General features: G+C 35.5%; 8 protein-coding genes across 8 annotated transcripts; 4 read left to right on the top strand and 4 right to left on the bottom strand.

The window, feature by feature from the left end:
• Window positions 1-280: 280 nt before the first annotated feature.
• On the bottom strand, window positions 281-5041 carry LOC131612225 (LEAF RUST 10 DISEASE-RESISTANCE LOCUS RECEPTOR-LIKE PROTEIN KINASE-like 2.4). The gene is made up of 2 exons (XM_058884030.1): window positions 4517-5041; window positions 281-1547 (listed from the first exon to the last, which is right to left on the bottom strand). The coding sequence occupies exons 1-2, from the start codon at window positions 5016-5018 to the stop codon at window positions 343-345; spliced, it is 1707 nt and encodes a 568-aa protein (XP_058740013.1). The 5' UTR covers window positions 5019-5041; the 3' UTR covers window positions 281-342.
• Window positions 5042-9266: 4225 nt separating this feature from the next.
• On the bottom strand, window positions 9267-13112 carry LOC131614538 (receptor-like kinase TMK4). Its single transcript, XM_058886111.1, has 3 exons — window positions 12593-13112; window positions 10815-11684; window positions 9267-10465 (listed from the first exon to the last, which is right to left on the bottom strand). The coding sequence occupies exons 1-3, from the start codon at window positions 13110-13112 to the stop codon at window positions 9267-9269; spliced, it is 2589 nt and encodes an 862-aa protein (XP_058742094.1).
• Window positions 13113-62130: 49018 nt separating this feature from the next.
• On the bottom strand, window positions 62131-66169 carry LOC131612224 (receptor-like kinase TMK4). The gene is made up of 2 exons (XM_058884029.1): window positions 64853-66169; window positions 62131-63428 (listed from the first exon to the last, which is right to left on the bottom strand). The coding sequence occupies exons 1-2, from the start codon at window positions 66153-66155 to the stop codon at window positions 62224-62226; spliced, it is 2508 nt and encodes an 835-aa protein (XP_058740012.1). The 5' UTR covers window positions 66156-66169; the 3' UTR covers window positions 62131-62223.
• Window positions 66170-79521: 13352 nt separating this feature from the next.
• LOC131609780 (plastidic glucose transporter 4-like) lies at window positions 79522-83533 on the bottom strand. The gene is made up of 13 exons (XM_058881575.1): window positions 83215-83533; window positions 83009-83123; window positions 82830-82897; window positions 82609-82741; window positions 82423-82522; window positions 82219-82331; window positions 81247-81340; window positions 80709-80862; window positions 80490-80636; window positions 80339-80412; window positions 80140-80228; window positions 79934-80048; window positions 79522-79807 (listed from the first exon to the last, which is right to left on the bottom strand). The coding sequence occupies exons 1-13, from the start codon at window positions 83351-83353 to the stop codon at window positions 79625-79627; spliced, it is 1524 nt and encodes a 507-aa protein (XP_058737558.1). The 5' UTR covers window positions 83354-83533; the 3' UTR covers window positions 79522-79624.
• Window positions 83534-97155: 13622 nt separating this feature from the next.
• LOC131614537 (uncharacterized) lies at window positions 97156-100033 on the top strand. The gene is made up of 12 exons (XM_058886110.1): window positions 97156-97293; window positions 97663-97930; window positions 98020-98110; window positions 98191-98318; window positions 98430-98520; window positions 98608-98770; window positions 98858-99015; window positions 99122-99242; window positions 99329-99499; window positions 99580-99621; window positions 99728-99787; window positions 99878-100033. Exons 1-12 carry the CDS (start codon window positions 97156-97158, stop codon window positions 100031-100033), a joined length of 1587 nt encoding a protein of 528 aa, XP_058742093.1.
• A 1436-nt stretch (window positions 100034-101469) lies between these two features.
• Window positions 101470-103872, top strand: LOC131614536 (uncharacterized). The gene is made up of 4 exons (XM_058886109.1): window positions 101470-102229; window positions 102311-102752; window positions 102834-103750; window positions 103844-103872. The coding sequence occupies exons 1-4, from the start codon at window positions 101470-101472 to the stop codon at window positions 103870-103872; spliced, it is 2148 nt and encodes a 715-aa protein (XP_058742092.1).
• A 381-nt stretch (window positions 103873-104253) lies between these two features.
• Window positions 104254-107160, top strand: LOC131614535 (uncharacterized). The gene is made up of 5 exons (XM_058886108.1): window positions 104254-105064; window positions 105344-105562; window positions 105642-106129; window positions 106218-106433; window positions 106552-107160. The coding sequence occupies exons 1-5, from the start codon at window positions 104254-104256 to the stop codon at window positions 107158-107160; spliced, it is 2343 nt and encodes a 780-aa protein (XP_058742091.1).
• A 14889-nt stretch (window positions 107161-122049) lies between these two features.
• LOC131612223 (zinc finger protein 6-like) lies at window positions 122050-122691 on the top strand. The gene has a single exon (XM_058884027.1). It carries the CDS (start codon window positions 122094-122096, stop codon window positions 122589-122591), a length of 498 nt encoding a protein of 165 aa, XP_058740010.1. The 5' UTR covers window positions 122050-122093; the 3' UTR covers window positions 122592-122691.
• Window positions 122692-144179: the final 21488 nt, after the last annotated feature.

Genomic DNA, 144179 nt, shown 5'->3' with positions numbered 1-144179 from the left:
ATTCTAATTTCTATTAAAATGTTTACTGTTTAACATATATTGTAACTTTTGATAAGCTTATACTACTAGATATGGGTATTGAAAAATTCAAGGTGTATTTCATGTGACTTAAAATAAATTGAAGAGCGTATACTAGATACGGATATTGAAAAATTCAAGGTGTGTTGCATGTCACTTTAAAATAAATTGAAGAAAAATAGATCATATTATATTTTAGATATATAAAAAAGATATTTAATGTCATGGGTAGCTAGAATTTACCAGCTAAAAATATACGACCATGTTTTGAGGTTTAAACAAAGTATATGCAAAGTTGTATTCAAATATCAACAAATTATTTTTTTACACTACAATCACATCTTCATTGTTGTCTTTGCTGAACTTATTTGTTTTTATGGAACCATTCCCCGATAAGGTTGATGACTTTGTCTCTGACAAACTGCTTGAAGGCACGCATGAAGTTTGCAATATTGGAATTTCAGGAGAATATAAAAAAGGTTTGGGAGGATATGGAACCGACTGAAGTGGTGCTTGAAGCATTTCTATTACTTTACTAATTGAAGGTCTATCGGATGGTTTTGTTTGAATGCACCATAGACTTACCATAGTAATTTTTCTCACCATATCATTCTCCTCCTCCGTATTTGCTATACAATTCACAGAGTTATTATCTTGCTCAAGATCTTTATAAATCCAATCCGGAAAATATTCAGAAGTACATGAATCTCTAGCACCTGAATTCTTTCTTCTTCCAATCATATCTAAAATTAACATACCATAACTGTATACATCTGATTTGTGAGAAACTCCGCCATTTGTACGACTAAATACTTCTGGTGCTATATATCCTATAGTTCCTCGTGCACCAAGTATAGACACAACACTATCATCTCTTTGACATATTTTAGCTAGTCCAAAATCAGATATTTTTGGGCAAAAATCTTCATCCAAAAGAATATTTTGAGGTTTGATATCAAGATGTAATATCCTTGAAATACATCCTTGATGCAAATATTCTAATCCACGAGCAATGCCCATTGCAATTTTGGACAATGTGTTCCAATCCAAACTACAAATAGAATCAGAAGACCCACTTTTAAGGATGAAATTATCCAATGACCCTTTGGACATGAATTCATATATCAGCGCTCTTTTGTTTCCATAACAAAAACCCAAAAGCGAGACAATATTGACGTGTGATGTTCTACTAATGCTGACAACTTCATTTATGAATTCTTCTCCATTTCCCTTGGACTCTTTTATTACTTTCACAGCCACTTGACGACCATCAGGTAAGCTTGCTTTGTACACAGTACCATATCCTCCTTGACCTAATTTATCTCGGAATGAGTTTGTCATTCTTTTCACTTCTGCATATTTATATTGTTTTATCGGCACTGACAATTTATAACTTTCCATAAAATTCTCCACAATATGATCACTAGATTTTGTTGTTCCCCTAAATATCCATCTTTGTACTAAAATAAGACACTCCTTACGATAATAAATAATCAATCCAGTAAATATTATAAATCCAACTGATGCTCCTGCATATTTGCAAAATAATTATTTTATTTTATCATTGCAAAAGTTAAATACATAATTAGTGATGATACAAATAAACTATTTAAATAATGGTTTTAAATCAGTTGTGTTAGATGCATGGTGATTAGATATTCATATGGAAGGTTATCTATTTACTTGGTTGAAGAGCTTGGACTTCTGATACTTTATTTCAATTGTTCTCAAAGAAAAAATTATAGAACTTATCAGCTTCTGATCATTATGTCTAATAACCCCGCATCCAACACATCTGATAAAAAAATTTATATAATTTTTTTTTATTTTTTATAATTATTTTATAAAGTAACTCTATATCTTTTTAATTTAAAATTAATTGTATATAAATTTTGTCGAGTTTATTTCTTGTAAATAATTAGAGTTTTTTTAAAGTAGCATTTAGAGAGTATTTTAAGAATTTATATATTTATAATATATTAAAACAAAAGCGCGCATTCTATTCTAAAAGTAACACTTCAAGTTCATTAGGGCCACTGCCACACCATCTCATAATTGTATATGCCACCTCTCAAATTGACTTTCAATATTCAAAAGATCAAATATAATTTTTATTTTCTGTTGGAGATAACAAGTTCAAATCTTAACAAAGTAAAAAAAATAAATTATTTTGAACTAAATGGTGTAGCAAGACAACCATTGCTCAAACTATGTATTTCAAAATTAAAATGGATGTGTGAATCTAAACTCTATAAAACATTTTTTGTTTTCTTGAAAATTACAACAACTAAAATAACACTTTGAAACAAATTTTTTTAATCTCAATGTAGGTCTTGCACAATTTTTTTTTAAAGATAATTCTCTCTCAATTGATCTTAAAATATAATATAATATGCAAACAATCTTTTAATGTTCTATGGAGTACTTCACTAATACATTATTCATATCATATCCAATAAATAAACTAAATCATATCCAATAAATAAACTAAAGACAACAAGAGGATATAAAATTTTCCTAAATTCAATTTAAGGGGCAAAGAGGAGAGACTTCGTCCGTCCCGTTTAAATCCGTCCAAAACTGAGGCAGGATGAGACAGACCAACTTAGACGTCCGAATTCAAAATTTAAGTTCATTCCGTTTACTAACGAGTTGTCGCCAGCACGTCAAATTTTTTACATTTTTAATTTGAATACTATTTTAATTCCATTTTTTAAAATTATTTACTACTTATTTATTATTTGATCGACTACTTTATTAACGAACTTTTTAATTATATGTCATTATCATCCAAACAATAATACACACCTTTAAGAATTACTGAACAATAAAATATATAAAAAAATTGTAGTATTTTACAAAACAATAATAAAAAAGTTAACAATTTCATTACTTTTTAATTTTTTAAATTTATATCTTATAAATTATTGACTTTTATGGTTGCAACTTGCATGCACTATTATTATAAAAAAATAACATGAAAACAAATTTTCCAATTCATACATATTCAAATTTCAAAATTTAAATCAATAAAAAAAATTAATGGATTGGTCTTCTTAATTCACTAAAAAGAAGAACACTCATATTTCAACATCTATCAACAACAAAATTAAATAAATGTTTTACAATTTTAATATTAAGAATTAAAATAATTCATTAAAAACAAATTAAATTAATATAGTAACTAGCATTTCCAACACTATCATCATCAAATAAAAAAGTTTTACAAAATAGACATAAAGTTATAAAGCTATATATTGAAGTTTTTATTTGATAATAGCTGCAAATTAACTTTAAATTTTATTTAAGATTAAAAGTAAAATATATGTTTTTAACAACTTAAAATCAAATATAAAAATTAAAGATACATACCAAAAAGACATGAGAATAGAAACGCAACTCTATAATTATTTAAACTCACAAAACTAAATTTTAAATGTTACTCTATTTTTGTTTTAAATAATATAATTAATTTGTTATGATTGTCTCAATTATAATTCACAATAAATTATTATAATATAAATTTATCAATTATTTTCTGTTAAAGCAAATTCTTAACGTATTTAAAATTCACTGGATCGCACGTGTAGTAATATAATTAAAGAATTAATTAATTTCACTTAACAATATTTAGATACAGTAATGTTATTCATACACCTAATTGTTTCACCAATACTTACATCCAATAATATTTTACAGTAGTCATTAAAATTTGGTTAATGCATTGTAAAAATTTGGTTAATGCAGTTATGAAGTTGGTTAATACAACATCCAAGTATTAAAAATAATTTTTATCAGTCACCAAACTTGGTTAATGCAGTGTAAAAACTTGGTTAATGCAGTAATAAAGTTGGTTAATGCAACATCCAAGTATTAAAAATATTTTTTTAGCAGTCATCAAATTTGGTTAATGCAGTGTAAAAACTTGGTTAATCCAGCAATGAAGTTGGTTAATGTGTCCAGGTATTAAAAATAAACGCCTGTACATGAATAGTATTCGTCCGTATATGAATAGTATTCGCCCGTACATGAACAGTGTGGTCCGTACATACGGTGTAGACAGAGCTGTCAAAATGGGCTAGCCCATATGGGCCGGTCCGTCAGGCCCGAAAAATCATAGGGCTTGGGCCTTAAAATTAGAGCCCATATTTTTCAGGGCCTTTTTAAGTCAGCCCTGAAAAGCCCGCTACCCAAAATGGCAGTGGGTAGTCCATCAGACTCGCATAATTATAAATTTAAAATAAATAAATTATTAGTTATATTATCTTACTCCACAATAACATTTTATCTCTATTTTATTCAATCTTTCTCTTTTAAATATTATACATTAATATAATCAACATTTTTTCATCATATTATATTACTTTTCTCTTATAATAAACATTCAAGTATTATTATATTCAATTTAGAAATATATTATATTTAAAACATATTATAAATAATATAGTACTTAAAAATGTATTACGTTTAAAATAACATAATGGATTTAGAAGCATACCTGCTATCCAAACATATTTAAGCCAATCCTTTTCACCTCCAAAAGTCCATTGTTGTAGATTCAAGTTATTGCTAAGGTTAAGTATTTTAAGAGACGGAATTGCTTGAAAGCAACCGTTTGGGATTGTGTCGAAGTTATTGTGGCCGAGATATATGGCTTCGAGGGCGCCTAGACCAGAAAAGTTAGCCAAAGGACCGGTGAGTGAATTGTTGTGGAGATCGATGTGAGTGAGATTAGTGAGAGCGTAGAGATGGGGAGGGAGCGTTCCGGAGAGTGAGCTTGATGGAAGGTTAATGGACACAACTCGATTGGATTCGCAAAAGATGCCTTTCCATTTGCAGTAGTGAGTCGTATTTGACCAGGTAGAAGGAGTTGGAGCGAGTGATTTTAAAAGATCGGACATGTAATCTGCCTCTTGGTATTCTGCATTAGTAATAGCAATTGAAATAATGAACAGGAGGATGGATAAGAAAACAGTTTGATGGTTTAGTAATATCTTCATGCTTAATTAATGTAAAGAGAATGATACCAAATTTTACAAATAAATACAATGTGTTATTTAGTACAAGACTCTGTCGGTCAATTGCCGTCAAGAAAGGAGTGTTATATTTTATTCATTCATTATAAAAACTGAATCAAATTCATCTGTACCCATATTTTAAGGGAGTATTATATTATGTTAATTTTGAAAATGAGAGGGCAACATCTTTAAATGACGACTTCTAAGAGTGTGGCGTGACTATATCGGTCTCATTGCCGTTAAAGAAGGTGTGGCACTCTAGTTTTTTTATTCATTTATTATTATGAAAACTGGATCAAATTTCAAAAGCGGATGATTGAGAACCCATTTTCAAAAGTAGAGTGGATTGAGAAAGTGCAATGAAACCAAATACGAAATTACCATGAAAGCATAAAATCTTGTTGAGAGTCCGAGCTTATAATCTTTTTCTATTCTGAATAAAAATTAGTGAGGGGCGGGGTGGGCCCTTAAAAATTAGTAAGCTTAAAAATTGCAAAATTCTATGTTAACGCGCGCTTGCAAAACTCTGCTAAAAATAGGACGGACGGGACAGACATATTAACGGGAGTGAGCCAAAAAATTTTGTCCGTCCTGCAAAAGAGTGCGGGTAAAACAGGCATGTCTGACAGGTCGGACCCATTTTGCCACTCCTACTTATAGAAATCTAAAAGTGCTCTCTTAAATTTAGAAATACATTCACTAGTTAGTGATACTCCCAAACGCGTTTTGAGTGCCTATTTTCTCCAAAACTAGTCGGCAAGTGTAATTTTCAAATATACGCCGACAATGATTTTGTTAATTTAACAACTCAATGAGAAATATGGAAATGCATTACCAGATTTGTCATGCGAAATTTGAAAGAAAAAAATCACCTTGCATTTTCAAGTGGGAAATTAAATAAAACACCACCTTGCAGGTTTGCTTCACTCATGATCAAAACACAATTTGTTCTTAAAACTTTACCAAAACATCTTTGCACACTCAATAAACTTTTCTACTTCAAAACAACATTTCTTTCACATCAAAAGAAGTAAAAAAGCTGGAATTTAAAATAATGTACATGTATTTCCTCACTACAACATTTTTACTCTATGACAAAGCCTAATTTTCGGGAGGCAAAATTATTGTTCTCGTTGAGAGTAATAGGCAAAGAATTTTATATTTCGTTGCGGTTGTGTTTACTGGTGTTTTCAGTAAATCAAAGCACAAGTTTTAGTTTACTTAAGGGATTAAATTAAAAAAAAAAAAATCATATGGACAATTTGTGTAGAAAGTTTGAGCAAGTGTGCTTTCGTGCTTGGATGTTTGATGTTTGAATGTGGGAAAATGGGATAGAACTTCCAATAAGAACAATGTGGAAGTGTTTAAAGAAATAAAGTAAACAAATAACACAATACAAGTAATGAAATAAGTGCTTTGATTAAAGAATTAGAAAAGGGACGCAAATTCATACATGTTTTCTCACAAACTATTTTCTCTCTCTGACTTGGATACTCGAGTTCTATGAAGAATACTAATAAAATTTGAGAACCCTTATTACATGAATGAATTCAACTTATATACTAAACTTTAGTAACTGTCGATAACAATAAGAAGGGAAACCTAGAAGCTTAAATCCTAATGTAAGAGTGAATTTTGTTTATTATTTGAGTTTGTATAATGATTAATGCATGTGTAGTAGCATAAAACTAAGTTTGTTCATCTTTTTTATGAATTTTGAATGTTAGGGTTTGAACATGAGGTGATGAAATCAATGTCATGAAATCTTATTTTTATGATGCTAAATGATCTTATATGTTAGAATACCTTGTTTCCATGATTAAATTATTGTTTTGGTTGGATTTTAGTGAAGAGTTCGTGTTGTAAAGAATGTTGTTCCCGTAGATATTTTTCTGCAGAATCGTAATCGCGCTTAGCGCGCCCTGTTCTGCAAAATTTTATATTTTTGGTAATTGAACTAGGTATTTGGGTGCTTAAAATTTATCATGAGTTGTGGTGAATTTTCCATATTTTTCTGGAATCGTTTGGTATGGTTTTGAATCAATTCTTTAAGATAACATGATACTTGAATTTCCATGTATGTATGTTTGAATTATGATTATTTGAGAATAACATTGTTGAGCTTTGTTTTTCTATACTTGTTATTTAGTGATGTGTTGATTTGGTGAGTATTGTGGAGATGTTTTCATGTGTATTTGATAACATGAAATTGTGTATGTTTGTGCAAATGTGTGGTGAATTCATATGTGATGAATTGGTGAGATATATGCTGGTATATTAAGATTGAGAGATGATATTAATTGAATATGGTTGTTTATATTTGCACGTGCATTCATTTATCAGGTGAGAAAGAGACTTTGTTTGGTAGTTCCGTTGGGAGCTATTGACTTGTCCCAAACCGTGGAGATGTGTTTGAAGTCTAGAGGACGGACTTATTTTGGTGGTTATCTGTCTGGAGACGAGAGAAGCGCTAAATCCGTTAAGGATAACACTGGTACCACATGCATTTGCGTTGAGTCGCATTGGAGTCACATGAGTCGATGTGAAGTGTGTTTTGATGTGATTATGTGCAATTTGTGTGATTTGTACGTTGGTGATAATTATGATTGGATTTCTTGTGTATCTTGAATCTTTTGCGCCATGTTGTAAATGCAAAACATGTGATATGTATATAAAATGGTTTAATAAATAGTTTTTTGGAAGTGTGATGAATTTGTTGTTGTATACTATTATAATTTGGTTATTATTATATATTTTCATAATGATATGAATTCTCACCCTTCTGTTAAAATGATGTTTTGTACGAAATTGCTCAGGCGACGAGGAGTAGATGTGCTTGTGTGCTCACGAGGATATAACCGAGGATTTTTTATGTTGTTTTACCGTTTTACTAGGTAGAGATAGTCTCATGCCCTGGTTATGTAATACACTTGGGGTTTCATTTGATTTCATGTTTATTGTTGTTTTGAGAGATATTGTATTACTCTCTTTACATTTTGGATTTATGTTGGATTATATGATGTGGCTGTAGTGCCTAATGTTTTATGCATGATTATATGATATGAGATCTAATAATTGGTATCGCTTTATTATTCCGTTGTGATGTGCATATGAAATATGATATTCAAATGTGTGTTATAGACATGACTAGATGCATTATATCGTTTTGTTTTTTTTGTTCTTTGTATTTCAACAAATGTGACACCCTTGGATTGATATGCATGATATATTACTCTGGTTTATGTTATATTTTATGCGAGGTTAGAGGGGGGTTTGTGTTACATGTTAACCCAATGAAATAAAAGGAAATCATTTCCTCCAAAACCTTACTTATATTCTCCTGAAATGCCATCATTACAACAATCGTATGTGTCCTCCAACGATTTGTTAGAGACAAATTGATCAACCTTACTGAAGAGTGGTTCTACTAATAACTTGGAATATTTTATTTACATTCTACTTATTCAGTAAACCAAAATTTAATGTCATCCATTTTTATTCGATTCTGTTTTAAATGACATTCAAACACCCTGAATATTTCAGTATTCATACCAGTAAGTGCATATCAAATGTTACAATATACTGTGTTGAATTCTCTGATGCGAATCTTGTTTACAAAACTCAAAAATAAAATGATCCCACTTGAACAGATATAGCATTGGGACCATAATATGGAAATCCAATGAATGCAGAACGTCATAATGAAGTATGCTTATGCTCTTTGTATGAACTCAGTTGTGCAGTAAAATGGAAGCTTCTCGTGCATCCCTGTGTTCAGAATATTGTTGGAGAGAAACTAAGAAGTTAATTTAGCAGTCGGTTAGTTAGTTTGTGATATAAGTTACTATATCATACATGTGATAAATCTTATTGTCCAAAAGTGAAGAGAGAAGAATCAAGGATGGGCTTTTGTTTGGATGCAAATAATAGAGATTTGCAGAGTTTGTTGAAAAAACTAAGTAGCTCTGCTGATCCATGAATGATTGAATAGAGAAGGAGATATAAAAACTCGAGAAAGGGAAAGAAAGGGTTCAAGAAATTGAATGGAGAAGTGGTTATGAGTTCTAATACCATGTTAATATCAAGAGGATTACTCAGTTAATTAGAAAAAAAATTTCATTATGAATGAATAATGTTTTGCTGTTACAGAACACAAAGGTGCAAAAGCTATATATAGCTTAGGTACATAGGAGAGAATAATTAAGGTAAATACATTCTTCATTTTTAGGTTCATTCTTCATTTTTTACCTTGCCGGACTTATTTGAATTTACAATCTTCAACAAGGTTGATGAATTTGTCTCTAACAAATAACTCGAAGACACGTAAGACTGTTGTGATGATGGAATTTCAGGAGTATATAAGTAAGGCTTTGGAGGAAATGGCAATGCCTGAAGTGATCCTTGTAACATTTCTATTACTTTATTCATCGATGGTTTATCTAACGGATTTGTTTGAATGCACCATAGACTGACCATGGTAATCATTCTTACCATGCCATTTTCTTCCTCTGAGTTTTCTATGCATTTTACAAAGTTATTACCTTGCTCGAGATCCTTATAAATCCAGTCTGGAAAACACATATCAGAAGTAGATGATCCTCCAGTATCATAATTTTTTCTTCCTCCAATCATTTCAAGAATTAACATATCGTAGCTGTATACATCTGACTTGTGAGAAACTCCACCATATGTTCGACTAAATACTTCTAGTGCTATGTACCCTATAGTACCTCTTTTACCAAGTAAAGACACAATACTATCATTCCTCTGACATATTTTTGCTAGTCCAAAATCAGAGATTTTTGGGCAAAAATTTTCATCCAAAAGAAGGTTTTGAGGTTTGATATCAAGATGGAGAATCCTTGAAGTACATCCTTGATGCAAGTATTCTAGTCCTCGAGCAATGCCAATTGCAATTTGGTACAATGTTTTCCAATAAAAATTACAAATAACATCAGAAAATCCCCTTTTAAAGATGAATGTATCCAATGATCCTCTGGGCATGAATTCATATATTAGTGCTCTTTTGTTCTCATAACAAAAACCCAAAAGTGCGACGATGTTCACATGTGACGTTCTACTAATACTAGCAACTTCATTTATAAATTCTTCTCCATTTCCCTTTGTTTCGTTTATTACTTTCACTTCCACTTGACGACCATTAGGTAAGATTGCTTTGTAAACAATGCCATATCCTCCTTGACCTAACTTATCTCGGAATGAATTTGTCATTCTTTTCACTTCAGCATATCTATATTGCTTAATTGGCACTGACAAATTATAACTCTGTATGAAATCTTCCACATTATGGTCAGTAGATTTTTTAATTTTCTTGAAGATCCACCTCTGTATAAAAGCAGGACACCACTTGCATTTAAAAGAAATCACCACAATAAGTATTACAATGCCAATACTAAACAAAGAGGCCCCTGCATAGAAAAAAAGTGAATGAAAATTATAAACAAGCTTCAATCTAAAACATTTTTTTGTTTTAACTCGAGTAATCTTGAGTTTAGATACAGCCTAGATATCGATTGTTCTAGTTAAAAGTTGAACTCAATCACTACCAATATTTTCAACTTTAGTTGAAGTTATATGCCATTTGAGTATAACCACTTAGCTAAGTAAAGAGCAGAGGCCAGTGCCCAGATTTTCTATAGGATGTATATAGTACTAGAGACTTGTTTAAAACCTTATAACACTTGTAGATGGTCAAATTAATAAGCAATATTATAACAAGACAAAATAAGATTGAAATATATGTTATGACATTCATACCTGCAATCCAACCAGGTCTTGGTGTTGTTTTAGATGAGCCTCCATCAAGCGAAACAGACGTATTTTGCCCAAGCAAAACATTTCCATTTGTAATTAAGTTAATGTTGGATGGAAATTTTGGAATTTGTCCAGACAGATTATTATTGGACACATCAAGAAGCTGAAGATGAGGCAAAGTTGTAAGACTATATGGTATTGGTCCAGTTAAACTATTGCCAGCAAGAGTCAAGATCACTAAATTTGTTAAATTGGAAAATGCTGGAGAAATAGTTCCTACTAATTGTAGATTCCCAAAATTAATACCCACAATCTTTCCTTTTCGACACGTAAACAATTCCTCATCTGAACAAAAATCATTCCCTTTATTTGACGGATAAACAGAATACTCAAGAGCTTTAAAAATTTCAAGCAAAATCGCATCTTGGGGATCACAAGGTCCAACATCACTTCTACAAAAATGATTTCCTTTCCATGTTGCCTTAACACCCTTGTGAAACACAGGTATAGGCCCTTTAAGTAAATTATCATCTAAAGAGATGGTGGTCAAGGAAGAGAGAGCAAGCAACGAAGGTGGAACTAAACCAGCAAAGAGATTCGAATGAAGTTGAAGATCGAACAAATGAGTGCAATTAGATAATTTGGGAATTTCGCCCTTGAAGGCGTTGTTGTGAAGCCATGCTTGAGACAAAAACTTCATAAATGATAACATATCAATTGTATCCTCGAACCTATTCAGCTGATTGTCGAGCTTTAAATACCTTACACCAGATTTCCCATGAGACGCGGGAAGAGATCCTTGAAAGTTGTTATGAGAAAGAACAAGAGAATACAAACTAGGAAACCAATCGAACATTTGAGATGGCAAGGAGCCTAAGATTAGGGGTGTTCGCGGTGCGGTTTGGGCGGTTTTGACGAAAAAAATCATCCGAACCGCAAGAGAAAAAATAGTGCGGTTTGGTTTGGTTCGGTTGGCTTTTAAAAAAAATCCGAACCAAACCAAACCAAACTAATGCGGTTTGGTTCGGTTCGGTTGGTTCGGTTTTTTATAAATATTTTATTGAACCATACATATACATATAGATGACAACATAACTTTATATTTAGACATTCATACACTATCAAATAACAACAAAACTCGTCATATTTTGACAGTAACTTTTTATTTAATTTGTAAAAATTAAATTAGACAAAAGTGGAATAATAAACATAAAATAATAGTATAAAATAATATAAAAATTATTAGAATGAAACAAAAAAATAGAAGAGACGAGAGATTAGTGAAGGTGAAGAAGAAAAAACAATAGAGTGGAATGATTAGAGAAGAAGATGTGCGATAAAAACGAAACTGAAATAGATAACATTTGCATAGAAATGAGAAAATGAAAAAGAAAGAATATAAGAGAGTAGAGATTATAGAAAAAGAGGGAAGATGTATGTGGCAAAGAAGGCGCGATAATGCTATTAGATATTTGAGAAGATCGGGACTAAAATCATGTGTGTAAGGATGAGAAAATTGTTCTTAATCATAAGGTTAAGGTATTATAAATTTAAGTTTGGGTTGGATGTGAGTTAATTAAAAGTTAGGTTTTAACATAATGCGGTTTGATTCGGTTTGGTTCGGTTTACAAAATACAAACCGCAAACCAAACCGAACCGTGCGGTTTTATTAAAAGATGACCCAAACTAATCCGAACCAAATGCAGTTTTTTGCGGTTTCGGTTTGGTTTGATTTGGTTTGCGGTTTTCTATTGGGTTGGTTTGGTTTTGATCACCCCTACCTAAGATATTTGTAGCTTCAAGATCGAGCGTGTGCATCAACGAGCACTCACTTAATTCCTTAGGGAATAACCACGGCAAGAGATTCAAGTTATTGCTAAGGTTTAGTGTTTGTAGAGCTGGCATTCCCATAAAGTAAAATTCTAGGATAGAGGTGAAGTTATTGTAACTAAGGGACACAGTTTGTAGTGCGACGAGACCAGACATAAAAGGCAAAGGACCGGTGAGTGAATTGTTGTGAAGATCAATATGGATGAGATTAGTGAGAGTGTCGAGACTAGAAGGGAGTGTCCCTTGGAGTGAGCTTGATGGGAGTTTAATGGAAACAACTCGATTAGATCGACATACGATGTCGTTCCATTTGCATAAGTGAGTGTTGTTAGACCATCCTATAGGTGTTGGGGTAAGTGCTTTCAAAAGTTTGGACATGTAAATGTAATCATCATCTTTTTCTACAATAATAACTGTAATCCCAATTATGAGAAAGTAGTACAAAACAAATCGTTTGGGATAGGTCTTCATGTTAGAAATCGGGTATGATAATCTTGGATAACTTCGAAGAATCGTGTTCGTACACTTTCCGAACAAAGTATTTCGACCCTATTCTTGCCTGGGTTCACGAAATCTTTGCGGGGATAATTCTCGAAGAACAATCTATTTCTGGCAAAAGAAAATGATTAGGAATGTAAAGAGGAAGTATAATTTTTGTATCCGAAACCGAGGCAAAATGACTCCTTATATAGGAGATCAACAATAGAAACCCAAATGAGACACCTGTTCGGTAAAAACGGTTATGTCGGTTGGGAAATGACACACCTGTTCGGTAAAAACGGTTATGTCGACCCCGACGGGGCGCTGCCCCGCACCCCGCCAGGGACTCCGCCCCTTGGAACCCCGTGTCTATTATTCGTATTCAATTGCACGTTTGGCTCTACGAGCGTGCACTCCGCACTACCCTAACTCGTTTCAAGCTTAACGCATGATTGCATCGGCCTACAGTAAATCACATTACTACCAAAATACATTAATGATACTAAAATCACCAACAAACTCCCCCCATTTTAGTGTAATCCTTGATTTACTCACAGGTATAACGATCAAACAAATGCATAGACGAAAATGTCTTACGATTGAATTTTCATCATAGTACAAATACACATTCCAAATACTCGAAAATCAGGGTGTCACAATGATTGAACCCGTCAATCCATTTGAATATCTGAAGATATAGTACACATATGTTTCTTACAATACTCTACAATTCATACTTGACACTTTGCAAGCCATGTGTCCTTATCCATTAATAAGCATATAGGAAGCCAAGTCCAAGCTTCCTGAAGCGGCAAAACTTCATGCTCACATAGGTGATCCTTTTAATCTTGCACTTGCATTTGCAATTTTTCAAAAGAACCATTAAGAAGATATACTTCAACCTAGCCATCACTTGCAGGTCTGAGCATATACCTTGGAAAGATAAACACAATTGCTCCAATCTTTAATTATGATCTTTCCACATTGAATTATGCTTCTAACGTTTTATTAGAAAGGAATTGGTTATACCATAGCTAATAGATTTAAATGGACTTTAATCCCATCCCAATTACCGACTTCTTCACTAAGTCTCTAGCTAACCCATTCGTCAAGTGGTCAGCTAAGTTTTGTTGCGACCGAACAAACTCAATAGATATCACCCCATTCATGATTAATTCCCTAATCATACTATGTCTAATACCCAAATGTCTAGACTTTCCATTGTATATTTGACTATATGCTTTAGCCAGTGTGGCACTACTATCACAACGGATAGAAATTGGTGATATCGGTTTAGGCCATATCAGAATCTCATATACCAAGTTCCTTAGCCATTATGCTTCTTTACCAGCAGCAGCTAATGCTACAAACTCATATTCCATTGTAGAACTAGTTATACATGTTTGCTTCTTGGAAGCCCATGAGATGGCACCTCCCCCAAGCAAGAACACCCATCCACTTGTAGAGGATGAATCTTCAACATTATTTATCCAACTAGCATCCGAATAACCTTCTAACACCGAAGGAAATCCCATATATGACAATCCATAATGATGTCTACTAGGATTACTAGTAAATCTTCTCAACTTTCCAACCGCATAAGCAATATCCGGTCTAGTGCTAATTGTTGCACCCCAAAATTTGCCCTATATTTTTTTCTATCTGGCTTTTGATTTAAAATACCATTTGCATATCTATTACTCAAACCATCCAGAAAATCATACATTTGCATCATGTGCATTCATAATCAAAGGATCTTGGCAGAGACTTATCTATTATCATATCAAGAATAAAAGGATGTTTGGCATTTGTTCAATTAAAGATCACTTGATCAGATGATTTTCAAACACTCGGGTTTATTTCCCTAGATATTTGGTGATTCTTAGAGATTGAGCTAAAGCCTTTGAAGAATATATAAAGAAGAGGAAAATGCAAAATTCATTTCTTAAAAGTACACGTTACTTTGGAAAAATCAACATAAAAGCCAAGTCAACCGTTTCCATTACAAATATCATCACATTTCCAAGACATATTCATCACAATTCAAAATTCAAATGACATTCACTATTCTACATTCAAGTTCCACCATTCAACATACACTATGATTTAAAACTACAAAGTTCTAGAGCTTGTCTCAAGGTTCCCTCATGTTTGGAAATGGATAGTTGGAAGAAATATTTAAGGATCCAAATTATACAAAGGTGGAAGGAGTGCTTTATTTGAATTCAAAATATCTCAAGACTATACAAGTTCCATACAAAAAGAAGGTCCAGAATATGCGCATTCAGTCGAGTACCATACATCATAAAAAGTGTACAAGGTTTAGATTACAAAGAAATTTTCAAATGAATCTGTTTAAATTAATGCCAAAATCATGCTTCAAATTCTGCCTAGACCATGCTCTTGTCTACTCCAAAGGAACTCATGCCCACGCGCTTTGTCTTAATGGCTGTAGGAACCTTCACACGGCAGGCCCGGTTCTTCACTATATATCTATGCATATACGTCTTTCTGCAGTACAAAGTTAAAAAGAAAAAGATTGTCACATACGAGTATCATTCCATCATTCATAGTAATTTTATACCATTACACATACATACATACACCTCACCAACACATTCAAAACCAGCTGCATTTCTAACAGTTCAGCACCTCTAAAACCATTTGATAACAAAAAACCTCAGTTTTATTTGATTACCAACAACCCATTCATAAACTGACTTTGCTAACCCACTCTTGATCCTCATAACAGTCCCAAACTCACTAGTATTCACTAACAGTTTCACTTTACTTTCTACCAATCCTAACCATAGCATTTTACTAACTGAACTACAGTAAACTAAACTCAACCATTCTAACCTCTAACTAGTTTCCCTTCAACCAACTTACAACCATCATAACAACCCTAACAGAATAACTAACTACCTAAATTCTGTTACAAACTAACCTATCCTAACCACTCCTAACTGTCAAAACCCCTTTACAACTAACTTGTAACAGAAAAACCAATCCCTTAACTACCTCCAACTGATTCTCAACCACCTAACAGCATAACCAACTAACCTCTAATTGAAATACAACAGAAAAATTCAGAGGAGAAACTAACCTGCAAAACTATATATAACAGAGTCTCATCACTAATTCGGCTCCCTCTTGATTCATTCTTCAAATCTTCACTTCACACTCAGAACCTCACTTCTCACTCTTCTTCGATTCATTCATCATCACCATCTTCATTCACCACTTTGCTTCCAGATCCATCTTCACTTTCATTCAAAGCTTCTCTCCACCATTCACTCACTTCACCTTCATCACCATCACCGATCCAGTGTTCTTCACCTTCAGAATTCTTCACCTCTTCATTCAATCATCAACCTTCATCCCCTTTGACGCTATCTTCATCGCACAAAAAACTCAGAACCTGCAATAAAACTTGGAGCTCTGTAATCGCTTTGAACAGGACCTTTATCCTTCTCTCTTCGAACCTTCTGCATCATCTTCACCATCAACACTTCAATCTTCACCGCATCTATCAATCATCATCATCGCAGCATACACACAGAATACAACAATCAAAACAAAAACTCAAGAATCGAAAAGAAGAAGAAGAAGAAGAAGAAGAAGAAGATAGCGCAAGAAGTAGAAAGATAACGGAAGAGTACCCGAAGTGAAGACTTCCTCGCGTTTGTTTCACCAAGGCGACGCCGTCGAAGGAGCGCCGGACTGACTCTGGTAGGTAAACGCGAAATTCCCCAACTTTCTTCATCTCTTTACGCTATTTTTTCACGCCATAGAGTAGATTATCATCCTCTGATTATTTCCCCCATGATCACACTCCATGATTCGCATCCGTTGCCGTTTAATTTCGTTTTGGATAGATCTAGGTTTCTTTTGTTGTTCGGATTAGAGAGGATTAAGAGGGAATATGAGAAAGCTAAGGGAAATTTGGAAGAGAGGGGGTGGAGGTGATTCTTTTGGTACGTTCAATTTTGAGATTAGGGAAGCTCCGCCGCCTCCGGCGCGGCGGAGCGATTTTCGGCGAGAGTGAGATACGATAGTGAGGGAGAGAGTCTGAGTTGAGTTGAAACGTCACTTTCTATCCCCTTTACTTATTTTTTCTTTTTTATTAACTGATTATTTGAATTAATTAGAATTAATCAAGTAAAACCAAATATTAATTATCGTTAGTCTGAATAATTGGTGATTAATTGAATAAAATCTGAATTAATGTGATTAATTAAGTTTGATTAACTTTGATTAGAATCAGAACAAAACTCCTTGGGTCATTCGCTGCATACACCCCATGTGGCCCATACCATATTTTTGGTAATCTGTAACAAAAAACCCTTTGGGCTGGGCCCTGCGCCCATAGCTCTTCACACCACTATCTTCAATTTTCACCCCTGTTTACATTTTAATTTAGATTTTAATTAGTTTTTTGTCATTTCTTTTAGTAATAAAAATGCTGACTTTGCTTATTGTTTTTAGACTTTAAATACAATTTTTGACATAAAAAATAATCACAAAAATATTAGTTTTAGGCTAATTGTTTTAATCTTTTTTGCTTGATTTGTAATTCAATTTCTTCTATAAAAATCATAAAAAATAAATAGTATCTTTTAATTCATTTTCGCACTATATCTTGAATCACTTGTTTTCATGTTTGGTGCTATATTTTCAAGTCACTTCTTTTAGTCAATTTTGTACTAGTTTTGTATCATGCTTACTTGTGATTTTTACTTGTAATTTCACTTGTGTGTTCCTTTAGAATTTTAGGACCCATAATCCATAACTTTTAGGCTAGTTCCCTTAAATCCCATAATTTTAGGTAGAACTTTAACTTGACAATTTTAGGACTTAGAATCATCTTTTAGATTAGGTTCTTTTCCTTTTTCTTTTCAACTTTAAAACATTAATAAAGGACGACGCGAATCATGCTAATGCCTTTTTTAGTGTGAAAGAAATGATTGGAGCGTAGGCCCCGATGTATGTTTTTTCCCACTTAGCGGAAGAGAAATGATTGAGGCGTAGGCCTCGGTGTATTTCTTAACCGTTATTTAGAGAAACGATTGTGGCGTAGGCCTCGATGTGCATTCTCTAATTATTCAAAAATTGTATTTCATTTAGAGAAACGATTGTGGCGTAGGCCTCGATGTGCATTCTCTAATTATTCAAAAATTGTATTTCATTTAGAGAAACGATTGTGGCGTAGGCCTCGATGTGCATTCTCTAAATATACAAAAAAACTCTTTTTTATGGCATGATTCAAGTCACAAATTAATTTCCCTTAAAAAACACCCAACCAAAAACATTTCAAAATATCTAATAAAGGCTCAGACCTAAACAAAGTAAGGAAGTGATGCGAAGCCTTGTAGTGGGTTTTCGTCCATCATGGAATTACACCTAAAAGACACAAACCAATTTTCTCTCTTCTCTCTCTTGCCTCCGAGGCATTCCTTCTCTTGCCTTCAAGGCATTCTTTCTCCTTAAGAGCACGTTACTTCCGCTCCATTCCCAGCTTAAGACTCCAGAGGTCGAGCAGCGGAGTGCGAATGTAACTGTTCCACTAAAAAACACAAAAACAAACTAAAACTAAAAAGCCGAACTACGACGCTCTGACTCCTGAAAAGGATACGTAGGCATTAGGTCGCGGGGCCTAAGCGAGCACAACTATTTATAAACCTTATTTTCCCCGTGTTTCTTTTCTTTCATTTGCATGCATTCCCTTAGTGATTAAGCTTTAGATTTATACACCCTTTAGATAGAAACAAACATAGGTGGATACCATCGAGTACGATGGGCGTGAAGGGTGCTAGTACCTTCCCCTTGCGTAACCGACTCCCGTACCTTGATCTTTGGTCGAAAGACCTTGCTCTTATTCGTTTTAGGTTTGCTGGCGTTCCTTTACTTTTAGGATAAATATATTGGTGGCGACTCTGTTCATTTTCGCGAGCGTGCGACAGCTGGCGACTCTGCTGGGGACGTGATAGACCTGTGCTGGTCCATTCTTAGCGAGTCGATCCTAGCCTTTGTTTGTTTCTTTTCTTTGGGTGTTTTTCTTTATTTGTTTATATGTTTACATCCTGTATATATATGTGTACATATCATGTTTATTTCTATTTGCATATCATATTTACTTTCCGCATGCATCTGGACTATATTATGGGTCCCCGTGGGGACCACATATTTTCTCTGTTTGCAGGTTGGGTGGGATGTTCTATGAGGTAAAAGGCCCAATACCCAGGCTATGAGTGCACTCTAGGTACCCTAGGATAGAGTGGGAGCATAGTTTGTCTCGAGGTGTACGTCTCGGGATGGATTATGTGACTACGAGCAGAGTAGTGGTTTCAAACAGAGGTATTATCGTCACCCGCATCTGCGCTGTGATGGTACTTACCTTCGGGCGGACCGTATACTGCATTTCATGACCTTACCCTGACCTAGACTACACCCGTGAGTGGGGAGGGAATCATATTCTTTACAGGTGCATGTTCTGTTGGTGACTATTGGTTCTCCTGGTACTCAAAAGGACGTCGAACCTTTGATCCTGGAACATTTGACTTATACATAAGCTCTACATCAATTATATATCAGAATCAACGTCGAACCTCTGAATCTGGAGGGTTCGACCATCCTTGACTTATGCACAAGCTATTTATCCAGAAAGCAACGTCGAACCTCTGGATCTGGAGGATTCGACCATATCTTATTGATCATGAGAAGCTGTTATCCAAGAGGCCTTGATCCTTGATCCTGATTCCTGCTACATTTGCATCATCATTAACATTTTTGCATTCATGCATATGCATCCATGGTTACCAAGACTCTTATACTCTTCATCTCCATCAGATCAGTCAAGACGATTCCTCCACACCGATATCTGACAAGAGCTCACAGAAGAAGAATCATGGAGAACTATGAACAAGATCAAGCTGCTATTAGAGAAGAGATGGATCAAATGAAAGGCAAGGTTGATGCTATTTTGGAAGCCCTCTAAGCTTTGAGAAATGAAAGGATTCCTGTTGTACAAGAGATTATTGTTCCTGCTAATCAAACTGCTGCTAGTCAACCTGATGTCATTCCACCTTCTACTAATCCACTTGAGTTCCAACCAAGGACTAATGCTACTCTTGGAATGCCATTTAGCTTCATGACTGTTGATACTCTTGGAGCTTCAAACCAAGGAGGACCTATGCCTGTAACTTCTGGAGTGCCAACTATGACTGGGCCTACTTGCCCATTTCCTACTCCACCTCCTCATACAAAGATTCCTTACCCTGCTTTCTGTGGTCCTCAGTTTGCTAATCCAGAAATGCATCCAATTCCAACCGTTGAAAGAGCTCAACCCGTTGAGAGATCTGCTGAGAAGTACCAAATCCTTGAGGAAAGGATTCGAGCTATTGAAGGTTTTAGTGCCTATGGAATGGACGCCGAAGAGATGTGCCTAGTTCCTAATCTGGTTGTTCCGCCCAAGTTCAAGACTCCCGACTTTCAGAAGTACAAGGGTTTAAGCTGTCCAAAAAGCCATATCATCATGTATTGTCGTAAGATGGCTTCTCACATCCACAATGACTCATTGCTCATCCATTGCTTTCAAGATAGCTTGTCTGGGGCATCTTTGAACTGGTATATGAACCTGGAGCGTAATAGGATCCGATCTTGGAAGGATTTGTCTGATGCCTTTCTCAAGCAATATCAATACAACATTGACATGGCACCGACTAGGTTGCAACTACAGAATCAAGCGCAAAGAACCAATGAGACATTCAAAGAATATGCCCAAAGGTGGAGAGAAATGGCTGCTCAGGTTAATCCACCACTTTCTGAATCCGAACTAGTTGATATGTTCATGAATACTCTTCAGGGGCACTATTATGAAAGGATGGTGGGTAGTGTTTCTTCTGGCTTCTCCGATCTAGTCAGGATTGGTGAAAGAATTGAGAATGGCTTGAAAATTGGTAAGATCCAGAATCCCTCCAATGCTGCTGCTGCTAATCAATATGGGTACAAGAAGCCTCAGGGTAATTTCGTCAAGAAGAAAGAAGGCGAGACTAGTATTGTTTCTGCTCAAGATCAAGCTCCTTGCTATCAAGTGACCGCCACCGCTCCTCAAGCTTATGTGGCACCTGTTGGTCAACAACCTTGGGTCCCTTATCAACAATATGTTCAACAACAACACCAACAAGGTTATCAACAAAGACAAGGTCAACAGAGGCAGAATAGGCCAAAAAGGGTGTATGATCGTGTACCAATGTCTTATAGCCAACTTCTCGCTACCTTGCTCGACCTCAAACTGGTTCAATTAGCGGAAGCTAGGCCTCCTCCTGATCCCCTCCCTCCAAATTACAAGATTAATGCCAAGTGTGAATTCCACTCAGGAGGATCTGGTCACACTACTGAAGAGTGCAGAGTTCTAAAAGACAAAGTTCAGGATCTGCTTGACGCAAAAGAGATTGCGTTTGCACCTGTGGCACCTAATATGATCAACAATCCCATGCCACCTCACAATGGAGCTTCCACCAGTGGACCATTAAGACTTTATGTTTGTCAGAGAACATTTCATTTGCATTAGAATAAGGCCAAGCTTGCCATTGTATAGATTTCTTTAGTATTTTCAATTGTATTACTTTTGTTGTTATCAAGTACTTCTCATTGTAAGAAATTCATTCTGTTTGAATAAATAAAAATAATGTAATATACATGTTTTTCTCAAATCATTTCATCTTGTCATTATGTTCATTGATACTTCACTCATTTGTCTTAAGCAAACAAAAAAGGAGAATGATGAAAAATAAAAAAATACACGAACTACTAACTGTATGCTTTTGGAACAAAGGTCCTGCTGACGATGTACAGGCATTGTTTCAATTCCTAAACACCGGAGTTATAAGGGAGTGAAACCTTCGTCAACCCCTTTGAGCCTAAGGAGTAGTAGTTTATTTTCAAAAAATACAAAACCCTCAATTTTAACCAGGGGCAGGGTAGTCTTCACCTAGTGCGACTGAGCGCTCAACTTGCAGGTATTCCATCCGAGGATCCACCATATTCCATCTCTCACAACAAAAGAAGAAGAGCACTATCCACAATGGATGTCTCTCATTCACTAAGAAGAAGGCAGTCGCAACCTTTTCTTCAAGTCATTCACAAAAGTCATACAACTTGTTCCCGAACGAGACAAAAAGAATGAAAAGAAAGTTATGAACCATGATAAAAAAAAGAAAGAAACAAAAGCCCGCTAAGTCAAAAAAAAAAAGAAGAAAGGAAGAGCTTTGAAGCAAATGACTTAGGCAAAAATTAGGGCATATCCCGCTGGACAACGAAAACCAAATTCAAAAGAAACTTTTTGTCCAGGCAAAAGTTAGGGAAAGTAAAAAACAAAGCAAAAGAAAAATCCTCCAAGGGACAAGTTGTTGTGACCATCAACAAAAGAATCAAAGGGTGGCTGCCACCTCCGCCAAAGCCATAAAGGATCCTCATCCATCACAATCCTTCCTGAAAAGTGAATACTCGTGTCGAACTAGCTGAACGTATGACTGGAGAACATCAGGAAGACGGGGTGGGTTAAGTAGAACTTGAGCCTTTATCCTTTGTTTCTCAAACCGTGAACCCGGCCACGTTACAACCCTCAAAAGTCCTAATTGAAGCAGGGTTCGTTCCGAAAGCATACAAACTGTAAAATCATGTCAAACTGACTCCTAATGTTGCTGTGTCATTTGTGTTCGTATCAGTACAACATTTTGACAAATAAAACTTTTCTTTGAGATTAACATGTGCATTGCATTCTCATTATCCTTTTCAAAACAGAATTGTCTCTAACTTGAAAGTAAGTACTTGATATCAAGGAAAGTTCAACATTGAAATTCCATCGAGTAATCTTACAAAGGCAAAGGTTGGTCATCCACCGAGCAAATATCCCAAACATCCATTTGGTGGAAGAGTTCCTTTCAATATGGGGCATCCATTCCATGATCGACACTGGGGCAGTCCATCGCAAATCTCCATGATTCAAGCATTATCAAAGTTCTATCTCAAGAGATCATACAAGCTGGGGCAAGCTAGTAACAATTCATCTCTTCATCTTCAATCAAGTGTCAGATATCGAGTCAAGTGTCGAGGAGTCAAGCCAAACACCTCACCTTCACAAGGGCTATCCTTCAAGCAACAACCTTCCTGCAAGGATTCCTCCATCCACTCCTTGTATCTTGGAGACAATCATTCCATCCATAGTCATACATGCATCATGCATATCATTGCATTCTCATTATCATTTTTTCCACATGATCCAATCATCAATAAAGCAGGGCCATCCACCTTATCTTGAATCAAGAAGAGTTTTAGAACTCCACCTAATCTATCCCTCACACAAAGCAGAAACCCTGACCATCAGCCAATACACTGCATGTAGAAATCATTACATTGCATCTCCAGAAGTGCATTAAATAAATCAAACATTTGCATGTGAAGCATAAGCCAAGTTACTCATCAGATGAGGTCCCTACAAAGCATTCAATTGATATTCCACTGGATCACTCAGAGTTACCATTGTGATGTCATCTCCCAAAGTCAATCATATTCATCTTCCTTCAACCCAGAGTTGACGGTTATCATTTGTCCTTTCCCACTCAACCCAGAGTTGACGGTTATATTTTCTCCTTCCCACTCAACCCAGAGTTGACGGTTATCTTCTTTCTTTCCCACTCAACCCAGAGTTGACGGTTATCTCTTTGCCTTCCCACTCAACCCAGAGTTGACGGTTATCATTTTCCTTTTCCCACTCAACCCAGAGTTGACGGTCACCTTTTTTCTTCCCACTCAACCCAGAGTTGACGGTTATCTTTTATTCAACCCAGAGTTGATCTCTTTCCCACTCAATCCAGAGTTGACGGTTATCCTTTTTTAATCGAGAGTTGATCTTTTACTTCTCAACCCAGAGTTGACAATCATCTTTCATTCAATCCAGAATTGATTCCTTTTCCCACTCAACCCAGAGTTGACGGTTATCCTTTCTTATTTCCTCTCAACCCAGAGTTGACGGTTTTTCCCTTTCCCACTCAACCCAGAGTTGACGGTTATCATTTGTCTTTCCCACTCAACCTAGAGTTGACGGTCACCTTTTTTCTTCCCACTCAACCCAGAATTGACGGTTATCTTTTGTCATTTCCCACTCAACCCAGAGTTGACGGTCACCTTTTTTCTTCCCACTCAACCCAGAGTTGACGGTTATTTCTAATTGTTCATCTTTCCACCTTCAACCCATAGTCATTATCCAATTACTTTCTCTCAACCCAGAGTTGATCATCTTTCTTTCCTTCTCAACCCAGAGTTGACCCACCTTTCTTTTTCAACCCAGAGTTGACGTTTATTTCATTTCTAACCCAGAGTTAATTTGTTCAACCTAGAGTTGATGCGATTTTCCTCAGTGGATTTGACACCATTCTTCTCCTATCTCATCAGGCAAATTTTCAGGTTCACTTGGTATTTAATCTTCTTCTACCTCGAATGCTCGAAAGGCTAGCACCAATCTCACTTTCAGGTTTAAGATGATTAAATAGGGGCAGCTGTTGCACCCCAAAATTTGCCCTATATTTTTTTCTATCTGGCTTTTGATTTAAAATACCATTTGCATATCTATTACTCAAACCATCCAGAAAATCATACATTTGCATCATGTGCATTCATAATCAAAGGATCTTGGCAGAGACTTATCTATTATCATATCAAGAATAAAAGGATGTTTGGCATTTGTTCAATTAAAGATCACTTGATCAGATGATTTTCAAACACTCGGGTTTATTTCCCTAGATATTTGGTGATTCTTAGAGATTGAGCTAAAGCCTTTGAAGAATATATAAAGAAGAGGAAAATGCAAAATTCATTTCTTAAAAGTACACGTTACTTTGGAAAAATCAACATAAAAGCCAAGTCAACCGTTTCCATTACAAATATCATCACATTTCCAAGACATATTCATCACAATTCAAAATTCAAATGACATTCACTATTCTACATTCAAGTTCCACCATTCAACATACACTATGATTTAAAACTACAAAGTTCTAGAGCTTGTCTCAAGGTTCCCTCATGTTTGGAAATGGATAGTTGGAAGAAATATTTAAGGATCCAAATTATACAAAGGTGGAAGGAGTGCTTTATTTGAATTCAAAATATCTCAAGACTATACAAGTTCCATACAAAAAGAAGGTCCAGAATATGCGCATTCAGTCGAGTACCATACATCATAAAAAGTGTACAAGGTTTAGATTACAAAGAAATTTTCAAATGAATCTGTTTAAATTAATGCCAAAATCATGCTTCAAATTCTGCCTAGACCATGCTCTTGTCTACTCCAAAGGAACTCATGCCCACGCGCTTTGTCTTAATGGCTGTAGGAACCTTCACACGGCAGGCCTGGTTCTTCAATATATATCTATGCATATACGTCCTTCTGCAGTACAAAGTTAAAAAGAAAAAGATTGTCACATACAAGTATCATTCCATCATTCATAGTAATTTTATACCATTACACATACATACATACACCTCACCAACACATTCAAAACCAGCTGCATTTCTAACAGTTCAGCACCTCTAAAACCATTTGATAACAAAAAACCTCAGTTTTATTTGATTACCAACAACCCATTCATAAACTGACTTTGCTAACCCCCTCTTGATCCTCATAACAGTCCCAAACTCACTAGTATTCACTAACAGTTTCACTTTACTTTCTACCAATCCTAACCATAGCATTTTACTAACTGAACTACAGTAAACTAAACTCAACCATTCTAACCTCTAACTAGTTTCCCTTCAACCAACTTACAACCATCATAACAACCCTAACAGAATAACTAACTACCTAAATTCTGTTACAAACTAACCTATCCTAACCACTCCTAACTGTCAAAACCCCTTTACAACTAACTTGTAACAGAAAAACCAATCCCTTAACTACCTCCAACTGATTCTCAACCACCTAACAGCATAACCAACTAACCTCTAATTGAAATACAACAGAAAAATTCAGAGGAGAAACTAACCTGCAAAACTATATATAACAGAGTCTCATCACTAATTCGGCTCCCTCTTGATTCATTCTTCAAATCTTCACTTCACACTCAGAACCTCACTTCTCACTCTCCTTCGATTCATTCATCATCACCATCTTCATTCACCACTTTGCTTCCAGATCCATCTTCACTTTCATTCAAAGCTTCTCTCCACCATTCACTCACTTCACCTTCATCACCATCACCGATCCAGTGTTCTTCACCTTCAGAATCCTTCACCTCTTCATTCAATCATCAACCTTCATCCCCTTTGACGCTATCTTCATCGCACAAAAAACTCAGAACCTGCAATAAAACTTGGAGCTCTGTAATCGCTTTGAACAGGACCTTTATCCTTCTCTCTCCGAACCTTCTGCATCATCTTCACCATCAACACTTCAATCTTCACCGCATCTATCAATCATCATCATCGCAGCAGACACACAGAATACAACAATCAAAACAAAAACTCAAGAATCGAAAAGAAGAAGAAGAAGAAGATAGCGCAAGAAGTAGAAAGATAACGGAAGAGTACCCGAAGTGAAGACTTCCTCGCGTTTGTTTCACCAAGTCGACACCGTCGAAGGAGCGCCGGACTGACTCCGGTAGGTAAACGCGAAATTCCCCAACTTTCTTCATCTCTTTACGCTATTTTTTCACGCCATAGAGTAGATTATCATCCTCTGATTATTTCCCCCATGATCACACTCCATGATTCGCATCTGTTGCCGTTTAATTTCGTTTTGGATAGATCTAGGTTTCTTTTGTTGTTCGGATTAGAGAGGATTAAGAGGGAATATGAGAAAGCTAAGGGAAATTTGGAAGAGAGGGGGTGGAGGTGATTCTTTTGGTACGTTCAATTTTGATATTAGGGAAGCTCCGCCGCCTCCGGCGCGGCGGAGCGATTTCCGGCGAGACTGAGATACGATAGTGAGGGAGAGAGTCTGAGTTGAGTTGAAACGTCACTTTCTATCCCCTTTACTTATTTTTTCTTTTTTATTAACTGATTATTTGAATTAATTAGAATTAATCAAGTAAAACCAAATATTAATTATCGTTAGTCTGAATAATTGGTGATTAATTGAATAAAATCTGAATTAATGTGATTAATTAAGTTTGATTAACTTTGATTAGAATCAGAACAAAACTCCTTGGGTCATTCGCTGCATACACCCCCATGTGGCCCATACCATATTTTTGGTAATCTGTAACAAAAAACCCTTTGGGCTGGGCCCTGCGCTCATAGCTCTTCACACCACTATCTTCAATTTTCACCCCTGTTTACATTTTAATTTAGATTTTAATTAGTTTTTTGTCATTTCTTTTAGTAATAAAAATGCTGACTTTGCTTATTGTTTGTAGACTTTAAATACAATTTTTGACATAAAAAATAATCACAAAAATATTAGTTTTAGGCTAATTGTTTTAATCTTTTTTGCTTGATTTGTAATTCAATTTCTTCTATAAAAATCATAAAAAATATATAGTATCTTTTAATTCATTTTCGCACTATATCTTGAATCACTTGTTTTCATGTTTGGTGCTATATTTTCAAGTCACTTCTTTTAGTCAATTTTGTACTAGTTTTGTATCATGCTTACTTGTGATTTTTACTTGTAATTTCACTTGTGTGTTCCTTTAGAATTTTAGGACCCATAATCCATAACTTTTAGGCTAGTTCCCTTAAATCCCATAATTTTAGGTAGAACTTTAACTTGACAATTTTAGGACTTAGAATCATCTTTTAGATTAGGTTCTTTTCCTTTTTCTTTTCAACTTTAAAACATTAATAAAGGACGACGCGAATCATGCTAATGCCTTTTTTAGTGTGAAAGAAATGATTGGGGCGTAGGCCCCGATGTATGTTTTTTCCCACTTAGCGGAAGAGAAATGATTGAGGCGTAGGCCTCGGTGTATTTCTTAACCGTTATTTAGAGAAATGATTGTGGCGTAGGCCTCGATGTGCATTCTCTAATTATTCAAAAATTGTATTTCATTTAGAGAAACGATTGTGGCGTAGGCCTCGATGTGCATTCTCTAAATATACAAAAAAACTCTTTTTTATGGCATGATTCTAGTCACAAATTAATTTCCCTTAAAAAACACCCAACCAAAAACATTTCAAAATATCTAATAAAGGCTCAGACCTAAACAAAGTAAGGAAGTGATGCGAAGCCTTGTAGTGGGTTTTCGTCCATCATGGAATTACACCTAAAAGACACAAACCAATTTTCTCTCTTCTCTCTCTTGCCTCCGAGGCATTCCTTCTCTTGCCTTCAGGGCATTCTTTCTCCTTAAGAGCTCGTTACTTCCGCTCCATTCCCAGCTTAAGACTCCAGAGGTCGAGCAGCGGAGTGCGAATGTAACTGTTCCACTAAAAAACACAAAAACAAACTAAAACTAAAGAGCCGAACTACCGCGCTCTGACTCCTGAAAAGGATACGTAGGCATTAGGTCGCGGGGCCTAAGCGAGCACAACTATTTATAAACCTTATTTTCCCCGTGTTTCTTTTCTTTCATTTGCATGCATTCCCTTAGTGATTAAGCTTTAGATTTATACACCCTTTAGATAGAAACAAACATAGGTGGATACCATCGAGTACGATGGGCGTGAGGGGTGCTAGTACCTTCCCCTTGCGTAACCGACTCCTTTACCTTGATCTCTGGTCGAAAGACCTTGCTCTTATTCGTTTTAGGTTTGCTGGCGTTCCTTTCCTTTTAGGATAAATATATTGGTGGCGACTCTGTTTATTTTCGCGAGCGTGCGACACTAATCATAGCATACATCAAAGAGCCTATAGCTCTTGAGTATTCGAGTTGATCCACAGGTTTACCTGTATTTGGCATAAGCTTTTCTCCCGGATCCATGGGAGTACTTACTGGAGAACAATTTTCATAATTGAACTTCTTGAGTATTTTCTCAATGTAATGAGATTGCGTTATTACAATCCCCTTATTCTCCCGTTTAATCTTAATACCAAGAATAACGTCCGCTTCTCCCATATCCTTCATGGAGAACTTTGATGAGAAGAAATTCTGGTTTATCAACTTGATTTTGGTCGGTGCCAAAGATCAACATGTCATCAACATATAGACAAATGAAAAATCCTTTACCGGATGTATCAAATTTGCTATATACACATTTGTCAGCTTGGTTTAGGATGAAACCATTAGACAAAACAACCTCATCAAACTTTTGATGCCACTGCTTCGGAGCTTGTTTCAGCCCATACAACGACTTAACTAGCTTACACACTTTGTGCTCATTACCAGGCATTAAAAATCCTTCATGTTGCTTCATATACACTTCTTCTTCCAAATCACCATTCAGAAATGCTGTTTTGACATCCATTTGATGAATCACTAGATTATGAATAGCCGCCAAGGCAATCAGCAATCTAATAGTAGTGATACAGGAAACTGGAGCATAGGTATCGAAATAATCAATCCCTTCTTTTTGTCTGAAGCCTTGGATAACTAATCTAGCTTTAAACTTGTCAATTGTACCATCGACTTTCATCTTCTTTTTGAAGATCCATTTGCAACCCAATGGTTTGCAGCCTGGTGGTAAATCAGATAATACCCAAGTATTTTTTTCCATGATAGAACCAATCTCTTCATCAATTGCTTCTTTCTAAAAAAACAGAATCTCGAGATTTCACAGCTTCATCATACGTTCTTGGATCCTCCTCTATACTATAGCAATAATAGCATTGAGTCTCAATCTGATCCTTTGATCCCTCAACTAAATATAGCTGAAAATTAGATCCATAAGATCTAGATTTTCTAGCTCTTTTGCTCCTACGGGGTTCAAGTGTCTCACTTGGCACATCATTTGAATGATCATCCCTTAGAGATTTATCTGAATTAGGTATAGATATCTTTGGTCTAGGTATAGAAGAGAAACAATTCTCATCAAATATGGCATCTCTTGATTCTATAATCGTGTTAATAGAAATCGAGTCATTAGGTTTTATAACATAAAACCTATAAGCCTTGGAGTGTTCAGCATATCCAACAAAGATGCAACCTACACCCTTTTCGCCCAAAGTTTTCCTTTTTGGGTCTGGGAGTCTAACCACGGCCCTACAACCCCAAACACGTAGAAATGTTAAGTTGGGTCTTTTGTTATACCAAAGTTCATATGGGGTAGTCTTGTTCCTTTTATTAGGAACCCTATTTAATAAATAACAAGCCGTTAACATAGCTTCTCCCCAAAACCCTTTACTCAAACCAGAGTAAGATAACATGGCATTTACCATTTCTTTAAGAACTCTATTTTTCCTTTCAGCCACACCATTTTGTTGAGGTGTATAAGGTGCCGTAGTCTCATGAATGATTCCTACAGATTGGAAAAATATAGGATCATAATATTCACCACCTCTATCGGTACGTAATGTTTTAATCAGCACATTCCGTTGCACTTCAACTTCAGTTTTATAAATTTTTAATTTATCTAAGGCTTCGTCCTTAGCGTGCAACAAACAAACATAGCAGAATCTAGATGCATCATCTATGAAAGTGACAAAATATTTTTTATTCCATAATTATGGAGTAGCATGCAAATCACATAAATCACTATGTATTAATTCAAGAATGACATATTTCCTTGTTATACTTTTAAAAGGCTGCCTAGTGATCTTTGTTAACATGCAAGTTTTACATTTTTCGTTATTTTCATCAAAAACAGGAATTAAATCATTTTTAGACATTTCATGCATTCTTTTATAATGTACATGTCCTAGACGAGCATGCCATAACGAAAAATTGATAACATTCGAAGAGGACATAAATACAGAACCAGAATCATTAGGAACTCCATTCAAATTCATCATAAACATTCCATTATTATAATACCCAAATCCTACAAACACACCAGACTTCGATAAAACATATTTATCGGGTTCACACACTTGCTTGTATCCAAGCTTATTCAATACAGGACCAAAAATTAAATTCTTACGTAACTTAGGAACATACAATACATTAAACAAAGTAATAGTCTTTTCAGAAACTGAATTCTAGCACCACGTTTCCTTTGCCTTCAACCGGAGCGAAGTGATCATCTCCCATGTATAGAACAGAACCATCTTCCACTGGAACAAGAGTCTTGAACCAGAAACGATCCTTGCAAACATGTGTTGTGGCGCCAGAATCAATCCACCACGCGATAGCATCATCCTGCACATAAAATGATTCAGAAGTTAGTGAAACCAAATTTAATCAAACTATTCAAATCACAAATTGATTTCTGACCTTGGTTTTCGGATTGGTCCTTAGACCCCTTTCCTGAACCACTCGCGTTCGCGTTGTCGTGCTTTTTGCCGAAACGGCAATCCTTCTTGAAGTGGCCTGTTCTGCCACACTTCCAGCATTCTAATTTTGGTTTCTTGTTAACACCGAAATTGCCCTTTTTGTTAATGAAAGCACGCTTCTTTCCTTTGTTTTTGTTGTTATCGTTCTTACCACCCTCTTCGATCATATTAACAGAGGGTCTAGCAATTTCTTTGCCTTTTCCTTTGTTATCCTCATGCGCTCTTAGAGATTCCTCTATGCGCAAGTGACTTCCAAGTTGGATCAAAGACAGTTCGTCTTTTCCATGTTTCAGATTGTGTTTGAAATCCTTCCATGAAGGAGGTAACTTGTCTATGATGCTTGAGACAAATATTGTTTCATCCATCTTCAATCCGTGTTGTGTGAACTGTCCAAGGATTCGGAGGAGTTCATTGAATTGTTCCATGACAGACCTCGATTCAACCATTTTGTAGTTGTTGAAATCGGTCACCAGGAACTTTTTACTGGATGAGTCCTCTGCCATGTACTTGGCTTCGAGACAATCCCACAATTCCAAATTTTCAGATTCCACGTTTTCGTAAATATCAAATAAGGGATCAGACATACCATTAAGAATGTGCCCTCTGCATATGTAGTCGTCGTTCTCTCACTTTGATCAGCGTCTCAGATTTTCAACTGTGTCATCCTCCACGAGTTCTGGAATTGGTGTGGACAGGACGTGCACCACCTTCAACGTTGTCAACATGAAATGCATCTTCTTCTGCCAACGCCTGAAGTCTTGTCCTTGAAACTTGTCCAATTTTCCGAAACTTTTAGTCATCTCCTTGACGGTGCTTCCTCCTCCAACCATGATTATCAGAAATAATACTTTGTTCGTTTTTTAGAAATCGGGTATGATAATCCTGGATAACTTCGAAGAATCGTGTTCGTACACTTTCCGAACAAAGTATTTCGACCCTATTCTTGCCTGGGTTCACGAAATCTTTGCGGGGATAATTCTCGAAGAACAATCTATTTCTGGCAAAAGAAAATGATTAGGAATGTAGAGAGGAAGTATAATTTTCGTATCCGAAACCGAGGCCAAATGACTCCTTATATAGGAGATCAACAATAGAAACCGAAATGACACACCTGTTCGGTAAAAACGGTTATGTCGGTTGGGAAATGACACACCTGTTCGGTAAAATCGGTTATGTCGGTTGGGAAAGGGTACACCTGTTCAAAGAAAATTTTGAACAGGGCGCTGCCCCGCACCCCAGCCAGGGGCTCTGTCCCTCGGACCCCGACGGGGCTCTGCCCCGCACCACGCCAGGGGCTCCGCCCCTTGGAACCCCGTTTCTATTAGTCGTATTCAATTGCACGTTTGGCTCTACGAGCGTGCACTCCGCACTACCCTAACTCGTTTCAAGCTTAACGCATAATTGCATCGGCCTACAGTAAATCACATTACTACCAAAATACATTGATGATACTAAAATCACCAACACTTCATGCTTAATTAGTTATTACTAGCAGAAGAGTATATTGATCAATGATTATGATTATGATGATGATATATGAGTTCATTAATAATCCACCATGGGTAAAAGAAAACATTAATTAAATTATATAATTATTATATTGCCTATGAAATGTTGTGGACCTCCGTTTTTTTCGGGCCATACCTCTGAGCGGGAGAGATACGTGAACTGACTCTTTTTTATCGCTTAATGCTTTCGCATTTTTGAAAATTCACAGAGTCGCCACCGACCTTTTATTTTATCCAATTAAGGAGAGGTTTATAAAAGAAACAGAAAAAAGACCTTTAAGAAATTCTGGGTAAGGGGGTAGGTTATACAAAGGGAAGGTGTTAGCACCCTTTGTATCCATGGTTATCCATGGGCTCTTAAGTTTGCTTAGCTCACTTGTTTTTCGATTACTTTTCAATTGCTTTAGAATGCTCATATGTGGTTTCAAATACTTTTGTAAATTGAATTTGTAATGATCCTTGTACGGATGTATACAAAAATGTTTGTTTATCTTTCGAAAGATGTTTTGAAAAGAACGTTAACTTTGTAATGATCCGTGTTTGGATGTATACAAAGTATTGTCTTTTTGGAAAGTTTTGTTTTGAAAAACAACAGTGTATGAGAATTTTGTTTGTTTTGATTTGAGCAAGCAAACTAGGAGGTCTACCCTGAGTTGTAAGGTCTTTATCCTTATTTCCTTTAAAAATCTATCCTCTCACCGGATATAAACAAAAGGTTCGATTTTGTACTCAAAACAGTGGAATTTTGACTTTGATTTTGAAAAGAATGAGAAGGGATTACCTTAAGAGGTGCAAGTGTGATTGTGTTTGTATTCAGATATTTTATCTTTGAAGTTAGTGATCTAACGGTTCAATTTTATCTTTGACATACACGCAGTTTATATTTGCTGGAAATTAAAATGCGGAAATGTAAAGTGCGGAAAGTAAATCTACGCTATTACATCGATTGTGCAGGAAATGTAAACTAGCCTATTTACATGAATTTGACATCCTATACATTTATCTAGGAATTTAAATTGCAAGAAAAATAAAAGGCATATTTTTGGATTTTTTTTATGATTGATTTTAATTATAATTAATGCATGATTAATTAAATTAAAATGAAGAAAAAAGATGAAAATAGATTTAAACCTAGAAATTAAGTTTAAAATATGTACAAAATATTTGTCAATTAATTTTAAAACAAAACTAATTTTTTTGAAATTTTTGAAACTGATTTGAAATTGATTAAGCTAATTAATACATAATTATACAAATAATTATACAAATAATTAAAACTTAAAGAGAAAATTATCCTAAATATGTACAAAATTAGTTTATAATATATAAACAATATTTAATATAAAGAACAATTTTTTTTTATGATTTTTTGATTGGTTAGAATAATTAAAAAGCAAATATATAAATACATACTAATTAATTACGCAAAATATTGAAATTTTGAAGAAAAATAAAATATTTTTATTTCAGAAAATAATATATTATTTTAGAAGTCTAAAAATATTTTTTGTGTATTTTTTGGATTTTTAAAACTATTTTTAATTAATTTTGCAAAGAAAATTAAAATAAAATAGAAAATAAAAGGATACTAATCAGATGTGGTTGATTGGAGAGTCCATGATATGGACTGGCGTGTCAGGTGCGTTGGATGAGCTGGAAAGTGAATCTGAAGGCTCAGATATTGAGACACATGGCCATCAATACACCTGCAAAGCACTGGATTAGTGGAAAATTCAAAAGAACGCGCGCGCTGGCTGTCCAATGAGGTAGGGACACCTCATCATCTTCAACCTCTCGCTAGGACCTTTTACAGCGCTTTTATGAAAAGAGCGCTGTAGTTGATGAGCTTCAGACCTGCAAAATAACGAATAGGGGTAAACCTAAAAATAAATTTGGCGCGACCTATCCATTCAACTCGTCTGATCCATACGAACTCAATGGTACCACTTAGATCCTCTAATTTTGCCTATTTCAGAAAGCCCTAATTTTGAGATTATGAACCCTAGAATGGTAACTTCGTGTGTAAGCGTCTAAAACTCAATTAAAGTTCCAGAAATGATCTACACACCACACCAAGTTCAAATATATGTCTACATCGTGCTAGATATGCTTGTGTTATGAGATACAAGTCAGTTTTAGTTTGAGCAAATCGTGACCTGTGTAGCTCGATTCAGTGAGGTTTAAGACTTGCAATTGATTGGAATAGTTTCAGTGAAGCTCAGAGATGATGTTTGAATGCTTAGTTTGTATTGAAATTGACTGAAATTAAAAATTCGAATTTGAAATTTCTTTGAAAAGTTTAAGTGGTTACAAGCATGGTACAAGCATAAGAATGGCTCTGATTTCTGTCTCCTTTGATTGTGAAGTGTTATAGCCTTTATATAGACTATGTTGTGCTTAGAATTGAAGCCAAGAAGCATCTAGTTGCCTTTGTGGAATTCTTGATTTTTTTATATTAAAAACCTTTGAATTATTGACCAAGTCTTCTTCTCTTCAATGCTCTTGCCTTGCTCTTCAATTCTCTGCAGAAAATCAGAGATTCCTTGGGTGAGTCATGCTTGGATTGTAAGCTACCCATTATCCATTCATTTTTATTTTAATTTAATCTTAAAATAAGATAAAATTAAGCAAAAAATGGATAAAAAAAGGTGTGGGCCTTGTCTTGGTCGTGGGAGGCCCATAATATTATGGAAATGATGTTTTAACCATGAAAACTTGGCCCCATTTGGAAAAAATACATTTTTGAGCAATGTTGGTTTTATGCATTTTCCCAAAATTTAGCCAACTTCAACAAGGTGTAAATCCCTCAATTTTTGTCATATGAAGGAGATCTTGCACTTTTTGGAAACCTCAAAGAGTCCTCTAACCAATGTCTTTGGTCTCATGTCAAAATGATTTTTGATGCTCCTTGTGTGTCCTTTTGAAAAAAGTGTCTTTTTGTTGACTTTGAAAATGACCTGTAATGTCTTTGGTCATATTTTTCAAATGGTGAATGCAATGACCATGGGATCAATTGCATTTGAAAGATAATTGAATTTCCTTCAAAATGAGCTTTGGTTTGAATTTTTTGGATGAAGGATGAGAGAGTTATGACCAGTCAAAGTTGAGTTGACTTTTCAGGCAAAAACCCTAATTTTGAATCTTAGGGTTTTGTTGATTTTTGATCTTTCCTTGATGAATTATGATCATCCAATGATCAAATGATGAATCCTTTGACAAAATATGGACTTTGACAAAAAATTTCATTTTTGACTGTCTGTTGACTTTTTGGTCAAACGGGTCGTCTGTTGACTGTTTGAGCTGCTGACGGTGCGTCTGAGTGAATTGAAGTTTGAAAATTTGTATGATGGTACTTTGAGATATATGGATGTGCATGAAATCCATTTGAGGTCTCAAAAGCTTGTTTCTCCTGTAAAAACAAGAAAACCCTAGTCAGGGACTGTTTGTGTAGGAGACAGTTAAGCGTACCTGATTTTTGTGCAGTGCTGAGTCTCTGCTAATCGCGTGATATTCAGAAGACTTCTAGAACAAAAATCTTGGAATTTTGAATTGTGAAAGATTGATTTGATTGATGGTACAAAACACTGAGAATTGTATTGCCAGCAGTTTGGCTGTCAATTGACTGTTCAGATATTGACGTAGCAGTTAGAATGAAAAATCAACAGTCAAAGTTAATTTCCTTTTTTGTTGTTTTTTTTGTTTTAAGTAAAAAATGAAAGTTTATTTACATGACTTGTTAAAAAACACAGACATAATAAATAACTATTATTTACTGTTACCAGTACAGTCTGAGTTTCCTGATTCTGCGCCTGCAAAAAAGATTTAACTCTGTACCAATTGTGTCAGTACTATTTATTTGTAAATAAATAAATAGCATGTGTGAAGTAATAAACAGTATTTGGCGTTTGCGTAAGAATAAATTCAACTGCAAGCCAAATTACTGTATAAGAAAAATTCTAAAAACTAAGTATTTCATATGTCAGGATATTTGTTGAAATAAAAATCCATGATTATATGAGACTCTTAATTTTCAGATTGGAGTTTTCTTGAAAAAAGATGCGGGCAAATTTTGGGGTATAACAGTTGCCCCTATTCAATCTTCTTAAACCTGAAGAGATTGTCTGAAATCTGAAGGTAGAAGATGATTGAATATTTAGATGCCCTGAAAATTTGCACTTACCTTGATCAGAAGAGATGTTGGAAGTTGCATTTGAATGTCGTCTGCGAAATGTTGTTGGCAGATTGAAACATTACCTGAGATGGGCTTTCAGATGCCACCTGGTAAATGTGTTGATGGTTTGTTCATCAGAATGAATCCATTGATTATATCTTGATGAAGGATTTGAAAGTCTTTGTGTTGACTGTTTCGGAACCGTCCAAGGTTACCGCTTTAAGTCTAGGAGGATGATTGCTACGGAACTTGTCCAAAGTTTTTCCGCTTTAGATTTTGATCATTGTGGAACCGTCTGAGGTATCAGCTTTAGATCTTCGATGTTAGATCGTTCTTGAACCGTCTGAGGTATCGACTTTAGATCTGCAATGTTAGATCGTTCTGGAACCGTCTGAGGTATCAACTTTAGATCTGCAATGTTAGATCTTTCTGGAACCGTCTGAGGTATCAACTTTAGATCTGCGATGTTAGATCGTTCTGGAACCGTCTGAGGTATCGACTTTGATCTGTGATGCTAGATCGTTCTGGAACCGTCTGAGGTATCGACTTTGATATGTGATGCTAGATCGTTCTGGAACCGTCTGAGGTATCAACTTTAGATCTGCAATGTTAGATCGTTCTGGAACCGTCTGAGGTATCGACTTTAGATCTGCAATGTTAGATCGTTCTGGAACCGTCTGAGGTATCAACTTTAGATCTGCAATGTTAGATCGTTCTGGAACCGTCTGAGGTATCAACTTTAGATCTGCGATGTTAGATCGTTCTGGAACCGTCTGAGGTATCAACTTTGATCTGTGATGCTAGATCGTTCTGGAACCGTCTGAGGTATCGACTTTGATCTGTGATGCTAGATCGTTCTGGAACCGTCTGAGGTATCGACTTTGATCTGTGATGCCTGTTTTTGAGTTGGTAAGTGATCAGAATGAATCTTCGGCTTGGTTATATCTGAGAGAACCGTTCATGGAATTCAGGTGAACACTGCATGTGATTGAGAATATCTTTGTTGAAGATATCCGTCTACCTGAAAAATCAAGTTAGTGATATGCAATGTTTATGATGCATGTAATGTGAGATATTCTCGAGTTAAAGGAGAAATATGCATGTTATGTTGTGTATGAATATGCGTATGAATACGCGCATGATGCATGATGTATGATGTATGATGTATGATGTATGATGTATGATGTATGATGTATGATGTATGATGTATGATGTATGATGTATGAATATGTGATGTATGAATGTGAATATGAATGTGTGATGTATGAATGTGAATATGAATGTGTGATGTATGAATGTGATGTCAAGCTTTTATTTGGGAAAATAAATTTCCGCCAGTCATCTGGATATGACTATATTGCGATTGTTGATGATCTTTTGTCTTGTTTGAGTACCCTCGGCTGGGGAAATTCCTTGAGAACCATGGTACTCTGTTGAAGGACCTTTGACTATCACTTGGGAATGAAAGGTAGCTGGAAGTTCTGATGCCCTTTCAAATGGGAATGAGGAAGATGCATAATCCTCCGATGCACTATCTGACCAAGTCCGGGTGCGGGGATCACACCTTCTGAAGATAGTAATCTGGAACAACCCTGCTGGGGGATAAGACTTCTTTTGAAGAGAAAATCTTTTTGAGGAATTTGCTGAGAAATGCGTTTCTCTCGGGGATTTTCTTTTGATGGAATGATGTCCAGATAATTGGGACATTTCCTGAATGCTATTCCTGTTTTTCCTGGTAAACATCAATCATATTCAAATGCACATGCTCATTCAAAATTATCATTGGGACGTTTACGTATTCAAAACAGAAAAAGTGAAAATAGTGATTTTGAGCCTAAGCTGCATTGATTTTTTGAAAAAGAGCCATGATAGGCTGATTCGCACAGGGAGACAACAATCCTAGAAGTAGGAAATTGTCAGAAAGTTTTGGAAAATATTTATAAAGATAAATAGCTATGTGAAAACAATCCAGTCAAGTTTCAACTCTGCTATTGCCAATCTGTCTTCGAGCATCTCATCCCTCACTTGTTGGAAGAAAGTGATTGGACTGATCGGTGTCTTTGAGGTGTTGAATCTTGATGGTGAGTAGGCAGCTGAACGGAACATAGTTGTATGCTTCATTCCCTAACTTTTGCCTAGGCTGCCCTTTCAGGTTTTCAGCCTACCGGGATAGTATTTGTTTAGTCTCTAATTTTTGCCTGGACCGCCCTTTCGGGTTTTCAATCCACCGAGACGCTCATTTTTTTGCCTAAGTTGCCCTTTCAGGTTTTCAACTTAGCGAGCTGTTTTTTTTTTTCTTTTTAAGCGAAGTATTTTTTGACTATGTCAGCATTCACAGGGTGTGGGAAATCCTCGCCATCCATGGTGGTAAGCAACATGGCGCCGCCGGAGAATATTTTCTTGATTATGAATGGTCCCTCGTAGGTGGGAGTCCATTTGCCTCTGGGATCACCTTGTGGTAAGATGATGCGTTTGACAACCAAGCCACCAGTTTGGTATGCTTGACTTTTGACTTTTTTGTTGAAGGCTTTGATCATACGCTTTTGGTATAGCTGACCATGACAAATAGCTGCGAGCCTTTTCTCATCAATCAAGTTTATCTGGTCCAACCGTGTTTGAATCCAATCGTCTTCGTCTAGATTGGCTTCTTTCATAATCCTTAGGGAAGGAATCTGAATCTCAATTGGAAGAACTGTCTCCATACCATAGACTAAGGAGAATGGAGTTGCCCCTGTTGAAGTACGCGCAGATGTGCGATAACCATGAAGAGCAAAAGGCAACATCTCATGCCAGTCTTTGTAGGTTACTGTCATTTTTTGTATGATTTTCTTGATGTTCTTGTTGGCAGCTTCCACCGCGCCGTTCATCTTTGGTCGATATGGAGAAGAATTATGATGTTTGATCTTGAACTGTGTGCAAAGTTCAGTAATCATTCTGTTGTTTAGATTTGTGCCATTGTCCGTGATAATCCGTTCAGGGATGCCGTACCGACAAATGAGATTGTATTTGATGAACCGGGCCACCACATTTTTGGTGACAGAAGCAAATGAAGCTGCTTCTACCCACTTTGTGAAGTAGTCAATAGCGACCAGGATAAAGCGATGTCCGTTGGAGGCAGTAGGTTTGATTTCTCCAATCATATCAATACCCCACATTGCAAAAGGCCAAGGAGCCGTCAGGACGCTTAATGGAACTGGAGGTACATGTACTTTGTCAGCGTATATCTGGCATTTGTGACATGTTCGGGAGTGATGATGGCAGTCTGTTTCCATGGTAGACCAGTAATAACCTGCTCTCAGGATTTTTTTAGCCATTGTATGTCCACTGGAATGAGTACCGAAGGCACCATTGTGTATTTCTTCCATGATCTGTTCTGCTTCCTTCTTGTTTACACAGCGAAGTAAAGTCGAGTCATGGTTGCGTTTGTATAAAGTTCCATTGCTTAGGAAGAATCTGGCAGCAAATCTCCTTAGAAACTTTCTGTCGTTAATGGATGCCCCTTCAGGGTACTCCTGAGCTTCGAGATATCTTTTTACTTCATGGAACCATGGTTTTTCTTCTGTTCCTTCGGCATTGATCTCATTGCAATAGGATGGTTCATCTTGTCTGTAAATGGTGATCATCGGCGCCTCGTTGTCCCACCTGATTTTGAACATGGATGACATGGTAGCTAAAGCATCAGCTAGTTGATTTTCCTCGCGTGGGATGTGTTCGAAAGTGATTTCTTCGAAGTAAGGAATCAAACTCAGCACATATTCTTTGTAAGGAATTAGATTTGGGTGCTTTGTGTCCCATTCCCCTTTGACTTGGTAGATTACCAAGGCCGAGTCTCCGTAGACTTCCAGGAATTTGATTCTTAGATCAATTGCAGCTTTAAGACCCAGAATACATGCTTTGTATTCGGCTATATTGTTAGTGCAATTGAAGCATAATCTGGCAGTGAATGGTGTATAACCTCCTGCGGGGGAAATGATCACAGCTCCGATGCCATTGCCAAGTGCATTAGAAGCTCCGTCAAAAACCATAGTCCACCGGGATCCTGGCTCGGGTCCTTCTTCTGGTCCTGGTTGTTTGTAGTCATTGACTAGCATAATGTCTTCGTCTGGGAAGTCAAAGTTCAATGCTTGATAATCATCCACTGCTTGATGAGCCAGATGATCAGCTACCACACTTCCTTTGATTGCTTTTTGTGAAGTGTATTGAATGTCATATTCTGTTAAGATCATTTGCCATCTCGCTATTCTTCCTGAGAGAGCAGGTTTTTCGAACACGTATTTGATGGGATCCATCTTGGAGATTAGGAAAGTGGTGTGATTTAGCATGTACTGTCTTAGTCGGCGAGCCGCCCAAGCTAAGGCACAACAAGGTTTTTTCGAGTAGTGAGTATCTTGTTTCACAATCGGTAAACTTTTTGCTAAGATAGTAGATTGCGTGCTCCTTTCGGCCGTATTCGTCATGTTGTCCTAGTACACACCCCATTGAATCTTCTAACACAGTTAGGTACATTATCAGAGGTCTGCCTTCCACAGGTGGCAACAAGATTGGAGGTTTTAGGAGATATTCTTTGATTTTGTCAAAGGCTAACTGGCATTTGTCATTCCACCTTTCCACTTGATCTTTCTTCAACAGTTTGAAGATCGACACACAAGTAGTAGTCATGTGGGCAATAAATCGGGCGATGTAATTTAGACGTCCCAAGAATCCTCTGACTTGTTTCTCGGTACGAGGTATAGGCATTTCTTGAATGGCTTTAACCTTGGCGGTATCTGTCATACCCCAAATTTGTCCTACCCTACTCATATGGCTTATGGTTCATGTACATACATCACTTAGGTCATAACTCACATTCATGCAGTCGTATCATTGGTACTATTCAAAAGGCTAGCAAAGAAAGAGCTCTATTGCAAAGAAGTTTGATCGGAGAACAAGGAAGACTGAGGTATAATCATGTGGCTCTATGTTCATTGAAGTCCTCCTAGATTGGGGTGTCTCTCTGCTTCGAATCAGGACATTGATTGAAGAGTGCAAGCTTGCAAATCATCTGGTTCGTTAAATCAGGGTTTCTTTGACCAAAGTCAACCAGTTGACTTTCTGGTCAACATTTAATCGGGAATGGCTCCTATGTGTGGAAAACTTCTCATGCTGACCTTGTGGAGGGGTTTGTTTGACTGGATTCGATTGGAAGAGGTTTAATCGGGAATTTCATCAATAGTCGGAAAAATCGGAACAGTTGACTTTTGGGTCAGAATCAGAGGAATTATTCAAATATTGACTTTTGGTGGAAAATCGGGCAAGAAAAGTCAAAGAATGGATAAAATCGGGAGTTTGACAAAAAGCTGCCAAAAATAGAAAAAATGACAAAAAAGGCAATTTTCAACACTTAGAAAAATTTTGGGTGTTTCGAATCTTGTTGGGCAGTCCACTTCAGCACTGAATTACACGTGGCAAACGGCATTTTTCGGAGAAATTTCCAACATAAAAGTTCTTTCGCTCATGGAGGAGAACAACTTTGTAGTTGAACACTTTTTTATTTGAAGCTTGTATGAAGAGTTGAAGTGGTGTGGAGTTTCTGAAAACTCATTTAAATCAAGGCACAATCCAGGTCACAAGGCAGGTCATGACCCGGCATTTTAACAAACACATGGCGTGCCAAATCTCCAGCCATTTTTAGAGCTCTACAGAAGTGCTATGAATGCAAACTTGGTATCAATCTCTTCCTTGCCATCTCCTCTATCCACTGAAACAAGAATTGGGACAATTGGACAAATATTGAGTGAGATACAAGCCTTCAAAGTGGTGCCCCAACCCTGACCAAACTCTGCAGGCAGCCATGACACAGAATTCTGGGCACGCAACGCATTTCAGCAAACACGTGGCGGGCCAAATGTCAAGGCCTCTTTCTCCCTCCACAAGTCTCTATCTTAAACAAGCCCAGTTCTAAACTATTCTTTGCCATGTCCTCTATCCAATGAGACCAGTATCACTGATTTTGGACATGTATTGATCGAGATAGAGAGGCTCAAAGTACCACCCTCGCAGAGTCACAATTTGGCCATACGCACGGGACTGCATGCTGCTGGGCGTGTGCAGTGATGGTTGCATGAGTTCAAGGCCATTTTTCTCATATTTCTAAGCCTTATCCTGAGATATTTTCAACACCAATCTTGTTCTATCTCATGCCCTCTTTGATATGACACCATTCTTGCATCATTTGACCACCCATGGCTTGAGATATAAGTGTCTAAAGTGAGCACCATAGCATGAAGAAAAAGAGCAATTGCAACATACAACACAAGTTACAGTCCCACATTGAAAAAATGAAAAAAGGTGATGGTGCAAGTCCCACATTGGAGAAATGGAAAAGGTGTGTTGCAAACTACATTTTTCAAGTCCCACATTCAAGAATCCAAATCACAATCCAATCATTGGCAATATAAATAGAAGCACATACATTCACATAAAAGGAAAAAAAAAAAAAAAAAGAGGAACAACTTGAGTCTCCCTTGCTTAAGGGTGCCACTTGAAACGTTCAAACTCTCTCTCCCTCTCTCTCTCCCCCCCCTCTCTCTCTCTCTCCCCCTTCTCTCTCTCTCTACTCTCTCTCTCCTCCCTCACCAAACTAGGTAATAAAAATAGTTTTTTTTATTCTCTTTGATTGATTAATTGTTTTTTTCTTTTAGATAAAAAACAACAAAAATAATTTTCCTACCAACTAGTTTTTTTTAAATTTCTTTTAAGTGACTTTTAATTAGCATTTTTGTAGAATTTTAATAAATAGTTTTTCATACAAAAAAAAAACCATAAATAGATAATAGTCTTCTTTATTAATTCAAATTAATTTCTCTATTAAATAAAAAATGAAATTGTTTGTGATTAATTTCCTTTATAGTTTGTGTGATTTTCTAATTGTTTTGTGAATATTTTCCATTGTGAAATGTCTAAAATGCCCTTGGTCCTTGATGTTGGTTTTAATCCATTTAATTGCTTTTTCCTCCCTATTTTTCTTTTAGAATATCCACAACATAGATTTAGAAATTAGAACTAGTTCCCTATTTTCATTTCTTTTTTCTTTTACAACCATAAAACATTAATAAATACTTGAATAAAAATCCCCATAAAAAATACAAAGAAAACACTTAAAACATTAATAATCAAAGTGAAAATTCTTAAAAAGGGAATGGAACCTTGAAACATCCCTTGCTTAAGGGAATGTTCGAGTGCTTGGATCTCCCTTGCTTAAGGGTCCCATTCAGGCGTAAGTTCCCAACTTCTAAAAAACACAAACCAAAGAGTAACTCGAGTTTCCCTTGCTTAAGGGATTTCCTCGAAATGCTCAAACTCTCTTCTCTATCTCGCCTCCGAGGCATTCTTTAATCGGACATGTTATTTCCGCTCCATTCCCAGCTTAAGACTCCAGAGGTCGAGCAGCGGAGTGCGAATGTAACTTCGTCCACTAAAAAACACAAAAACAAACAAAAACTAAAGAGCCGAACTACGGCGCTCTGATTCCTGAAAAGGATACGTAGGCATTGGGTCGCGGGGCCTAAGCGAGCACAACTATTTAAAACCCTTATTTTCCCCGTGTTTCTTTTCTTTCATTTGCATGCATTCCCTTAGTAATTAAGCTTTAGATTTATACACCCTTTAGATAGAAACAAACATAGGTGGATACCATCGAGTACGATGGGCGTGAGGGGTGCTAGTACCTTCCCCTCGCGTAACCGACTCCCGTACCCTATCTCTGGTCGAAAGACCTCGTCCTTTCTTTATTCTAGGTTTTCTGATATTCCTTTCCCTCTTTGGGATAAATATATTGGTGGCGACTCTGTTCATTTCGCGAGCGTGCGACAGGATCAACCTCAATACCTTTACAGGCACGATGTTAGCTATCCAAGGAGGATAACTTACAACTTTTAGGAATCCGGCATTGAACTGTTTTTCAACCTCGTCTTTGATCTTTTTTGACATATCAGGCCTACTCCTTCGTAGTTTCTGTTTGACTGGAATGCTACCTTCTTTGATTGGCAGGCGGTGAACTACAATGTCTGTGTCAAGGCCTGGCATATCTTCATAGGACCAGGCGAATATCTCGACGTAGTCTCGCAGCTTTTGAATCAGTCTTTGCTTGATGCTGTGTTCTAAATCAGCCCCTATTTTGACTTCTTTCTTTTCTTCGTTGCTGCCCAAGTTGATGACCTCAATTGGATCCTCGTGAGGCTGTATGGCCTTGTCTTCTTGTTCTAGCAGCCTTGCAATTTCTCTTGGCACTTCACAATCTTCCTCACTTTCGTCCTCAGTTTGGTAGATCGGACTTTCAAAGTCATGACGGGCAATAGCAGAATCGTTGTTGACTGGATCCAGAGTGTATGTGAATCTGCATGTTAGTTATGTGAGTGTGTGTGAAGAAAAAACATAGCTATTTGAAAGCGAAGAAAGAAAGAAAAAGGATCACAAAATTTAAATATGCAAGCGTCCCATGATTTTATTGAATGCACATGATCATGATATGATAAGCCCTTATAGAAGGACCAGTGTGCTAAGGCACACGGCTTTCAAGCTCATGGTTCGATTGTTCAGGAACCATTTTTATCTTTGCACAATATACACAAAGAAAACAGGAAATGGCATTTACTCCTGGTCAAAGGAGATCACATCCTCAGCTTTCCAGTTGTTCAATCCACTGTTGTGAGCAGGGAGTATCCAGCTGTTCCAGTTGCAGTTGTCTTTTTCATCTTCCACAGCATTGATTTCATTAGTGGGAAAATGAACCGGTGATCCTTCGGGATAAGGGATATACACTGCTGGATACGAGATCCCAGGCTGAGATATCTCTGTTGGCTGAGCGAGATGCTCGATAAGGCCGTCCCATGCAGTCGGGATGATGTTTTGAATAGAGACTTGTGCATCCTGATGAGGAGTGTATGCTGACAGAAAGCAACCCTCGTTATTTGGTATTTCCCTGGCTTTTTCAAGAGCGAAATTGTCATCGTACTGTTCATCCCATCCAGTTGGGACAATGTCCTCCATAGCAATTTGTGAGCTCGGAGGAGCGGAGTATTTCACCATATAGTCATATTTGCCGCTGGGTTCTCCTAGCGTGTCCCATACTTCTTTGGGTGGATTTTGATATTGCTCAGTGACGGGACTTGTGAAACTTTCGTCATTTCCAATTTGATTACCCCATCCAGTCGGGGTAATGTCTTCCAAAGCAATATAAGAATTCTGAGGTGTGGTATACTGATAATTATACCCGCCATTTGGTTCTCCCACAGCATCCCACATTCCCATGGAAATGGGTGGAATCTCATCTAGATATGGCTGAATGATATGGTTCAAGAACACTCCTTCATCTTCAATAGCGTTTACTTCTTGGCTGACAAAGTGTGACATTAATCCTCCAGAACGAGGACCTTGATCATTCTTTTGATCTTCACTATCATAGCCCAGGCCTAGCTTGTCAGACTTGTAGGGTATATCGGGAAGTTGTCCCCATACTGTGCAATCACCCTGTTCAATCATGGCTTTGGCATCTTTGAGAGAAGCCATAGTTGTAGTTGGAGTAGCAGGAATATGCTTGGTGGTAGAGACATCTGGAGAGACCACCTCAAATGATTGGCATGGAGTTTCGATGAATTCGTCCTCCAACTCGACATATTTGGAATTGCTTAGGTGACTAACCACATATTCCTCTTCGCCATAGACTGTGACAATCTTTCCTTTTACTGGATATTTTAACTTCTGATGCAGGGTAGAAGTTACAGCGTTTGCCCCATGTATCCAAGGACGTCCAAGTAAACAGGAGTAGGCTGGGTGAATTTCCATTAAGTAAAAGATATAATCGAAGATTTGAGAACTCACTCTGATTGGGAGATTCACTTTTCCGTATACCGTTCTTGTTGACCCGTCAAAGGCTCTTACCACAACATCGCTTGGTTGTAACATAATTCCTTCGAAGTCAAGCTTTTCTAGTACTGTTTTCGGTAACACGTTCAAAGAAGAACCGTTATCTACTAGCACATGAGATAAAGTGGTGCCATTACATTCAATGGAGATATGTAAGGCTTTGTTGTGATTTTTTCCAACAGGGGTTAGATCCACATCAAAGAAACCGAGACCATTGTTCACGGTTAGATTGGCAACACAATTCTCAAATTGGTCGACTGATATCTCTTGAGGCACATGCGCAGCTTTAAGGAACTTCATCAGAGCTTTGGCATGAGCTTCTGAATATTTTAGCAGAGATAGCATTGAGATTTTTGAAGCGGTGTGCCCCAGTTGCTCAACAATATTGTAATCACTCTTGCAGATGATTTTCAATATTTCCTCCATTTCTTGCTTTGATGGATCCTCAGCAGTGATCTCCACCGGGGTTTGAACTTGTTCAACTTGTGGCTCTTTGCCTCGAGCATTGTTATCTTGATTAGGAATTGGGACTCGGACTGGATCAGCAGCAACATTTGGAGAAATTTCTGGTGAAAAGATTCTTCCACTTCTCGTGATCTTGCTGGTACCCACAATATTACCCACAGTTGGAGTAGTTAACTTTGCGGTCTCTTCATTCGAGGTACCCTGCTTAATTCCATGAAAGTAAACATTAGTGTCATATCCCCATGGGACAGCTTTGTCTGAGGAGTATGGAAATGGAGTTGGACTAGCAATGACTACTGATGCCACTTTGAGTGTAGCAGAAATTTTGAATGGAGCCTTGGCAGAGATTTTGAATGGTAAGCTGGAGATCACTGAGGCATCCTCTATTCTCATCCCGTTTGTAAAGACTTCGCACAGCACGTCCATAGAAGGGAGCCTTTCAAACATAATGATACGGCGATCCATCCATTTTTGAATTCCCATCCTCAAATTTTCACAACCATTGGGCAGGCAGGAGCAGTAAAAGCAGTCGGGGTCACATCCTGGGAAGTAACCAACTCGGATTAGCTTTCCTTTGACTTCGCAGAGTGGAGTTGATAATTCGTTCACATCATAGATGTAAACAGTGTCCAGGATAGCGTTGACAGTTTTGTCATGCTTTGGCATAGGTGCAGTGATGACATTTGGAGTTTCTGGAGGATCGAACTCAATTTCCCCAACATCTATCATATCTTGTATTTTATTTTTCAGGGCCCAGCAATGATCTGCGTCATGTCCTGGACAGTTTGAGTGATAGGCACATGTTGTATCAGGGCGATAATTCAGAGAGGAAGTGTTGACATTCTTTGGAGGACCTTTTAATGTGATCAGATCTGCTTTTAGCAAGTGCTGCAATGCCTGAGAGATTGGCATGTTGATTCTGGTGAAATTTCTTCTTGGTGCATCTGGTCGATGCGTATATTTTGGCTGTTGATCTTTTTGAGGTGCAGATGTGGAGATCAGAACTGCCCCTACAGATTGATGCTGCTCACTTTTGCGAATTTTCTGAATTTGTGTTGCATTGACCTCATTTCTCCCGCTGATGGGCCTTTTTGTAGTACCAGAGGAGGAACCTATTTGAATTTTTCCATTTTGAATGCCACTTTCGACACGTTCTCCGGTCAGTATCAGGTCAGTGAAACCTGATGATGAGCTTCCCAGCAAATGGCTATAGAAAGGGCCAGTTAAAGTGCCCATGAACATGTCGACTAGTTCGCGATCAGATAAGGGTGGTTGAACCCTTCCAGCCATATCTCTCCACTTTTGTGCATATCCTTTGAAACTTTCTTTTGGTCCCATAGACATGCCCCTTAGTTGAGTATGGGTTGGCGCAAGATCAGCATTGTGTTGGTACTGTTTGTAAAAAGCAGCAGCTAATTCTTCCCAAATATGAACCTTGGTATTTTCCAGCTGGTAGTACCACTCGAGTTGTGTACCCGACAGACTTTCTTGGAAGAAGTGAATCCACAATTTGTTATCTGTTGTATGAGGTTGTATCTTCCTCACATAGGATCTCAGATGTAGTTTCGGGCAAGAAACTCCATCATATTTTGCAAAGACAGGAACTTTGAATTTTGGAGGGATAACAACATCCGAGATGAGCCCCAGATCATTGAAATCTAAGCCAGGTACTTTTTGTATCTCCATAGCTTTCATACGGTCTTCCAGCTGTTGGTATTTGTCATCATCCGATTCGTCCCCAGAATGATCATCTTCTTCATTTGAAGAGAGAGAGGGTTTAGCAGAACCCTGGTTGCTTTGATTGTCTTCTTGTTCATCATCACCGACTGTTTCAGGGATCGGTGGCTTTTTGAACTTTTTGACTGGGATTTTGATCTTCCTTTTCAGGTGACTCAAGCCTACAGATCCTTTGGGCTTCTTTTTCTTCTTGATTATCAGGGCTTTCAGTTCTTGTTGCCCGTTTGCCAGTTCCAGAATTGCCACTTGAACTTGGGCATTCTGTGCTTCGAGATTCTTGATGCTTGTCTCGGATTCCATCTCTTCTGACTGAAATAAACAGCGAGGAGATGAGAAATCCGTCATGAGGACCTGTTACGCAATGTGTATGACTGGATGCAATGTATATGAATGAAATGTATGAAATGTATATGCAATGCATGAAATGAAATGTGTGTGCAATGTTTCAAGGATCTTAGAGTTTAGATTTGTTAAAGAAGAAACAAACGTTAGTTAATCAATTTATTCTTTTTTTTTCTTTGCCTCATTTGGGCTTACAAGACAGAAATAAAATAAATGATCCTTCAGGTCTCCCTTGGACGCTTTCTCTTTGCCCCCAGGAATGTGTTGATCTGCTGTTCTTCTTGAAGCTGTCCGGTGAGCTCCAATATCCTTCTCTCATAGTCCTGACAGTGTGCTTTAAAGGTGTCTCTTTCCTCTTTGAGTTGAACCCAAGATTTTTGCAACTCTTCTAGGTCAGTTGGCATATCCGGGTGTAGAATAACTCGAGGTTCGTATCCTTCGACCTCTGGTTCAATAGTCACTGGTAGAATAGCGGGATATGGCATAATGAGTTTCTGAGCATGAGTGCGGACCCATCTGAGGTAAGGTTCCATAGGGATAGAATTCCATTGCCCCAAAGTTTTGCTTTCTATTCTATAGACACTGTCCCATGCATGTATGAACCTTCGTCGGTGTTTATGAGAATCATTCTCTTAATCAAACACAATGCCACGGATAATCATGTCATGAGGACCGTTGCTCCTTGCATATCCGAATTGGCGTAGAGCTAAAGAGGGATTGTAAGTGATGCCTCCTTTGATGCCAAGGAGTGGCACATTAGGGTACTCTCCACAGTGATCAACGATAGTAATGTCTCTTTGAAAGAAGTTGTTCCACCGGATATCTGAATGAGACAAAGACATAATCCTGCGAGACCATTGCATTCTTTGTTCATTTCTCAACACTGATCGGGGAAGATGAAATGTAAACCACCTAGCCAGTAGTGGTATACAGCACATGAGAGTTCCTCGTTTCTTCATGGTACGAGTGTGTAGAGAATGTAGAATGTCTCCCAGTAATGTTGGTACCGGGTTACGGATTAGGAAAAGGTTGATGATGTGTACACTTATGAACTGGTCGGGATTTGGGAATAAAACCAAACCATAGATCAAAAGGGCCATAACCTCCTCAAAAGCTGGATAACTTTTGTTTTCTAGCAGTAGTCGAGCCTTTTCCAATAAGAACTTGGCAAGCAAACCCTTAACTCCACTCTTTGTTTCCCAATTGGACTCGATTTCTGATTTTCGCAGATGTAAAGCAGCAGCAATGACCTCAGGTTTTGGAATCTTTTCTAAACCAGTGAAAGGTAATTGATTTCGAACAGGCAATCCAATTAGTTCAGAGAATTCTTCCAAAGTGGGTACCAACTGGTAATCAGGAAAGGTAAAGCAATGATGTTCAGGGTCAAAGAACTGGAACAGGACCCATATCATGTCTTCTTCAAATTTTGAGGTAACCAAATGGAGTAAGTGACCATGCCTTTCGGTGAATTGAACATTCCTGGGGAATTCTGACACTAAGTCTTTTAGTTCAGAGGGTACCGTTGAGATGCTGATTCGGATGTAATCTCGGGTGGCGGGAGCCATTACCTGCAAAAACAAAGGTAAACTCTTTGATCCTTGAAGTGTTTTGTGAGAAAATGATATGCTTATGATGCAAACATGTGGCACACAAAAACAAATCAATCAATAGCCTTAGGTTTAAAGGCCTGCATGAAGCTGATAGGTGATACCCTCCCCACTGAAGTTGAGTTGGTTAAAACCTGTCCTAGAATAGTATTCGGGTTCTATGATCCTTGGAAGTAACATCTCAATACGACGCTCGAACAGCCGATCAAAATATTCCTCGAGGATAACTAACTTCGATCAATTTCAAAGCTAGCCACTTAATAGGCCATAAGTCAAGTTCAACTAAAAAGGTTCTAAGATAAATTAGTGTTTAATGACATTTCGGAAGCCTAATATACTCCTTGATCGTTTTCAAGGGACATCAGTATAAACCAAAGTATCGCACTAACGATGAGTACCAGATCAACCGCATCGGTACATGCCGTACAGTTTCCTCGGTCTATTATCATATACTTAAGGTATCTCGAGATTCGGGTTAGAATCTTTCACACAAGCAAAATACCCAAACAAACCTTTGAAAAATAGAGCAATCAAGTCAAACAATTGAAAACATCGAAGTGACTATTCTCTTAAGGTAACCCCTTTTGAAAACATTTTGTTTTTGAAAGTATCTCCCCAGCAGAGTCGCCAGTTCTGTGGACCTCCGTTTTTTTCGGGCCATACCTCTGAGCGGGAGAGATACGTGAACTGACTCTTTTTTATCGCTTAATGCTTTCGCATTTTTGAAAATTCACAGAGTCGCCACCGACCTTTTATTTTATCCAATTAAGGAAAGGTTTATAAAAGAAACAGAAAAAAGACCTTTAAGAAATTCTGGGTAAGGGGGTAGGTTATACAAAGGGAAGGTGTTAGCACCCTTTGTATCCATGGTTATCCATGGGCTCTTAAGTTTGCTTAGCTCACTTGTTTTTCGATTACTTTTCAATTGCTTTAGAATGCTCATATGTGGTTTCAAATACTTTTGTAAATTGAATTTGTAATGATCCTTGTATGGATGTATACAAAAATGTTTGTTTATCTTTCGAAAGATGTTTTGAAAAGAACGTTAACTTTGTAATGATCCGTGTTTGGATGTATACAAAGTATTGTCTTTTTGGAAAGTTTTGTTTTGAAAAACAACAGTGTATGAGAATTTTGTTTGTTTTGATTTGAGCAAGCAAACTAGGAGGTCTACCCTGAGTTGTAAGGTCTTTATCCTTATTTCCTTTAAAAATCTATCCTCTCACCGGATATAAACAAAAGAGTCGATTTTGTACTCAAAACAGTGGAATTTTGACTTTGATTTTGAAAAGAATGAGAAGGGATTACCTTAAGAGGTGCAAGTGTGATTGTGTTTGTATTCAGATATTTTATCTTTGAAGTTAGTGATCTAACGGTTCAATTTTATCTTTGACATACACGCAGTTTATATTTGCTGGAAATTAAAATGCGGAAATGTAAAGTGCGGAAAGTAAATCTACGCTATTACATCGATTGTGCAGGAAATGTAAACTAGCCTATTTACATGAATTTGACATCCTATACATTTATCTAGGAATTTAAATTGCAAGAAAAATAAAAGGCATATTTTTGGATTTTTTATGATTGATTTTAATTATAATTAATGCATGATTAATTAAATTAAAATGAAGAAAAAAGATGAAAATAGATTTAAACCTAGAAATTAAGTTTAAAATATGTACAAAATATTTGTCAATTAATTTTAAAACAAAACTAATTTTTTTAGAATTTTTGAAATTGATTTGAAATTGATTAAGCTAATTAATACATAATTATACAAATAATTATACAAATAATTAAAACTTAAAGAGAAAATTATCCTAAATATGTACAAAATTAGTTTATAATATATAAACAATATTTAATATAAAGAACAATTTTTTTTTATGATTTTCTGATTGGTTAGAATAATTAAAAAGCAAATATATAAATACATACTAATTAATTACGCAAAATATTGAAATTTTGAAGAAAAATAAAATATTTTTATTTCAGAAAATAATATATTATTTTAGAAGTCTAAAAATATTTTTTGTGTATTTTTTGGATTTTTAAAACTATTTTTAATTAATTTTGCAAAGAAAATTAAAATAAAATAGAAAATAAAAGGATACTAATCAGATGTGGTTGATTGGAGAGTCCATGATATGGACTGGCGTGTCAGGTGCGTTGGATGAGCTGGAAAGTGAATCTGAAGGCTCAGATATTGAGACACATGGCCATCAATACACCTGCAAAGCACTGGATTAGTGGAAAATTCAAAAGAACGCGCGCGCTGGCTGTCCAATGAGGTAGGGACACCTCATCATCTTCAACCTCTCGCTAGGACCTTTTACAGCGCTTTTATGAAAAGAGCGTTGTAATTGATGAGCTTCAGTACTGCAAAATAACGAATAGGGGTAAACCTAAAAATAAATTTGGCGCGACCTATCCATTCAACTCGTCTGATCCATACGAACTCAATGGTACCACTTAGATCCTCTAATTTTGCCTATTTCAGAAAGCCCTAATTTTGAGATTATGAACCCTAGAATGGTAACTTCGTGTGTAAGCGTCTAAAACTCAATTAAAGTTCCAGAAATGATCTACACACCACACCAAGTTCAAATATATGTCTACATCGTGCTAGATATGCTTGTGTTATGAGATACAAGTCAGTTTTAGTTTGAGCAAATTGTGACCTGTGTAGCTCGATTCAGTGAGGTTTAAGACTTGCAATTGATTGGAATAGTTTCAGTGAAGCTCAGAGATGATGTTTGAATGCTTAGTTTGTATTGAAATTGACTGAAATTAAAAATTCGAATTTGAAATTTCTTTGAAAAGTTTAAGTGGTTACAAGCATGGTACAAGCATAAGAATGGCTCTGATTTCTGTCTCCTTTGATTGTGAAGTGTTATAGCCTTTATATAGACTATGTTGTGCTTAGAATTGAAGCCAAGAAGCATCTAGATTCCTTTGTGGAATTCTTGATTTTTTTATATTAAAAACCTTTGAATTATTGACCAAGTCTTCTTCTCTTCAATGCTCTTGCCTTGCTCTTCAATTCTCTGCAGAAAATCAGAGATTCCTTGGGTGAGTCATGCTTGGATTGTAAGCTACCCATTATCCATTCATTTTTATTTTAATTTAATCTTAAAATAAGATAAAATTAAGCAAAAAATGGATAAAAAAAGGTGTGGGCCTTGTCTTGGTCGTGGGAGGCCCATAATATTATGGAAATGATGTTTGAACCATGAAAACTTGGCCCCATTTGGAAAAAATACATTTTTGAGCAATGTTGGTTTTATGCATTTTCCCAAAATTTAGCCAACTTCAACAAGGTGTAAATCCCTCAATTTTTGTCATATGAAGGAGATCTTGCACTTTTTGGAAACCTCAAAGAGTCCTCTAACCAATGTCTTTGGTCTCATGTCAAAATGATTTTTGATGCTCCTTGTGTGTCCTTTTGAAAAACGTGTCTTTTTGTTGACTTTGAAAATGACCTGTAATGTCTTTGGTCATATTTTTCAAATGGTGAATGCAATGACCATGGGATCAATTGCATTTGAAAGATAATTGAATTTCCTTCAAAATGAGCTTTGGTTTGAATTTTTTGGATGAAGGATGAGAGAGTTATGACCAGTCAAAGTTGAGTTGACTTTTCAGGCAAAAACCCTAATTTTGAATCTTAGGGTTTTGTTGATTTTTGATCTTTCCTTGATGAATTATGATCATCCAATGATCAAATGATGAATCCTTTGACAAAATATGGACTTTGACAAAAAAATTCATTTTTGACTGTCTGTTGACTTTTTGGTCAAACGGGTCGTCTGTTGACTGTTTGAGCTGCTGACGGTGCGTCTGAGTGAATTGAAGTTTGAAAATTTGTATGATGGTACTTTGAGATATATGGATGTGCATGAAATCTATTTGAGGTCTCAAAAGCTTGTTTCTCCTGTAAAAACAAGAAAACCCTAGTCAGGGACTGTTTGTGTAGGAGACAGTTAAGCGTACCTGATTTTTGTGCAGTGCTGAGTCTCTGCTAATCGCGTGATATTCAGAAGACTTCTAGAACAAAAATCTTGGAATTTTGAATTGTGAAAGATTGATTTGATTGATGGTACAAAACACTGAGAATTGTATTGCCAGCAGTTTGGCTGTCAATTGACTGTTCAGATATTGACGTAGCAGTTAGAATGAAAAATCAACAGTCAAAGTTAATTTCCTTTTTTGTTGTTTTTTTTTGTTTTAAGTAAAAAATGAAAGTTTATTTACATGATTTGTTAAAAAACACAGACATAATAAATAACTATTATTTACTGTTACCAGTACAGTCTGAGTTTCCTGATTCTGCGCCTGCAAAAAAGATTTAACTCTGTACCAATTGTGTTAGTACTATTTATTTGTAAATAAATAAATAGCATGTGTGAAGTAATAAACAGTATTTGGCGTTTGCGTAAGAATAAATTCAACTGCAAGCCAAATTACTGTATAAGAAAAATTCTAAAAACTAAGTATTTCATATGTCAGGATATTTGTTGAAATAAAAATCCATGATTATATGAGACTCTTAATTTTCAGATTGGAGTTTTCTTGAAAAAAGATGCGGGCAAATTTTGGGGTATAACAAATGTGTACGCGTTACAGTCTAGTCAAAGAAGGAACACCACTCGTGTTTTTTATTTCAATGAAAAATAAGCGATCTTTAGCTTCACTTGATGATCTCAAGATAATTAGTTGTTTCTTGGTCCTCCATGAAATAAGCGATCTTCTCAGAAGAAAATGTGGCAAGAAATAGATCTCCTAGTGTCTGAACAGCCAGCCCAGTCAGCATCTGAGTATCTCTTGGTAAGAATATGCCCCTCCCAAGACATAACTTCAAGTACCTTAGAACCCGAGTAGTTGCATTAAAATGGTTAGCTGTTAGAATAGATAAGAATTGACTTAACTACTGAGTGCAAAATGTTATGTCAGGCCTTGTAGAATTCAAGTAAAGAAGCCTTCCAACTAGCCTTCTAGCCTTCTGTATGCAGGAATGTCATGGTATAATGCATTTGAATCTTTATGAAGTTTTGTGGATGGATCTGATGGAGTAGAGGCTAGTTTTGCACATAACATTTCTGAGTCCTCCAAAAGATCCAAACAACATTTTCTTTAACATAATGAAATTCCAAGATTTGAATGGGCAACCTCAATTCCAAGGAAGTGTTTCAATTGTCCTAGGTCTTTGATTTTAAACTCTTTGTGTAATTTTTTCTTTGATCTATTTCATCTCTTGTAAAGAATCTCCTACTAGAATGACATCATCTACATATACTAGCATGCTAGTAAATGATATTTTGGTCTGCTTTGTAAGCAAAGACACATCTGCATTAGTCTGTTTGTATTGATGTTGAATGAGAAATGCAGTTAACCGTTCATGCCATTTTCTACTAGCTTGTTTTAGTCCATATAAGGACTTAACAAGTGTACACACATGACTAGGTTCAACATTATTGACACCTGGTGGAATTGTCATATATACATCCTCTTGATGTTCTCCATGTAAGAAGGAATTGTTCACATCCAATTGGTGAAGATGCCATCTGTTAAATGGAGGAAAGAGCAACAATTGTTCTGACTGTAATTAAAACTTGGCAACATGAGAGTGTGTTTTAAAATAGTTCAGGCTTTCAATCTGGTTATAACCTTTTGAAAACTAATCTAACTTTGAATCTCTCAATTGTTCCCTCATCATGATGTTTGATCTTATATACCCACCTGCATCCAATAGGCTTAACATTTGGAGGCAAATCCACAAATTTCCATGTGCTTGTTTTCTCACGTGCAGTGAACTCAACTTGTATAGCTTGATTCCAACAATTAAACTTGCAAGCTTCAGCATAGGACTTAGGCTCAGTTTGAGAAGAAATAGATAAAGAATAGTGACAACGAGGTGTATAGAGATTTGAATATGACATGGAAAAGGAAATAGGATGGAGCATACTTGTAGATGATGATTTGGGATTTTGAGAAGTGGAGCATACATAATGCTGCAAATAAGATGGCTAATGTGACACTCTTGAGGATGCACGAGTGAGAGCAATAAGTAGGTCAACAGTGTCATGTATATGGTTGTAGATTGGTCTATAATGTGTGATAGAAATGGAAATAAGTTTTTTCCTTTTTTTGTGTATTTTTTTTCCTTTTTAATGTTGTTTTTGTGTTGTTTTAAGTAAAGTTATTATGAGGTTATACTTATGAATTTCTCTTAGGAAATAATATGTCTATTGTCGTTTGTTGATTCTACAAAGATGGGCGATTTAACCATCGACCAAGGTAAATATTAACTTTTCTTCTCGGGTATTAAAAGAAACAGAGAGGCAAAGCTAAATGCACTTTGAAAATACAAAATTACAGTTGTTGGGAATCAAACTCATGGCCAGTAAAATTTTCCCGTCGATTAATATTACAATCGAGGGAAAATGTGTAGCATTTTCCATGACACTCTTCTTTACCTCATCTAGCAAACTGAGGTAAAATCCCTTAACCAATCGAGGTAAAATTATTTATTCGTAATATTGCATGCAATAGTTTGATTGTTATTATTTAATTAACTAGACAAATACTCGTGCTATCGCACTAGGGATGACAATTTGGCCTATACCCTATATGGGTACCCGCAAAAAATGCCCAAAATGGGTAGGGTAAAAATCCGCAAAATGGATACAGGTAAGGGTACATATAATTAACCATTAAAATAAGCGGGGATGGGTGCGTGCAACAGTATCTTACTTCCCACTCTGCCGCAGACCCGCACTATATATTTATAATATTTATATTACTATATAAAAATGCATGTTTACAGATGTTTGAAAAATATGTCGCTATTAACTATTATATATTTTAATAAAAGTGTTTATTTATTTCTTAACTCAACAATAACATCCATAACTTTTTTTAATATTGTTAAAAAAAATTAAAATTATGTGATTTTTATAATTAATTGATTTAATTTTACTACAAACATGGGTAAACGGGTATTAGTACGGGTATTGAGGTCCCATAGGGTACGAGTATAGTTATGAACATTGGTGCCCACGCGGGTACGAATATTTTTTCAAACCGCGGGTATAAGGACAAATACTATAATACCATACCTAAGCCATGTCCATCACAGGCCTGAAGCTATCCAACAATCATTCCAAGCATCAATCATTCCATAGCCATTAAAAAAACATTTTAAATTTATCTTGAAGAACTTGTGAATATAAATTGAGAAAAACTTAAGAAAAATTTCATAAGTTGTTTTCATAATCTTTTATTTGTTAGTCTATTTAACATTAGCTGAATTGCTTATTTATAAATGTTAAAATGAACTACGCTAGTAGGTCAATCAAATCTTCAAAAAGTAAGGATGACAATTTGACCCATACTCTGTAAATGGCCGTAAAAATTACCAATAACGGGTAGCGTAAAAACCCGCAAAATGAGTACGGGCACGGACAATTATCCATTAAAATAAGCGGATATGAGTGCGGACACGAGTACCTTACTACCCACCCTGCCCCATATCCGCATTATCTATTTATATAATGTCATTTATATTATTATATGAAAATACACATTTATCAATTTTTAAAAAAATATATCGCTATAAAACTATTACACATTTTAATAAAAGTGTTTATTTATATTTTTACTCAATAATAATATTCATAATTTTTTAATATAGTTAAAAAAAACTTAAATGATATGATATTTTGTAATTAACTGGTTTAATTTTACTACAAACACGGGTAAACGTATACGGGTACGGGTATTGAAGTACCCTTAGGGTACGGGTACGATTAAGAACATTGGTGCCGACGCGGATTTGGGCTCGGGTACGAGGATTTTTTCAAACTGCGGGTATGGGGACGGGTACTATAGTACCCTGCCCAAACCCTACCCATTGTCATCCCTATTGAAAAGGTTGAGCCTAAAAATAAGTCTATAATATGTTACAGGTCATACTCAGACTATAGTACCCTACCCAAACTCGACATAACATAGTCCTACTCCTATTCACAAGTAACAAGTCATTTAAAAATGAACAAATCGTCAATTTTAAAGGCAATATTATGAAAGGGGACTGGGGATGGCAATTTGGCCCATATCCTATGGGTACCCGCAAAAAATGCCATCAGCGGTTAGGGTAAAAACCTGCATATTCCTACCCCTATTCACAAGTATCAAGTCATTTAGAAATGAACAAATTGTCAATTTTAAAGGCAATATTATGAAAATGGACTAGAGATGGCAATTCAGCCCATAACGGATAGGGTAAAAATTCTCAAAATGGGTATGGGTACGGGGACAAGTAATTACCCATTAAAAGAAGCGGGTATGGGCGTGGGCACGGGTATCTTACTACCCACCCCGCCCTAGTGGCGGAGCCAGAAATTTTATGGAGCCTTGGAAAAAATTTTACACTTTTGTTTTTACTAATTTTATACCCTGTTTTTATTAATTTTGCCCTTGATTTTGTCTAAAAAATTTGTCTTTGATTTTGTTCAAAAATTTCACACCCTGTTTTTACTAATTTTGCCCTTAATTTTGTCTAAAAATTACTAATTTTACCCCTGGTGTTGTCTAAAAAGCGACTATTAGGTGGGGGAGTATACAACAAAATGAGCAGTTGAGCCCGGGCGCATGCCCGGGCTCGCTGGGCTGTCGCTCCGCCCCTGCCCCGCCCCATACTCACACTACATTTATATAATTTCATTGATATTATTATATAAAAATAATTTATATTATTATATAAAAATACATGTTTATCAATTCTTAAAAAATATATCGTTATCGATATAATTATTTTTAATGTTAGAACACTTAAATTTATATGATATTTAATAGTTAATCAATTTAATTTTACTACAAACATGGGTAAATAGGTACATATACGATTATTGAAGTACCCATAAAAGACGGGTACAGATATGAATATTGGTGCCCACGTGGGTTTGGGCTCGGGTACGAGTGGATTGGCCCTTTAGAGGAGTTATCCTTGGAGGAATTTGAAGGTTTCTTCGATTATTGTGACGTGACAAGGTCAGGACTTTAACCAAAAGGAATACGATAGCGGTAATTTGGTTGGTTACGGCTTGGAGTATTTGGTTGAAGCGAAATGGGGTCATTTTTAAGGATGAGACTTTTATTTTTTACGATTGTTTATCGGAGATAATTTTGAACGTGTGGATTTGGTTATGCTCTTATTGTAAAATTGAAAATCCTTGTAACTTTCATACTTGAAATATCCTATCTCTTCGTTGCTTTAGAATGTGGGGGTTTTTCGTTTGTTGTTTGGGTGGAGTATCCCTTATACTCCCTTTGGTGAATTTCTCTGTCTATTAGAAAAATGAAATCTTACTTTACGATTAATATTATATTAAAAAATTAGGTTATGTATGAAATCCCTGCTATTTTTTAAAATTTTGAAAACTGCTTAATTACCTTAAACTTTTAAATTTTTGAATAATTTTTTTCATACGTGTTTATAATATTATAAAATAATTCTTTATCAAATTATTGAAGTTTTTAAAATGAGAAGAATTAAATATGAATTTTTTAAATTTCAAAAGAAAATGATAAAAGAAATGCAAATCTCGACTTAGAAATCAAATTTTGAGTTTCTTTTTTTTTTAGAAACTTTTTATAACGTTTTAAACATGCTTGTAAAATAATAATTCAATAATACACATATGTTTAACAGTAGGCACCAAAACTACGTGCATAATAATTTTGTGGAAACTAAAATATATCATTTTTTTATTAAAAACTAAAAATGAAATTTGAGATATTTATAGGGATTAAAAATATCGATATTCCTAAAAAAAATTAAACTCTATTTATTAGTATTGATATAGATGATTCAAATTCTAACCGTATTAATAATTTGTATGTTCTAGTCTCTTCTTATTACTCCTAAATATTCAACAATTGTTATTTAGTTGGTTTAGTAGTGATTGGTGCTAGGCTTGGTAGGGAGAACGACAGTTCGATCCCCCACAACTCCAATCGAGAGGAGGCTAGAACCACTTGATGCCAGAACTGACCCCGAACCGGTGGTGATAAACCAAAAAAAAACTGACCCCAAACCAGACTAAACCGGTGGTGATGAACAAAAAAAAAATATATAATCAACATGTTCTCAAATGAGTAGACCCATATATAATAATTACAATTAAACTCACTTATAAAAATTTCCTACCAAAACCAAAAAATTACTATTCTCTAATCATTCTCATTCTTAGATATGTGATTATATAAACTCAGATATAAATATTATTTAAATAAACTAATTTTAAAAAATATTTTACAAACAAAATCGATAAATTTTTTACAAAAATATTAAAATTAATATATTTTAGGTAATGCTAATGTGTGCCCTAAGGGCACATGTTAAGAACTAAATGTAAAAATATTTTTTTTGAAAATTGTGCACAACTTTTATTAAATATTTAAAATTAATTTATTTATTTATTTTTTCAGTACAAACTTTCTATTTATAGGTTTCTTAATATATGCCCTTAAAACACATGTTAGCATTACCCAAATAATATTAATAATATATTAAAGTCCAACCGTGCCACGCGTAGGACTATATTCTAATTTCTATTAAAATGTTTACTGTTTAACATATATTGTAACATTTGATAAGCCTATACTATTAGATATGGGTATTGAAAAATTCAAATCACGACCATGTATCCTATAAAATCATACTTTTATTTTTAAATTACTGAGATAACATGACAAAGTGATATATTCTCATTGGATACACTGTTAGTCCATCACCATTAAACCCATTGAAAAATTCAAGATGTGTTGCATGTCACTTTAAAATAAATTGAAGAAAAATAGATCACATTTTATTTTAGATATATAAAAAAGATATTTAATGTCATCGGTAGCTTGAATTTACCAGCTAAAAATATACGACCTTGTTTTGAGGTTTAAACAAAGTATATGCAAAGTTGTATTCAAATATCAACAAATTATTTTTTTACACTACAATCACATCTTCATTGTTGTCTTTGCTGAACTTATTTGTTTTTATGGAACCATTCTTCGATAAGGTTGATGACTTTGTCTCTGACAAACTGCTTGAAGGCACACATGAAGTTTGCAATATTGGAATTTCAGGAGAATATAAAAAAGGTTTGGGAGGATATGGAACCGACTGAAGTGGTCCTTGTAGCATTTCTATTACTTTACTAATTGAAGGTCTATCTGATGGTTTTGTTTGAATGCACCATAGACTTACCATAGTAATTTTTCTCACCATATCATTCTCTTCCTCCGAATTTTCTATACAATTCTTAGAGTTATTTTCTTGTTCAAGATCTTTATAAATCCAATCTGGAAAATATTCAGAAGTACATGAATCTCTAGCGCCTGAATTCTTTCTTCTTCCAATCATATCTAAAATTAACATACCATAACTGTATACATCTGATTTGACAGAAACTCTGCCATTTGTTCGACTAAATACTTCTGGAGCTATATATCCTATAGTTCCTCGTGCACCAAGTATAGACACAACACTATCATCTCTTTGACATATTTTAGCTAGTCCAAAATCAGATATTTTTGGGCAAAAATCTTCATCCAAAAGAATATTTTGAGGTTTGATATCAAGATGCAATATCCTTGAAATACATCCTTGATGCAAGTATTCTAATCCACGAGCAATGCCCATTGCAATTTTGGATAATGTGTTCCAATCCAAACTACAAACAGAATCAGAAGACCCACTTTTAAGGATGAAATTATCCAGTGACCCTTTGGACATGAATTCATATATCAACGCTCTTTTGTTTCCATAACAAAAACCCAAAAGTGAGACAATATTGACGTGTGATGTTCTACTAATGCTAGCAACTTCATTTATGAATTCTTCTCCATTTCCCTTGGACTCTTTTATTACTTTCACAGCCACTTGACGACCATCAGATAAGCTTGCTTTGTACACAGTACCATATCCTCCTTGACCTAATTTATCTCGAAATGAGTTTGTCATTCTTTTCACTTCTGCATATCTATATTGTTTTATCGGCACTGACAGTTTATAACTTTCCATAAAATTCTCCACAATATGATGACTAGATTTTATTGTTCCCCTAAATATCCATCTTTGTACTAAAATAAGACACTCCTTACGATAATAAATAATCAATCCAATAAATATTATAAATCCAACAGATGCTCCTGCATATTTGCAAAATAATTATTTTATTTTATCATCGCAAAAGTTAAATACATAATTAGTGATGATACAAATAAACTATTTAAATAATGGTTTTAAATAAGTTGTGTTAGATGCGGGGTGATTAGATATTCATATGCAAGGTTATCTATTTACTTGGTTTAAGAGCTTGGGCTTATGATACTTTATTTCAATTGCTCTCAAAGAAAAAATTATAGAACTTATCAGCTTCTACTTCTGATCATTATGTCTAATAACCCTGCATCCAACACATCTGATAAAAAAAATTATATAATATTTTTTATTTTTTATAATTATTTTAAAAAGTAACTCTATATCTTTTTAATTTAAAATTAATTGTATATAAATTTACTCGAGTTTATTTCTTGTAAATGATTAGAGTTTTTTTTAAAGTAGCATTTAGAGAATATTTTAAGAATTTATATATTTATAATATATTAAAACAAAAGCGCACATTCTATCCTAAAAGTAACACTTCAATTTCATTAGTGCCACTGCCACACCATCTCATAATCGTATGTGCCACCTCTCAAATTCACTTTCAATATTCAAAAGATCAAATTTCATTTTTATTTTTAATTGCATTTTTTAAAATTATTTACTATTTATTTATTATTTGATCGACTACTTTTTTTTTTTGGCTTTATACCACCGGTTTAGTCCGGTTCGGGGGCGAGTTCTGGCATCAAATAGTTCCATCCCCCTCCCGATCGCAGTTGCGGGGGATCGAACCGTGGTTCTCCCTACCAAGTCCAGCGCCAATCACCACTCGACTACTTTATTAACGAACTTTTTAACCATATGTCATTATCATCCAAACAATAATACACACCTTTAAGAATTACTAGACAATAAAATATATAAAAAGTTGTAGTATTTTACAAAACAATAATAAAAAAAGTTAACAATTTTATTACTTTTTAATTTTTTGATTCATATCTCATAAATTATTGACTTTATGGTTGCAACTTGCATTATTATATGAAAAATAACATGAAAACAAAATTTCCAATTCATATGTAATCAAATTTCCGATTTTTATCAATAAAAAAAAATTAATGGATTGGTCTCCTTAATTCACTAAAAAGAAGAACACTCATATTTCAACATCTATCAACAACAAAATTAAACAAATGATTTACAATTTTACTAATAAGAATTAAAATAATTCATTAAAAACAAATTAAATTAATATAGTAACTAGCATTTCCAACACTATCATCATCAAATAAAAAAGTTTTACAAAACAGACATAAAATTATAAAGCTATTGAAATTTTTATTTGATAATAGCTGCAAATTAACTTTAAATTTTATTTAAGATTAAAAGTAAATATATGTTTTTAACAACTTAAAATCAAATATAAAAATTAAAGATAGATACCAAAAAGATATGAGAAGCATACCTGCTATCCAAACATATTTAAGCCAATCCTTTTCACCTCCACTTTTTCTTGTTGGAACATCATCTCCGGAATGAGTTGCATTTTTACCTCTACCATCTCCGGAAATATTTAGGCCAAGCAAAGGATTTCCTTGGGTAAATAACTTAACCTTGGATGAAAAATTGGGAATTTTTCCCGACAGATTGTTATGAGAAATATCAAGAAGTTGAAGATTAGGCAATGTTGTTAGACTCTCTGGTATCAAACCTGTCAATTTATTTCCAGCAAGAGTTAAGTTCACGAAACTTGTCAATAAAAGAGGAAATCCATCACCAATTGTAATTTGTGGATCACAATGTCCTGCATGGCTTTCACAAAAAGGATTTCCTTTCCAAGTTGCCTTGACGCGCTTGGGAAACACAGGTATTGGTCCTTGGAAAAAATTGTCGTCCAAAGAGATGTTGTTCAAGCTAGTGAGAGCTAGCAATGAAGGCGGAACCAAACCGATTAACCAATTTGATTGAAGCTGCAGGTCAGACAAATTTGTCGAAGCAAACCTGTTAGGAATTGAACCCTGAAAAAAGTTGTTGTTAAGCCACGCTTGACGCAAGAATGTCATGGATGATATCACATCAAGTGTGTCATTAAATCCATTCTGATTCTCTTGGTTATTGACCCTTAAATATCTTACTACCGAACTCCCAAGAGACTGAGGAAGTGGTCCCACGATGTTGTTGTGCGAAAGAACAACAATATCTAGCCTCGGGTAGGGATCAAACATTTCCGATGGTAATGATTCTCCGATATTTGTAGCTTCAAGATCAAGGACACGCAAAAAGTAGGAATCAATTAAATTCTTAGTAAAAGTCCATTGTTGTAGATTCAAGTTATTGCTAAGGTTAAGTATTTGAAGAGACGGAATTGCTTGAAAGCAACCGTTTGGGATTGTGTTAAAATTATTGTGGCCGAGGTATATGGCTTCGAGGGCGCCTAGACCAGAAAAGTTAGCCAAAGGACCGTTGAGTGAATTGTTGTGGAGATCGATGCGAGTGAGATTAGTGAGAGCGTAGAGATGGGGAGGGAGTGTTCCGGAGAGTGAGCTTGATGGAAGGTTAATGGACACAACTCGATTAGATTTGCAAAAGATACCATTCCATTTGCAGTAGTGAGTGGTATTAGACCAAGTAGAAGGAGTTGGAGTGAGTGATTTTATAAGATGGGACATGTAATCTGCCTCTTGGTATTCTGCATTAGTAATAGCAATTGAAATAATGAAAAAGAGGATGGATAAGAAAACAGTTTGTTGGTTTAGTAATATCTTCATGCTTAATTGATGTAAAGAGAATGATACCAAATTTTACAAATAAATACAATGTGTTATTTAGTACATGACTCTGTCGGTTAATTGCCGTCAAGAAAGGAGTGTCATATTTTATTCATTCATTATAAAAACTGAATCAAAAATTCATCAGTAACCTCAAATTTGAGGAAGTATTATATTATGTTAATTTTGAAAATGAGAGAGCAACATCTTTAATGACGACTTCTAAGAGGGGCGTGACTATATCGGTCTCATTGCCGTTAAAGAAGGTGTGGCACTCTAGTTTCTTTAATCATTCATTATTATGAAAACTGAATCAAATTTCAAAAGCAGATGATTAAGAACCCATTTTCAAAAGCACATTGGGTCGAGAAAGCGCATGGAAAGAGGTGGCAAAACCGGCGGTGGTCCGCCGATTTGGCCTGTACACCCGTAAAAAAATAGCAGGTCGGATTGGAATTTTGTGCCCGCTGCCCCGCCAAAATTCGTCGTCTGTTTAAACTCGTCCCGCCTAAGTCCGCTGTACGCTAAAGTCTATCTCACCTATTCTTTAAACTCGTCACGACTTAAGCCCATTTTTTTAGTTAATTCTGTTAATTCAAATTCTTGATGGTTTTATTTTATACATTTATTTATAAATATATATAATTTTTTTTTAGGTAAAATTTGTTTAAATGATGCTTTATAAAAAATTATTCTAAAAAATAAAGAAAAAATTTAATTAAAAGCTAAAAAATGACTATTAATTAATTTAAAAAAATAAAAAATAAAATAAAATAGACGGACAAATCCGCCACCTTGACAGGGCGGCTCTGAATTTTATGTATTTTTTTGGCGGACTTGCCCGCCTCACTCGCTTTTTGACGGGCCTAATACAGGATAGAGTGGACATCCCGTTTTGTCACTCCTAACTGAAACCACATATGAAATTAGGAAGAAAGCCCACCATATTTTTTACATTTATTTAAATAGCTGAATCATATTTCAAAGGGAATTATTTCATTTTTCAAAGAGTCATACTACCTATAAAAATTAGAAAACTTTCTTCAATTTGCAAGTACATCTTTGGACGTATTTATTAGGGGTGACAAAATGGATGGATTGGATGGTTAATAGATGATCAAACCAATCCATTAATCCATTAAACTCTCTTAATAAAAATTCAATCTAGTCCATCAATTAAAGAATAAAATCCATCCAATCCAGTCCATCAATTAAAGAATAAAATTCATCCAATCCATTCATTAAGATATTTCTAATAGATGGATATCCATCCATAAAATAATTAACAAATTCTTATTTTTTTTTAAAATTTCATAAAGAAATAATTTAAATATTCTAAAATATTTTTTTCGTTCTTTCGGAAAAAACACTCTAATTTTTGTTTTTCTGAAAAAAATCGATTTTTCGTTCTTCCGAAAAAACTCGATTTTTTGTTTTTCTGGAAAAAAAACTTGATTTTTTTCGTTTTTCTAAAAAAAAAAACTCAACTTTTCATTTATCCGGAAAAAAACTCGACTTTTCGTTTTTGAAAAAAACTCGATTTTTTTTCGTTTTTCTAAAAAAACTCGACTTTTCATTCTTCCGAAAAAAAACTCGACTTTTTTCGTTTTTTCGATAAAACTCGATTTTTCGTTTTTCTGAAAAAACTCGACTTTTCATTTTTTTCAAAAAAACTCGATTTTTCGTTTTTCTGAAAAAAGAAAACTCAATTTTTTGTTTTTCCAAAAAAAAACTCGACTTCTTGTTTTTCGGAAAAAAACTCGACTTTTCGTTTTTTCGAAAAAACTCGAATTTTTGTTTTTTCCGAAAAAAACTCGATTTTTTCGTTTTTCTGAAAAAAAACTCGACTTTTCGTTTTTTCGAAAAAAACTCGAATTTTTGTTTTTCCGAAAAAACTCGATTTTTTTCGTTTTTCTGGAAAAAAAACTCGACTTTTTCGTTTTTCAAAAAAAACTTCATTTTTTTCATTTTTTCGAAAAAAACTCGACTTTTCGTTTTCCAAAAAAACTCTACTTTTTTCCGAAAAAACACGATTTTTCATTTTTCGGAAAAACCCGATTTTTTATTTTTCATGAAAAAACTCGATTTTTTGTTTTTCCGAAAAAACCCGAATTTTTCGTTTTTTCGAAAAAACACAATTTTTTTCGTCTTTTTCAAAATAACTCGATTTTTTGTATTTTCAAATTTTATTATTTTTAAAAAAAACTATTTTAATTATTTTTTAAAAAAATAATTTAAAGTATAAATAAAAATAATCCGTTGGATTATCAAAATGTGTTGGATGGATCGGATCTATCCATGTATATAAATGGATGGATTTAATCCATCCATTAACTTATTTTGTATGTGGTGGATGGATTGGATGGATTTTAGCTTAATGGATCTAATTGCCACCCCTAGTAGAAACTCTTGAGAGAGGACTAAGTCTTTTATTTGTGACTGATCATCTATACATCTTAGTGTTCTTCTATTCCCTTAACTTTTATTTTCTGCACTTTATTTTTGAAATACTTTTATATTCTGCTGCTAAGTCTTAGAAAAACATTTTAAACTCTAATAGATCTTAGGAAAAGTTTTCAAAATTATGATTTTCCAAACCACACAATTCAGCTCCATTTTGTGTGTGAAGTCTCAAGTCCAACAATACTTGGTCTTGAGAGTTTCCAATAATACTTCAGAGCTTTTAGTAGGAAAGACTCATGAACCCCCATATACAAGTAAATGATGGTTGACCTTCAACCAAATATTACAAGACGATAAATATGGGCATTTGCGTCTTTTCTTCAATATATTTCTGATATTGAAAAGGAAAATCTTCCTTCTTAATGGTGGATTGAAGCATTTAGTCTCATTTCCACGAACACGAACTTTGGAGTGGTTAGTCTTCAAATTCCAAAAAAATTAAGCTCAATACCTTTGGTTTTATCAGGACAAAGCAAACAACCTCCGAGATTTTGACCGAGTTAATCTCAAACCTATAGAAATTTTAATACCAGGCTAATCTTAAACCTATCTTTGGTTTTAACCAAGTTAACCAAGAACCAATGAAGATTTTAACTATAGCTAATCTTCAACCAAAACCTAGGACTGACCAGACAATCCTCAAATCTAAGCTTTATCGGATTTAGCTTCGAACCACAATTCATCCCTAATTAGATAGTATTCAACCAAGATGTATTCAAAAGATTCCCTTGATGAATTTAACAATTCTACCTTTTCCTAAACTACAAGAGTATCCTCACTCACAAAGGAATTGTTCTCACAAAAGTATTTGGCTATAACATCTAGTGAGAGAAAGTTAAAATAAAACTTTACACACACATAGAGAGAGAGAGAGAGAGAGAGAGAGAGAGAGAGGGGTTCAACCACTATTGTTTTAACTTCTTTGATCTTACTCATTATTGCCCAACCCGAATCGGTGACAACCATTCATTATTATAATCATTCATTCATAATTATTAACAATGTTTTATCATGAAAATCAATTTAAGTTAATACAATTTTTATGAAATTGATACTCTTATTTTTACATTACTTACTACTATGTATACTTGCAAATACTAAATAGCACAAGTATGTCTTCAATAGCGTTGGCTTTTAGCGGCGGTTTATTCTGAAATAGCGCTGGCTTTTGGCGGCGGTTTATTCTGAAATTAAAAGTTGTTTTTCTAGGAACGTTTTTTTAACTTGACATTAAATGAAAAGTAAAGATTAAATTCACTTTGATTGCTTTATATCATCAAGATTTTTTTTTCATATATCATCAATTTTAAAGACATATATACGTGAGATGGACTGAAATATTTATGACTTGAAATGAGGTGAGATATAGAGCACAAAAGTTAATTACTTCTACATGTAAATTAAAAAGAATTGTAATCTTGTTTAATTTTTTTAATGTAATAAAAGATATTACATTTTTATAATGTCTTTTATTTTTATATGATTTTGTATGTAAAATTGTTTTCCTAAACGGTATTCTGAAAATAATAATATTAAATAGGATAAAATAGTTAAAAAAAAAAATTTAAACACATCTAACTCATTTTTTATATATATGGAAATAGATCACCTCCAGCTATTTTTCTGCTGCCCATCTCTCCTGTGCGTTTCTTGACCGTTGGATTAAATCTAACGGTTTGATTCCTTCAATTAGTCAATGCAAATGATAATAAGAGCAATGCTTTCAAATACGGTGATTCATAAAAGAAACAAGGTCTTCTTTTGGTGGAAGGATATTTGTTTGATTTGTTTGGGGGGAGATGGGTATTTGGATAATTGGTTTCCATCTTCTATTATGAGCAAACTTGGTAATGGTGATCTTATAGATTTTTGGTTAGATAGGTGGTTGGGTGGTACTCCTCTTTGTGACCGGTTCCCATCTCTTTTTTTGTTTCGCCGATCCCTTTTGTTCAAAAGTGAGTGACAATGATTTTTGAATTTTTGGTGCGTGTGTTTGGCGCATCAATTTTACCGAATCCTTTGGTGGGGAGGTCGATGGTGAAAATGTGGAGTCTCTTTTTCCTGTTTTAGGTGGGAACATGCCAACGGTTGGTGTGGATGATTCTTTCATTTGGTGGAGAATTCGCCCGGTTTTTCTATGAAAGCCACTTACCTTATGGTCTTGGAAGGAAATGCGCGGGGTTCGAGTTTGGATGACAATCTTTTGAAGGCCTTGAATGGATTTTGAAAAACTAAAATCCCTAGTAAAGTTTTAATTTGTGGTTGCAGACTTTTGTTAAATAGAATTCCCACTTAGGTGAATTTGGCAATAAGGAAGATTTTGGTGGATCCGTTATTTTTGTTGTGCCCGTTATGCGGTTTGGAGGAGGAGAATGCGGAGTATCTCTTTGTTTTTTGTCCGGTATCTCTTCTTTGGTGGACTAAGTTTTGTGATTGGCTTCGCCTTGATGTCACATCCTTTTCGGGTAATCTTTTTTATCGTCTTTGTGTTTTAGAGTCTATTTGTAGAACCAAGTTTAAAATATATACTAGGTGGCTTTTTGTTGGAGGGTTTGGAATTGTAGAAATGAGGTTTCTTTCAATAGAGTTTTTTTTGAGTAATTTTGATGAATTTTGATGTGGTTGGGATGAAGAAACCAGTGACTTGGGAATGATTTCTCTCTTTCTAAAAAGCAATGAGATTGTAAATTATGATTAAGATTGTTCTTTCTCCGCAACTTCGTAACAAAAAGTTACTTTATTTGATTAAATAATCTCAAGTGACAATATATCTACTACACTAAAGTAAAAAGAAAAGGAGACTAAAACCACAATTGTATAATTGGTACTCATACAATGAAAAATATTACATCTAAAAATGTATGGCCCGGCATCATAAATTTTCTCATTGAATACAGAAAGCAATTTGAATCAAAAGAAAATGGCATGTTATCATGATTATGTGCAAGGAAGCATATTGCACCGTTTTACACTTCACGCTTACGGTCTTAGGTTATCTTTGTTGATTCCATTAATAAAGCACTTTTCCACAAGTCCGACCGACAAAGAAAATTGTTACAATTTCTGTCCATATAGAAAGGATAATTGTCAAGTTAATGATAAAAGCTAAGTTATACAAAGAAAAATGATAATGCCTTTGAAAGAATTCGAGAAACTCTTAATCCATCCCCTTCCCTTTTCAGAGGTGTATTTAAAAAAATATTTTTTTTCTCAAATTTGATTTGTTTCATAGGAGCATTTACGGAATGTTTTCAGTTATGCACCTTCGGAAGCATTTGATCTTATATACGCGTCAAACTCTTCCCCTCCTTCATTCTTCTTTTTTCATCTTCTCTACTCTCTCAAACTCTCTAAACTTCTAAAATCAATCTTCCACCAAACTTCGTTGTTTTCTCACGAGTTCTTCAGGGAACATCAACATCAACGATCAATAGACTACGACTTGTTCAAAGCTCAATACTATAGGTAAGCTTTCGAGTTTTAGAGTCATTTTCGAGTATTTTTCGTAATATAGTTAGAATATAATTTTAGGTGTAGAAATCATTGGATAGTTTTAGAAATATAGTTTAGTGACCATGTAGGTATTTTTTTTATGTGTAAAACGGACGATCAAGCCACCAAAAATGGGTTTTTCAATGGCTAGAACAGTAACAGACACCATTGTTGCATTTTAAAGCTTCAAAACGTTTCGTAGGTGCATCTACGGAACAACTGAGACGTTAGTTAGTTCAGTAACAAACCCAGTTTTTTTAGAATGTTGGGTGCTTCCGTAGATGTATATACGGAAGCTTTCCATATTAGCACATACGAAGTTAAAATTGATTTTTTTTGGTTTTTCCTTTAGTTTTTATAAGTTACTTGAATCTAATTCGACTTTTTTTTAATAGTGCAAACATTATGGCCGACCAGATAGACCGACTTATATTTGGGTGGATTGCACAACAAGCCTCCGTGCGACGTGCACGGATGTAGATAGTCTCACACGTGACAGATAGCACCTCTATTTCAGTAGATGTAGCTGCCACCTCCGTTCAAGCAGAGGTGACAGATGAGGCCACGACGCAAACTCACTTGGAGCATAATGGACAGAAACCTTCCACTTCTACTTCTTCATCCCGGAGGCGTCAGGATGATAATGAGGATACTTCACAGATGCTTTCGACCCGCAGACATCGTCGGGATACTTCTGCTCCTCTTGTGCCACCTCCGTCTGATAATGGATCTCATATGCCACCTCTTGATGGTGTAAACCCATTTCACGAGGAGGCTGATGTTGATGTTGATAGTGGTGCTCATGTGCCACCTCTTGAGGTTTTCCTAGGGGATCCTTCTACTTTATCCCTGTTGACAGTGTACACTGATCATACAGCCATACATGTCTGGAACAGAGAGGTAACATTGTTTATACTTATTACTTTTTTCTCCTTAGTGGAAATTTAATATTTCTAACTTTGCTTGTTAATAACAGTGTTTTTCTTGGAAACTCTTGCAGGATAGGGCTTCCTGGAAATTCTACAACCACGAGCAGAAGATTTTATCTCTGCAGCAGCCTGCAGAGACGTGGTTCCAGGATGTCCTCACATCTTCTAGGCTGAAGGACCTATATCAGATCGGGTACTCCACTATATGCTGATGGCATTCGCGGAGAGATGGTACCCAGATACATCCTCATTCCATCTTTCATGGTGAGGTTACTATTACTTTGGACGACATCGCATGCCTCCTGCATATACCTATCCAAGGTACCCTCCTTTGTCACGGTAGGATGTCGAAGAAGGAGGGAAGAGATGCTCTGATTGAGGAGCTCGAGGCTAATTTAGAGGATGTGCTTGAGGAGGTAGAGAAGACCCGCAGGGCACACGTCAGGTTTTCCTTCTTGACGCAGAGATATAATGTCGAGATCGTTGCGGCACAAGAGGTTGTTGGTGATTCAGTTGATGTGGAGATAAACAAACAACGTGTGCTTAGGTGTTACTTCCTATTTTTTGTCGACACTTAGTTGTTTGTGGATACGAGCTCCACATATACAAATGTCGCTTACCTGAGGTACCTTTTGGATCCCGCACGGATCCATGAATACAACTAAGGGGGGCAACACTAGCGTACAACTACACGAGACTTGGAGAGGAATGTATGTGGAAGGAAAGGACTATGGCATGTAGTTGTTCACTCTTAGTGGTAACAATCTTATATCCTTTTAATTTTATTTTATAAGTTGTTCATTCTATATTTGTGATAATGTTTAACTCCCGTGTTTTTTATTTTCATTTCAGGGTCAGATATTACAACACTTCCTGATGATCATTGGGTAGGGAGAGGTTGATGGCTACACTGAGGTCATGCCACGTGCTCGTGCCTTCATACCCCTCTAAGGGAACTAGATGTCGAATCCTTACAGATACTATCTAGACCACATGGCTACTGAGGACACCTGCTAGACTGTTACCTGCTCACCATGACACGGTTGCGTGGGGTGATGTTATACTATATTCTAGATGGTTGGAATACAGTTCAACCATCAGTATTTGCTATCTTCTGGAGTGCGTCATGCGGATGTTCGACTACTCTCAGATGATACCTCACCACCCTTTGGTCTCCTCTCCTATCGGGATGACCCGTCGGAAGATAGATGAGGCCTTTGTAAACTTTGAGCATCACATGATTCCTGATGAGGCTCGGGAGACCAGAGCAAAGGTAGACTGAAGTTGCGCCGACGGGTGCATCACTTGGTACTTCACTATGGCACAGTGTCGCGCGCTTTTTGGACCACTATCCTTTTTGCGGTACAGTAGAACTTTAAATTTATCCTAAAACGAAGGAAGGGGAAAAATCTAAATAAACCCTAGGGTTGGTTATACAGAGGGAAGGTATTAGCACCCTAGGTATTTGTAGTACTCTAAGGGAGCCCTTTATTGTTTATGCTTATGTTTTGGGTTGTTTGCTATTTGGTTACTGAGAATGTTTCTCCTTTGTGATATGAGAGAGAGAGAGAGAGAGAGAATTAAAAGAAGACAGGGAAACTAATTGTTGTTGGTTTTTTGTCTGCTCGCAAAGATTCCTTGAGAATCTCATGCCTACATATCCCTAATGGAAGTCTGAGCTTTTTGTAGTTCGGGAAACTAATAGGGAAATGGATTGAATTTTTTGTCTTGTTCAAAGCTCAAGATTGAAGCTAAAATTGATCTTTGTGTACGAGAAAAGAGACAAGTCGTCATCTTAACAGGGAGATATCTCACCTATTCCACCACAAACATTTTTTGAGGAAAAAAGAGGTATTCTTTCACAGTAAGAGAGGAACCTTACTTGGAATGTTTCAAGTACGCTAGTTGCGTCTCTGTACGGGAAAATAAGTAATCATAAGGGAAGGACTACAAGTTTGGATTTTTGAATCAACAAAGCATGCCACTTACATCACCTAAATGAGAAATGATTGATATTGTTTGTATTTTTTACTGTAGTGTAATAGAAGGAATATCTCTTCTATAGAGATGAATCATGTCTCACTTCTGTATAGAAGATCTGACTTTTTTACTGTCTTGTACAAGGCCCAAGATTGAGGCTTAAATGGAGATTTGAGACTGACTCTGTTGGAGATGTCTCCACTGGGGATTATTTTGACTGGAAAATTTGTATGTGTTATGTACTAATCTCATAATTGAGGCTGACTCAGAGGGTATACTCTATTGAGTGGAGACTGGTGAATTTTTTTTGTTCTGTACTAAGCCCAAAATTGAGGCTGACTTACTGAGGAATGGACTTTGAATCATTTCTTCCTTGCATAAAGCCCAAGATTGAGGTTATCTCTGGATTGTATGAGTTTCTGTCTTACATGAAGTCCAAGATTGAGGCTGACCCTTTTGGGGAGTGGAATACTTCTTGCTTAAAGCCCAAGATTAAGGCTGGTTCTACTAAAGAAAGAGTTTGAAAGACTGTTTGACAGTTTGTTTTGGTGTCTTGTACAAAGTCCAAGATTGAGGTTGACACAACTGGAGAAACAAATTTAGAGATTGAATCCTTTTTATTGTTGAAAGAATGTTTTTCTGTCTTGTACAAAGCCCAATATTGAGACTGAATCAAATGAGGAAATATAGGTGACTGAGATTTTCCATATCTCTTAGTCCCAAGGATTGAAACAATGAGAGGTTTTTGTATACTTGAATGATTGTGATTGTGTATTTAAAGGATTTGGATTCTCACTGGAGTTTGGATAAAGGTAACTAAAGACCTCTCCTATGCTTTTAAGAAGTCTGAGATTCCTTGTATAAAAGCTTAAGAGGAAGCTGAAGGGAACTGCTTATAAGAAGCCTGTGGTTCTTGTATTGTGAGCCCAAATTGAGGCTAATCGAGGGTCATCGAGGATCCTTATTTTAGCACAAGAGAAAGCTATGTTGGGTTGCCTGAAGTGGCTCTAAGCAAAAGGGGTAAAAGGTTTCCCCAGGAAATAATCCTCTTGGGTGGATGTGCCCTATTGTTTGATCTAAGGATTTCAAGATGTTTCACCGGGAATAATTCATCTTGTGGAAAGAATCTATGTTGTCTAATTAGGAGAGGCTTCACTGGGAGGTAATCCTCAATCCTGGTCATAGTCCTATAATATATATACAGTTTATCTATCTTAGGTTTTTCTCTGACGGATTTTAAATTAAGCTCTTGATATCATGTTAAGAAATATGGTTTGGCCTAATTCATCCCTACAAAACCAGCTTAAATCGTCTTGTAGGGGTGATCGCCCCCACTTATAAGCACATGTTCATGCTGACACTTAACAGAACCAAACATATATTTTTATAAGCTAATATCAAGAATTAAACAGAGACTTTAAAAAATTGATCCCAAAAACTAATTAGGTTTTTTACTAGCTAAACTCAATAACCAAACAAATCTTTTCACAAGTTCAGCTTAAGAACCGAACAAGGATACTACTCAAGAAAATCTCCCTCTTGAATAAGAATAAATTCAGCACCCTGCCAATATAACACAATTCTCAAAAATGATTTTTTTGCTCTTAAGGCACTAAGGCTATGTTTGGGAGTTTGGAGGGGGAGGGAGGGGAGGGTTTTGGAAAATAGGAGGAATTAGGTGAAAAGGATAAAAAGATTTTGGGTAGGAAGGTTTTGGAGGGTTTGAGTTTATTCATAACACCAAAAACCCCATAAAATGGGGGAACTCAAAAATTGTATTGAAGGAGGGTTTTAGAGGGCTTACATAAATTTTCTAAATATCTTTTAGGTTGTTATACTATTTTGAAAATTAAAAATTTAGTAATGATAATAACTTTTTTATCATTCTAAACAAATTCATTTTTTCAAAAAATGTCAAATATTTTCCTATATTTTTTTAAAATTTTGTTTTTGGAGCCTTCCCCTCCCCTCCTCTCCAAACTCCCAAACATAGCCTAAGACTACTTTAGTGAAAAAAATAGAAAGAAGCACCACAAGAAAATTGGAAGATCGCGATAGTTATTTTGGCAATTTGCAATCTACGACGGTTGTAGTACTGTTGCAGAAACGTGTGTCCCCAGGCTGTTTAGCGATGGTTGCGAAAACTGCCACGCCAACCATCGTTCTCGCTCACGGCGGGTAGGAATTGTCCTAAATTGGAAATGGTGACGGTTAAATACCATAGTGAATTTCCTTTTGATTTTGTTTTCATTATTGATTGCGACGATTTCAAACTGTCGTGAGTATGATATCCTGACGGTTCAAACTGTCGTGAGTACAATATTTTAAATTTGTTATGTAACTTTATATATTTAGTAGCATATGTTTTTTGAGATTATTGGTTTAAGAGAGCTTAAGAACACAACTTATGACATTATTCATAATGTTTTTTCAACTTATTTTCGCAGTTTCTTCACAATAACTAAACTTTACTTTTGTATTTTAATACAAAATAAAAAAATACAATATAAAAAATAATAAATTTATTCATATTTATTAAAATAGGTCGACAGTCTTAAAAGACTCTTTTTATGTCCTATAACTTAGTCTATTTAACTAAATAGGCTTATAAAAAATACTAAACCTTTTCTACTTAAAAAAAACTGGTCTGACATTGCCCTGTAGGCTAGGTCGTAGAGTCTTGTTAGTTGGTATGCGTTATTCCCACCCCCTATTTAAAATGTAAATTAATATGTTATAATTAAATTTTATTGCAAATATTAATTTAAAATAATAATAATAATAATAATAATTTCATGAATCTATACATTAAAAAAAAGGAAAGATCATGTACAAAAATAAAGGGTCCAAAACCAAAACCCCTAAGAAATTGTATAGCTACAACAAGGAATGTCATGTATGTTCCTTGAAAAATCAACCCCAATAAAATCATGGAGATGTTCAAACTAAATAAATGTTCCATGCTTGAAGCCAAAACTAGAACGTTTGTCAGCATAAACATACCCCTTCTTTAAATATGTGTGATACCATAAATTGCATTGATTAGGTTATCTTCATGCAATATATCCATCTAACCTTAAGGTACCAAGGAATGAGATTATGATTAGAGAAGGCTTGGACTACAAGCAAACAGTTGGATTCAAGCCAAAAATGAAACTAATTGTTTTTAGAAGTAATCTCCATAGCCACAATTACATTAATAAATTTAGAACAAAGAGCATTATCATTGTCAATGAAGTTAGAAAAGCTACCCACGTGCTCACTTGATGAGTTATGAAAGATTCCACCACAGGCATGCACCAAAAGCCATGCCATTTGAATTTCCTTTAATCCATCCCATTGGAGAAGGTTTCAAAGCACATTCGCAATGAGAATCAGGAGAGTGCAATAAGGCTTTATTAATGGAGAATTCAGCCACTGAGATACTTGAGACAGGGGAAAGAACAACTAGCCATGTTATGGATGATGAAGGCTCTACAAGAAATCCAAGAAGCTTTGATGTCCTGAAATCTATAGTTTTTTCTATCTTACCAAATGAAATTGATGATGTGGATGATGGCAGAAAAAATCACTACTTGACGGTTCCTAGACCAAGGCATGTTGATAATGTTCCAACATGTTTCCAAGTATTAAATCTAGGGAAGAATATTGATAATAGAGGCAAACCAAGACCATAGTTGAGAAGTAACAGGGAAATCAAACATGATGTGCTAAATTGCTTCATTATTATTGTAGCAGAAAGAACGAATGGGAGGAATATTTTATTCTCTAGCAACTTACTTTTCATCAATTAGGAGCTTATGAATGCACCTCCAAAAACGCAAAGACTTGGAAGGAGGGACATTAGGATTCCAAACCTGTTTATACCAAGGAATAGGTTGGCCAGGCTTAGAAAAGAATTTGTAGGCTTCCTCATGGTCAAGCAACCAGTCTCAACTCTCAACCTGTCTCCAACATCTTGAGTCCTCTAAGACCTCAGAAGTGATGGGGTAAGAATTGATGATATTGTAAAGATTGTAGTCCAAGTTGATAGCAAACAGGTGGTGGATTTATCAATAAGAGGCATATAAAACCAGTACCAGGCTTAAATTTGCTCAGAAGAATCTAGAAATTGGCTAACAGCATTGAAGAATGGCATATGGAGCACATCTATAGGAAAGCTAATCAGTGTACGGACGCACTTGTGAAACGAGGAACTTCATAAAGAGGGGTTAATAGCGTATGATATGTGTCCAAATTTTGTTTCTCATAGTATGATAGAAGATTTAAGAAATACTTGTATTAGGAGGCTTGTTCCTATGTAACTTTCTTGCTTGGGCTTAGGTACTCCATTTTCAAAAAAAAAATGTTACAATAAACTTATGAAAAAGATCATAAATTTAAACTTCGTTAAAGAACCTATAGAATGTTAATGTTTAGTTAACTTAAATCATAAGAATTTATCACATGAAAAAAATGTAAAAACTTTGTTGAAAACTTGAAAATTTAAATGATCATAAGAATTTATAAAGTAAATTCAATAAAAGGATATATAAGGCCAATAAACTATTGATTAGTTAGTACATCAAGAGAAAAATGAACAACAAAAGTAGTGTAGCAAATATCCTAAGTTGTAGGAGTAAGAGCACGTTCAATTTCTTCTAATGAGCGACCCTTTGTTTCCACAATGTTTGCGACTATGTACAAGACAGCTAGAAGACACACAGTTGAGAACCCGAAATATACGGTGCTGATGCCAATCTTGTTTACAACACTCAGAAAATAGAGTCCTATCACAAAGTTGGAAATCTGATAACAAAAATAAAAATTTCAACATTTCATCATTAGCATAATTTGCAGGCAAACCAATAAAATCAGTGCAATGACAAAACTAATGTTTCATGAGCTTTGAATTTTAAAAATGAAATCACTAACCCAATGTGTGCCTAATGACAGAGAAATTGCTTTTGCTCTGATTCTAGATGAAAATATTTCGGGTAGTAGAAGAGAAGGCACAGGACCAGCACCAAGAGAGAAGGACAATACATAACTGTTACAAATTCATATGCCAACAAATTCAAATGTGAAATGAAAATATAAAATATGGAATCAGTTTTGCAGACAAATATTAAATGACATACAGAACAGTCCCCAGGACCGCAAGGGTGCCAGAGTATGGTGCAAGGACTTTCCAACTAAAAGACACGGAAAGAAGTAACATCGAAGCTGCCTGGAAAAGACAGAAAAACAAGGTAATTGTTTGTTTCATGAAGAATCATTGTTAATGCTCAAACACCATGCCTTCCGCCTCCGACAAGCATGAATTAAAATTCTTATTACCATCCCACTAAAGCTTGTGATAAGGAGACTTTTCCTTCCTTTTTTGTCCATCAAGGAGGAAGCAATAACGGTGCCTACACCAGAATCAAACACCAAATGTAATGTTTGAGAAAATAGCATATACATTTATAGAATGAAAAATAGTACTAACCAAAAACATTTGATGCACCAACCAGAGCACTTGCTGCGACATCTGAAGTGATTCCAGCACTGCGGAAGACAGAAGTTGAATAATAAACCACGGCATTTATTCCAGCCAATTGCTGGAGCAAGAAAAGTGTTGCGCCAACACTGACAACTGCAACAGAAAATGTTTTAGAGAAGTGCCACAAGCCTGTAACAATTCATTCAGCATTAATTATTACAATACCTTTTCGATATCGGCTACTAAATAGTTCAAACCATCCTGCTTCAGGTTCAGAAGAACCTTGAGTTGCTGCTGTCAAGTCCTGCATAACCGAAACTACTATTTCTTTTCCATATAATGTTTTAATAGCCTTCTCAGCTTCAGATATTTTCCCTTGCTTTGAAACAAACAATGTAATTTTCTCAGAAACTTATTGCAATTGCACTAAAGAACTAATAATATACTTTAAAGGAAACAAGCATCATACACATACATGCCTGCTCAGTTGCATTCACATTACACAATAAAAACCATAAGGACGCCAATAGTTTCTTTAGAGATTTAAGATATAAATTTATATGGGAAGTTGTCACCATAGGTGTGTGATATGAATATTTACAAAAAGTTATTGACCGCTCTAAGTACTATTTTATGCAAGCTTGAGTTGGTAAGTTTTGCACTGCTTTGTATACATCAAGAAACAGTTGGTTTTCTTGACAAATGACATGTAAATGTATTGTATCCATAACAAACAAATGACATTATAGTATTGCAGAACAACCTGATAAAGCCATCGGGGACTCTCTGGACAAATAGTCATTCCAAGTGCTAATAGAATAGAAGGAACTACTGCAATTCCAAACATTGTCCTCCACCTGATAAATTATCAAAATATAAAACGAGGTAGAGGAGTAGACTAGAATTACCAAACAAGTACAAAACGGGTGTACCAAGACAGTTTTAGACGACTGACTGAGCGAGATTATCTGAATATGTGGCCTATTTGTCCAAGTATCCCTAGATACAAGGCTTGTTAGAAGCCCGTTAACTCTCTATATAAGGAGTATCTTCAACCCTATTGGAGGTGTCTCTAATCTTTTAACTTATTTACTATAACATGATGCTAAGACTAACTTTCGCATTGAAGTGCCTTTTGCAGGTACCACCGATGGATCGACACCACCACACCGGAAGAGATCCACCACCATCAACCAAACCCTCTGAGGTTGATTTTTGTTATCAGATGAGAACGAGGAGAATGCCAATTAACATTCATGCATTCACAAGGCCAGTGGCATGAAAGGAATTTAGTATTATTCACAATGGAATATAAATTGCAAGGTTTTACCACCTCTAGTATAACTACAAGTTATGTTATTGGTAGTATAACTACATGTTAATAACAAACAAACCGATAAATGATTCCAGATCCTCCAAGTAAAATTCATTCAACCAATACTCCATAAAAGTACAGGGCTATCTAATAAAGTTCTCTTGGAATTCTAGTAAAGAGTGAATTGCTATACAAAACTCTCTTCAAAAAGAACATTTTCTTTTGCCTCTTCATTTATTTCTCATTCATGAATGGCATATATGTCTACTTTATTTTTCTTGGAAAGCTGAAGTAGTTTTCTAGCTTCTAAATATTTACAGTGAATATAACCATGTTCATCTTTACAAGCCCTCTAGTTGAGATTCGACCTAGGAAGTAATAAACAGGTAACTTGAGATGAATCAACTGAATACTACATACCATATTGGATTTCCCTCCAGAGGCAAACCAGCAACTAGTGCTGCAAGAATCCCAATACATATAAAAATCTGATTAACAGATCCAAGTGCACCGCGGATTTCAGTTGGAGAAATCTGTCCATCAGAAAGAGTCACCATATGCCTGAGGTCCATATAAATACGCAAACACAATAACAAATGTTAAAACAATCTATAAACACTCCACCTCTGATATGTATAGCGGTACAATTGCAGATGCAACACCGATTCCTACACCAGCTAACAAACGACCAATGATCATTGTCTGAACACTCTGAGCCGTAGCGCTGTAAATCAATTAAAAATCAAAGCTTGATATAAAAATTACACAAAGATCAATCCTATTATCAACTATCAAGTACATTTGACAGACCAAAGGAATCCTCCGATTGCTAAAGGAATCGCATCCAACTGAAAAGTCCTGGTTCGACCAAATTTATCCGCCAACGCTCCACCAGTAAAAGAACCAACAGTAGCACCTGCAAGTAACATACTAACAATCCACCCTGTTTGTGGATATAATAAACCTCATGAGAAAACAATTAATTAAGCATAATCAATTGAAATATAAAAAATAAAAAGATGAAAAAAAACCTTGTAGCACAGTGTTTTGCGCGATTCCGAGATCCTTGGCAAGGTACTCAAGAGCACCATTGACCACCCTACACCAAACACGGCATTATCAGAGTTTCCCACCTAAGAATGAAAATCAGTAGTATAAGACTATAAGTCCGTTGATGTTCATACTAAATAAACAAAGAAGAAGTTCATACCCAAGATGATAGCCAAATAAAAATGCACCAATGCAAGCAACAGCAACATAGGGAAAAACAGTTCCGGAAGATCTTCCTGGAGCATTATTGGAGATAAGATCCTCAATATCTTCATCTGCATTTCAGTTTTATTCATTAAAAGAAATAAAATCAGAATCAAATCGGAATAACTAAGAACTCAAAGTCGTCAGGAACAGAAGACGAACCAGAAGGTTGAAACCTGAGTGATCTAGGCTTAACTCTGGAACCAAAAATGGTAGCAAAACCTCTTCCTCTAGTAGTACTACTAGTCAGCTCGGTTTCCATGATAACGGAATCAGATCTCAAACCGCAACAACTGGTCATTATTATAATCTTGTTCTGATTTCACCAACAGCGCCGTTTGAATCTTCGACGCCAAAAGATAACACTTGCATATCTGAACTATAACTTCAATACTGAAAAGTCAAAGCAAAAAAAAAAGAAATTGCGAGAAATTTTTGGGATAAACCAATATGCAAAATGAGAATGGAGTTGACTTGACAAAAAAACGCAACAATACGATCAGTAATAATATACGCTAGAAAAAGATAATAACGGCTGTATTAACCATGGTAAATAGTAAAGACCTTGGTAAAATTATAATAAAATCGAGAGAAAAAGGAAAATGCACGGAGAGGGTAACGGTCAATAACGAGGGATATGAATCAAATTTCAATTTTATTTTTAAAATACTAAAATGATATTGTAATTTGAAAAGTTTTTATTGGTTATATATATATATATAATTGTTTTACACGGACAGTGCACTATTTTTAAACTCTAAAATGAATTCTTAAATGGTCCATCGAAATGTCTGAGTTTGACGTTTCTTTCGAAGCAAAGAAACCATTAAAGACTCTGTCGTTAGCTGACTTCCTAGCATAAATGACTCCTGGCCCACCCGAGTCTGCCCATACTTAGATACTATTTACAAATGGATCATTTATATAGTCAGGGAAGTGATGCTTGCTTAATTTTTGAAAAATGAAGTCGGCGTCGTGGTAGAAGTTTCTTTAGCGTTTCATTGGCGATTTCATATTTTAGTGTTCCATTGTTATTCTCTAGAAACTCAATGTAGTCTTTAAGATCTATGCTATGTTTTTCAATCTTATAATGTTCTTCAATTAACTTAGTGCTTAATTTAAGCAATTGCATGTATGAAAGAGTTGTTACCTCGAAATCATCCTCTTCGTGAGAAGCTTTCAGCAAATGAGTTTTTCTTCTCCATTGGATGGGGAATCTTTGAAGATTCTACCAGAAATTGATTCTTTAAGATTTTTTCTTGATGTTGAGTGTCTAAAGATGTTGCTTGTTAAGATTTCTTCCTTATTTCTACTTTTGAGAAAAACTTCTTCATTTACTATAGTAGATATTCTTGATGAAGTTACTATATTATCAAACAACAAGTATTTAGAGGACCGTTCTTCTATGGATATTGTTCTTTTAAATGAAATTTTTGGAGTAAACTTTTCTTTTTCTTTAAAAGAAATTTTTGATGAAGTTCATGAGGATGCTTCAAGTATTCTTGAACTCATTCTTTCATTTGTTAATAGTTGAATCAACTCGTTGAGTTTCTCGGTTATTTCCTCCTTCTTAGACTTTTACTCAAAATTATAAACATCATCATCTCTCAATTTAAGGATTGGATCAGATTTCTGATTTCAAATATTAACTCTTTGAAATTTGTTTGCAGTGAAGGTTCTAACATGGCTTCAAAGATTTCTAATGATTGAACGCCATATGTAAAGATATTCAAATTCATCTAGTGTTTCAACTTCTTCGCCTCATGTATTCATTCCCTCTTGTTAGATACTTGGAGAGACTCCATATATCATTTCAAGAGTGTCTCACATTTCCTTGACGGAATTACAATTAAGGACATAAGGAAACTGATTTTCATTTAAACATATAACTAAAAAAATTGCTTTGAAATCTAATTCAAACTTTCTCTTGTCTTCTTTAATCCAAAGGAAATCAGGTTTATCTACTACTTCACCAATAACACGTTGAGTATGGATAAACTGTCTATTAGTTATTGTTTCCCAAAATTCGAGATCAATATTTTGAATGCAAATTTTAATTCTTGCTTTTCATAATCCAAATTGATGACCATTAAACGGTGGAGGCGTGTTTAGGAAAGTCCTCTTGTTAAAAAAAGTGTTGGAAGCCAACTTCCTCCTACGACGATTAGTCTTTAAATATGGGTTAGGCTCGAATGTCAGTTACTAGACATGTGACTCCATACACAAGAGGAGGGAGTAAAGTAAAGTAAATAAACAGTGAAAAAATGGTAAAGTAAAGATATAAGGCATAGAGAGATACACTAGATATTTATATAGATTCGGCCTAAATTGACATACTCATGTCTCCAAGAAGTATTCTTAATAGTATCTAATAAACTTGAGATTTTTTTAAGGATATGACTACAACCATCCTTATACAAGGAAATGAAGTTTTAAGGTTAACTTCTAACCAGACAACGTACAATACTTAGAGTTATTATCCTCCAAACCAAACAAATATTTTCTACGGGACGATCTTAAACCAATATGGAGTTTTGAGTTGCTTATCCTCCGAATCGAATCAGGGTTTTAAATAGGATGACCATGAACCAATGTGAGATTTTATCTTTGCTAATCTCAAATCGACTGGGCTTTTACGAAGCTGGACTTAGGAACCTTATTAGATTTTAACCAGGTTGAGCTCAAGAACCATTGTGAAGATTTGGCTAATCTTCACGAACTAAAAGTCTGACTTTTCTTTAAGGTTAAACTCAATAACCACACGGAGACTTTTGAAGATAACCCAAATCAAACAAGACTTTTTAACTGATTTAGCTCACAACCAAAAAAGATTCCTACATAAGAAATATATACTCAAGAGATAATACATCGTTTTGATCAAGGAGTAGGATTCCAACCAACATCTGTTTTATTTCATTTCAAAGGCTCTTGTCGAACCGTAAAACACATTATCAAAAGATAGAAAAGGCAACCATAGCATTGGTGACCTCATCGAGGAAGCTCTAAAAGTATTTCTTAGCACACTCTATAGTAGTTTGAACTTATTTTCCTTTGAAATATTTAATTCATCGACCAGACTTAGTAGGAAAACTAACTAAATGGTCTATCAAAATGTCTGAGTTTGACATTTCTTTCAAAGCAAGGAAAGCCTTACAAGCACATATGTTTGCTAACTTCCTAGCCAAAATGACCTATGTCCCACTGAATCATCTAATAGTCGGGGAAGCATTGTTGGCTTAACTCTAAAAAATGAAGTCGGCCTCGTGGTTGAAGTTTTATTATGCTTTTAATTCTCTGCCACCAACAATCAAGCTGAATATGAACCACTCATCGCTTGACTTAACTTGGAAGCAAAGGTGGGGGAAGATAATGTTAAATTGGGGACAAATTCCCATCTAGTTGTTTCTCTAGTTAAAGGAGCATAATAGGCCAAGGATCCATTACTGCAACGACATTTGAGGCTAGCCAAAGATAAATTGGTGAAGTTAAAAATGTTCGAGGCCGCACATGTATAGTGGGAAGAAAATACATTGGCCGACGTACTCTCTAAGTTGGCAAGTGCGAGGACGTTCTGGGTCAACCATTCTTTCATTCAATAACCTCTATGGAATATGAGCATCAAGACTCTAGGAGATGTGCTGATGGTCATAGGTGATAGTGCTAAATCCTCCTAGATATCTCCCATTATAGCATACATAGAGTAAGGGGTTCCCCTATTTTATCTAGTTGAAGTTGCTTTGGTGAAAAGCAGAAAAGGTTCGTATATTGTGATTGAAGCAACTTTGTGCACAAGAGACCTATATACCCCTTAATTAGAATTCTTAACGTCAATGAAAATGTGAATAAGTGAAACCAATGCTAAAGGCACAAATACATTTATAGTGTCCCATCGACAGAGTTGCATATGTTAACGCCACCATGGGCCTTCTTTCAGTTGGGTATGGACATTCTCTATACATTCCTTCCAACTCCAAGTAAATTTAAATATCTGATAGTGGTGATCAATTATTTTACCAAGTGGTTTAAAGTGAAGGCACTGGTGAAGATTGTAAAATCAAACATCCTGAAGTTTTTTAAAAGGAATATATTGGCCATGTCCAGAGTTTCTTAAGCCATCGTGATAGATAATGGAACCTAGTTCACAGACAAGAATTTAAAGAACTTATTATAGGAATTAAAAAGTTGAACTACGCTTTTCATTGGTAGAACATCCCTAGACAAACGAACAAGTGGAGGAAGCCAACCAGGTGTTATTAAGGGGACTAAACAAAGACTCAAAGTTGTCAAAGGAAATTGGGCATATGAACTACCATACGGCTTGTGGGCGTATAGGAAAACACTTATTCAACGGCCGGCAAAAATTCCTTTACATCTAACTTAGGGTATCGAAGTCTCCACTCAAGTAGAGGTCGAAGAACTAAGTTAGAGAACAACAAACCCCTCACCTGGGGGAAACAAGAACCAAGCACTTAGGGAGGAAATTGACTTTATCGAGGAAAATAAGGCATCCACCTTCTTATCCATAAGTATTATCAAACACTACAAAAATTAACACTTTTCATGAAGAAGCTTTCACAATGTACGAAACTAAACCGCAGGTACATATGAACGGAGAAAATTGTCTTATTTTAAAAAAAATTAATACAACGGTTACCTCAAATATTTATAAATCCCACATAAATATATACTAAGTGTTTGAGGTTCGATTCTCAACTCCTGATATTTAATGTTACATCTGGAACCAAAAAAAGCGTCATTATGTTTTTTAGATTTTACGTCAAATATGTTACCTCGGTTTTTATGAAAATCGAGATAAATACTCCATAAATTTTTTAATTTTTTTGACGACCAAAGGCAAATTTTTTATATATATTTTATGTCGGCAAATCTACCTCGGTTTTTTAAGTTTAACCAAGATAAAGTTTCTTTTAATTTAACTCTCATGTCAATCTAATTCAATTTTCAAGCCCTAACGAAAGAACACTTCTTATTCAAGGAGCTTAGTCAACGAAAGAAAACTTTTTCTCCAATGAGCTTAGCCAATGAAAGAACATTTCTTCTCCAAGGAGTTCTGCGGTATGTTCTTGTTGTTCTCCATTACTATTGTTCTTGTTGTTCTCTGCGCATTGTTTTACTGTTGTTGTTGTTGTTGTTGTTGAGAAGCTATATTTTTGTACTCTTTTTTATTTTATTTTCAGAAGCTTTATTTGATTATGGATCGTAGTTGGATGAAAGCCAATAGATTAAGTAGAGATTATGAGAAAGGATTGTTACTATTTCTTGATTTCACGAATAAAAATGTTCCTAAAAACAATAGGATTTTTTGGTGTCCGTGTATGAATTGCTATAATACGCAAAAACATCCAAGGGATGTTATATTCAATCATTGTGGTTATGATGGAATTGTTCAAAATTACACAAAATGGGTATGGCATAGTGAAGGGACAAATACTTTGTCACATTCATAGATGATTTCAGTCAAAAACTATGGACTTACCTTATCAAGAAGAAAAGTGAAGTGATCGATGTATTTTCCAAGTTCAAATCTATGGTCGAAAGGCAAAGTGGGCGAAAGCTCAAGGTCGTGAGGATTGATGGTGGTGGAGAATATGTTTCGAAATACTTCGACATGTTATGTGAGAAAGAAGAGATTATGCATGAGGTGGTGCCACCCTATACTCCATAACAGAATGGAACTGCAGATAGGAAGAATCGAACCATCATGAATATGGTGAGAAGTATGTTTAAAGGCAAACATTTACCTAAAGAATTTTGAGGTGAAGTTGTGTTGCCTGCGACATACATATTGAACAGATGTCCGACGAAGAAGATAAAAGGAAATACGCCAGAAGAATGTTGGTCTGGTGTTAAGCTTAGCTTGAGTCATCTGAAGATATTTAGATCTATAACACATAGACATGTGCCAGATTAGTTGAGAAGAAAAATTAATGACAAGTCGAGTCAAATGATCCTAATAGGATATCATTCGACTGGAGGATATAAGTTGTTCGACCTAGTGAACAAAAGCAAGAATGGGGCGTGGTCATAGACGAGCTTAAAGAATGTGATTAAACTGAGAATGTCAAGAATGGGATAGACTGAAAATCTCAAGAAGGATAGCAGCAACTGGAGTCGAAAGAGAAGATGTTCGACAAGAAGAAGTCAGAGGTAATGCAGGTCCAAGCAGGCCTCAAAGAACTAGACATATGCCTGCAAGGTTGCAAGAATGTGTGATTATATCAGATGATGTGGTCGATGATGATGGTGAGGTGGTATGTTAAGTGCCAAAATGCAGTTATTTTGTGTTTGTAAATAGTGGCACTTATCGATACTTTTTGTTAATACCGTTTGAATAATTCCCCGTTTTTGTGTATATTTGTATCGTTTGTGTTTTGTTACGTTTTCGCGTAAATATGTACCGTTTGATAGTTTTGTTGTCTTTTTGTAGGTATTTATGCGTGTTCAAAGCTTTGAGGAATAAAGTGTCGAAGACACGGCGACGAGCACGCGATTTTACCAATTCATCGGCGGGCAAGGCTCAAAATAAGGATGATCAAATTCATCAATTTGGTTGCAATTTGTTCATTGTTAGATAGAGCATGGAATAAGCTTTCCAACGCTTCGAACCGGGCGCAAATCGGAGTTACGGTTCTCAAGATATGACCAAAACAAGATTTGCTGTTCTGTTGAGCGCGCTAAGCGGGCTTGACCGCGCTAAGCGGGCTCTGGGAGCATTTTTGACCCATTTGGCAGAAAGTTGGGCGCTTAGCGCGGGTTTTTGGCGCTAAGCGCGGTCTGGCGGTCTAAGAAAAATAAAAAGCAGCCCGCTTAGCGCACTGGGCGCGCTTAGCGCGGTCTGCAACTTTCAGACTTGTATATATGTTGTAAAATCACTTTTTTAGGGTTTTTTATCACCTCTTTCCCCCATGGAAGAGCTCTGATCCATTTTTGATAGTTTAGAGGCTTAGGAAACACCATTGGATGCTACACCATGTGGATTGCTCATGGATCTGTCTTGATTTCATTGTACCGGTGAGATCTTTCCGGTTCATCTTCTCTCTTCCCTTTGTTTCATTCCAATGGTGGGTGTTGTATGTATGTTTCTACTCTTATTGTATGTATATTTGTGGATCTTGGGATCGTTTATATATTCGCTTTACAAATCATCATTGTTGTTGTTCTTGATCTTTTTGCTTAAATGCTCTGGATTTGTGTTGTTGCAGACATGGACACCATAGATCTTGATTAGGAATGATAACTGTTAGTTTCTGGGTTGCAGACATGGATTTAGGACTAACAATCGTAGTGGGTATCGAGTCTAATGCCTCCGTGTTGTTTGTGTCGGTGGAGAAATCGCTGATGTGAATAGTACGGTTGAGCTTTCGTCGGTGTTGCAGACATGGACACCGATGTGGCATCTCGAGTGATGCCCGGTGATGTTGATGCGTATTGTGAGTGTCGAGCGATAGATCTTCAGATTTAAGTATTCGACGGGTAGAACGAAATGCAATTCCATAACTATTTCTCTTAGACTATTGAGATTGTTTATATGCTTTTATTTACTTTTCCCGCATTTACCTTTCCGCAACCAATCATGAAACTTAGAACGCGAGATAGTCGAACGGCAGTTATTCTCAACCAATCTCTGTGGACTACGATACGATATAACCTATATCACCCGGTAATAAATAATACCTATTACTTTTTGCTTGCCGCTTTACCGCTTCAACAAAATGGCGCCGTTGCCGGGGATTGGTTTTGAGATTAATCGCATTGCGATGGTTTTGTGTTTTAAGTTTCGTAAATATGTGTATATCGTATATTTTGTGCATAGATGTATACTTGTATAGTTATACTTGTTTCGTTTTGTTTGGTGAACTTACTAAACAAGTTGAACTCGGATTAGCTCTTAAATTACATATCTTCAATTTTCAACTTGTTTAGTCAATTTCACCATTCCTTGTATATTGGTGTTTTTACACATACTTGTATAAACTTTTGCTTTTGATTCGTTTGTTAAGTGTTTGGGCAGGATGTTTCCTTTAGGTTGCGTTTGAGGCGAAAGCATTGGCGTACCGCGAGGAAGTTTCTTACCATTCGCGAAACAATAAAAGGCGTCGAGCTAACGACGTAAAACGAGCGCTTTTTGGGAGGCACCCCAACGGTTTTATTTTTCTGCTTTTCTGTAAATGAGATGTATAGTTGTTAAGTGGAGGCACACTAGAATTTTTGTTTTGTTGCCCTGGTTTTTGTCTTTCTGGTGTAGCGCGCTTAGCGCGCTAGACCGCGCTTAGCGCGGTCTGTAGCTTTTGGCTAATGAATTCTTTTTAATGATTCATTTGCCTCACCCTTTTTCCCACTTACACCAAGGCTTTATAGTTTTGTATTTTATAGTTATAATTTTAATTCTTTTGTTGTTGTTTAGACTCAAATTTTGGCTCGATTACTTGAAGTCGCATTTGGTAATTCTTCAATTTTGATTGATTCAACATGCCGGTTGTGCGGTAATGGTTGTTCGAATTTGTACATAGCAAGGTACTCGTTTATCGCTTTCTATAGCTTAGCATGATTAGGAGACTTTTCATTTGTACAATTTTCATATTACTCATTCTTTTTGCATAACTTGCTCATTACTTGAATCACAATTAGTTTACCCTTTTTACCATAAATGTGAGGTGGCTTTCCATTGTGTATATATGTGAGTGACCGACATTTCTTGTTTTAACTGGATATTATTATGTTTAATCTTTCGTCTGTATTGATTTTGTGAATGCACGAAAGTGATCAAGGCACTTGTTTGATTTTGAGCGCAACTACCATAAGCCAAATGTCATTTTACCTTGTGAGTGTGTGACCATTAGTACCCCCTTTGAGCCTTTTTGTCATTGTCCATTTTGTTTTTGAACTTGAGACATAGTTCACCCTTTTTGACGGATTTTGATTATCTTTGTTTTCTTGACCTATAATTATGATGTTTAGATGGATTTTTACCTTGCCTTAGAAAGTAGGGAGTATTCACTTTATGTTATGGTTGAATTCAAGTTGGGGAGAAGGTGTTTGCCTCTTTATGATGTGATTGATATGAGGTAGTGGAAAGAAAAGAAAAAGAAAAAGAAAAAAAAATGTGAGAAAGAAAGAAAAAGAAAAAGAAAAAAAAAATGTGAGAAAGAAAGAAAAGAAAAAGAAAGAAAAAAGATAAAAGTTTGAAAAAGAAAAGAACAAAAAGAGTTTGGAATAAGAGTGTGCTAATAAGTATTATGTTTTGGTTTGACAATTTGTGATAAAGAAGAAGTTTGATTGAAATTATATTGTTTGAAACTTTGTGGAAGTAATTACTCCCTTAGGTTTAGGCAAGTTTTTTTGTTTCGATTAGCTTTAGGACTTATCACTTGTTTGTTAACCGAGCCACATTACAACCTTGAAAGCCCTTGTGATTCGTGCCGTTGCATTTTCGATACTATTTTTGGATGAATGCATAATTTTGTCTATTGTTTGCAAGATTGTCGGGTGTGTGTCAAAGTCCTCACCTTTCGGTGTTTTTCATCTACCGATGAGTTTTTGCTAGGCGTGATTCATTATTGAGCTTGTTTTGTTTTAGGATGTTTTGTATGACTTTTGTACTTAGGATCCGTTTCATTTTCATGTTATCGTTGTAGGATTGTGGTAAGTATTTACTTTGTTAGTACGTTTTTGTTTGAACCGTACAATTGTTTTGTTTTTCCAAATCTTGTTGATTCTTGATTCTTTGATTTTTACTTTTGCGAGTTGAGTGTTTGGCCTTGTTTGAGGACAAACAAATTCAAGTTGGGGAGAGTTGTTAAGTGCCAAAATGCAGTTATTTTGTGTTTGTAAATAGTGGCACTTATCGATACTTTTTGTTAATACCGTTTGAATAATTCCCCGTTTTTGTGTATATTTGTATCGTTTGTGTTTTGTTACGTTTTCGCGTAAATATGTACCGTTTGATAGTTTTGTTGTCTTTTTGTAGGTATTTATGCGTGTTCAAAGCTTTGAGGAATAAAGTGTCGAAGACACGGCGACGAGCACGCGATTTTACCAATTCATCGGCGGGCAAGGCTCAAAATAAGGATGATCAAATTCATCAATTTGGTTGCAATTTGTTCATTGTTAGATAGAGCATGGAATAAGCTTTCCAACGCTTCGAACCGGGCGCAAATCGGAGTTACGGTTCTCAAGATATGACCAAAACAAGATTTGCTGTTCTGTTGAGCGCGCTAAGCGGGCTTGACCGCGCTAAGCGGGCTCTGGGAGCATTTTTGACCCATTTGGCAGAAAGTTGGGCGCTTAGCGCGGGTTTTTGGCGCTAAGCGCGGTCTGGCGGTCTAAGAAAAATAAAAAGCAGCCCGCTTAGCGCACTGGGCGCGCTTAGCGCGGTCTGCAACTTTCAGACTTGTATATATGTTGTAAAATCACTTTTTTAGGGTTTTTTATCACCTCTTTCCCCCATGGAAGAGCTCTGATCCATTTTTGATAGTTTAGAGGCTTAGGAAACACCATTGGATGCTACACCATGTGGATTGCTCATGGATCTGTCTTGATTTCATTGTACCGGTGAGATCTTTCCGGTTCATCTTCTCTCTTCCCTTTGTTTCATTCCAATGGTGGGTGTTGTATGTATGTTTCTACTCTTATTGTATGTATATTTGTGGATCTTGGGATCGTTTATATATTCGCTTTACAAATCATCATTGTTGTTGTTCTTGATCTTTTTGCTTAAATGCTCTGGATTTGTGTTGTTGCAGACATGGACACCATAGATCTTGATTAGGAATGATAACTGTTAGTTTCTGGGTTGCAGACATGGATTTAGGACTAACAATCGTAGTGGGTATCGAGTCTAATGCCTCCGTGTTGTTTGTGTCGGTGGAGAAATCGCTGATGTGAATAGTACGGTTGAGCTTTCGTCGGTGTTGCAGACATGGACACCGATGTGGCATCTCGAGTGATGCCCGGTGATGTTGATGCGTATTGTGAGTGTCGAGCGATAGATCTTCAGATTTAAGTATTCGACGGGTAGAACGAAATGCAATTCCATAACTATTTCTCTTAGACTATTGAGATTGTTTATATGCTTTTATTTACTTTTCCCGCATTTACCTTTCCGCAACCAATCATGAAACTTAGAACGCGAGATAGTCGAACGGCAGTTATTCTCAACCAATCTCTGTGGACTACGATACGATATAACCTATATCACCCGGTAATAAATAATACCTATTACTTTTTGCTTGCCGCTTTACCGCTTCAACATGGTACATTATGCTTTCTACGCAGAAGTTGAACCCGTCAATACAGTTGAGGCATTGAAGGATTTGAAGTGGATGAAAGTAATGAATGAGGAATTGAAGTCCATTGAAGACAATAATACTTGGTCACTTATTGAATTTCCTCAAGGCAAGAAGGAAATTAATGTGAAGTGGGTATACAAGGTGAAGTGTAATCCCAAATGGGAAGTGACTAGATACAAGGCAAGGCTTGTGGCAAAAGGACTTCTTCAAAAAGGAAGGAATCAAATTTGATGAAGTTTTTGCACCTGTTTCAATGATCAAAACAATCGGATTGGTTGTTGGTCTTGTAAACACGAACAATTGGCACATGTTTCAGATGGATGTTAAATGTGCATTCCTGAATGGCCCTTAGAAGAAGAAGTCTATGTTGCAAAACTAGTTGGATTTATGAAACATGGAGAAGAGAGAAATGTGTACAGGCTGCATAAAGCCCTGTATGGACTTAAGTAAGCTCCAACAGCTTGGAATAAGAATATTGACTGTTTCCTAAGGGAGAAGGAATTTGTGAAGTGCACTACTGAGCATGAAGTATATGTAAGAAGAAGCAAGAGTGAATTGCTTATATTATGTCTATGTCGATGACTTATTGATAACAGGTAGCTGCAAGAAAGATGACTTATTGATAACAGGTTACCGCAAGAAAGAGATCGAAGATTTGAAAGATGATCTTAGCAAGGAGTTCGAAATATCCGATATGGGCATCATTTCATATTTCTTTGGCATCAAATTCTATAAGAGCAGTAGAAATTTGATGATGCATCAAAGAAGATATGCAAGTGAAATACTCAATTGATTTGAGATAGAAGAATGCAACTCGACTTCGACACCTGCTAAATCAAGGTTGTAAATGTCGAAAGAATAAGATGAAGACGATGTTGACCCAACCCAGTACAGAAGACTTATTGGGCCATTACGATACCTTTGTCACACAAGACCTGATCTAGCATACAATGTAGGTATAATGAATAAATTCATGCAGAAGTCAAAGATATCACATCTAGCAGCGGCGAAGAGGATACTAAGGTATCTGAAAGGAACTCTCGACTTGGGTCTAAAATAGGTATTTTGGGCTTTGACTTAGGGAGAAAGCAACCTAAAACTATAAATAGACAAAGTAACCCCTATTTTTGAAACACACTTGAATTCACAGAATTTTGCAGTTGCAAAGTGAATAAGAGATTTTCTACAGTTTGTGAACAAAGAGAAACTCTGCAGAAAATCATCATCTTCTTCCCTTTTATTTTTATAAACCCTAATTGACCTTTCTTTCCAAATTTTCTTTCTTGTTTCATTCATTGCTATTATGTAGCGATAAGGAATTACTCAAAGTTTTGAGTTTAATTCTAATAATTTTGAATGTTTAAATATTTATATAATCTAATATGTATAGATAAGATGGAAAAGATAAAAACGTGTAATGAATGATAATATTAAATTTGTATAATTTTACTTTTTTTTATAGGTTTATGATTCTAATTTAAACCAGTTTAAATTTAAATAACTTTACATTACATAATAGTGATAAAAAATAATGTAAACAATAGTTTATTAGCAATTAAATAGTCTAAAATAATTGTTTATAGAAAATAATTAGAAAAATTATAATGTTAAGTTCCTCATAACAAACTGAAAAATTGTATCTTAATAATTTAATATGGTTTGAAATTCAAAATCAGTACATTGAATTAATAATTCTTTTTCGGAGCAAATTAAAATAACTTGATTTAATTTAAATAAATTTAATTATAATTCGGTTCAATTTGACTCATATTTTTATGAACTATCCTAGTAGGAAGATATAGATAATAATTTAATGTTTTTAGATTGGTGGTGAAATCCTATTGTTTGTATTCACTATTTAATTGAAATCTTTTGCTCATATATATTTTTTATAGGCAATGGAATAGTTATTAAAAAGTTCAAGGTTATGTGATCGGTAAGATACAATTTCGAGTTTATATTATATGATAATTTAGACCTGTTTGATATTTGTTTTTTCATCTCGAGTTTATAGTTCATTTTGTTAGCTTATAACTTATTTTCCATACACTATTTCAAATAGCATTTTAGATTATATATAGCTTATTGTTTTTTCTTTATTTTTTATCCTTATTATTTTAATAAAAACTCATTTTTATCCTTTATAATTCATTTTAATTTAAAATAAAATAATTATGTATTAAATATCTTTTATGTCATTTTACATTTATAAGTTATTTGAACTGTTAATTTTATCAAATACTTCAATTAGTTTATCAGTTATCAGTCTCAACCATATAAACTATAAGCTCAAAGATCTGTCTTATCAAACAGACTCATAAACTATCAATTATCAGCCATTAGCTATTAGCTATAAGCTAATTTTTTTTACCACCAAAATCTAAATAATTAAAAGCTAGTATCATGTAGTACACCATATAGTTTTGATACTAATTTACAGCTATCTACAATATAAGAAAGTTTGCTGATCTGGAAAGTACGATTCTGCCCCTTTGCTTCCCCAGTCTGCCACTTGGACACCTTCTTTGCTCTCCTTTTGTGGAACTACACCATCACGTCTGTTTCAAACTTCACCTTTACAAAATTTTAAATCTAATAATTTTATATTGCTAGCTTTCTTGGTAAACGGGATTATAATCTTTCCCATACTCAAACTCTCCATAAGGTCTTTTCAATAGGTTATTTTGCTCTCTTTCTATCTACCACTCTTTGTTGTATCTCCATCTCACTCCTCTTTTGAAAACTGCGCCAGCTTCCATCTTCAACATCTTCATCTTCTATCTTCAACCTCTGCATGGCTCGTCCGGTGGAAAAAATTGTTGACATCAACGACACCAAGGAGTTGTGGAAAGTGGCGGTGAGAGTTGCCCATAAGTGGAAGGTAGTATCCAACAACAAGGAGCACTTTGAGATGATCTTCCAAGACAGAGAGGTAAGTGAACAGATCTGTTAACTTTTGTTCTTGCTTTACGAACGCGCGGGTTTATTTAACATATACGGTGTTTATTGTGTTGTTCTTCACTTGGTTTATGAACATCTGTCTGCGCGTGTGATTGTTCGCATAGTTTTTTAACTTCCGTTATTATGTGTGATTGTTCATATGTTGTCGTTTATATTTGTGTTTTGCGTCGAAGATCTTTACCTTTTGAATGTTTTGTTTTTACCCTTCATGTACTTTCATATGTTCCTTTTTTATGGTTTTGAAGTATGTTGTTAATCTTTACAGCCTATTGTGTTGTGTCTTTTTATTTACGACGTGTATGAAGTTGTGTTCTGCATTTAACCTTTTGTAAATTTCTAGGGCTGTGATATACACGTTGTTGTTCCAACTGCATGCATGGCTGCTTACAATGAGAAGTTTGAGGTGGACCGCACCTATACTGTCTCAAATTTTGCGGTTCAGTCTAATAACTTAGTTTTCAAACCAAGCTCCCACAAGTTCTTGGTGAAATTAACTGGAGGAACTGCAGTGGGTGATGTTGACAAACATGACATACCCCTCAAACCACGCCCCTTCACCAGTTTCCCTGACATCATTAACGGAAACTTTCAGAAGAATGTACTCATTGGTAACACTACACCGCCATATCCTTTTTGTTTTTGCATTTTATAGTAGGTTCGAGAGTTACTTATCAATTAGTTTTCAACTATCCATCAGATGTTATTGGTATGCTCGAGAGTGTTGGGTATCAACAGACGCAAAGTGGCGGAAAAAAATGTCAGGCTAATTTTCTACTGAGGGATGCAAGGTATGTCGTTCAACCATTTACTTTTGGCCTATGTCCATCTGATTCATGTCTTTTAATGAACCCGTTTTGATTTATTGCAGCAACAACACCATTAATTGCACCCTCTGGGAGGACTATGCCAAACAGTTTTTTAAGTTTACCGAGGACAAATCTGCTACAAGTGGGCCTATTATTGTTTTGATTCAGTTTGCAAAAGTTAAAGAAGCTGGTATATTGTTCTATCGTAGGAATTTTAAACTGCGGCTATCACGTAATGTGATTGCATTGTTATTTTTGCTTCTGTCACTTAATTTGTTTCTATTGTTAATTTTTATTGTAGGCCAGTACCCTCTCTCCGTTACCAACACATTCCATGTTACCAAGCTCCTTATCAATTCAGATCTCCCTGTTGTCAAGGACTTCCTTAACAGGTGGCTTCCATGATATATTTCTGTTTAAAGTCATCTCAATTTTTTAGGCCTCTCATGTGCAATATTAATTCTGATTTCGTCATGCAGTTTCCCAAAGGAATCGTTACGTGTTGTTTCCACGCAGCTAACCTCTCAGTCTCAACAATACTCCCGCACATCGACAAATGATAACGATGGACAATGTCATTTGCAGAAGTTGCTGAAAGGTGCTATTTCAGTTCCACTTAGTGAGATGAAGAAAATCCGCGAGGTACTGTTACGCAAATCTGAATTATATCATTGAACAATTTGAGGATGTGTATGCTTTATTAATATACATATTCATTTTGTCATGCAGAATACTTTCTGTGCTACTGTTGCGAAAACAAGAAAACTCATTGCGTCTTCCCACGGATGGTACTATCAGTGCTGCCATGAATGCACTAAATCAGTTCGCGGTGACAAACCTCCGTACAAGTGTGATAATGGACATTCTACTGAGGCGGAGATCTATAAGTAAGATCCATATGGGAGCTTTGTCTTTGATTCATACCACCTATGTATTGATGCTTACTAATATGGTGTTTAAACATTTGTATCTAATCCAATCAACCAAAAATAGGTATAAGATTGAAGTCGAAGGTTTCCATTTGCAAACTTCTTGCAAATTCATTTTCTGGGATAGAGAATGTACCGAAATATTACACGTCTCTGCTGCTCATATGCGGGATACGATGATAAAGGTCTTTTACGTCTTACAGCATTTATAGTAATAACTTTAGGCTGTTCTGGCTGAGCATTAATAACATGTTATATTTATTTTGTGTAGGCTGGTATCACAGATCCATTAGAATTTCCATTAGATCTTGATGCTATGTTGAAGTTGGAACTTGCATTGAGGGTTAAATGGCAGCCCAGCTGGGACAGCGCCTCGGTTATAATGTTCATTAAGGATGATGAGTTTGTAAAACAATTGAAGGCTCCTTGGGCGGAATCTCAGGTATAACTTCACTCGCAGCATATATTTTCGTAATATTTCTATTATCAATGTAGATAACTAATTCTGTTTATACGTTATAGGCCGTGAATTCTGGACCATCTGTAACACCACTACCACTGCAGGTATCTATCATGAAAATAAACTTTATAAATCAATATGTATTGCTAATTCTTTTTTTCTGTTAACGGTTTTTAAACATAATTCACATATTCTGTTTGTGTTTTGCAGATTAAAGAGAGTGTCGATGAAGCCAAAACTGATCCTGCAGATGATTGTGACGTTCCAACGGTATTCAAATTCATAAACTAAAGCATGAACTGTCACAGAAGTAACTGTCCTACATATATTCGTAACTTATTTTTTATGTTATGTTTACAGGACTTGGAGATAACATCGAAACACAACCCGGACCCTCTTACTCCCACAACAAAAAGGCAGAGTCATGGTGGTTCCAGCGAGTCGACGTCTCTATGTGACGGTGAACTATCTTCGACCAAATTGAAGAAGATCATTAAGTTGGAGAACAACAAGTAGTCGTACTCCATTAGGAAGAAGATCATCAAAAACTATAGCGTTTCTGTTTTGATCGTCATTGCAATATCATATTAGGAGTCTTTTGAATATTTCTTTTTGGATAACTGATGACTATAGCATTTCTGTTTTGATCGTCATTGCAATATCATATTAGGAGGCTTTTGGATATTATCTCCAAGTTCACTGATGACTATATCTTATGTGTCGTTTCTGTAATATTAAATCCTGAATATTTAACGCATTTTTGTTGTAATATTAGTTCCTGAATACTATATCCTTAAATATGTTCCTTATAAAGAGTTATGTTTTACTTATATCAGTAGCATCCGCTTGGCAGATTCAATGTTTACTTCACTAACTTTAACTGACTCTGTACACTTTTGACCTTAATCTCTATTATATGCCTTTTTTTAATTTGAACCTTTCACTATGGTTGGTTATTATGTAACATTGCTTTCTATTGATAACAGCTTATGTTATAATAATAATTTTCGTTAAAACATTAGCATCAGGTCCATGCATTTTTTGTTACAACCTTACCTCTTTATTTATATTCAAACTATTATTATCTTATATTATTAGTCTTAATCACCATAAAATATTACTGATTATGAACAAAAGTAAGAGACGAAAAGAGAATATATAGAATTGACCCCAAAATATTTAAACAACACCTAAGAAAAGGAAGGAACCATTACTTTTATCAGCAAAGTATCAAATAATCATTACTTTTATCTAATAACTTTAAAATACTACATGCTGTCCTATGATACAGTTTATCTACAATATGCTGAAAATACTGCATGTAATAGAGAAACAATTTTGTGTTTTTTATTTGTATATTGAGAAAGTCATATATCTACAATCTTATATATATTTACTTTTTCTAAGAGTTTTGTGTTGTCATGTTTTAGCAATCATGACAGAAGAGCATGTTTGGTTCACCTTTTCAACTCTGTCAGTTTTGGTTCACCTTTCCAAACACCTTTTCAACTCTGTCAGCTAAAACTTCAAATTATATCAGTCCACTCACGTGCTGTTCTGCTTTCCAATGAATCTTCGCATTACAACATACCCCTATAATACTCATTGTTGCGTGAGAAAGTTTGTACATCCTACTAACTATAATAATTAATAGTAATATTTGAATCTTCTTCAAACAAGTAAAGACCATTTTGGGGAGACTTTATATTTTCAAATTAAATAGATAGTTTTTGCGGGAAACTTTAAAAATTCAAATTACCCTCTCTTTTTTTTTTGTGCTCTTTCACAGCACCATGCAGAACAACTTTTGTATTCACAAGGCAGGAATAGCAACTGAACCTAAATCTTCCCTTACTTCATGCTGCAACATCAGTTCAATTTCCTTCTTTTTCTAATGGATCTTTTTGATTAAGTCTTATATACAAAACTATTCATAAAACTCCTCTTCATTAATGGAGTCACGTTCTACTTCAACGACATCTGCTACTGCAAAACTTGCTAGATGGAGAAGAAAACTTATATTAGCTCAAAGGCGACGGACGCGTAAAAATTTGACAGGAAAGTTCCCAACTGTCATGATACAACCAACTTCAGTTCCCATGAATAAACATACACAAACACAGAGACGTGGTGGCTCTACGTGGACAAACCAGTTTCCAACTAGAAATGCTTTTTCAACTGTGCTTGAAACAGGCCAATCTTCAGGTGCTTCTTCAAGTTCTGCTTCAGTTGCTAGGAAGAGGAGGAGAGACATATTGGATGACAGGAACAATGTCTCTAATCACCCCAACAAAGAAAATTCCCCCTTACGAAAACAACCTTTTTTTACCACCACCCTAACACCGAATTCATCGAACTGTATCCCTCTATCTCCCAGCCTATCTAACCAAATTAACACTGCCCCATCCAATACACTTTTACATCAACAAACATCTCACAAAAGGAGGAGAACACTTCCCACTGCTGCCAATAACCTGTTGGCAACTTTTAACCAAACCATTCCACCTCCGTGTAACACCAACAATGCTTCTACTTCCAATGCAGGCAATGCAGGCGGCAAAACACTCAATGGAACACCGCATATTGACACCACGGCCAGTTACACGTATGATACGGATTCTAACTCAGAAGATAATCTGAACCCGGGGGATTGTTCTTCTGATGATCATGAAAGCATTGAAAATGACGATATTGTGGACTCTCTTTTAGAACGTATGCTTTCGTTCTTATTATTCGTCTATATTTTAAGTTTAATATATCTGTTTTTTGATATTGTTTTAATTGCCGGTACAGAATATTCTGACATAGGAGATCGAGTTTGGGATTGCCCATTTTGTCATGCCTCCATGTGGTATCAGGAACGCAGAGACAAATCGCGGCATACAACTGTTCCTAAATTTCACCGATGTTGTAGGAGTGGGAAAGTTGTGTTGCCGTTACTTTTAAATCCCCCCCCACTGCTGCAGCATTTACTACATAATAAAACCGATGCAGAGAGTAAAAACTACCAAAGCAACCTTCGCACTTATAACGCCATGTTTTCGTTTACTTCTCCTGGGATGAAATTCGAAAACACCGTTGCTAATGGAGGAGGACCACCTACTTTACGACTGCACGGTCAAACATGTCATCGAATAGGGACGTTGATGCCGGATGTTGGACAATCTCCCCAATATGCTCAACTATATATATTTGACACCGACAATGAAGTAGATAACAGGATGAAATGCTTCAGGTAAGTGTAGTTATTCAGACACCTCTTCAATGGCCAGTCTAAAACATTATCATTGTAATAACAATGCCACATTTTTTGCAGCGACAATGATGTTCTTAGCAGGGATATTGTTCATAAGTTAAAAAAGATGTTGGATGAATGCAATCCTCATGCAAAGGCATTTCGAATGGCAAGAGATCTTTTGAGAGGAAATGAGTTCTTAGACTTGAAGATACGACTGATCAGTGAAAGGGCTGAAGATGGTCGTGTATACAATACAACAACAGTGTCAGAGGTGGCTGCTCTGATTGTTGGGGATATTGATCCTACAACAGAGAGAGACATCATTGTCCATGCACGCGATGGCCATTTGCAAAAAATTACTGAATTTCATCCTGCTTACTTAGCCTACCAATACCCTCTCATTTTTGTTTATGGGGAGGATGGATATAGGAAAAATATACTGCACAGGTATGAACATGAATCTGAGGTTACCAGGAAGAATCGTCAATCCATCAAAGATTGGTTGTGTTTTCGTTTGCAGGAACGGAAATCTGAGGCAATGACATTACTTCACTCAAGACGACTTTTTCAACAGTTCTTAGTCGATGGATTTGCAATGATGGAATCAGAACGTCTCAGTTGGTTGAGGACTAACCAATCCAAGTTACGAGTTGGGAAATATAATCATTTGAATGATCAAACAAACGGCACTCAAGCAAATTCTGCCCCAAAACGAGGAAAAAGGGTAGTTTTGCCATCTACTTTTGTTGGGAGCAAGCGTTACATGGACCAGCTATATTTTGATGGTATGGCCATTTCAAGTAAGTTGGGTTTCCCAGATTTGTTTGTCACGTTTACTTGCAATCCTGCTTGGCCGGAAATAGAACGTGCTTTGTCCGGCACTAATTTAAAGCCACATGATAGACCTGATCTCATAACCCAAGTATTCAAAATCAAATTTGACGAGCTCATGACTGATATAACCAAACGCCACGTGCTCGGGAAGGTTATTGCATGTAATTATTCTTTCCAAGTTCTCTTTATTTGAATATTCACACTCTTTGGTTCTTACAACGCAAACAAATTTAACATGTGTTGTTTCATTGCAGTTATGTACACTATTGAATTTCAAAAATGAGGTTTGCCACATGCTCATATTTTAGTCTTCTTACACCCTCAGAGCAAGTATCCAACACCATCTGACATAGATAAAATCATTTGTGCTGAAATTCCGGACCCCGATGTACATCCAACATTGTACAAATTGGTCTCGGCGCACATGATGCACGGTCCGTGCGGTCCATCGCGAATGACTTCACGCTGTATGAAAAATCGAAAATGCTCGAAATTCTTCCCGAAGCCTTTCCAAGAAGATACTGTTGTTGATGCGGATGGCTATCCCCTCTACAGGAGACGACCAAAAACCCATGTCATCCAAAAAAATGGTATTTCTTTGGATAACCGACATGTTGTACCTTACAACACAAGGTTCCTACTAAAATACCATGCACATATTAACATGGAGTGGTGTAACCAAATTACATCAATCAAGTATCTGTTCAAATATATTCACAAGGGGTTTGATAGAATTGGAGCAACAATTTCAACTACTGGCAACGGCACAGGAAACGACAAAGAGCCTGTTGATGAGATCAAACAGTATCTGGATTGTAGATATGTGTCCCCGAGTGAGGCGTGTTGGAGAATTTATTCTTACAACATTCATGGCAGGAAGCCGGCAGTCGAACGTATGTATTATCATTTAGTAGGTGAACAGGCTGTTTACTATGCAGATCATGCAAGAATGGAAAACGTGTTGGAAAAAGCAACTGTAACGGAGTCTATGTTCACTGCTTGGTTTGTTGCTAACGGGAAATATGAGGACGCGCGGTCACTTGCATATGGTCAATTTGTGTCTAGATTTGTTTATGAGAAAAAAAGCAGAACATGGAAACCGCGGAAAAAGGGGTTCACCATTGGCCGTTTGATATGGGTTCCACCAACCACTGGAGAGTTGTTTTACTTGCGACTGATGTTGACAGTGGTTAAGGGACCACTAACTTACGAAGAAATTCGCAAAGTTGATGACACACAATTTGATACTTTTAGGGATGCATGCTTTGCAATGGGATTCCTAGAAGATGATCGAGAATACATTGGGGCAATACGGGAGGCGAGTGAATGGGGTTCTGGCCATTTCCTCCGCAAACTTTTTGTAGTTATGCTTTTGTCCTCCGCTGTAAATAGGCCTGCTCATGTCTGGAACGAGACATGGGGTCTACTATCTGATGGTCTGCTGCATCAGCAGAGACAGTTGGCACACAATAAAGGTTTTACCCAATTATGAATTAAACTAATTTCATGTGATATTGTTGGATCCAGCATGGATAGACAGTGAATTGTTTGCATAGTTTCCATTCTTACTTTTTACCATTTACATGGTGAATTATTGTCTAACAAAAGTAGGTGAAGAAAAATACTATACTGGAAGTAATATAAGAAAGTCTGCAGTTATAATGACTCAACCACTGGAAGTGTACTTCTAATTTTGATGTATACCTTAAATAGCTCATATTGTAGATAATGTTTTATACAATCATTTACAACAGATTTGGAGCTCACTGAGGATCAGTTGAAGAATTTGACGTTAACAGAAATCGAAAAACTAATGCAAGCAAATCGAAGAAGCCTCAGCGACTTTAAACCAATTCCATATCCTGATGGATACGTTCTACAACAATTAGGCAACAGGCTGGTTTATGATGAACGGAGTTATGATGTGCCTACAATGAGATCCCAATTCACGTCGCTTTTCAACGCTCTGACAGGTTCGTAGAAAATAGATTGTTATCACTTGCCTCTAATGTAAATCAGTCTTATACTTAGTGTTGTTGCCATTCATTGTAGATGAGCAAAGGTCAATATTTGATAAAATTATGGCGTCAGTTGATGCTCAAAAGGGTGGTGTCTTTTTCCTACATGGTTATGGTGGAACCGGTAAAACTTACATGTGGCGAACACTTGCAAGTGCATTGAGGTCCAAACATGATATATGTCTAACCGTTGCAACAAGTGGAATAGCTTCTTTATTGTTGCCCGGTGGTAGAACTGCACATTCCAAATTCAAAATACCTGTGCCAACAATGGACAACTCAACATGCAAGATTGAATATAACGATGACGTTGCAGACCTTCTACGGCAGACAAAGCTTATTATATGGGATGAAGCACCGATGGCACACAAACATGCTTTTGAAGCACTCGATAGAACTTTGAAGGACGTGATGTCTACATACGGTAATTCAAAGGATATCTTTGGCGGAAAGGTCGTTGTTTTTGGTGGTGATTTTAGACAGATTTTGCCCGTTGTACCCAGAGGGAGTCGTTCGGATATTGTACATTCTGCCATAAATGCCTCTTACATTTGGCGGTCAGTTGAAGTGTTAACTTTAACGCATAACATGCGACTGCAATCTGGCCCAGATGAAGCTGAAAAAAAAAGAAATTGCAGAGTTCTCAAAGTGGCTGTTGCAGATTGGTGAAGGCAAACTTTCTGAGCCAAATGATGGATTTGCTGACATTCAACTACCACCAGAACTATTGATCACGGATTACACAGACCCAATTGTTGCCATCGTTAATAGTACTTATCCTGATTTTATCGAAAATTACCAATCTAACGACTACCTCAAAAGTAAGGCAATACTTGCTTCTACATTGGAAGTTGTCGATCAAATCAACAATCACGTCCTTGATCTGATGCCAGGTGGTTAAACAAATTCCTATGCCTTCTAATTCTATTTTTCATTTATGTCAGTCACTAACAATCTGCTTCCAATCATCTTTAGGGGAAACCAAGGATTACTACAGCTCAAATTCCGTCGATAGGTCCGAAATTCATGACACCAATGTAGTCGATATACTCACACCGGAGTTTCTCAGTTCCTTGACTACTTCAGGGTTGCCTAACCATCTCATTAGGTTGAAGGTAGGAACACCTGTTATGCTTATGCGTAACATAGATCAGTCGGAGGGTTTGTGTAACGGCACTAGGGTAATGATAACTAAGATGGCAAACCATGTCATCGAGGCGAAAATAATGGCGGGAAAGTGTTGTGGAAACTTGGTCTACATCCCTCGAATGGATATGTCTCCCTCACAATCCCCTTGGCCCTTCAAACTCAAACGGCGTCAATTTCCAATAATTGTCTCATATGCAATGACGATCAATAAATCTCAAGGACAGTCTCTGGATAAAGTAGGACTTTTTTTGCCACGAGACGTCTTCACTCATGGCCAAATATATGTGGCACTGTCAAGGGTCACAACCAAACAAGGAATAAAAATCCTGGTATATGACGAAAATGACAGGTTGAAGTCTACTACTGCAAATGTTGTGTATAAAGAGATCTTCAACAATATATAAATGGGATATGTATAAGGTAATTCAAATGATTGCTTTAACTTTTGTTTTATATTTTTGTTTATATCAATTTTGAGCCTAATTGTGGAGGGTTTATGTTTGCATCAGTACTGTGAAAGTAAAAATATTCCATCGAAGGGAAAAATGTGGCTGTCCAAATATGCAATAGTATTACACTGGAAACAAGGGACAACAGGAGTTTATTTAATTTTTAAGACTATATACACTCTAATATGTTACAGCTATAATTTTGTGTAGATTGTAAGGGAAATACACTACTTAGCTACTGTAACTGGTTTGCTCAATATATTATGGTTTTCAATATATTAAATAGTAATCCAATTTCCCTTATCCAATTACCTTATCATAAAGACTTGTGGTAGATAGCAAACATAAATATATAACAGCATAGGTTAAATATCCAGTAAACAAGTATCAAAAGGTAGCATAACATGTTTACTATTTATTACACTCATGCAAGTAAATACACATAACATGTTTTATCCAAGGAAGTAATATCTAACCTAAATCGAATCCTATCTCCGCATTTGAAGTTGTTGGACCTGCAGAATTCGTCCCATCCGTATCCTAACTTTGTGCGGCGAGGATCTTCAATGTTTAAGGGAGACATGAATTTATTCTTCCCGTTGTCACCGCATAACACAATGTCTTCATATCCATTGTCTCTGAGGACGGTCGCAAAATCCTCCTGCAATTTCTACGAAAAAAAAGTGGAAATAAGTGATTGTTTCAACATTGCTCAACAGTTCAATTTGAAATAAATGGATACGAAGCAACTCAACTAATTTTGGCAGGTCAACACTGAAAGGAAGCAGATCTACATCGAAAAAGTATATCTCTTTGTAGAACACGTTTCTGCTATGAAAACGCGGTAAATCTTGGGGTCTTAACACCTCACTAATTGATAAAATGGAGTAGTTGTTGTTACCATAATATCCAACCGTCAAAACTACATCCGAAGGCAGACTATAATACGATTCCATACAAGGCCATCCACTTAAAATGAGCGGATGCATTTCAATTTGGTTGTAGATCAGATCCTGGTGTGCCCCCTGATTATTCATTATGATCCAATTCTTGCCAAGTTGGCGACCGTAGCTTTTCACAAATAATGGTTGAATTTCGGGGTAGGACTGCAAATATCAAATTCACACAATGTTGATGAGGCATAATACTTCCATATACTTTGTTAATGTCAATAATACATATGCATATATTTTACAAATTTAAAAACAAAACAATGAGATCAATAAACAAACTGAACCTGTGTCGAGATCTTTGCGATTAGAAAATAATCTATCATTTCTGAATGCTTGAGAATGCCGCATAGATCCATTTTTAATTATTTGTAGATTGAAAATTCAACTTTTTAAATGATGCAGAGGCAGAGGTGATGAACAACGCTTCTATAAGCATTCAGTTTGTTTGTGTGCATACATTGGGGATGAGTATTTATTATAGAAATTCACTGCAGCATCACATGATGCTTTCATCCCTTACCATAAAGTAAGCATGCTTGGCTGAAGGGGTTTTGTCCTTATGCATCCAAACTACAAGAATATGTCCCTAATAGTCACATGTGCAGTGTACTTTTCTGCGAAAAAGAAAAGGAATATATTCCTCACCACATGCAAACACTATTGGTGCCACACAACACTATGCCACTTCCCAATACCACATGTGACGCTCACTTGATACTTATCTTCTTAGTCTATAAAGTTTCAGTTATATTTATATATTTAACAAATTGATAAACTATTTTATTATATCAAAACACAAACCAAACCTGTGTGGAGATCTTTGCAATTAGAAAATAAAGTAGTATCATTTAGTAGACATGTGTTGAGTAGTATTATTTTGCATAAAGTAGTACATCATTGCATCATCTATATAACACCATACGATTTTTTTTTATTTTTACATTAAATATAACTTCATATTATACATAGCAATCCCATGATTCCATTAATCTTACATCATAAAACATTACTATTTTGTCCTTCATAAACCCAATAAATTGCTACTGATACAATAACGGGTTTGTTGACCCAATTTACCCAACACACCGTATAATTTGTTTTGTTCTAACAACATACATGCCTTGGGGTTTGTAAACTTATAATTGGAAAATCATCCATGTAATTTGATGCATAAGCCACTGAATCTCATTAGTCGATCACAAGCAATAGAACTGCAACTAAACTAACATAGCCATTATGTCACATTTTCCTTCAAGTGTTAATGTAAACCATGCAGAACTGATTAATTATGTCAGCACAATAAATTTATCCAACATTGCAAACCAAATGGTTGTCCAAAATAACTAAATTAGCATAATACAATGCCATAATAGATTGACAGCACTGCTGCTCTGCCAGTAATGACGGAGCCATTACGTTGCCGGAAATTAATGCTCTAAACAAACCTGCAGGAAACAAACACTGGCATTTTTGTACTTTTCGCGAAACACGTGCAAACAATTACAACAACCATCAATGTATAAATATATAGTGCACTGCACATAACAATAATATTCATTTCAATTGCAACATAAACCATCCATACCATAAAAATACTGTCATAACAGAATATGAATGACTCTAAAATTCCAAGTCTTGCCCAAAAAAAGATAAAAACCATAACATTTTAACATTTGTCCAAAAAGTAATAAACGATGCTACTCGATCAGTTAAACAACTTATACACTAAGCTTTTCCACATTGGACCGCCACAGAGATCTCTTCCACCGGAGGATGTCTGATGCAAAAACGCAGGGTGTCACCTTTCTGAAGGTTGCGGTCTTTGCAGAAATCAGACCATCCACCAAAGATATACCGGTCCACAGTGTCGTCCCTCTTTGTCATCTCACAATAATAAGGAACATTGTTGTCGCGATCGATCAGCTTTATTCTTTCAATCTTACCGTGTATGCATGCACGGATAACTGCTCTCGGAATAAACTGAAACAAAAAAGAAAAAACCTAACTTAGTTTCCATAACACTGTGCATCATTGCTAAATATTATTTTACGAAAAGAAAAGAAACTAACAAGGACATTGTTTCTCAGCTTGACTGGGTTGTCAACCAATCTGGTCCAGCTTTCTTCTTTCATTCCTACTGTTTTTGGAGCCGAATTCCTACATAAATAAGACATTAAGAAATATATAAAACATTCATAAGTTAGGTTTTTTTGCGGGAGTAGTAAACATATTGAACAGGTTGACAATAAAATACTACCTTCCAACAGCTTTTTCCTTGCCTTTCAACTTCGACGGCAATCTGTCAGCTCCTCCATTGCTACAAACATACAACAACAAATATGACAACTAAGTTATCATCCTTTGAACCTATTAAACAAGCGGCTAATACATACTTTAATGACTATGGCTAATACAATCCACAATAAATAAATACCTTCGAGAACCACATGGTTGGAAGGATGCCCGGTAGACAGACTCATGATACCTTCTGCGTTCATGCCCTGCAGCAATGGTCGGATTCTGTTGTTTCCCTTTGCCTTTCTCACTGACTACTGAAATCGCTTCACGCCCCAAAACATCTGTTGCCAATCCACGCGTATCGTCTTCCTCAACAACAGGTTCTGTTTTCACCTTCATTCCAACAACTTTTGCTTTCCCTTTCACCTTCTCCAAATATGTGTCAGCTCCTCCATCCCTACAACAATTCAATAAGAAATATGAGTCCTTAATGTCCTACTTTTTACATTTGTAACTAATACTTCAGCGAAGTATTTAGTATTACACGACTATGTATAGAATATTATACAACAAAGTTACCTTGAAGCATTGGTAACTCCATGATACTTTCTTTGCCAGGTTCGCCTTTCACCGTTGCCAGCAGTTCCAGATATTGAGGCTTTCTCCTTAACTTCACGCCGCATTCTGCCCCCATCATTACTCATTGCAGCGGCGGCTCCCTTTCCGTTTTGTTTGCCTGACCCCGATAAGATTTAGTTCTGCCACACAATGTCCAAACAAACTACAAATGCTTAGTCACAGACTAGGGTTTACAAAAAAATTTAACTTTGTTACTAAAACCCTAGGTTTTAACTATTAAAAACGACGAAACAAGTACCTTCTGGTTGCAGATGATTGAAATGACGCACGGTAAACAGCTGCATGATAGGTTTTTCTTCCATGCCCACCAGCACTGACTTGAGCCTGTTCTTTTCGTTTCCCTTTCTTACAGCGTACTGCAATCTCCTCACGCTCCAAACCATGTCTTTCCAATCCACCAGGAAGTTCTTCCTCAACATCTGCTTCTTTTTTCACCGTATATTCCTCGATTTCTTCAATCGCAGCCATGCTTTCTTTTTTGACAGCACGTAACTCTTCCAGCATTTGCTTGAGAACACCACTCCGAGTGCGTTTCGAAATGCCTTGGATTTCAACACGTTCTTCCTCGCATCTGCACAAAGAGATTTTTTCGAGCAATCAGAAACCGGCATTATCTTTAAACATTACATTTAACTTTTTTAACCCATTTATTTTTCCTAAAGTCACATCCAGGGTTTGAAGGTTCATCAATATACATGCATGGAAATCAAATTACAAAAACGTTAATACAATCCTATGGCCACTATAACTACATGCAACAATATCTCCAACAACAAATCGTCTGTTACTTTATGGTTTTCGAGAAGAGGTTGGTTCGAGGACGACAACATTTTAACAACATCTTACCTTGAAACGGTTGTTCGAGAACGCTTCACTGAGCTTCCTTCCATTCTCTGACACAGATATGCTTCGATGACTTGGGATGCTTCGTACGGGTGCTGCTATCTAGAACAAAATCACCTTTCAAAGTAACTATGAAACAAAGACCCAGACACCGAGACTTTGCTATTAACGTTTTCTCTAGAAAGTTACGTTTTCCAAGTTGAAATGTTTAGGTTTCCAAATATATTTTTTATTGAAAATTGAAAACTTATTGCGTCCTTTCAGTTATTAAATTTATTTCCAACTTTTTTTTTATATAGTTCAACTTCCCATTACGAATAATTTATCTTTACATATATATATTAAACAAGTTTCTTAACAGCTTCACTATTCTATTAATTTCATTTTTTAATGGTTTTGATTATACTTTTTTTCTATTCATTTATATTAGTAGTTCTACTTTTTAATTATTGTTTCTTCTTAGTCTTCCTCACCATCTTTGGGCTTATCTTATCATAATTATTTCTTTAAAATTAAAATAAACTCTTACTATTTAACTATTGCTAATTAAAATGCTCATTATCAAAATAAATGTGGCATAATACCTGTCATTTGATGATAATCAATCATGCTTTTTTACTCTATATTTACTCTTTAAAATTTTTTATTATAACTGCCTTTAAAATTTGTATTTTCACGAATATTTTTTCTATTGGATTATGCTAATTTTTAAATAATTATCCATGTAATATAAACAAAAATCTATTTTTAAAAATATATATATCTTAAAAACAAAATTATACATGAAAAACGAATTCGCGTCACATACCAGAACCCGTGCGACCGCACGGGTTTGTTACTAGTTTTCTATGTAAAAATTAACCATTATGTAAGAACAAGAGGGTCTATGGCCATCTTTTGTTAAGAAAAGAAGAAAAAAAATGAAAAAGAAGAAAAGAACGTGGAAATGGAGTCCTCAGTCAGATATCATCGGAATACATTGAACCTAACTAATGGAAGAAGAGTTAGTAAGATTCTTATAGATTTGCCCAAATAATTAAGGACTAACTCAACGTTAATTACGCAAACTTGTTTGAGATAATGAACTCCTAAGTAACATTCATCACCACACATCATTGTGGACCTTTATTCTTTCTCAATGTTGGACTTCCTCTCCCTTATACCCAAGTGATTTCTTCACAAAAATATTTCTATTAAGTTTGCAATTCAGAAACCAAAAATTGTTTTATCTTCTATTATAATTGTAAAAATTTAGGTAAAATAATACTTTTTTTAATAATTATATTACTACAACTACTTTGTTAAATGTCCATTAAATTTGTTTAGCATTTTGTAATAACAAGTGGAAGTAAGATTATTTTGTCTATATTGACTAAAAAGAGGTACAATTTGTACAGTATAAGACATTTGAAAAAACTTTTGAATAATGATCAACAAATATCGGCTAGTGTTCATCTTCTTTTATATTGGTACTAGTTTTATCTCAACATCACAAAAATGTGTCCTCTTAATTGTTTAGACTTAGGAATCGAACTTGATATTACTGAAAGATTTTTTCTTTACCCACCTCCCTATGGGGGGTCACCCCCAGCGAAAAACCCAAACTACCCCTGCTTCGGAAATGAACTTCCGAAGCTCTTTTTTTTTTAAAAAATTTCCTTAATTCGGAAGTTCATCTCCGAAAACACCTCATGGGGGGTGCGTTCGGAGATGAACATCCGAAAACACCTCATGGGGGGTGAATTCGGAAGCTCATTTCCGAATTATGCTGTGTTTTTTTTTATGTTTTTTCTTAAACAGTCTCGCATTTTAATTAAACGCAAACGCCAAATAAAATATGCGACATATAATTTGGTTGCCATTTTTTTTCAATCACATCCAAATCATTTTCCATCTTTACTCTTTTTCTATACTCACACATTTTATTTCTGTTCTCTTTGAGTTCGGCCCTGATCTTCATCGAGAGCCTTACTGCCGAAGTTACGAATTGGGAAGGAAAATTCAAGTTCGTGCTAATCATTTTCAGTTACGGTCAATTGGGAAGATAAAAGTGGTGTAGATCCTTATCAGCCACTCGCAACTGAATATGATTAGCACAAACTTGAATTTCCCTGTCTGATTCGTGCTGGTTGGTTGCCATTTTTTTTCAATCACATCCGAATCATTTTCCATCTTTACTCTTTTTCTATAGTCACACATTTTATTTCTGTTCTCTTTGAGTTCGGCTCTGATCTTCATCGAGAGCCTTACTGCCGAAGTTACGAATTGGGAAGGAAAATTCAAGTTCGTGCTAATCATTTTCAGTTACGGTCAATTGGGAAGATAAAAGTGGTGTAGATCCTTATCAGCCACTCGCAACTGAATATGATTAGCACAAACTTGAATTTCCCTGTTTGATTCGTGCTGGTTGGTTGCCTGACATGTTCCTGTAAACAATTGAAATCGATTAATATGCGAGACAAAATAAAAAACAAAAAAATTTGAACTTCTGATACATTTCGGAAGTTCATTTCCGAAAACTGGGATGGAGGTGTTTTCGGAAATGAACTTCCGAAACACCCCTTCGCAGAACTTCTCTGCAGCCTCCAATGGCATACCCCTAAACCAAACATCAAACTTATTTCTACACATTCTAAACATCCTAAATATCAGTATAAACCTAACCTAATACAATTTTTGCTATTTGTAAACACCCTAATATACATTTTAATCATAGATCTAAAAATCAAAATGCTTACCAATTGAATGGATTGGAGGACTTTTGAATGTAATAGAGCAAGTAGATGGAGGCTTTGAGGTAGCTTGGAACTGGTTTGCACAAAAATCTCTTGGGGTGTGAGTTTGGAAGAAGTTTAGGGTAAATGATTTGGGGGAGGGGGTTGTTTTGCTTAATCTGAAAAACGCAGAATATTTCGGAAATGAACTTCCGAAATGGTGTTTTCAGAAGTGTATTTCCGAAATAAGTCAAATTTTTAAAAAAAAAGACGCTTTCGGAGATGCATCTCCGAAAACACCTTTTCCTTGCATTTCGGAAGTTCATTTTCGAAGTCAGGGGTATTTTGGGTTTTTCACCAGAGGTGAGCTAGAAGGTTGGGAGGTGGCCAAAGAATTTTCCTTACTAAAATTGCGTCCTTAATAGGAGCTTCTTTACGGGATTGCAAGTGTTTGGTTATTTTTTAATAATAGTTACTTTGGATAAAGTTTACAAAGAAACTTTAAAAAATCTCAAATAGTTAATATTTTAAGAGATACTCCTTCCATCCCAAAATATAAGAGAAATAAATGCATTTTTCTTATCCCAAAATATAAGAGAAAAAAACTATCTTTTATATTTTAAAAATAAAATTAAATGTAAATTATAAGTATTTGGTTTACATTCTCTCTCATCTTTTTTATAATCAACAACCAATCCGATTTCTTTTTACATCTTTGTAAACAACTTATTTCATTAAACCCACAAATTAAATTATGTTTATACGTTTCTTAATTTTCTTAATAAATGTGTTTATACTTTTTAAGCTCTTTCATTTAATACTATTGTGTAAACATTCGATATAAGATTACATGAAAAAAGAATCATAAATTGATTTTAAATGAGTAACTATGTAATAACTACAAAATCCATGCCAAAACTGATCAGATCCACTTGCAGATAAACAAGGTATGTTCAAGCTAGATTACAAACACATCAAGCATTTAAAGCCAAAAAGCATATACCCTTTAATTTGTTTTACATGCCCAAACCACCATCCTTTGTTACACGTATACTTTTAAACTTTATTATATAGGATTCTCTTGGCTATATATGTATCAAATATATTTTTTGTATAGAACCCATCTATCAATTATTTAAATTTCCGGCAAATAATATTGAGCATCTTTCTAATAAAATCACAAGAAAACAAAAACACAAAATTAAAAATAAATAAAAATATATCCCCACAGAAAAACACTGCTCCTATACGATCTTGAAGTATGAATATCTAAATTATAACATATATCATATATGTCATGCGTATAGTGTCACACTTCTCTATATGAAAATTATAATTATATTCCCACCAAGCACACCATGCTTTTAACACTTGATTCGATTGTTGTCTCTTTTCCATTGAAATTTCACAACCAACAAATATATAATATATATATATATATATATATATATATATATATATATATATATATATATATATATATATATATATATATATATATATATATATATATATATATATATATATATATATATATATATATGTTAGAAAAATGGTATGATAATCCTGGATATCTTCAAGAATCGTGTTCGTTCACTTTCCGAACAAAGTATTTCGACCCTATACTTGTCTGGGTTCACGAAATCTTTGCGGGGATAATTCTTGAAGAATCAATCTGTTTCTGACAATGGAGAACAGATCAGAATGTAGAGGAAGTGTATAATTTCGTATTTCAAATCGAGACCGAAAGACTCCTTATATAGGAGACCAATAATAGCAACGAACAGACACACCTGTTCGGTAAAAAACAGTTATGTTGGTTGGAAACGAAGCATCTGTTCGGTAAAACGGTTAAGTCCGTTGGGAAAGGGTGCAACTTATTCAAACGAAATTTTTTGCTCGGGGCGCTGCCCCGCACCCCGCCCGCTGACCTGGCAGCGGGACCCCAGCCAGGGGCGCTGCCCCTTGGACCCCGCCAGGGGCTCCGCCCCTTGGAACCCCGTTTCTATTATTCATATTCAATTGTACGTTTGGCTCTACGAGCGTGCACTCCGCACTACCCTAACTCGTTTCAAGCTTAACGCATAATTGCATCGGCCTTCAGTAAATCACATTACTACCAAAATTGCATTGATGATACTAAAATCACCAACAAACTCCCCCCATTTTAGTATAATCCTTGATTTACTTACATGTATAACGATCAAACAAATGCATAGAAGAAAATGTCTTGCGATTGAATTTTCATCTTAGTACAAATACACATTTCAAATATTCGAAAATCGGGGTGTCATAATGATTGAACCCGTCAATCCATTTGAATATCTAAAGATATAGTACACATATGTTTCTTACAATACTCTACTATTCATACTTGACACTTTACAAGCCATGTGTCCTTATCCATTAATAAGCATATAGGAAGCCAAGTCCAAGCTTCTTGAAGCGGCAAAACTTCATGCTTACATAGGTGATCCTTTTAATCTTGCACCTGCATTAACAATTTTTCAAAAGAACCATTAAGAAGATATACTTCAACCTAGCCATCACTTGCAGGTCTGAGCACATACCTTGGGAAGATAAACACAATTGCTCCAATCTTTAACTATGATCTTTCCACATTGAATTCTGCTTCTAACGTTGTATTAGAAGGGAATTGGGTATACCATAACTAATAGATTTAAATGGACTTTAATCCCATCCCAATTACCGACTTCTTCACTAAGTCTCTTGCTAACCCCTTCGTCAAGTGGTCAGCTAAGTTTTGTTGCGACCGAACAAACTCAATAGATATCACCCCATTCATGATTAATTCCCTAATCATACTATGTCTAATACCCAAATGTCTAGACTTTCCATTGTATATTTGACTATATGCTTTAGCCAGTGTGGCACTACTATCACAACGGATAGAAATTGGTGATATCGGTTTAGGCCATATCGGAATCTCATATACCAAGTTCCTTAGCCATTCTGCTTCTTTACCAGCAGCAGCTAATGCTACAAACTCGGATTCCATTGTGGAACTAGTTATACATGTTTGCTTCTTGGAAGCCCATGAGATGGCACCTCCTCCAAGCAAAAACACCCATCCACTTGTAGAAGATGAATCTTCAACATTATTTATCCAACTAGCATCTGAATAACCTTCTAACACCGAAGGAAATCCCATATATGATAATCAATAATTCATAGTACCCTTCAAGTACTTGAATACCCTAGTTATCGCATGCCAATGATGTCTACTAGGATTACTAGTAAATCTGCTCAACTTTCCAACCGCATAAGCAATATCCGGTCTAGTGCTAATCATAGCATACATCAAAGAGCCTATAGCTCTTGAGTATTCGAGTTGATCCACAGGTTTACCTGTATTTGGCATAAGCTTTTCTCCCGGATCCATGGGAGTACTTACTGGAGAACAATGTTCATAATTGAACTTCTTGAGTATTTTCTCAATGTAATGAGATTGCGTAATTACAATCCCCTTATTCTCTCGTTTAATCTTTATACCAAGAATAACGTCTGCTTCTCCCATATCCTTCATGGAGAACTTTGATGACAAGAAATTCTTTGTTTTATCAACTTGATTTTGGTCGGTGCCAAAGATCAACATGTCATCAACATATAGACAAATGAAAACTCCTTTACCGGATGTATCAAATTTGCTATATACACATTTGTCAGCTTGGTTTAGAATGAAACCATTAGACAAAACAACCTCATCAAACTTTTGATGCCACTGCTTCGGAGCTTGTTTCAGCCCATATAATGACTTAACTAGTTTACACACTTTGTGCTCATTACCAGGCATTACAAAACCTTCAGGTTGCTTCATATACACTTCTTCTTCCAAATCACCATTCAGAAATGCTGTTTTGACATCCATTTGATGGATCACTAGATTATGAATAGCCGCCAAGGCAATTAACAATCTAATAGTAGTGATACGGGCAACTGGAGCATAGGTATCGAAATAATCAATCCCTTCTTTTTGCCTGAAGCCTTGAATAACTAATCTAGCTTTAAACTTGTCAATTGTACCATCGACTTTCATCTTCCTTTTGAAGATCCATTTGCAACCCAATGGTTTGCAGCCTGGTGGTAAATCAGATAATACCCAAGTATTATTTTCCATGATAGAACCAATCTCTTCATCAATTGCTTCTTTCCAAAAAACAGAGTCTCGAGATTTCACAGCTTCATCATACGTTCTTGGATCCTCCTCTATACTATAGCAATAATAGTATTGAGTCTCAATCTGATCCTTTGATCCCTCAACTAAATATAGTTGAAAATCAGATCCATACGATCTAGATTTTCTAGCTCTTTTGCTTCTACGGGGTTCAAGTGTCTCACTTGGTACATCATTTGAATGATCATCCCTTAGAGATTCGTCTGAATTAGGTATAGATATCTTTGGTCTAGGTATAGAAGAGAAACAATTCTCATCAAATATGGCATCTCTTGATTCTATAATTGTGTTAATAGAAATCGAGTCATTAGGTTCTATAACATAAAACCTATAAGCCTTGGAGTGTTCAGCATATCCAACAAAGATGCAACCTACACCCTTTTCGCCCAAAGTTTTCCTTTTTGGGTCCGGGAGTCTAACCACGGCCCTACAACCCCAAACACGTAGAAATGTTAAGTTGGGTCTTTTCTTATACCAAAGTTCATATGGGGTAATCTTGTTCCTTTTATTAGGAACCCTATTTAACAAATAACAAGCCGTTAATATAGCTTCTCCCCAAAACCCTTCACTCAAACCAGAGTAAGATAACATGGCATTTACCATTTCTTTAAGAACTCTATTTTTCCTTTCAGCCACACCATTTTGTTGAGGTGTATAAGGTGCCGTAGTTTCATGAATGATTCCTACGGATTGGAAAAATACAGGATCATAGTATTCACCACCTCTATCAGTACGCAATGTTTTAATCAGAACATTCCGTTGCACTTCAACTTCAGTTTTATAAATTCTGAATTTATCTAAGGCTTCATCCTTAGCGTGCAACAAATAAACATAGCAGAATCTAGATGCATCATCAATAAAAGTGACAAAATATTTTTTATTCCCTAATGATGGAGTAGCATGCAAATCACATAAATCACTATGTACTAACTCAAGAATGATAGATTTCCTTGTTATACTTTTAAAAGGTTGTCTAGTAATCTTTGTTAACATGCAAGTTTTGCACTTTTCGTTATTTTCATCAAAGACAGGAATTAAATTGTTTTTAGACATTTCATGCATTCTTTTATAATGTACATGTCCTAAACGAGCGTGCCATAACGAAAAATTGATAATATTCGAAGAAGACATAAATATAGAACCAGAATCTTTAGGAACTCCATTCAAATTCATCATAAACATTCCATTATTATAATAACCAAATCCTACAAACACACCAGACTTCGATAAAATATATTTATCGGATTCACACACTTGCTTGTATCCAAGCTTATTCAATACAGGACCAGAAATTAAATTCTTACGTAACTTAGGAACATACAATACATTAAACAAAGTAATAGTCTTTCCAGAACTGAATTCTAGCACCACGTTTCCTTTGCCTTCAACGGGAGCAAAGTGATCATCTCCCATGTATAGAACAGAACCATCTTCCACTGGAACAAATGTCTTGAACCAGAAACGATCCTTGCAAACATGAGTTGTGGCGCCAGAATCAATCCACCACGCGACAGCATCATCCTGCACATAAAATGCCTCAGAAGTTAGTGATACCGAATGTTTAATCAAACTATTCAATTCACAAATTGATTTCTGACCTTGGTTTTCGGATTGGTCCTTAGACCCCTTTCCTGAACCACTTGCGTTCGCGTTGTCGTGCTTTTTGCCGAAGCGACAATCCTTCTTGAAGTGGCCTGTTCTGCCACACTTCCAGCATTCTAGTTTCGGTTTCTTGTTAACACCGAAATTGCCCTTTTTGTTATTGAAAGCACGTTTCTTTCCTTTGTTTTTGTTGTTATCGTTCTTACCACCCTCTTCGATCATATTAACCGAGGGTCCAGCAATTTCTTTGCCTTTTCCTTTGTTATCCTCATGCGCTCGTAGAGATTCCTCTATGCGCAAGTGACTTCCAAGTTGGATCAAAGACAGTTCGTCTTTTCCATGTTTCAGATTGTGTTTGAAATCCTTCCATGAAGGAGGCAACTTGTCTATTATGCTTGAGACATATATTGTTTCATCCATATTCAATCCATGCAGTGTGAATTGTCCAAGGATTCGGAGGAGTTCATTGAATTGTTCCATGACAGACCTCGATTCAACCATTTTGTAATTATTGAAGTCGGTCACCAGGAACTTTTTACTAGATGAGTCCTCTGCCATGTACTTGGCTTCGAGACAATCCCACAATTCCTTTGCAGATTCCACGTTTTGGTAAATATCAAATAAGGGATCAGACATACCGTTAAGAATGTGCCCTCTGCATATGTAGTCGTCGTTTTCCCACTTTGATCGGCGTCTCAGATTTTCAACCGTGTCATCCTCTTCAAGTTCTGGAATTGGTGTAGACAGGACGTGCGCCACCTTCAACGTTGTCAACATGAAATGCATCTTCTTCTGCCAACGCCTGAAGTCTTGTCCTTGAAACTTGTCCAATTTTCCGAAACTTTTAGTCATCTCCTTCACGGTGCTTCCTCCTCCAGCCATGATTATCAGAATAAATACTTTGTTCGTTTGTTAGAAAAATGGTATGATAATCCTGGATATCTTCAAGAATCGTGTTCGTTCACTTTCCGAACAAAGTATTTCGACCCTATACTTGTCTGGGTTCACGAAATCTTTGCGGGGATAATTCTTGAAGAATCAATCTGTTTCTGACAATGGAGAACAGATCAGAATGTAGAGGAAGTGTATAATTTCGTATTTCAAATCGAGACCGAAAGACTCCTTATATAGGAGACCAATAATAGCAACGAACAGACACACCTGTTCGGTAAAAAACAGTTATGTTGGTTGGAAACGAAGCATCTGTTCGGTAAAACGGTTAAGTCCGTTGGGAAAGGGTGCAACTTATTCAAACGAAATTTTTTGCTCGGGGCGCTGCCCCGCACCCCGCCCGCTGACCTGGCAGCGGGACCCCAGCCAGGGGCGCTGCCCCTTGGACCCCGCCAGGGGCTCCGCCCCTTGGAACCCCGTTTCTATTATTCATATTCAATTGTACGTTTGGCTCTACGAGCGTGCACTCCGCACTACCCTAACTCGTTTCAAGCTTAACGCATAATTGCATCGGCCTTCAGTAAATCACATTACTACCAAAATTGCATTGATGATACTAAAATCACCAACAATATATATATATATATATATATATATATATATATATATATATATATATATATATATATATATATATATATATATATATATATATATATCTAATCCCAAGTTTATGTTTAAATTTCTACTCTCTTATATAAACCCCTCACATATACATATTTTGTAGCTCACATTCACACATATATAACCCTAATGGCCTATGCTGATTGCCATGAAAGCTCCTCCCCTACCTCTATCAATACCGTAAAACTTTTTGGTATCAACATTCAAGAAGAAGCTTGTTTGAATCAATCTCCATCATCACTCTCACAATCACGATCAGATCTATCTGAGTCTTTGAATGGGAAAAAGCTATACGAGTGTCAATATTGTTGTAGAGAATTTGCGAATTCGCAAGCTTTAGGAGGACACCAGAACGCGCATAAGAAAGAAAGACAGCTTCTGAAGCGTGCTCAAATGAAAGCTGCTCGTAGTTTTGTGCCTTCACATTACCATAACACATTTATGTTTCCTCCACCGCAGCAATATCATTACATACCGGCTCAGGCTCCTTCATCGTCGTGGCTATATACCATGCAAGAAGCAAGTTCAGGAGATCGTAGCTATCAGCATCCGGCGAGAGTTGGTGGATTCAATAGAGGCAGCGATTGTAGTGAAGGATTTGGTTTAAATTTGCATCTTGGTTTATAATAACTACATGAAAAGTTAGAAGTGTTTCTGTATCGTGTAGTTTTCTGATGAAATTGATTTTTGTTTGTTTCGAAAACTCTTTTTTTGGAATATATTTATATATCTACGAACTAAGTTTTAGAGGGAGACATATAAAAAGTTTGTGATAATTGAATGATGATATCTGATGGTTATGGGAGTTGGTCATTGGGAAAGGATCGTGATTCTTTGATATAGAAAAAGCGTATCATTGGATTATCTCAAACGAGATATAACAATGATAAGATCAACTTAATAAAACTATTCGACAATTAATTTAAAAATTTAATAGTAGAGTATTGAGGTTATTGTTTTATGATTTTGAAAAATTTCTATTTGAATAAATATTGGGCCGAGTCGAAGAATATGTTAGTCTCTTTAAGATGTTTTGCGGTTCTATTTAAAATTATACAAAACAGTCACTCAACCACGATGTCTCCAAGATAAAACAAATCAAATCTATATTATATGCTTATTATTTGCATGGTAAATAATCGGTTTAAAAATATACCATTTGATGGTACAAAGACCAATCAAATAAAGTATAAATATCACTCCTAGTATTTCGTATATAGATCAATCGTAATAATTTCTTAAATAAGGAGAAATTTAGATAATTCTCCAAAGAGAAATCAATAATGGTCATTTGACCACTCAAGATAATTTCTCAATCAAAGAGAAATTCAAATAATTCTCTAAAGAGAATCCAAAATTAATACTTATTGTTCTGGACTGGGGCCAGATGCTGGCCTCCCGTCGGGCAGGGCCCAGTACAGCAAAGTCAAGAAGGCCAAACAGAATACCCACTTGCTCATGACCGTTGGGAAAGTCGCAGCCACGTGCCCCACGGAGAGCACGTGGACAACTGACCACCAAACGATTTGGTGTGCCTCTTTCAAACCCTACGGGAAGTTGACCCAGGATGGGAGTCACATGCTGACTCTGCCCTACGACGTAGGATCCTGACAGTCTTTTGTTTTATGCCTCCACGATCAAACCCAAAATAACAGATCTTGCTCCAGCGATGGGGGTACTATAAATACCCTCTTTCATATAGGGTCAGGTATTCAATCAGTATCTCTCACACTTCGTGCTTGCTCTCACTCTGATTCTCACTTGGACATCGGAGTATCTTGCAGGTACACCCCTATTCCTCTTTTGACCGACCAGAATCACGTTACAGGCCAAGACGATCGTCTGATCCCGGTAAGATCAGTGGCTCCGTCTGTGGGAAACTAACAGCTTCCCCGTCTTCTCCCGAATTAGACCAAAGCAATCCAATGTTAACCAACCGATCGTGATGGCCAACCAACACGGAGACAACGTGAACCCTTTTCTCAACACCTAAAACAAGGAAAACAATGGGGTACCTGGTACCGAGCAGGGTGACGCCCGAGAAGGGCAGATCGCCTTTCCTTCCTCCGAGGACACAAGCTACAACGTTGCCCAGCAGCAGCAACTCCTCGACGAAACATATCAAGAAATCCCTGTGCCGCCAAACGCTGACCCAAACACCGCAACCCTGCTCGCGGCCATCAATCAAACGAACTTCCTCGTCTTCCAGCAAAACTAGCAAATTGCGATGCTGGAGGCCGAACGCCGATCTCCAACCCCGAGGAGGCACCTATCTAGGTCTCACACTTCGTCTCCACGACGACGAGGTGACCAGACTTGTTCACCCCGACGAAAATACTGTCGAGAAGAGTCCCAGAGCCCTTCTCCTCGGTCGGAGGGCGGTTGCCCTAATTGGAACGACTAGTCCCAGAAGTTTCCAAGAAGCGGGAGCGCACTCCTCCCTCGAAGGAGCCTCGTGCCTCCCCAACAAAGAAGAAAACCAAAGTCATCGACAAGCACAAGAGTCGACCACGAAGCCCGCCTCGCCGCCGTCAAAGCCCCCGGGTCGAGTATTCCTTATCCTGTTCTCCCATCAGAAGCGACGACAATGACCCCTGCGGTCTACTCTGTGGGCTATCATGGATGTCGAGCTCCCTAGATGGATGGAGAAACCTGCTTCCCTTAGTACTTATGATGGCACATCTGACCAGGACGACCATATCGTGAACATTGAAGCCATGATCAACTACCGCATCGTTTGGGAAGCTATCAAATGCTGAATCTTCCCCACAACCCTTAGGAAGGACACAATGGCTTGGTATAAGAGTTTAGCCTCGAAATCTATTCATTCCTGGAGTCAACTGAAGGAGCAGTTCTCCAGGAACTTTATCGTCTCCGGACGGCACTTGAAGTACTTGGAAGCAGTTGTCTAAGGAGTTGACAAACCCTTACGCGCATACCTCAACCGATTCAACCGGGAGGCTATACAAGTCTCCATCATTGACAAAATGAAGAGGCATCTCCTCGATCGGGGACTACGCCAGGGCAGCAATTTCAAGAAAGTTGTCGAGATAGAACAACCCACTCAATGGATGCACTCCTCCTCAAGGCTCAGACATACATCTAATATGAGGAAAAGGAAGCTGCTAATAACACCCATGGGCCAAGAAGTCAGAACAGCTCGAAGAGCTCTAAGTACGACGACCCTGCACCCCCTCGACGCGACTGAGAGAAAAGACGGGAGGACAAACCTCGTGATCCTCGAGATCACAGAGGACCCTCTAGCCGCTTTACCGAATACAACATGTTGAACGCTCCTTACGAGCGTATCCTCGCCGAGTGTATTAATGTTGAATTCAAGGATGGTCGGGTTTGCTTCCCCAAAGCCACTTCCTCTATATCAGGGGTCGACAAGACCAAATTCTATTGGTTCTATAGGAGCCACGACCACGTCACTGAGGACTGCGTTCACCTCAAAGACGCAATCAAGACCCTAATAAGAGAAGAACTCATGAAGCAATACAAGAAATAAGAAACTCCTCGACGAGAAGTCCACGAAATGAAGAAGGTCGAAGATGACAAATATCCTGACGCTGGCCCGATCCAGGTCGCCCTTTGCGTCACTCGGACAGAGGATTTCAAAATTACTGATGAGTTGTCCGCACTCATCCCGTGGGAGAAACTCCTCATGGCCATGGTCATCTCGGGCGGAGGTCTCGTCCAGCTGACTATAGGGTATGTGAAAAGAAAGTTCAACGAGCTCATTGACGCCAGTTCAAACCAGAACCTAACCCTCAGCAGGTTCAAGGGAAAGTCTGAGCCCATCACTTTCTACCTCGAAGAGTTACCCGGCGGGTCGCTCAATTCCAGCATCCCTCTACTCATTCAGGAAATGATGGAAAATTTTGATATCCGCCGCATCCTCGTCGACCAAGGTTGATCGGTCGACATCATGTACTCCAAGCTATACACCACCCTTCAACTTGATAAATCCCACCTGACATCTTACGTGGGATCTGATCTCTAGGGTTTTAATGGCACCACCACCAAGCCTTGAGGATACGTCGAACTGCTCGTCACCTTTGGAGAAAAGGAAACATCTAGGCAAGTCAAGACTCGCTTCCTAGTTATAAACTGCCTTCCGCTTTACAACTGCATTCTGGATAGGCTAACTCTAGCCAAACTGACTTTCGTGCCTTCCACGATCCACCTTAAAATGAAATATTACACCAGTAGAGGCAACATCGTCACTGTGCACGGCGATATTTAAGGATACCACTCAATCTCCGTTGCATCCTGTCATACCCTAAAAATTTCCCCTCATAGTTCAAGATATTTTGACTCACATGACTTTCAATTGCTCAAGACTATGCAAGAATTGGGCACACTTACCTGTCTCCTAAGCAACAAACCTCCAACTAGGGATTTGTTCCTCTCAAGGAAGAATTAGGTTCTGAGACCTCAAGTGGACTTCATGGCCTCTCATATGCTTCAAAGGATCCTCATGCCAAGTTTCAAGCTCTGATTCACAAGATTTCTCAATCAACAACTCAAATGGTCAATAATCGACTGATTTGACCTAAAAGTCAACTATGGTCATATTACAGTCAAAACTCCTGATTTTTGGTCAACATCAACATTTTGAAGTTACATTCATCATTTTATCAAGGAAAGCTCAGAAATCAACAAAACTCAAAGTTTCTAAATTAGGGTTTTTGACCTAAAAGTCAACTAAACTTTGACCAGCCATAACTTTCACATGGAACATCAGAAATTTCCCAAGCAAATCCTATTTTGAAGGAAATTTAATTCTCTATAATTTTGTCTCTCTAAATCCAAGGCCAAAAATCCTTAATTTGAGAGATATGAGCCAAACCTTTACAGGTTCTTTTTGAAAGTAAACCAAAAGCAGTTTTTTGTCAAAGTCAATATTTGCAAGATAAAATATCTAAATGCAAAAAATGCTCCAAAGTGGATTGTAGAGGACACCTTGGGATTTCCAAAAAGTCCTATAACACTACCATACCTTAAAAATTGAGGGAGATATGCTTTGTCAAAGTTGGTCAATTTTTGGGAAAAATGTGAAGCAAATAAGGGCCAAATTGGATTTTTTTGCAAAGAGGCTCAATCTTTTATGATCCAATCTTGTTCCTCAAGTCATCAAAGAGATCCAATCCCAAGGTCACGAATTTATGATGGTTATTTGATTTTATATTGAATTTTATTCATTTAAAAAAGTGATTTAAATCAAATAATTAAGGAAAAATACCAAGATATTTGATTTATTTTGCTTCCAATCAATTCCAATCATCAAGATACTCCAAATATGATGCAAATTTCGTGACAATAGAATTAGAAAGATATTGGGTTGAAATTGACCAATTTTAGAAATATTCACTAATCAAATTTTCTTCAATTGCAATCATGAATATTACAGAGATTTTCTCCAAAAAATTTAACCTAATTCCTTGTATTATAGTATAGAACATGTTCAGATGCTCAGGGAGGTTTTGGCAGGCAAAAGAACACGTGAAAATCTCAAGAAAGGGTGAAGGAAAACTCAAATCGGTTGGAGTGTTGCAGCCATATTCAAGAAGATTTGAAGATCAAGTCACGTTCCTGAGGCATCAAGGAAGCTTCTACAATCAATTTCGAGTCCTGAAGCACTAGAAATCACATCCATAATCGTCATGATGATAAAGGCAGCGTGATTGGCAAGGTACGTTGGTTATTTGGCGAAGATACCTGGGTTCGATCCCCAGGTTGGGCAATATTTTTTGAACGCATTTACAGAGCAATCCAATGCAACGCTCAAGTGTAACACTACGTAGCACCTTCCATCCAAGCCATCAGATCTCTCCAGCGATCAAATCCAACGCCCAGGAAGCGTGACGCCCAAGATACAACCTCACAGGTCATACACACCGATCCAGGCATCCCACATTTGGTTTGCTGTTTTGTTTTTTTGTTACTTTTATTTATTTCTTTTTTCTTCTTTCTTTGTTTATTTTTTTTCCATAAAGTTATTAATCTTTCTTTTCAACTAACTTAATTTAGTTTTAGGATTAGTTTTAGGATTAATTTAAGAATTAGGTTTTATTTAATTTAATTTTAGGATTTTAATTATTTAGTTTTACTAAAAATAATTAATTTTAATTAGGTTAGTTAATTTTAATTAATTAGATAATTAGGATTGTTTTTTAGTTATACTTTAATTTAAAAATTAGTTTTTAATTAGGTTAGCTTTAATTTAAATTACAATTAGGTTTTAGGTTTAGCCTTAAATCAAAAATCATAGATAACCATAGAAAACTTTTAGGTATGTGTTGCCCGTTAATTGTAGGCTATGGTTTAGGTTTACCACTTTTGTCTTCAAACATTGAGTTTCTTTGTGATTCTTCTTCTCATCTCGTAGTCCATTGATTGTCGCATGACTTTAGTTTTTTTAATTTATTTATTTATTTATTTATTTTCTGCCATTTTAATTCTAGAAAATATGTATAGGTCGCAATAAGTTTTCTTGTAATAGTAATTAGGGTTTATATTTCTGCCTTTACTTTTCGCATTCCCCGGTTTTTTGGCTATGTATCCCCCTCCCCGAAGCCTTGTAATAGCGTAGGACATTTACGTTTCCGCACTTTATTTTTCTGTCTGATATTAACTGCGTGGTTAGTAAAGTAGATAGTGACAACGATTTAATTGAATCTAGTCCACCTAAAACAAGATAAATATCTGAATCAAATTCACATGATTGTTGCATCCACACACCTTTAAGGTAATCTCTCTTATGCTGCCTTTGAATAAATAGTCAAGTCCCTCGGATGTAGGGATACCTTAGCTTGCTGCCTACGAATAAAATCATCATAAAAAGATCATAGTCCCTTCGAGTTACCTACGATAAATGATCTTGTCCCTCGGTCAAATGATGATAGTCCCTTTCGATTGCTATGGTATCCTTACTGGTTGCCTAAAAATGAGTATTCTCATCCTTTCTGAAGACTTCCTGCCTTCCTTATGGTATGGATAGCCTTATGGAAAACGATGACCCTCGATGGCCCGATCACATCCAATGAAAGGACTACCAGCCTAACAATTGGTATGGATAGCCACTTCAAACGAAAAACTTAAAGAACAAGAAAGATGAACTTAGGGTAGGTAGCTCTTAACTGCTTGCTCACAATCAATTCAAAATTCAAAATTCTTTTCACACTTCCTTTTCAAAACAATTTCCAAAAGGCTACACTTATTTACAAGTTCAAGTCCTTATTCAAAAATCTTTTCTAAACACACACGACACTTTTTCAAACAATTCAAACAAACAAAGTGAGCTAAGCAATTAAGAGCTCATGGACAACCATGGATACAAAGGGTGCTTATACCTTCCCTTTGTATAACCTACCCCCCCGAACTCAAGTCTTTCAACGGTCTTTCCTGTTCTTTTTGCCTTTCCAATTGGATAAAATAAAAGTCGGTGGCGACTCTTTCTATCCGCACATTTCAAAAATTCAGTTCTCCCACCGTATTACACATCCAAGACCGGAAAGAAGTCATGCCCAGCAGATAAACCAGCCCCACGGGAGGAGCAGAATCCACTTCCTCAGGTCGGTTCAGTTGATCTCGACTCGCGCTTCACTAAAGACGGGATGAAAAGAGAAGAAGCCCGACCAGATGCCGAGGACGAGAAGCATCTTCATTCTGTGCGCCATATTCCAGACAAGGACTTCGAAGTCATTCTCCTAAGAGACGACCCAGACAAAGGGGTGAAGATTGGAACAGGACTCCCCGAGCTGGTGAGGAAGAAGCTCAAAGCCAACCTAAGATAAAATGCTGACTTGTTCGCGTGGAACGCTGCAAGGAAGTCTGGACTAGACTCTGAGGTTGCCTGTCATCATCTAACTATAGATCCCGCCGCTAGGGAAATAGTTGAACATAGGCGTAGGCAGTCTCCCGAAAAAGCGGAGGCTACTGAAAAAGCTGTAAAAGACCTCCTAGTGGCCAATTTTATTTCTGAGGCCCAGTACACAACCTGGCTTTCTAATGTTGTACTTGTTAAAAAGTATAATGGAAATGGAGAATGTGTGTTAATTATAGCGATCTCAATAGGGTTTGCTCCAAAGATGCATTTCCTTTACCTAACATTGATAGGCTGGTCGACAATTCGGGTCGACTATAAACTATTATCTTTTATGCATGCATATTCAGGTTATAATCAAATACCCATGGCAAGGAGCAATAAACAATGCACCGTGTTCATGACAGGGTCGGCAACTGCTACTACTACAACACGATGCCCTTTGGTCTAAAAAATGTTGGAGCAACCTACTAACGAATGATGAACTAAGTCTTTCGCAACGAGATAGGTGACATGCTCGAGGTCTACATGGATGACATGATCATAAAATCCCGAACAAAAGTAGACCATATTGTCCACCTAAGGAAGGTCTTCGACTAGGCGAAGAAAAATAGGATGAGATTCAATCCAGAAAAGTGAACTTTCGGGGTTCGGGCAGGCAAGTTCCTCGGTTTCTTCTTAACGGAATGAGGAATCAAAGCCAACCCCGACAAGTGTTGAGCTTTCTTTGAATTCCCCACTCTGTGCATGAAGAAGTCCATTTAATCCTTTAACGGAATGCTTACTTTGTTGTCCAGAGTTTGGCCCCCATTGGGCAAGGCCCAGTCCATCAAAGTCAAGAAGGCCCAACAAAATATCCACATGCTCATGATCGTTGGGAAAGTCGCAGCCACGTGCCCCACGACCAGAATCACGTTACATACCAAGACAATCGTCTGATCCCAGTAAGATCACTTATAATTTCTCAACTCTAACAAGAAGAAATTAAAATAATTCTCTAAATAGAATTCAAAAAAAATACTCGGAAAATTCAACGAGTAGAAAGAAAGGGGAGAAGTTGGCGCTTTGAGAATTCGAAAAACGAATACTCTAATAAGCCAATGTTTTAATGGCCATGCTCATGTATCCTGGTTTAGTGAAGGCTCTGGGAATTCTTCCTCGAAATTTCATAGGAATCGGCTTAAATTCCACAATCACATAGGTGAGTCTATCAAGAGTACTCCTATAGCTAGATACTCCATCATATAGAGTATAGATCTCATTTATAGATTCTATTATCTCATCTTCTTTTCGCTTTGTGATTCATGTTTTTCTTATTTATACTAAAATGATCACCTCATATTACTCACAACTTGTTATTACCCATTGAACCTATTTCTTGGGATTTCCAGTCTATTAGGTCGGATTACCATCATGAGAAACTCACTTTAGGAAGTAGTCCCATCTTATTGGATGTATTATGGACTTTCTCTCTAACTAATAATTTCTTCAAAGGATATGCTATTTATAGTTTGGACTGTAACGTGTTGTCCAAAAGTGCAATCTGAATTGCTCGTGGATTAGAATACTTACATTAAGGATGTACTTCAACGATTTTGCATCTTGACATAAAACCCCATTATATTCTTTTGGTGTAAGAATTTTGTCCAAATATTGTTGATTTGGGATTAGCAAAAATATGACAAAGGAGTAAGAATATTGTGTCTATAAATGGAGCAAGAGGAACTAGAGGATACATGTCTCCATAAATGATTATTCCAAGATATGGTGGAATTTCTCATTAGTATGACGTATACAGTTATGGTATGTTAATTATAGAAATGATTGAAAAAAAGACTGTGATGTCATATGCTCGAATATTTCAGAGTATTATCCAAACTCGATTTTCAAGGATTTTGAGCAAAGAAATAACTATGAGAACACTTTAGCAATTTCAAAGGAAGATGATGATTTAATGAGAAAGATTACTATTGTGAGTCTATGTTGTATTGAAACTAGTTGAAGAGTAATCTAGTAAACCAATTGTAATGGTCTATCATGATTAACTAAAAAAACTACCATTGATTTAACTACAAAGAATTTTAATGGCTATGATTGCTTCTGGATGGCATATTATTAAAGTCATATGTAAAAATATATTTTGACTTGTACACGTAACTTTTATTTATAACTAAACCCGAATATTTATCACAAGTTCCAAAACATGCCAAATAGTTATCCTAAATTACATTTACAATTTAATAAATTCACAAAATTAAAACTATACAGATGAAGGTGTGTGCGCGTGTGCGCAAATTTTGACATTAAGAGTTATTTTTGTTTGGTTATTTATCGCATGGTGGAATTGTGTCCTTGTGACGTATGTGGTAATAAATTTTTTCAGATTTGTAAAAAATTGATTTAATCGGAAGTTTAAGACAAAAATTTGGTTTTATTATATATCAAGTCATATATTTAAAAAAACATTATAATGATAAAAAAAATTAGTTTTATTTTTTGTATTTAAATTCGTCATTTAAGTTGCATGTTTTTATCTTAACAAACTACTAATTGTACATTTATAATGATAAAATAATTAGTCAGTATGATTACAATTTACTTTTTGCAATCATGCAGGGGCATCCTTGTTTGTAGTTAGGTTTATCTTGCTTTTGTTGATTATTTAAAATCGTAAGAAGTGTTTTATTATAGTTCATAGGTGGATCTTTAGAAAAATAAAAATATCTTCGGCGAATGATTTCAGACAAGGTTTTAAATTGTTAGTGCCAATAAAGCAATTTAATCATTCAGAATTGAAAAGAATGACAAATTCATTCCGAGATGACATATGTAAAGGAGGAATTAGTATTGTTTACAAAGGAAATTCAACTGATGGCCGTGAAGTAGCAGTCAAAGTATTAGACAAAAATTCTATGGAAGACGGGGAAGATTTCATAAATTAAGTTGTTAAGATTAGTCGAACTTCAAACGTTAAAATCTCCGTACTTACGAGTTTTTGTTAACAGCTCAATAGAGCACTTATTTATGAATTCATGTCCAGAGGGTCATTGTAAAATTTCCTTTGAATAAGTGGATTGTCGGGTAATGCTATTTATAGTTTGGACTGTAAGGTGTTATCCAAAAGTGCAATCTAAATTGCCCGTGGATTAGAACACTTACTTCAATGATGTACTTCAAAGATTTTGCATCTTGACATAAAACCCCATAATATTCGTTTGGTGAAAGAATATTTTCTAAATATTATTGATTTTGGATTAGCAAAAATATGTCAAGGGAGTAGGAATATTGTGTCTTTAGATGGAGCAAGAGAAACTAGAGGATGCATGCCTCCATAAAATAATACTCCAGTATATGATGGAATTTCTCATAAATATGACGTATACAGTTACGGTATGTTAATTATAGAAATGATTGGAAAAAAGAACTATATTGTCATATGCTTGAATACTTCAGAGTATTATCCAAGCTTGATTTTAAGGATTTTGAGCAAAGTAATAACTATGTGTACTCTTTAGCAATTTCAAAGGAAGATGATGATTTAATGAGAAAGATTACTATTGTGAGTCTATGTTGCATTCAAACTAGTTGAAGGTTAATCTAGTGAACCAATTTTATTGGTCTATCATGATGAACTTCAAAAATTACCCTTGATTTACCAACAAACAATTGTAATGGCTATGATTGCTTTTGGATGGCATATTATTCAAGTCATAACTAAACCAAGATATTTATCACAAGTTACAAAATATGCCAACTAGTTATCATAAATTACATTTACAATTTAAAAAATTAAGAAAGTATAACTATACAGATGAAGGTGTGTGCACGCGTGCACAGTTTCTTAACTATAAGAGTTATTTATGATTGGTTCTCTATCGCATGGTGGAATTGTGTCCTTGTGACGTATGTGGAAGTAATTTTTTTTCAAATTTGTAAAAAATTAATTTAATCGGAATTTTAAGACAAAAATTTAGTTTCATTATATATCGAGTCTTATATTTGATAAAAAAAATACTTAATAAAATACTTCAATAAACGTTTTTGTACTTAAATTTGTCATATAAAAAAAATACTTAACTAACTACTAATTTTACAATTATGATGAGAATATAATTATTTTGTATGAGTATAATTTACTTTTTACAATTATGCAGGGGCATCCTTGTTTGCAGTTGGATTTGTCTTGATTTTGTTGATTATTTATAATCGTAAGAAGTGTCATATTATAATTCATAAGTGGATCTTTAGAAAAACAACAATATCTCCGGCAGATGATTTCAAACAAGATTTTATTTTATCAATGCCATTAAAGAAATATAATCATTCAGAAATGAAAAGACTAACAAATTCATTCCGATATGACATATATAAATGAGGAATTAGTATTTTTACAAAGGAAATTTAACCGATGGTCGTGAAGAAGCAGTCAAAGTATTACACAAAAATAAAATTATAAATGAGAAAGATTACTATTGTGAGTCTATCATGATTAACTTCAAAAATTACCTTTGATTTTACAACAAATAATTTTAATGGCTATGATTGGTTCTAGATGGCACATTATTCAAGTCATATTTAAAAATACATTTTTGAATGTACACCGTAACATTTATTTATAACTAAACTCGGATAGTTATCACAAATTACAAAACATGCCAAATAGTTATCATAAATTAGAATTACAATTTAATAAATTAACAAATTAAAGCTATACATATGAAGACGTGTGTGCGCGCGTGCACAATTTAGTGACTAATAGAGTTATTTTTGTTGGGTTATCTATCGCATGGTGGAATTGTGTCCTTGTGACATATGTGGTGGTATTATTTTTTAGATTTGTAAAAAATTAATGTAATCGGAAGTTTAAGACAAAAAGTTAGTTTCAATATATATCGAGTCATATTTTTGATAAAAAAATACTTAATAAATATTTTAATAAACGTTTTTGTATTTAATAAAATACTTAACTAACTACTAATTTTACATTTATGATGATAAAATAATTATTTTGTATGATTATAATTTACTTTTTGCAATCATGCAGGGGCATTCTTGTTTGCAGTTGGATTTGTCTTGCTTTTGTTGATTACTTATAATCGTAAGAAGTGTCATATTATAGTTCATAGGTGGATCTTTAGAAAAATAACAATATCTTCGGCAGATGATTTCAACCAAGATTTTATTTTGTCAGTGCCAATAAAGCAATATAATCATTCAGAAGTGAAAAGAATGACAAATTCATTCTGATATGACATATGTAAATGAGGAATTAGAATTGTTTACATAAGAAATTTAACCGATGGTCGTGAAGTAGGTGTCAAAGTATTAGACAAAAATTCTATGGAAGACGGACAAGATTTCATAAATGAAGTTGCTAAGAATAGTTGAAGTTCAAATGTTAACATCGCCACATTTACGAGTTTTTGTTAACAGCTAAATAGAGCACTTATTTATGAATTCATGTCCAGAGAACAATTTCCTCCAAATAAGTGGATTGTCGATGATGCTATTTATAGTTTGGACTGTAATGTGTTGTCCAGAAGTGCAATCTGAATTGCCTGTGGATTAGAATACTTACATCAAGGATGTACTTCAAAGATTTTATATCTTTAGCTAAAACCCCATAATAATCATTTGGTGAAAGAATATTTTCTAAATATTGTTGATTTTTTATTAGCAAAAATATGCCAAAGGAGTAGGAATAATGTGTCAATAGATGGAGCATGAGGAATTAGAGGATATATGTCTCCATAAATGAGTATTCTAAGATATGGTGGAATTTTTCATAAAAATGACGTATACAGTTATGGTATGATAATTATAGAAATGATTGGAAAACAGAACGGTGATGTCATATGCTCGAATACTTCAAAGTATTATCGAAGCTCGATTTTCAAGGATTTTGAGCAAAGCAATAACTATGTGAACTCTTTAGCAATTTCACAGGAAGATGATGATTAAATGAGAAAGATTACTATTGTGAGTCTATCAAGATTAACATCAAAAAATTACCTTTGATTTTACAACAAACAACTTTAATGGCTATGATTGGTTCTAGATGGCATATTATTCAAGTCATATTTAAAAATACATTTTTGAATGTATACCGTAACATTTATTTATAACAAAACTCAGATAGTTATCACAAATTACGAAACATGCCAAATAGTTATCATAAATTAGATTTACAACGGAGGGGGGAAAAACAAAATTCGCTAACATTACAGGGGTGTAAATGCCTATAAACCCTTTAATAAATGAACAAATTAAAACTATACATATGAAGACGTGTGTGCGCGCGTGCACAATTTAGTGACTAATAGAATTATTTTTGTTGGGTTATCTATCGCATGGTGGAATTGTGTCCTTGTGACGTATGTGGTAGTAATATTTTTTAGATTTGTAAAAAATTAATTTAATCGGAAGTTTAAGACAAAAATTTAGTTTCATTATATATCGAGTCATATATTTGATAAAAAAAATACTTAAAAAATACTTTAATAAACATTTTTGTATTTAAATTTTTATTTAATAAAATACTTAACTAACTACTAATTTTACATTTATGATGATAAAATAATTATTTAGTGTGATTATAAGTTACTTTTTGCAATCATGCAGGGGCATCCTTGTTTGCAGTTGGATTTGTCTTGCTTTTGTTGATTACTTATAATCGTAAGAAGTGTCATACTATAGTTCATAGGTGGATTTTTAGAAAAATAACAATATCTCCGACTGATGATTTCAAACAAGGTGTTATTTTGTCAGTGCCAATAAAGCAATATAATCATTCAGAAGTAAAAAGAATGACAAATTCATTCCGATATGACATATGTAAAGGAGAAATTAGAATTGTTTGCAAAGCCAATTTAACCGATGGTCGTGAAGTAGCAATCAAAGTATTAGACAAAAATTATATGGAAGACGGGAAAGATTTCATAAATGAAGTTGCTACGATTAGTAGAACTTCAAACGTTAACATCGCCGCATTTACGAGTTTTTGTTAACAGCTCGATAGAGCACTTATTTATGAATTCATATCCAGAGGATTTTGAACAATTTCCTCCAAATAAGTGGAATTTTAGATGATGCTATTTATAGTTTGGACTGTAACGTGTTGTCCAGAAGTGCCTTCTGAATTGCCTGTGGATTAGAATTCTTACATCAAGGATGTACTTCAAAGATTTTGCATCTTCACCTAAAACCCTATAATATTCATTTGGTGAAACAATATTTTCTAAATATTGTTGATTTTTTATTAGCAAAAATATGCCAAAGGAGTAGGAATATTGTGTCAATAGATGGAGCAAGAGGAACTAGAGGATATATGTCTCCATAAATGATTATTCCAATATATGGTGGAATTTCTCATAAAAATGACGTATAAAGTTATGGTATGTTAATTAAAGAAATGATTGGAAAAAAGAACGGTGATGTCATATGCTCGAATACTTCAAAGTATTATCGAAGCTCGATTTTCTATGATTTTTAGCAAAGCAATAACTATGTGAACTCTTTAGCAATTTCAAAGGAAGATGATGATTAAATGAGAAAGATTACTATTGTGAGTCTATCATGATTAACTTCAAAAATTACCTTTGATTTTACAACAAACAATTTTAATGGCTATGATTGGTTCTAGAAGGCATATTATTCAAGTCATATTTAAAAATACATTTTTGAATGTGCACTGTAATATTTATTTATAACTAAACTCGGATAGCTATCACAAATTACAAAACATGTCAAATAGTTATCATAAATTAGAATTACAATTTAATAAATTAACAAATTAAAACTATATATATGAATACGTGTGTGCGCGCGTGCACAATTTAGTGACTAATAGAGTTATTTTTGTTGGGCTATCTATCGCATGGTGGAATTGTGTTCTTGTGACGTATGTGGTAGTAAAAAAATTTAGATTTGTAAAAAATTAATTCAATCGGAAGTTAAGACAAAACTTTAGTTTCATTATATATCGAGTCACATATTTCATAAAAAATTACTTACTAAAATAATTTAATAAACGTTTTTGTATTTAAATTTGTAATTCAAGTTGAATGTTTTTATATTAACTAATTACTAATTTTACATTATTCTGAATAATTATAATTTACTTTTTGCAATCATGCAGGGGCATCCTTGTTTGTAGTTGGATTTGTCTTGCTTTTGTTGATTATTTATAATCATAAGAGGGGTCATATTATAGTTCAAAGGTAGATCTTTAGAAAAATTACAATATCTCCGACGAATGATTTCATACAAGGTTTTAATTTGTCAGTGCCAATAAAGCAATATAATTATTCAGAAGTGAAAGGTATGATAAACTCATTCCGAGATGGCATATGTAAAGGACAAATAAAAATTGTTTACAAAGGAAATTTAATCGAATATCATGAAGTTGCAGTCAAAGTATTAGACAAAAATTCTATGGAAGATGGGGTAGATTTCATAAATGAAGTTGCTAAGATTTGTTGAACTTCAAACTTTAACATAGCCGCACTTACGAGATTTTGTTAACAGCTCAAAAGAGCACTTATTTACGAACTCATGTCTAGAGGGTCATTGAACAATTTCCTTTGAGTAAGTGGATTGTCGGGTGATGCTATTTATAGTTTGGACTGTAACGTGTTGTCTAAAAGTGCAATCTAAATTGGTTGTGGATTAGAATACTTACGTCAAGGATGTACTTCAACGATTTTGTAGCTTGACATAAAACCACAAATTATTGTTTTGGTGGAAGAATTTTGTCCAAATATTACTGATTTTGGATTAGCAAAAATGTAGGAATACTGTGTCTATAGATGGAGTTTCATATAAATATAACATATACAGTTACGGTATGTTAATTCTAGAAATGACTGAAAAAAGAAAGGTAACGTCAAATGCTCGAATACTTCAAAGTATTATCCAAGCTTGATTTTCAAGGATTTTGAGTAAAGCAATAACTATGCGAACTCTTTAGCAATATCAAAGGGAGATGATGATTTAATGAGAAAGATTACTATTGTGAGTCTATGATGCATTCAAACTAGTTGAAGGTTAATCTAGTGAACCAATTTTATTGGTCTATCATGATTAACTTCAAAACTTAACATTGATTTAACAACAAACAAATGTAACTACTATAGTTGCTTCTGGATGGCATATTATTCAAGTCATATGTAAAAATATATATTTACATATACACCGTAACATTTATTTTTTAACTAAACCCGGATATTTATCACAAGTTCCAAAACATGCCAACTAGTTTACATAAATTACATTTACAATTTAATAAATTAACAAATTAAACTATACAGATGAAGGTGTGGGCGTGCGTGCGCAATTTATTAACTATAAGAGTTATTTATGTTTAGTTTTCTATCACATGGTGGAATTGTGTCGTTGTGATGTATGTGGTAGTAATTTTTTACAGATTTGTAAAAAATTAACTTAATCGAAAGTCTAAGACAAAAGTTTAGTTTCATTATATATCGAGTCATATATTTGATAAAAAAATTACTTAATGAAAAACTTCAGTAAATGTTTTGTATTTAAATTTGTCATTTAAGTTGCATGTTTTTATCTTAACTAACAACTAATTTTACATTTATAACAATAAACAAATTATTTTGTATGATTATAATTTACTTTTTGCAATCATGCAAAGGCATCCTTGTTTGCAATTGGATTTGTCTTGCTTTTGTTGATTATTTATAATCGTAAGACGTGTCATATTATAGTTCATATGTGGATCTTTAGAAAAATAACAATATCTCCGGCAGATGATTTCAACCAAGGTTATATTTTGTTAGTTCCAATAAAGCAATATAATCATTCAGAAGTGAAAAGAATGACAAATTCATTCCGAGATGACATAAGTAAAGGAGGAATTAGTATTGCTTACAAGAGATATCTAACTCATGGTCATGAAATAGCAGTCAAAATATTAGACAAATTTTTTATTAAAGATGGGGAAGATTTCATAAATGAAGTTTCTGAGATTATTAGAACTTTAAACATTAACATCGCCGCGCTAACGAGTTTTTGTTAACAGCTCAAAAGAGCACATATTTATGAATTCATGTCGAGAGGGCCATTGAACAATTTCCTCCAAATAAGTGGATTGTCGGATGAGGCTATTTATAGAGTAATTGTAACTTGTTTTCCAGAAGTGCAATGTGAATTACCTGTGGATTATTATACTTACTTCAACGACGTACTTCAAAGATTTTGCATCTTGACATTAAACCCCATAATATTCATTTGATGAAAGAATATTTTCTAAATATTGTTGATTTTGGGTTAGCAAAAATATGCCAAGGGAGTAGGAATATTATGTCTATAGATGGAGCAAGAGGAACTAGAGGATACATGTCTCCATAAATGATTATTCTAAGATATGGTGGAATTTCTCATAAATATGACGTATACAGTTATGGTATGTTAATTATAGAAATGATTGGAAAAAAGAACTGTGATGTCATATGCTCAAATACTTCAAAGTATTATCCAAGCTCAATTTTAAGAATTTTGGGCAAAGCAATAACTATGTGAACTCTTTAGCAATTTGAAAGGAAGATGATGATTAAATGAGAAAGATTACTATTGTTAGTATATCATGATTAACTTCAAAATTTACCATTGATTTTACAACAAACAATTTTAATGGCTATGATTGCTTCTAGATGGCATATTAATCAAGTCATATTTAAAAATACATTTTTAAATGTACGCAGTATGCTTTATTTATAACTAAACTCGAATAGTTATCACAAACTACAAAACATGCCAAATAGTTATCTTAAATTAGAATTACAATTTAATAAATTACCAAATTAAAACTATACAGACGAAGAAGTGTGCACGCGCGTGCACAACTTATTGACTAATAGAGTTATTTTTGTTGGGTTATCTATCGCATGGTGGAATTGTTTCCTCTTGACGTATGTGGTAGTAATATTTTTCAGATTTGTAAAAGATTAATTTAATCAGAAGTCTAAGACATAAATTTAGTTTCATTATATATCGAGTCATATATTTGATAAAAAATTACTTAATAAAAAACTTCAATAAATGTTTTGTATTTAAATTTGTCATTTAAGTTGCATGTTTTTATCTTAACTAACAACTAATTTTTAATTTATAACAATAAACAAATTATTCTGTATGATTATAATTTACTTTTTGCAATCATGTAGAGGCATCCTTGTTTGCAATTGGATTTGTCTTGCTTTTGTTGATTATTTATAATCGTAAGAGAGGTCATATTATAGGTCATAGGTGGATCTTTAGAAAAACAACATTATCTCCGACGAATAATTTCGTACAACGTTTTAATTTGTCAGTGCCAATAAAGCAATATAATCATTCAGAAGTGAAAAGAATGACAAATTCATTTCGAGACGACATATGTAATAGAGAAATTATTATTGTTTACAAAGGAAATTTAATTGATGGCCGTGAAGTAGCAGTCAAAGTATTAGACAAAAAATCTATGGAAGGTGGGGAAGATTTCATAAATGAAGTTGCTAAGATTTGTAGAACTTCAAACTTTAACATAGCCACACATACGAGTTTTTGTTAACAACTCAAAAGAGCACTTATTTATGAACTCATATCCAGAGGGTCATTGAACAATTTCCTTTGAATAAGTGGATTGTCGGGAGATGCTATTTATAGTTTTGACCGTAACGTGTTGTCCAAAAGTGCAATCTGAATTGCCCGTTGATTAGAATACTTATGTCAAGGATGTACTACAACGATTTTGTATTTTGACATAAAATCATAGAATACACTTTTGGTGGAAGAGTTTTGTCCAAATATTACTGATTTTAGATTGGCAAAAATGTGGGAATATTATGTCTATAGATGGAGCAAGAGGAATTAGAGTATACATGTCTCCATAAATGATTACTCCATTATATGATAGAATTTTTCATAAATATGACGTATACAGTTAAGGTATGTTAATTATAGAAATAATTGGAAAAAAGAACTGTAACTTCATATGCTCGAATACTTCAGAGTATTATCCAAGCTTGATTTCCAAGGATATTGAGCAAAGCAATAACTATGTGAACTCTTTAGCAATATCAAAGGAAGATGATGATTTAATGAGAAAGATTACTATTGTGAGTCTATGATGCATTCAAACTAGTTGAAGGTTAATGTAGTGAACCAATTTTATTGGTCTATCATGATTAACTTCAAAAATTAGCATTGATTTAACAACAAACAAATGTAACTACAATAGTTGCTTCTGGATGGCATATTATTCAAGTCATATGTAAAAATATATATTTACATGTACACCGTATCATTTATTTATAACTAAACCCGGATATTTATAACAAGTTACAAACATTGCCAACTAGTTTAAATAAATTACATTTACAATTTAATAAATTAACAAATTAAACTATAAAGATGAAGGTGTGTGCGTGCATGTGCAGTTTATTAACTATAAGAGTTATTTATGTTTAGTTTTCTATCACATGGTGGAATTGTGTCGTTGTGATGTATGTGGTAGTAATTTTTTTCAGATTTGTAAAAAATTAACTTAATCGGAAGTCTAAGACAAAAATTTAGTTTCATTATATATCGAGTCATATATTTGATAAACAATTACTTAATAAAAAACTTCGATAAATGTTTTGTATTTAAATTTGTCATTTAAGTTGTATGTTTTTATCTTTACTAACAACTAATTTTACATTTATAACAATAAAATAATTATTTTGTATGTTTATAAGTTACTTTTTGCAATCATGCAGAGGCATCCTTGTTTGTAGTTGGATTTGTCTTGCTTTTTGTAATACCCCATATTAAATTAAATGCTCTAATGTTATTAGCTGACACTGAGGTTTTATTAATTGGTGCATTAGAGATACTTTTGGACATTTAAGTTAGTAGTGTTAACTTAAGATATTTTTTTCTTATATTCCTTCCTTTTGCTTTTCTTCTTCATTTTCTACAAAAAAGGCAAAGTTAGAGAGAAGGAGTAGAGAGAAGGAAGAGCAAGAGGAGAAAAGAGGAAAAAAAGCTTGGATTCGATCATTTCTCCGCCGAATCAACTCATCTTGGTCATCAACGACTCGTAATCGAGGTGGGTTCTAGTTAGAAACTTATAGCTTTTGATTTATGGATGAAAATCATAAGTTTTGCATTTTGGGGTTTTCTATAGAAAAACCTAGGTTTTTGAATCAAATCTTGAATGTTCATGGTTAAGTGTTGTAAACCATAAGTGTATCATGTGTATGATGTTTCTAGGTTTTAGTGTGGTCTGGAACAGGTTTGGATGTGGAAATGGTTAGATTGAACCATGGGGAAAGTAAGAAAACAGAATTGGAAATTCTGTTTTCGCGCGCTTCGCGGCGCGAACAATAGGTAGCGGCGCGAACCATGCAGAGGAATTATGGGGTTTTGGTTCTGCCAATAGTACGCGGCGTGTACAAGGGTTCGCGGCGCGTACAAGGGTTCGCGGCGCGAACACTATGAGAATTTTGTGAGGTTTGCCACTGTCTGAGGTTGGTAGCGCGAACAACTGTTAGCGGCGCGAACTGAAGCCTTTTCTTAGCAAATTTTAGTTTAATGAGATAATTGTTCGATTATAATTTTTTGAACCGTAACTCTGTTTTAATCGCCGTTCGAAGCAGTAGGAGGCTAGAAGCGCGTATGTCATACCCTAAAATTTGCCCTCATATATTTATAAACGCCATTTTATTTCGAATAAATGAATTGGCACACTTGGTAAGAATTTGAGCGTGAAAGGTACAATAGCGCGAGGTCCCGTGTTCAAGTCACACTACTAACAGTTTTTTTACTAACTTAATTTCTGTTTTAAATTACTTTTTCTTAAAATCACAAAAAATATTTTTTTATTATTGACAATTAATTTTCTTAGTTGTTTCACCTTTTCCATAAAAAATAAAAAGATTTTAATTCTAGATTTTTTACATTTTAGATTAGTTTTTAATTGGTTAGATATAATCATAAAAAATCAAGATAATTTCTTTTGTTCGGGCTTTTGGTTATTTTTAATTAATTATAATCCAATAGGTTTAACCTAATTTTGTATATTATAAATAAGAACAAAATCCTGATTTCTAGGGGGAGAACCCTTTTTACCAACTAACAAGTCTCCATCCTTCCCACGACACGCAAACTCGGTATATACATACCGACAATCTCTAACCTAAGGCCATTTTTTTTTCACACACAAACCTTTACCGGAGGCCATCGATTTCCACTTACACATTGTACAACATATACCTACTAACCTTATTGTAGGTAAAAAACCTTCACAAATTATCACTAAGGATAACCATCAAAACTATCCCCTCCTTTGTTAAACAAAAAGAAAGCATCAATTGCTGTAAAAAAAAAAAAGGAGG

This window comes from Vicia villosa, linkage group LG6, assembly GCF_029867415.1.
Source record: "Vicia villosa cultivar HV-30 ecotype Madison, WI linkage group LG6, Vvil1.0, whole genome shotgun sequence".
Taxonomy (NCBI): Eukaryota; Viridiplantae; Streptophyta; class Magnoliopsida; order Fabales; family Fabaceae; genus Vicia; species Vicia villosa.
This window is presented reverse-complemented; position numbering and strand designations above follow the sequence as displayed.

Bases quoted from the DNA above. Each gene is read 5' to 3' on its own strand.
- LOC131614536 (XM_058886109.1), top strand. From the start codon at position 101,470: ATGGAGTCACGTTCTACTTCAACGACATCTGCTACTGCAAAACTTGCT. The intron at 102,230-102,310 runs GTATGCTTTCGT...TTGCCGGTACAG, and splicing joins TGTGGACTCTCTTTTAGAAC to AATATTCTGACATAGGAGAT. The intron at 103,751-103,843 runs GTAATTATTCTT...GTTTCATTGCAG, and splicing joins GCTCGGGAAGGTTATTGCAT to TTATGTACACTATTGAATTT.
- LOC131612224 (XM_058884029.1), bottom strand. From the start codon at position 66,155: ATGAAGATATTACTAAACCAACAAACTGTTTTCTTATCCATCCTCTTT. The intron at 63,429-64,852 runs GTATGCTTCTCA...GCAAATATGCAG, and splicing joins TAAATATGTTTGGATAGCAG to GAGCATCTGTTGGATTTATA.
- LOC131612223 (XM_058884027.1), top strand. From the start codon at position 122,094: ATGGCCTATGCTGATTGCCATGAAAGCTCCTCCCCTACCTCTATCAAT.
- LOC131612225 (XM_058884030.1), bottom strand. From the start codon at position 5,018: ATGAAGATATTACTAAACCATCAAACTGTTTTCTTATCCATCCTCCTG. The intron at 1,548-4,516 runs GTATGCTTCTAA...GCAAATATGCAG, and splicing joins TAAATATGTTTGGATAGCAG to GAGCATCAGTTGGATTTATA.
- LOC131614537 (XM_058886110.1), top strand. From the start codon at position 97,156: ATGGCTCGTCCGGTGGAAAAAATTGTTGACATCAACGACACCAAGGAG. The intron at 98,771-98,857 runs GTACTGTTACGC...TTTGTCATGCAG, and splicing joins AGATGAAGAAAATCCGCGAG to AATACTTTCTGTGCTACTGT. The intron at 99,016-99,121 runs GTAAGATCCATA...AACCAAAAATAG, and splicing joins ACTGAGGCGGAGATCTATAA to GTATAAGATTGAAGTCGAAG.
- LOC131614535 (XM_058886108.1), top strand. From the start codon at position 104,254: ATGGAGTGGTGTAACCAAATTACATCAATCAAGTATCTGTTCAAATAT. The intron at 105,065-105,343 runs GTTTTACCCAAT...CATTTACAACAG, and splicing joins ACAGTTGGCACACAATAAAG to ATTTGGAGCTCACTGAGGAT. The intron at 106,130-106,217 runs GTACATTCTGCC...AATCTGGCCCAG, and splicing joins GAGGGAGTCGTTCGGATATT to ATGAAGCTGAAAAAAAAAGA.
- LOC131614538 (XM_058886111.1), bottom strand. From the start codon at position 13,112: ATGAAGACCTATCCCAAACGATTTGTTTTGTACTACTTTCTCATAATT. The intron at 11,685-12,592 runs GTAGGGGTGATC...CCCTAATCTTAG, and splicing joins TGAAGCTACAAATATCTTAG to GCTCCTTGCCATCTCAAATG. The intron at 10,466-10,814 runs GTATGAATGTCA...TTTTCTATGCAG, and splicing joins AAGACCTGGTTGGATTGCAG to GGGCCTCTTTGTTTAGTATT.
- LOC131609780 (XM_058881575.1), bottom strand. From the start codon at position 83,353: ATGACCAGTTGTTGCGGTTTGAGATCTGATTCCGTTATCATGGAAACC. The intron at 82,523-82,608 runs GTCTGTCAAATG...ATTGATTTACAG, and splicing joins GCAATCGGAGGATTCCTTTG to CGCTACGGCTCAGAGTGTTC. The intron at 79,808-79,933 runs GTTAGTGATTTC...TTTTGTTATCAG, and splicing joins TGTCATTAGGCACACATTGG to ATTTCCAACTTTGTGATAGG.